The sequence below is a fragment of the Felis catus genome, chromosome A3 (genome assembly GCF_018350175.1).
Source record: "Felis catus isolate Fca126 chromosome A3, F.catus_Fca126_mat1.0, whole genome shotgun sequence".
Classification (NCBI taxonomy): domain Eukaryota; kingdom Metazoa; phylum Chordata; class Mammalia; order Carnivora; family Felidae; genus Felis; species Felis catus.
This window is the reverse complement of record NC_058370.1, coordinates 9971932-10115488: the sequence shown is the minus strand read 5'-3', so window position 1 is coordinate 10115488 and position 143557 is coordinate 9971932. Positions and strand designations below refer to the sequence as shown.

At 47.2% G+C, this 143557-nt stretch overlaps 1 protein-coding gene and 3 long non-coding RNA genes across 11 annotated transcripts in view; 2 read left to right on the top strand and 2 right to left on the bottom strand.

Moving 5' to 3' along the window:
- Positions 1-24354: 24354 nt before the first annotated feature.
- On the bottom strand, positions 24355-116577 carry ZFP64 (ZFP64 zinc finger protein). Of its 6 annotated transcripts, XM_019826349.3 has the most exons (9): positions 115998-116570; positions 112257-112496; positions 97862-98023; positions 96729-96791; positions 93068-93319; positions 38427-38573; positions 37925-37987; positions 28947-29198; positions 24355-26227 (listed from the first exon to the last, which is right to left on the bottom strand). In XM_019826349.3, exons 1-9 carry the CDS (start codon positions 116041-116043, stop codon positions 25518-25520), a joined length of 1935 nt encoding a protein of 644 aa, XP_019681908.2. In that variant the 5' UTR covers positions 116044-116570; the 3' UTR covers positions 24355-25517. The 6 variants fall into 6 exon arrangements, with proteins under 6 accessions (XP_019681908.2, XP_019681911.2, XP_006929718.2 ...); XM_019826352.3 differs by lacking the exon at positions 93068-93319 and having other exon boundaries at positions 115998-116577; XM_011280752.4 differs by lacking the exons at positions 24355-26227; positions 28947-29198; positions 37925-37987; positions 38427-38573 and adding an exon at positions 85733-87162 and having other exon boundaries at positions 112257-112490; positions 115998-116567.
- Positions 116578-118388: 1811 nt separating this feature from the next.
- Positions 118389-125450, top strand: LOC123384269. Its single transcript, XR_006595079.1, has 3 exons — positions 118389-118594; positions 123681-123838; positions 125393-125450. It is a non-coding gene; the product is annotated as an uncharacterized LOC123384269 (long non-coding RNA).
- An 11441-nt stretch (positions 125451-136891) lies between these two features.
- LOC109497923 overlaps positions 136892-143557 on the bottom strand; it is a 16522-nt gene continuing 9856 nt past the window's right edge. For both annotated transcript variants that reach the window (XR_002740925.2, XR_006595076.1), the window contains one exon: positions 136892-137408. This is a non-coding gene — a long non-coding RNA (uncharacterized LOC109497923). The remainder of the gene's footprint in view (positions 137409-143557) is intronic.
- Positions 139537-143557, top strand: part of LOC109497927 — a 13172-nt gene continuing 9151 nt past the window's right edge. For both annotated transcript variants that reach the window (XR_006595078.1, XR_006595077.1), the window contains exons 1-4: positions 139537-139708; positions 141354-141531; positions 141899-141976; positions 143165-143475. This is a non-coding gene — a long non-coding RNA (uncharacterized LOC109497927). The remainder of the gene's footprint in view (positions 139709-141353; positions 141532-141898; positions 141977-143164; positions 143476-143557) is intronic.

Here is a 143557-nt window from a genome sequence, read left to right as displayed (position 1 = left end):
AATCTAAGCATGTTCATCAAGCCCAATATATAAGCAAATTTAAGAGTAAAATGAATTACTTAACGTTACCGAACGTTCCTCAGCTGCCACGTGGAACTGGCACCAGTCCCGTGCGTGCTCTGGGGAAGCGCGTCACCGTGAACTTGGATGACGAGAGGGAAGGGAATGCTCTGGTGCTGCTGGGTACATACCTGCACATGTATGTACCTGACGGGTTTATGCGACAGCGGGAGCTTCCAGTTAGTTCCATCCCTTTGCTCTTCCCTCAACGCTTCTGCTGCTCGAGTGCTCCCGGCACCGCAGGGCAGGGTCTGTCTTATGTCAGGCACCGGATTCAGAAGCAAGTGCCTTGTGTTTTGCAGACATGGGACCAGAGATGGGAAGTGCTTCTTCCCTGAGATCTGAACAGCGTCAGCCACGACCGCGGATGTGTGGTGCCCCGGACAGCACGGTGTCACTGTGTGTGTGTGTGTGTGTGTGTGTGTGTGTGCGCGCGCGCGCGGGGGGGGGGGGGGGGACAGATTTGCCATGGTGTTTAGTAAATATTTCATGTATTTTACAGTCAGAGCCACAGCAGTGAGGGATCCAGAGCCTCTCTCGCTCAAGTCTCATGGGAGGCTGAAGGCTGGATTCAACAAACAAACAACTCAAGTGGGAGGACACAGGCTGCTGATATTTGGTGGTGGAATCTAAGAGACAGCAGGAAGTGGGCTGTGGTCATCTGGGAAGTTCGAGCCCCTGCTGGAAAGAACCGCCAAGATTCTGCCCTCACCAGGTACTGATCTGTAGGAAAGCAGACCTGAGGTTGCTGGACTGTCCCATTTCTCAGGATGCCAAATTTGGGGTTAATGTGGAAGAACTGATATTGTTAAATAATCCAAATTAAAAAACTAAAAAACGGGGTGTCTAGGTGGCTCAGTCGGTAAAACGCCCAACTCTTGATTTTGGCTCAGGTCATGATCTCACGGTTTGTGGGTTCCAGCCCCACACTGGGCTTTGCACTGAGAGCACAGAGCCTGCTTGGGATTCTCTCCCCACCCCGCCCCGTTCCCTCCCCTACTCGCAGCTGTGCTTTCTCCTCTCTCTCTCTCTCTCTCTCCAAATAAAAACCAAAGAACTAAAAAGCCTGTTTCTGGGGAGATCGCATCTTTAAGCTAGATTTGTTCCCAAGGTCACCGTGATCAGCCTTCTCGTCCACTGCACTTTGCTATGGTTTGTGCTGGTTTTCAAAGCGTTTATGATCATTAATTCCTCGTTTTGGATAGAGTCAAGAGAGTGGAGGAAGAGGTCCAGGATGAGGTTAGGAAAGGAAGTGAAGGTTACACTTACACCAAGGGTGACATAGGGTCACGTGTATTCTGTCACTTAGACTCGGCCGTACAGGGATGCAGCACTATTCTGAGTACAGAAGCCTCCCAAACTGAAAGAGTTCGTCTGTTTTTGGCCCTGCCACGAGGTTCAGAGAACTTTTTAAAGAGCACGTCGTTGTACTTTCAACTTATTTTCGGTAGTAGCAGAGTGGGGACAAATGTGAGCCTGGAGAGCGGAAGAATGAGGTCAGAGATCTGAGAAGAGTGTTTCCAGGAGGCGTGAACATTCAGGACACGGGGTTACCTCCTGCGGTTCTGGAAGGGCCAACAGAAGACATCCGGCGTGGGAGATGGGCCGGGAGAGGTAGCAAATCATGTTTCGGGCATTTGAGAGCACAAGTGAGACTCTGGCCACTGAGATTAAGGGGTCAGACTGTCCCAAGTTCAAAACCTGCTTTTAGTCCTTACAAGCTGGAAAAGCCGCTTTTCATTGTTCGTAAGAGACGGACCATGATGACCTACCTCAGAGGGCTGCTCTGGGCCATCGAGGAGTGCATCAAAGTCAAGGTCTAACGCGCATTCCTCGACAGGTACTCCATATATGCTGACTCAAGCGATGAGAATGTGGAAGTCAGCTACAAAAAGGTGGATGCTTGAAAGGGGCGGGGGCATAGGTATTCAGGGGAGTGGTGGGAGGAAGCGGAGCCCACAGAGGGGTCAGAGAAGGAACAGTCAGGAGAAAGGCCCAAACCCCTGGGAGAGGGGAGATGTTTCAAGTGCAGATTCCCAAAGAGATGCCTCGGTAGTTCTGCGCTGGGACCCGGGGCTCTATGGGGATCCCAGCTGCAGACAGACAGGCAACGAGCCGTATCTGGAAAGACGCCGTGTGAAGACCGAGCACGCAGCCAGGGAGAGGAGCAGAGGGGTCACCATCGTTTCAAGGCAATTAGTCAGGGCATACGTGGGTCGCACCCTCCACCACCCACGTAGTGAACAAAGCAGTCTCCAAGGCAAACGGGCTCAATGGCGAGTCAAGGAAGGGACCGTGGCTGGTGGTGTTTATTTCTCCTGCATATGTATAGTGGCCAAGGAGACTTGAACATCTGTGGCCCTGGGTTGTCATGGGTGAGTTAAATTGGTTGATTTGCATGCATTAAGCCAGCCTTGCATTCTTGGAATGATCCAGCACGGTCATAATGGATAGTGGGAAAGAGACGCATGGATCAGACCTCAGTCTCAGGTCCCAGGCTTCCTTGCCTCTCTCCAGACTTCAGGCACACGTGACCTTCTAGCCAAACCCCCCAACAGCTCCCTGAGACTTGGAAGTAAATACCACGGATTCTGTCACTTAGTGACCTTCAACCTGTTTTTCTCTTACACCACCTAAAGTAACTTTTAAGAAGTACGTACTCCGGTAAATGTCGTAAAGTTGATATCTAAAATGTTTTCATAGATTTAAATAGCTTAAAAGGATTCTGGGGCACAGTAATTACTACATCGTGTATTTAAATATAAAGTAGCCTGAATACCACGTATCCTGGTCCATCCATTTAAATAACATACGCATGAGCTGTTGCGATTTGACATCATTACCGAAGGAGTTTTTCTCCTAAAACTTGTATTTTAATTCCACCTCCCTACAGGCTTTTATAGTCATGTAGTAATTATTCTTTGGCATAGAAGTCTTGTATTGATCACCCTGTCAAGCTTCTTAGCAAGAAAATTTACATGGAAATTTTAAAACCCTTTTTAACTTCCTTTGATCAGATCTGAGTTCCGAGTACAAGGGTTATTTTAACGTAATTGATGAAATGATTATTTTTATGTAATTGATGAAAACAAGGTGACGGCATTACAAAATCAGAACGACAGAAGGTTGCTGATTGTTGAAGCTGGGTCCTGGGTACAGAGAGGGGCATTATGATCCTCACTCCTCTGTATATGTTTGAAATTTTTCATAAGAAAATGTTAAAAACACGTGGGAGAAGTACGCCATACGTTCTTAAATTTTACCGGCAATGACATTTTAACAAGGTGGATATAACTTGAATGGTCTCTTTAGTGCCAAATAACAACTGCTATTACCAGGTTCTTGTGTATCTTTCCAGTGATAGTGGATGGACACATGAATAAATACTCATATATACTCTTTTGATAGGTAAATGGTAGCACAGTGTAGGCAATTCTGTATCCTTTTTGCTTACGTACCTTCCCATGTGACCATGCCATATCATCACATACCGTATACACACACGTACATACTTGGTGTATATATACATATATATAAATACACAAAAAATATGTGTAAATGTATTTGTAATGTTTACATATATTTTATGTTTATTATTATCATTAATTATTAACATTGTTTTATCATATATATTTTATAATGTTTATTCATGTTTTGAGAGAGAGACAGAGCACAAGTGGGGGGGGACAGAGAGAGAGGGAGACACAGACTCAGAAGCAGGCTCTAGGCTCTGAGCCAATACAGAGCCCGACATGGGGCTCGAACCCATGGACCGCGAGATCATGACCTGAGATGAAGTCAGACACTTAACCGACTGAGCCCCCCCCCAGGCACCCCCGCTATATATTTTTAAATGTCTTCAGAGACTTCCACGGCAAGGATGAACCCTAAGTTATTGAGCCAGACTCCCTACGTGAGGGCATTTAACTGGTTTCCAATTGTTGGCCTTTCACAATCAGTGCTGTGATGAACGACCTCCATAAACTATGGTTCATCTCTTAGTTTACATTAGAAAAAGGAACACAAGTTTTTAAGACCTGTTTTCATAGAAAAAGACCTCCTTCGATAGCCTGCAAAGCACCTTTCATAGACTTAAAAACGGATCAAGAACGATTCTCTTGGCTTTCCGGCCAGATCGTTGGCCCCTTCCTGCTTTTCTCATTCGAGTGAGCTGACCTCACTGACCTAATACAAATCTCTCTTCTCATTACTTAGTTGCCAATTATATAAGTACAGCCAATTGTTCCTTGTTCTGAAATGACAGAGAATGGGAAGACAGCATTTAACGAGAATTCATGATGTGCAGGTACCATGCCAGGAAACATGTTACATAAGATACATCATGGAGCCCTCACAACAACCCCACGGTGTGGACGCTATTTAAAAATAAGAAAACTGTGGGGCACCTGGGTGGCTCAGTGGGTTGAGCGTCTGACCTCGGCTCAGGTCACGATCTCTCTGGCGGTGAGTTCGAGCCCCACGTCGGGCTCTGTGCTGACAGCTCAGAGCCTGGAGTCTGCTTCTGATTCTGTGTCTCCCTCTCGCTCTCTGCCCCTCCCCCGCCCCTCAACTGCTCCCACTCTGGCTCTTTCTCAAAAATAAACATCAAAAGAAAATGAAAAGAAAAAAAAAGAAAACTAAGGGGCGCCTGGGTGGCTCAGTCAGTTAAGCATCCGACGCTTGATTTCAGCTCAGGTCATGATCTCACGGTTGGTGGGACTGGGCCGCACGTCGGGCTCTGTGCTGACAGTGTGGAGCCTCCTTGGGATTCTCTCTCTCTCTCTCTCTCTCTCTCTCTCTCTCTCCCTCTCTCCCTCCCTCCCTCCCTCCCTGTCCCTCCCACACTGTCATGAGCTCTCTCTCAAAATAATTAAAAAAAACAAAAACAAAAAACTAATGCTCTGAGAGGTTAAGTCACTTGCCCAAGGTCACACAGCTGGTAAGTGGGGGGGTGTGTGGGGGAAGAGATTTGTCCCAGGTCTGTCTGATTTTGGGAATTCTTCTACTGTGTCTGGAGTCCCACAGTATATACCCATGCCATCCGGGCCAACACTCTTACACACTTTTTTCAAGTGCAGCTGGCAAACAATGTTATCAGTGATCCCACGTTTATACCCACCATGAAGTGACCCCCACGATAAATGCAGCTGCCATGTGTTGCCACACAAAGTTATTACAATATTGTTCACTATATTCCCCAGGCCGTACATTGTATCCCTGTGTCTTAAGACCTGAAGATTACACGGGTTAATTGTCTTACACTCTTAAAACTACCTTTAGATTTATGGAAACTTGTAACGATAGTACAGAGAGTTGTGCGTATGGCTCACGTCGCTTCTCCTAATGAACAAACCCCAAGCTTAACATTGCTACGCTATTTTTTAATTGTTTAAAATGTTTTATTTATTTTTGAGACACAGAGAGACAGAGAATGCGCAGGGGAGGGGCAGAGAGAGAGGGCGACACAGAATCGGAAGCGGGCTCCAGGCTCCGAGCCGTCAGCACAGAGCCCGACGCGGGGCTCGAACTCGTCAACTGCGAGATCATGACCTGAGCCGAAGTCGGACGCTTAACCGACTGAGCCACCCAGGCGCCCCAACATTGCTACACTATTAACTAGACTACACATTTCCTTTGTATTTCACTAGTGTTCCCCCTAATATGCCCTTTTCTGTTGGGATCTAGGATACCACGTTGCCTGTAGGATTTTCTATTATTTTTACTTCTTTCCTGTATGTCTCCACTCCCCCACTGCTCCTTGAGAACAGAAATATTACTTAACATTTAAGTCCATCCCAGGACCCTAGGGACAGGGCTGGACTCACAACATGGAGTCAATCATGAAGTGACATGATTTATCGGGTCTGGACTGATTTATTAAGGTTCTGCCTGTAGAGGAACCTTACAGGGCTCCGGAATATCAGGTGTGCTAATGAACGTCCCGTAAAGCCGGGGGAGCACATCAGCACTTTGTCACCTTGTCTGCCAGGCGCTGGCGGAAGTGGGAGATTTGTTCCTAACACCCGGTCATTTCCTCCCTTCCCTTCCCGGCCCCCCGGCCCTTTCAGCAAGAGCCCTGCAGACGCTGTGGCCAAGTCACTTAGTGACATCTTAAGGTGAGGCAAAGAACTGACAGGGTGTGCTGGTCCTAAACGCAGACGGGACCCTCCAAGTCCAGAGATCCCCTCCTTGGATGGCTTGCCACGTGGCAATATGGGGCGGGGTCTAGACGTTACATGGATATTAGAAAATACTTAATAGACAAAAACGTCTGCGATGCAATCTTACCTGAGCCCCACGATTATCTAGTACTTTCTGTCCATATAAGGTTTTCTAAACGTGTGGGGTTCATTCATTTATTCATTCAACAATTGTCTACTGAATGCCCACTGTGTTCCAGGTACCATTTTAGGGGTTAGGTATAAGCAAGAAATGATAGTCCTAACCCCTTCCCTAAAAGCGCTTATATGGATGTAGGAAGCAGGTCAGTCATTGGTCGACAGTAAAGAGGCAAGTGAAATATTAGCCAATTGTGGTTAAGTGCTAAATGCATTTAGTAAGTATTTGAGCACCTCCGTGTGATAGGTAGGTACTGTTCTAAATCTTGCAGATACGACAAGGAACCAAACAGCCCTTTAGCTTTGAAAAGGCAGATTCTAATAAAAGGGAGGGGATTAAAAATAAAGGGGTCAGGGAGGCCTCTCCAAGAGAGCACCCTTTCATCTGGGATCTGATAGAAAGAGCTAGGCTTGGGGGAGGGGAAGGAAGAGCATTCCAAGCAAATGGGGCAGCATGTACAAAGGTCCTGAGGTAGAAAAGAGGCTGGCAGACTTGAAGAACAGAAGGGAACATAGTGGAGTGTGTAATGATCAAGGGGAGGAGAAGGCAGCCATGGTGTGAGTGAAGTTTAGCTCGCAGGCAATGGGAAGCCACTGGGCTAAATTGTTGCCCTTTGGACATTTCCCAGAATCCTCTTCCCCGTGGGTTCCAGGTTCGAGACTGCCAGTGGGAGGCACTTGTAAGCAAGCCGGCCCACAGAGGAAGAGGTTAGCTGGGGGCAGGTGCAGGCATGGGCTTGAGGCAAGGGTGGGGTGGAGAGGTTGAGGCAGCTTCCGGGAGAACTTCATATTAACTGTGGTGCTACCTACAGAGGGCTAAGAGTTCATAGTGCCTTCGGGCAAGGTGTTGAAATTACACCTGCTAAAGCAGGCCAAATCCAGCTCATCGCACATCTTGTCAAGTTTTTCTGGAACACAGCCACGCTTTTAGTTGTACAGTGTTTATGCCTGCTTTGCGGCTACGACAGCAGGATTGAACGGTCTGCAAAATTGAAAATCTTTACTTTCTGGTCCTTTACGAAAAAAGCGTGCCAACCTCGCACCAAGATGTGGCAGGCCGGTGTTGTTGGTGGCTGGTCTTGAGGAAGGCTGGCCACGCTCGAATGTGCAGTGTTCTGTTATCTCAACCCAACCTTGACACCCATCAAAGGTTTTATGCAAGGGAGTGATACGGTCCAAATAGTGTTCCAAGATTATTCCTGTTACCACCTGGAAGGTGGGTGGCAGGAAGGCAAGACCGGAAAGAGGGGACCCAGAGAGGCGCAGGATATAGTCTGGAGATACCCAGTAGCAAGAGGCACACTTTGTGCCCAGACTGATTTCAAATACTATTCAAATAAAAGAAACCCGGGCTCCTTTCAGAAACGGCCAATTCCAGGGCTGGGGCAGGAAATATGCCAGACGAGCCTGACACATCTTTTGGTGTCAGGAAGCAAGGAAGTGCTTTAAAAATGATGAGGGCAGGGGCGCCTGGGTGGCTCAGTCGGTTGAGCGGCTGACTCTGGACTTCGGCTCAGGTCATGATCTCACGGTTTGTGAGTTCGAACCCTGCGCTGGGCTCTGTGCTGACAGCGTGGAACCCGCTTTGGATTCTCCGTCTCCCTCGCTCTCTGCCCCTCTCCCACTCGCTCGCTATCACTCTCTCAAAATAAATAAATTAAAAAAAATGATGAGGGTGTGACGAAAAGACGCGGGAGCCAACACGAAGATGATCTCAATGGCCAAACATAAACCACTTTGAGCAACCAAATAAGTAATGAAAATAATAAATGGTTCAAGTCAATACTTGAATAAATAAATGGGGGGCGGGGAGGGAAAGGGCACTGCTTCCTTACAGAAATTCCAGTAAATAAATGAGAAAGCAATGCTAGAGTTTGAAAAAATCATCATTTGGCAAACACCACGGGAGTAATTGTTGCAGCCACGGAGCACTGATGGGCGTTAAAGTGTGGGGCAGGGGGCAGAAAATGTAGAGAAACAGGACATTTGCATGGCCTCAAAGAATCTCCCCATAAGGTATGTATTTAAGATTTTTGAAAAATGTGTTTTTTTGAGAGAGAGAGAGCACGTGCATGTAGGTGCATGAGTGCAAGTTGGGCAGGGGGAGAGAGAGGTGGGGACAGAGGATCCCACGCAGGCTCTATGGGGACAGCAGTGAGCCCGATGTGGGGCTCAAAACGCATGGGTCGCGAGATCGCGACCTGAGCCAAAACCGGAAGCTTAACCCACTGGGCCACCCAGGTGCTCCCCGCCCCCCCCAAGGTACAAAGGGGAAAAGGAAACTTCAAAGTGGAGGAAGCCTATGGACACCGCCTTGAGGCCGCAATGCAGCAAGCTCGTCGATTATGGGGACTGGACCCTCGTATCTCATATTTTAGCCCTTGTCAACACGAGGTTATCACCAACTGGGAAACGTCTGCCGGTCTCAACGTTTGGAAATGGGCTCCCCTGTCCACTTTCCTGCGTCAGGCTCGGTCCAGCCTCCCACATACCATACTGGCCAGGTGTCTGTTCCTGTCCACAGCCTTTGCCACATTTCCCCTATTGGGTTGTCTTTTTCTTACCGAAAGAGTTCTTTGTGGATTCTGGATTTGTCATTTGTCTAATACGGGAGGCAAATATTTCACCCAGCATCCTGCTGGTCTTTAACTTCGCTGTGCGCCTTTTTAAAATCGGTATTTCAGGGGGCGCCTGGGTGGCTCAGTCGGTTAAGCGGCCGACTTCGGCTCAGGTCACGATCTCGCGGTCCATGAGTTCGAGCCCCGCGTCGGGCTCTGGGCTGATGGCTCAGAGCCCAGAGCCTGCTTCAGATTCTGTGTCTCCCTCTCTCTCTGCCCCTCCCCCGTTCATGCTCTGTCTCTCTCTGTCTCAAAAAAAAAAAATAAAAAGGTTAAAAAAAAATTAAAAAAAATCGGTATTTCAGATCTGGAGCTATTCAAAATCTTTCTTTGATGGCTTTTGTGTCTTTTGAACATAAATATATTCTTCCGTACATTCTTCCACAACCAGCAATTTTTTTGGCTTTGCTATTTAATCAGTGGGGACCTAGTTTTGTAAATGCAGAATCTAACTTTACTTCCCTCCCCGCCCCAGTAATTTTCCCAACCACATTTATTGAATTGTCCCTCATCTTTTTTTTAATTATATGTAAGATTTAAATCTTCTACAAATTACTTTTTTTTTTTGAGAGCAAGTGTGTGCAAGTAGGGGAGAGGGGCAGAGGGAGAGAAAGAATTTTTTTTTTTTAAATTTTTTTAACGTTTATTTATTTTTGATACAGAGAGAGAGAGGCAGAGCATGAACGGGGAGGGGCAGAGAGAGAGGGAGACACAGAATCGGAAGCAGGCTCCAGGCTCTGAGCCATCAGCCCAGAGCCCGACGCGGGGCTCGAACTCACGGTCCGCGACATCGTGACCTGAGCTGAAGTCGGACGCTTAACCGACTGAGCCACCCAGGCGCCCAAGGAGAAAGAGAGAATCTTAAGCAGGCTCTGAGCTCAGCGTGGATCCCAAGATCCTGGGATCATGACCTGAGCCGAAATCAAGAGTCAGGTGCTCAACTGAGCCACCCAGGCGCCCCTATATATTACTTCTTATAATGATAAAATACAATTACTTCAAAGGAAAGGAATAAAATCATATATTGAGATCTCTCTCTCGTATCTCTGTCATGCGCAATGCCAGGCACATAGTAGGTGTTCGCTGAGTATTGCTGAACTGAGGGCATCGACTTTTGTGTTCTCCTTAACAGTGTTATAAGTGATGCAATCTTTGTGTTTAACTACGGCACCCTTATGGGGGTGAGATCATACTCTTGAAGGTTTTGTTCTGTATTTTTTTTTTTGAGGGTTTTGTTCTCTTAGCGCTAGTTTTTCAGGGAGCTTATACAGGATCCCATTCTATGGATACAAAACCAGTAATGGCGGGTGCCAGGAGTCTCTATTTTAAAAATGACATCAACAGGGGCGTCTGAGTGGCTCAGTCGGTTAAGCATCCGACTTCCGCTAAGTTCATGATCTCACAGTTCGTGATCTCATTACTTAGTTGCCAATTATATAAGTACAGCCAATTGTTCCTTGTTCTGAAATGACAGAGAATGGGAAGACAGCGTTTAACGAGAATTCATGATGTGCGGGTACCATGCCAGGAAACATGTTACATAAGATACATCATGGAGCCCTCACAACAACCCCACCGTGTGGACGCTATTTAAAAATAAGAAAACTGTGGGGCGCCTGGGTGGCTCAGTGGGTTGAGCGTCTGACCTCGGCTCAGGTCATGATCTCGCTTGCGGTCTGTGAGTTCGAGCCCCACGTCTGGCTCTGTGCTGACAGCTCAGAGCCTGGAGCCTGCTTCGGATTCCGTGTCTCCTTCTCTCTCTGCCCCTCCCCAATCGTACTGTCTCTGTCTCTCGCTCTCTCAAAAATAAATTAAAAAAAATTCAAAATAAAAATAAAAATATCGGGTGGGAGGGAGGAGAGGGTGGGTGATGGGTATTGAGGAGGGCACCTTTTGGGATGAGCACTGGGTGTTGTATGGAAACCAATTTGTCAATAAATTTCATATATAAAAAAAATAAAATAAAAATAAAAATATCAACAAACCATATATCATCTTTATGCTGTCTTACGTTTTCATTGATGGATTATCCCTGTCACACATTTTTCAGTTATTCTTTTTTTTTTTTTCCCCAGCTATTCTCAAACTAAGCTACTGTGCAAGTCTTGAGTCTTATCCCAAATGATCAAACGCAGTTACAGAAATGACAGCATGAGTAGCCCCTGATACTAGATCAGGATTTCTTTCTTTCTTTTTTTTTTTTTTTTTTAAATATGTCAACTTTGAGCGCTCGCTGGGAACAGAGTCTCCCCCGCTCCCCCCACCGAGGTTTCCATCCATTTTCTGACATAAGGAGCTTAATTAGCTGCTGCACACTTCCGAGTTTTAGGCTGCCCTCAGAGTTAACTGAAATCCGGCAAAGCTGTACATTTGTTTTATTGCGGCCCCCACCCCCATACCCTTTCCTCGACCCGTGCTTTGTTCAGCTCTCAAGATTACATTTAAACACAGGAGTAGAAACAGACTTTGAGGCTATTAGCCATGAAAGATAATCAATGGAAAACGGGTCCGCGCCGGACAATTTTCAAGCCAAGTCATTACCAAAAAACTAACTGTGCCGGCAACTTTGCTCATCATCAACATCACTGTCCGATTAGAAGTTACGGTCCTCCGACTGATACACAAGCAGTATTTCATATCGATTAAGGAAATCGACACGCAGGGGATAAGTTCCCAACGTGGGGGCAAAAAGTCCCGATTCTTAATAGTTTCCCTTTCTGCTGGTTACTGCAATCATCATGTGCTAAATGAAGGGGTGAAATTGCAAATGATTTTTTGTCTATACAGTGTTTTTTTTTTGTTTTTAAGATTTTTAAGGTAATTGTCACACTCAGCGTGGGGCTTGAACTCATGACCCTGAGATCAAGGGTTGCATGCTCTACTGAATGAGCCAGCCAGGTGCCTCTATACAGTGCTTATTGTGCCCTTGGATTAAGGGATTGGTAAATTTTCTATTTGTGTGTTGGTACTGTCAGGATATTCATCATTTTTCCCATTTATTTACTGTACTATATGTCACTTAAACTGTGTAAAAATATGACCATGTATGGAGTTTTAAAAATCTGCTAACGCCATTAAAAGTTACTAATGCCATAAGGATAACTGGCTTAAACTAAATTAGTATGGTGCTTAGCAAAATAACACCTGATTTTGGAGCAGGGGAAAGTACACTTGGCCTCTCAGTACCGTCGAGTGTAAGACCGGAGCAATCTTTGCGGAAAGCAATTTGGCAACATCTGGCCAGAGTCTTAAAATGCTAATAACCTTTGACACGGTAATTCGACTTCTGGGAATCTGAAGAAAATAATCCTATCTTGAAACGAGCTTCATGCGTTAAGATGATAAATACGGCATTATTTTTGATCATAAAAAAATGAGAAGAAACCCGAATGTTCACTGAGGGAACGACGGAAAGTAACGTCTAAGTAGTACACACGAGACCATGGGGGAATGTCTTGCTACAGTTTAAAGAAGGGAAGATAAAAATGTCAAACTGTGCACGCGGTAACGCATTAGGCAATGATGTAAACACACACCAAGCGGGGGGGGCGGCGCCTGGGTGGCGCAGTCGGTTAGGCGTCCGACTTCAGCCAGGTCACGATCTCGCGGTCCGTGAGTTCGAGCCCCGCGTCCGGCTCTGGGCTGATGGCTCAGAGCCTGGAGCCTGTTTCCGATTCTGTGTCTCCCTCTCTCTCTGCCCCTCCCCCGTTCATGCTCTGTCTCTCTCTGTCCCAAAAATAAATAAATGTTGAAAAAAAAATTAAAAAAAAATAAAATAAAACACACACCAAGCGGACCAAGCTCTACGAAAATAGAGCAACTGTTGCCTGTGAATTGAGGCCGAGATTAGAGGTAATTTTACTTTTATTGTTTTGTATTTTCCAAATTTCCTACAAGCATGGATCTAACTTGTATAATAAAAATGATCGTAGTGCAGTAGTTTAAAAATTAACATCAACATTTTATTCTGGTGTGAAATATTTCTTCTGAAATATCAGTAACACATCATGTCATCTCCTAGTACAATATTACCTCTTCTTAAAAGATGTGGTAAAGGGGCGCCTGGGTGGCGCAGTCGGTTAAGCGTCCGACTTCAGCCAGGTCATGATCTCGCAGTCCGTGAGTTCGAGCCCCATGTCAGGCTCTGGGCTGATGGCTCAGAGCCTGGAGCCTGTTTCCGATTCTGTGTCTCCCTCTCTCTGCCCCTCCCCTGTTCATGCTCTGTCTCTCTCTGTCCCAAAAATAAATAAACATTGAAAAAAAAATTAAAAAAAAAAAAAAAGGATGTGGTAAAATTCTTGAGAAATACCGTATCAGAGGGAAGCACAAGAGCGGGAGGTGAATCATCGACAGAATTGGTGTTGGGTGCCTGGGCGGCTCAGTCAGTTGAGTGTCTGACTATATACAGATTTTGGCTCAGGTCATGATCTCACATTTTCCTAAATTCGAGCCCTGTGTTGGGCTCTTTGCTGCCAGTGCAGATCCTGTTTGAGATTCTCCCTCTCTCTCTCTCTCTCTGCCCCTACCTTGCTTGTCTGCACACTCTCTCAAAATAAAAACTTAAAAAAAAAAAATCAGTGAAAAGATCCACTGTATGACTGAAAATTTTTTTTTTTTTCCAGACGGAAACAGGGCCAGCTGCTGAAATGACTACTGTGCTAATGGAGTAAATTCCTATTTTATCCTGAAATTAGCATCTCAGAAACTAACCAAGAAAGGTGATCAATTCTTCCAGGCTCACGTTTGGAAAGAGGAGACTCTGTGCAATTTGCAAACTGCGTCACAAAGAACTTTTTCAGTTGTCCAAGGTTTCTCCAGACGCTGGCAGAAAGCGAAGTTAAAAATGTCCAAAGGTGGATGGCGAGGGGTGGGGAGACAGGTGCAGGGAGGGAGCAAAGCAAAATATGAGAAGGAAGACGTTCATAGGGCTTTTAAATTCTAAAGCATTTTACATGTTTAAATTAACGTATCGTATGTATTCAGAATGTGGACATCAAAGGGAATAAATGAGAATGGGGGGATAAACTTAAAAGCTCTTTTCATTATTTATGTAGGACTTGCTTGTTGTAAAGAGCCTAACAGAAGGCTAGTAAAGTCATAAAAGTTCCCCTCTCCTCACACCTGCTTCACTTACCAGAGACAGCCACCACTAAGGTAATTTTGTATCCTTCGAGACGAGAGCCACACACATAACCTCTTTTGTGAACACCACTGGGGACAGGTGTTCTGTAACTTACTTTTTGCTCACCTTCAACCATTATCCACATCAACCACACCTTTGAAAGAGGAAAAAGGCCACTAAGGTTTCTGCGGTCATCCACTTAAGGAAATTTTGGCTGCATCCTGCTAAATGGTCCCACGGACAACGCTGCCCTGAACATCTTGACATGTATTCACTTGCATACTCCATTAAACTCATTCCATGGGGAAATCCCTACAGGGAGAATCGTTGGGTCAAGGAGAGTCGCATTTTATATTTTGGTAAATACAGCTGAATTCCTCTTCCAGGGAGTCTCCCCCTCACGGAGCACAAGAATCTCTTGCCCCCATCTTTGGCTGAGGAACTGAATTTTCTTCATAATAAAACAGATGATTTGTTCCTTTTTTTTTTGTCCATGTCGTTGCCAGACACAGGCATTTTGTACTTGACCAAAGACGAAAAAAGGCAAAATGTGTGGTCTGTTCCAATTCAAGTATGAGCACTGGAGATTCCTATTAACAAACTAAATCCAATGCAAACAGTATAGAATTAATTCCAAAGTCACACGTAACTGATTTGATCAAGGAAACTCTTGCACGTCCTGGTAGGCATGGGTAAAGGAGAACTGTCTGCAGTTATTAACTACTCATTTACAAACATAAATTATAATTAGGTAGCTTCAGCTCTATTACATACGTTAATTTATTTAACCTTTGTGACAATTCTGTGAGGAGACACTACGATTATCTTCATTTCATAAAGAAATAAGGCACGGAGGTCTCAAGTGATAGGACCAAGGTCATGAAGCTGATTCAACAACAGCCAGAGTTCAAACCAGGCATCCTGACTGTAGCCTTTGGGTTCGTAACCACCACGCTGTATCCGAAGTTCACGTTCAAGACCTAAGGATGCGCGGCGCCTGGGGGCTCAGCCGGCTGGGTGTCCGACTTGGGCTCAAGTCATGATCTCATGGTTTGCGGGTTCGAGCCCCGCGTCGGGCTCTGTGGTGACAGCTCAGAGCCTGGACCCTGCTTCGGATTCTGTGTCTCCTCTCTCTGCCCCTCCCCCACGCGGACTCTGTTTCTTTCAAAAATGAATGTAAAACAAAAGCAAAAACAGAGTTCCTAAAAAAAAATATCGATAGTTCTCGAGGACAGAACACTGTCGATACCAGAAAGTGGCTCATCTTTCCAAATGCCTCATCCATGCTCCCTACCAAGGGCCACTCGACATCAGGCGGGTTTCACGTCCTCCCGGACACCAGAGGCAAAGTTTCAAGATTCCTGATCATAGCGTGTCACGTCGGTGCTTCCCGCACTTTGCATGCAAATCTGGAAGGTACCATACACCCATAGAATTTAGTACCGACGTGAGCACCCTGGTGTCTATATGCCCAGTGGAGGCTATGACGTGTCCACAATGACAACAGCCACGATCCCTGCGAGCAGAATTTGACGAGAGCGACGTCTGCTTTGGGAAGGAAAAGGGAAGACAGAGTCCTTCTGGTCGGGCAGAGTTAGGAGGTAGCGTCTGAAACAGGCTTCTCGGGATGGAAAGAGTTCCGATAGAGAATATAAAAGCCCTGCCAAGTTCTTCTGGTACATTCCTCTGACGTTTTCATTCATCGGCTAAGCAGCACACAAGAGAACCTAAAATCCACTGGACCCATGACCACTGGGGACATGGCAGAAAGACCTGGAACAGCTCAGGGGTTAATACGGGGGAAGAAGCTCGGTATTGGGGTGTCTGGGTACGAATGGTGACTCCATCACTCACGACATACCCTAGGCGTTCTCGGCCAGTTCCAAAGCCTCAGCTGATTCATATGTAAAATGGGGATAAAAAGGCTCCCCCCCCACTCCCCCCTTACAGTTCTTGTGATGGTCACATGACTTAAGCGGGGGGGGGTGGGGGGGTGGGGGGGTGGGGTGGGGGAGGGTGGTGGTGGTGGTAAAGCACTTGGGAAAACACCTGACACACAGCAGTCACAAAACCAAGGCAAACTGGGGTGTGCCTTTTGGCTTGGTCAGTAGAGCAGGAGACTCTCGATCTCAGGGTTGTGAGTTCAAGCCCCACACTGGCTTCCCCCACAAGGGGGGAAGAATAAATGAACCCAAACCAACCAAACCAAAGGCAAGCTGTTGCCAGCACACTGCACATCAAGTGTTGTGGGTTAGGGCAGGGTGGGCACATCTCCTGTGGAAGGACCACGGTCCTGGATATTTTAGGCTTTGCAGGACACAGGGTCTCTGCCTCTCCTCCGCCAGCGCGGGACAAAGGCAGCCACAGACAAAGGGAGTGAAGGGGTGTGGCTGTGTTCTGGTGCAGTGTTATTTATGCACATTTGAATTTCATGTACGTTTTTTAAAGAATTCTTCAGAGAGAGAACGTGAGTGGGGAGGGCAGAGAGAGAGGGAGGCTCCCACACAGGTGCCACATTGCCAGCACAGTGGCCATTGTGGGGCTCGAACTCACAAACTACGAGATCATGACCTAAGCTGAAACCCAGACTCAAGATGCTTAACCAACTGAGTCACCCAGGAGCCTGAATTTCATGTAGTTGCCATAGATCATAAAATGTTTTTTTCTTTCAACCATTTAAAAATATGAAAACCGTTCTTAGCTCAAGGGTTGTACAAAAATGGGGGGGGGGTCATCCTTGGGGGGAAAGAAGGTGAACCGTACAAGAGCTTACCCTGTATTACTTCTCACGATCGCATGTGAATCTGGAATGATCTCGCCCACCTGCACACTGAGATGCTAATAACACTATCTGCAAAAACAGGCGGCTGGCCAGATGTAGCCCATGGATTGTAGAATGCTGATCCCTAGATTAGTCAACTGGTTCCTATTCTTCTCTAATAGGATGAGGCACCCACATCCTTGGCTGTTGCCCTCTGCAGTCCTCCCAGAGCACAGGACACGTATTTCGTCACCCCTCATGCTGGGCTTGCACGAGCAGAGACTTTCACCGGTGTTGTGAGTTTTGCTTTGCCTCGTGTGCTCCTGGGATCGGCCATGAGGAGATCGTGACGGTCACTGACCCCAGGAGAAGATGGAGGTTCACGGAATAGACCGGAACCCAACCCCAAACCTGGAGTCCAGCTCATTTAACATACAACTGAGCTGCCGAGTCCACAAGTGAGAAAAGTAAATGTCTGCCGAAAGCCCCCATGTTTTGGTGGGCAGGTGGTTTGTTACGCAACATCGTCTCCAAAATAGCTGACTGCTACACCATCTAGGGTGTTGCTTTCCAGTTTGAGTGGCCCTGGTCAGGATGTAGGTTTCGTTCACTCCACTGTAGTCTTTTTCCAGATAAAGCACTGCCGAATTCTAGTTTAGTCTGACTACACAAACGTGGGCTTATTTTAATGGTCGACCGTGCCCACTAGATACAAAAAACGCAAGAAAGGTCAGGGAGGTGTCCCGTCATCCTACGCCTCTTCAAGAACAATTTTTGAAATCCGAATCCTCCTCTAGAGCTGGTCTTCAGGCCATGTGTCTTTATTGGAACGGCTGCTGGTCACGCACCAGGTCACACGCGTCTCTGAGGGGACTGCAGGGGCTACGCAGTTAGCGTCGTAACACATGTCCGTCACGGATGAGGCCCCCGGGGAAGATAAAGGAAGCAGAAAAGGAAGAGGGGATGGAGAGAAGTCATTCGCAAGGTGGGAGGCAAGAATCACCCCCGCTCAGCACGTGAGGCTAGACGGAGGACCTCCGCGCCCTGCCAAGGCACTTCCTGTGCAGACAACGGGCGGAATCACAAGACGTCCGGAGACCACTCCCTGCTGGTGACTGATGACCGTTCTCCCGGAAGTCCGTTAGAGCCCCTGAAAAGAGTGGGGCCAGCATCACCCGTGTTGCAAAGTTGCCGTGCGGAGCAGAGGTGGTGGAGAGCAGCACGCGCCTGAAGTGCTCACGACTGTAAACCTTGGGCAGCGAACCCAACACCAAACCAGCGACGATGACAAATTTGAAATCGAAACTTGTGCGAAAACAAAGATCTTAGCTGCCTCTTGAAAGGGACAAAGAGGGACCAAGATGGGAGGGAGACTGCTCACGGCACATCCTGATACTGGGTTTTTTTTTTTTTTTTTTTTTTTGAGTTTATTCACTTATTTTGAGAGCGCACGAGAATACGAGTGGGGGAGGGACAGAGAGGGAAGGAGAGAATCCCAAGCAGGCTCTGCACGGGCAATGCAGAGCCCAATGTGGGGCTCGAACCCACAGAACCGTGAGATCACGACCTGAGCTGACATTAAGAGTCAGAGACGCCCAACTGACTGAGCCACCCAGGTGCCCTGATACTGTTCTCTAAACTGTATGTATTACACTTTTGAAATATAAACAATAGTCATAAATGACTGACGATGTGTTGAGCTAATCAAGTGAACATTTGACAGACTCACTTCCTATCATTTAGACGTTTGAGAAACACGAACGATTATAGGGACCACTACACGGCAAAGGCTTTTATATTTGAACTGTTAATATAAAAGCAATATTTGGGAACAGCACACATCAAAAGAATATTCAAATGTTCTGATCACATCAAAAACAATCTAAGAAAGGAGAGCGGTTTAAAAAATATATCTTCATGGGGCGCCTGGATGGCTCAGTAGGTTAAGCGTCCGACTTCGGCTCAGGTCGTGATCTCACAGTTTGTGAGTTCGAGCCCTGAGTGAGGCTCTGTGCTGACAGCTTGGAGCCTGAGCTTCGGTTGCCGCGTCTCCTTCTCTCTCCGCCCCTCCCCTGCTCACGCTGTCTTTCAAAAATAAATATTGAAAATTTTTTTCAATGTTTGTTTATTTTTGAGACAGAGAGAGACAGAGCATGAACGGAGGAGGTCAGAGAGAGAGGGAGACACAGAATCCGAAGCAGGATCCAGGCTCTGAGCTGTCAGCCCAGAGCCCGACACGGGGCTCAAACTCACGGACCGTGAGATCATGACCTGAGCCGAAGTCGGACGCTCAACCGACTGAGCCACCCAGGCACCCCTAAACAAACTTTTAAAAAAATTAAAAAAAAAAGTTCATAAGCTGTTCTGACCGGCAGGGGTTAGAAACTACAGCTTAGGGGCCAAAGCCAGCCAACTACCTGTTATTAAAATAAACAAACTTCCTATGAGAATTGTAGGTCCAAAGAACCAGAGATCCTGTGTAAACTTTGCCCAGGCTTTTCCATGGTAAGCCATCAACTGTTTTTGTATAATCCACAAACAAAGAGGGGTTCTTAAGAGTTTTAATTGCTTAAACAAAAAATCAAAGTATTTTGTGACGTGAGAAATTACAGGAAAGTCCTTTCACTGCCCATGAAGATTAACTGGAACACAGCTATACATTCCCTTACGTACGGTCTACGGCTGCCTCTATGCTGCAAGGTCAGAGTTCAGTTGTTGCAACAGAGACCGAAGGGCCTACAGAGCCGAAGATATTTACTACCTGCTTTACAAAAAAGTGTGCTGACCCCTGGGCTAGAGACCAGGCTAGGGCCAGGGAAGAAAGGAGTATCTGGAATAAAGATTTTTCTTTCAAAGGGGAAACCTTTCCAAAGGACATTTGTACCTCGGATTCCCTCAGATATGGAGAGCGGAAAGGTCTTTTGGTAACCGGGGATGTACGAACCACCCGGGAGGCAGATGGACCTAGTTTTTCTCAAAATCCAGAGAGGTGTGGAGCGCCTGGGTGGCGCAGTCGGTTAAGCGTCCGACTTCAGCCGGGTCACGATCTCGCGGTCCATGAGTTCCAGCCCCGCGTCGGGCTCTGAGCTAATGGGTCAGAGCCTGGAGCCTGTTTCCGATTCTGTGTCTCCCTCTCTCTCTGCCCTTCCCCCGTTCATGCTCTGTCTCTCTCTGTCCCAAAAATAAATAAACGTTGAAAAAAAAAATCCAGAGAGGTGTTTTTTTTTTTAATTTTTTATTTATTTTTATTTTTATTTTTGGGACAGAGAGAGAGCATGAACAGGGGAGGGGCAGAGAGAGAGGGAGACAGAATCGGAAACAGGCTCCAGGCTCTGAGCCATCAGCCCAGAGCCCGACGCGGGGCTCGAACCCACGGACCGCGAGATCTTGAGATCGTGACCTGGCTGAAGTTGGACGCTTAACCGACTGCGCCACCCAGGCACCCCTTTAAAGAACTATACGCAGGGAATCAATTTCTCTCCCTCCTGAAGGGATCACTTATCAAAACTCAAAGAAATGGAGGTAGGTTGTTTCACAGCCATAAGTAACCACCAATACACCTGAAACCCCATTCCCCTCCCAGGATGCTTAAAACAAGTGCTCGGGACACCAGGCTGAATACTAGAATTAACCGTTCCGTATTCACAGGTTACCCTCCCAGCCTTGGGCAAAAAGCCCATCTTTGGTATTAGGCTGAAGCCAGTCTTTTGCAGCCTTCCAAGAAACAGATGATAAAATGTGAGTGCGAGCAGTGTCTTGAGAACGTCAGAACGGTCGGACAAACGTACAAGGTATTTTCTAGGGGCCAAAGTCCCTTAGACTGACACGTGAGCACTGAGTCATCTTAAAGAACAGCCTATCAGAAAAAGACGGTACAAGGAGCCCATTTGGTGAAGCCTCCTAACGCAAGGTGTTTTGAGCAGGGGTACAGGGGGGCCCAGTTTTCAAATGCTGGTGCTACCAGGTCAAGTTATGACAGACGTGCAAGTTCACCATGGACACCAGATCCCAGAAACTGCATCAGCACTAGTGGCCTTCACATAGGATCAAGGGACCACGGATGGAATCCAGGAGGTCCGGGATTCGGACAGGAAAGAGGAGCTTCCTGCACTAGGCTCCAACCGAGCCCGTCAATTCTGGATATAGGTACCAAGTCAAAGGAAATCAGGCATTTTAACATCATGGCTCTAGTGATCTTGAAACACCATCACTACTGCAAAGGGAGAGCACTTACTAGATCTGCTGCCAGAGCTTATTTAATGCAGTAATCGAAGCCTACATCATCCAAAAGGGGCGCCTGGGTGGCTCCATCGGTTAAGCGTCCGACTTCAGCCCAGGTCATGATCCCACGGTTCAAGAGTTCGAGCCCTGCATCGGGTTCTGTGCTCACAGCTCAGAGCCTAGAGCCTGCTTTGGATTCTGGGTCTCCCTCCCCCTTTCCCCCTCCCACTCCAGCTCTCTCTCAAAAATAAACATTAAAAAAAAATTAAGAATTTCAACACGGCAAGAACAGTCGAGCATTGGCCCCTCTGTGAAAGCATACGTGGCAGGTCCTCGAATTGGAGCAGCTGTCCCACTGCACCTTAGAATCACCTGCAGAACTCCCAGAGATACCAATCCCCCTGCCCCAAAATAGATTCCGAAAACCTAAAGGCTTCCCAGGTGACTGTAGCCACGGTGGAGACCCACTGGACTAGGGTGACGGAAAACCTTGGATTAAGGCCAATAAACCCTGATAAGATGGAGAACACGGAGGTTTGTGTGGAGAACACGGAGGGTTCAGGATCCAGACCAGGGGTTTCCTAGAAAAGTCACCTGCAACTTCTAGGAGGCCTCATGACTGCATTACTAGTCAGAGAACACTCACGATCTGGGGTCTCTTTCCAGGTTTTAACTTGGCACAGGCTCTTCCAGAGCCACCACCTCCCGGCACCCTTCACTACCGTGTGACCAGCTACGTAACTGGAGGAGGCGAGCAGAAGTTTACCTATAACTTCTCGGTAGTGTTAAGGGGAAGGGGGATGGGCCTTTTCCACCTGGTGGGAGCTTAAGGGCCGCCATCTTGGACTACATGTTGAAGATCCAGCCTGGGTGAGAAGACAGAAGCCACGATCCCCAGTGTCAGAAGCTACAGCGCCAGTTCTTGGTCATTCCCCATTCTGCCTCCCCCCTGAACAAGAAAAGGACAAACAGGTAAGTCAACCTCGGTCTTGTTCTAAGCCGGCTGATTTTTATCATTACGCCAAACGCCTGAAGCGGCACATGCAGAGGAGCAAACCGAGAATCTGAGTCTCTGGCTGGAGGTCAGCCACATGGTACCGCCAGAGGCTGGCCTTCCTCGCATCCTTCCTCCTCAACCCCATTCGCTTACATCAAAAGGTTTCCTGGGGATGGTGGTCATCACCCCAGCTCAGGTCAACTTATTAGCTTAACAAGATTTTTCTCCGAGACCCAGCCTCGCACTCTTGCTAAAAACTTGGATTCTGGAACTACCCTGCCGGCGGCTGAAACCCAAGTCTGTTCCAGGAAGTTCCTTCACCTTTGGGTTTCGGTTTTTGCATTTGGACAAGAGGCAGGAACCAGGGTGAGGTGGGTGAGGCGGTCCCCTCAGGTGCCAATGCAAAGCGGTACCAACCATCTCACTGATCAAGGTCAGTATTTTAACGTAATTTTAAAGATAGGATCCAAGTCTGCTCCCGATGGCTTGCCCTAAGTCCCAGGCCAACTTCTAATGCCACTTCACAAAAACAAAGTGGCTGACCTCAGCGCCGTAGCTCGCCGATCAAAATATTTGTCGGTTATGTAGCTTTCGGGGCTCTGGGCAAGTGCCTCCCACTCCCTGACTCCAGTCCCAGCTCTGGATGGCACTGGGAGAGATCAGTGAATGCAGGTAAAGTTTTAGCACAAGGTCTGACCACGGCAAGAGGAATGGAGGTCCATCCTTTTAAGAAAGGAGCTAAACACAGGGACAGAAAAATCCGTGGTCTATAGGGTTTAGAAGGCAGCAAGACACCATAAGCAGACAAGAACATGAGGTCATCATCTTGATTTCTGGACTCTTCCCTGGAGATTTTATAGCCCATCTGAAGAAGAACCAGGGGGATCCAGTTTTCCCCAGTGCCTGCCACCTTGAACTCATCTGTTGAGTGAAATAGCCCCTTCCTCGAAGGGATCCCAGGACATTTAGCCACCTCAGTAGCTCTTCTCCACGTTTTCAACCCATAATCACTTACCCCGTTGCTTGCACTCAGTAGTCCCGCCCAGGGGTCAGCAAACTCCGGCCCTCCAAATCATGGCCCTTTTTGTAAATAAAGTTTTATCGGCACATGGCCACGCCCATTTGCTCACCTCTCGCCTCTGGCTCCCGCAGTGACAATGGCAGCGTGGAGGTGTTGTGCTACAACAGCATAAGGGAACACAGTGCGATAGTTTCATCAGAGACAAAGGCCGGCAGAGCCCCAAATATTTACTATCCGGCACTTGACTGAGAAAGCTCACCAACTCCTAGTCCAGGTGAAGTCAAACTGCCAACACGCTCAATTTCCCCCTTCAGACCAACAGGGACTTTGCAGACCGAGGCACAGAAACTTGGCTTTACTGGTCTGCACCATCACGGAGGTTTCCCGTAGTTTTGGCATTGACTGTCCGCTTGAAGTCTCATCCTGGAAGGGATAGCCAGTTTACTCTCCCACCTCCTGAATTATCAAGTTTCTTTTTTAAAGTTTTAAGTAATCTCTACACCCCCCACAGGGCTCAAACCCCCGACCCTTGAGACTAAGAGTCACATGCTCTTCCAACTGGGCCAGCCAGGCGCCCCTACGTTATGAAGTTTTATTGGAACACAGACAAGTTCATTCTTTTTCTTAGAGTCTATGGCTGCTTTTGTGCTAAAACCAGAGTTTCGTCACGAGGGAGACCTGATGGCCCCACGATGCCTCCGATATTTACCGTCTGGTCCGGAAGTCTTTGCTGGCCTCTGCCCTATAGGGAATCCAAATTGCTGGATGATACCCAGGGTGGATCTTGGACCTCTGAAAGTCCATACAAAATGGGGGGAAAAATAGGCCTTCTCAAGAAGGCTGTTCCTGTTTATCTGAAGAGCTGTGATACCAAAAGTTCGAGGAACGTTTATGATTTCGATCTATGGGTTCCCACTTGAAAAGTCAACAGCCCCCTGCTACTAGAACAGAAACACAGATAAGACTTGTGACAAACAGCAGAAACGTGACAACAGCATCAGTACAATGCACTGGCATTTGGTAACCAAACACTCCCTTGAACAGTGGAAAACCACAGACGCAAAGCAAGGATTAATTCTATCACGCGTTTCCATCATTTTCATCTTTTCTTCTGGCAACAAAGAGGTTCGACAGGGTTTTCTCATTCACCCGATGCCACACCTCAATCAGATACGTTCAAACAACAGAACGCATAACAAAGTAAGCTACATACCTCTTGCTATTTCATAAGTAAACCATTTATTCCCCTGTAAACAATCTATAAAAATTTTCACGTCCTTTTTTTCCTAGTTTACCAAAAACAATGGATCGACTTAATTGGTTTTAAAAGCACAGACGTCTAACTTGATGAGGGCACAAAGACCGGATGTGAGGAAAGGTGTCAAAGGACAAAACAGCTTTGGATCAATTACATATCCACTGGCCTTCCAGAGCCCTCCGAAGTTTCGGCCAAGCAAAATGTCCATCTACAAGAGGGTGGGGTTTCCACTTGTTGGCGCAGCAAATACCAAGTGCTTACTGGGAGGAGACTCGAAGCTCCGGCCATCTCATGCATCACGTGTCCCAGAACCAAGCTGGGGCCCCACTGGGCCCCTAGTCTTTTCTTCACGAAGCACGGAAGCGGAGTTTCGCAATGCGTATGGCAGGCGCAGGGAGTGCTAGCTTGACCTTTGGTGCCACCTACAGATCCAACTGCGTTTCACTTCCCTGAAGCAGAGACCTGGAGAAAGCCCGTGTGCATTCAGAATGCGTTACCCAACGGGCTGGGGCTGGGGCACCCCATGCCATAACCACTCTACTGCAAGGGCGTAAAGACAAAAATGGACCGTCCCTCTTACGTCATCCCACAGAGGAGTCTGCCTGTTTATTAGAAGACAACGCTAAAAGGGACCACACGAGCGCATAAGGCGAACACTCGTCACCGCCACCCAGGTTAAGAAACAGAACTTTTCCAGCCGCCCCAGGCCCCCCCACATACCCCGCTGTCCTCTTAACCTTCCCCACTGTTTGCATCAGTTTGGTTTTCCAGGTCGTCTAAGTAGTTTAATAATCCCATCACAGATGGATTCGTTTTAGGATCAGAAACCAGCACGAAACCATCCCTACTGGATAGAGCCGTGCGTGATGAACCCCCCACCTCGGGACGCCTGGGTCCGCCTGCTTAGACGACGCTCGGAGGTTAGACGGCAACGTGGAGGGCAGTCTCCACACTGGTGCTTTGGCATTGGTTCTCATGCCAGCGACTGTGGCCACTGCCTCGAGGGCCTGGAAAGTTGGGGCAGCTGTCCCTGGAGCTGGCAGCTCAAGTCTGGCTTGACGGCCTCAACTCGGAGGGCATTTGCCTGGAATCCAGACAGCTGACCACCCTCTTTGGCTGAACTAGAGGCACTGGCTGGGCTCCAGGGGCGTCTCAAGCTGCCCCGTGGAGACCAGGGGGCCGAGCTGCCCCGAGGCACTGCTTTCGGGCGGGAAGGTGACCAGGTCCGAGTTCTTGTTTTCACTCTGGTCGTTGTGTTGCTTCTTATGGCATCTCAGAGAGTCATCCCTGACGAAGGAGGCACCGCAGGTCTCACAGCGGAAGGCCCTCTGGGTCACTATCTTGGCCACGTGCTGGGAGCTGCTCCCTCGGGGCCCCTCCTTGCCCTGCGGGGCCCGGTTCTCCGTTTTGGTCTCGTCCCTGTGCACCTTGTCAATGTGCTTGGCCAGGCTGCTGGGCCGCTTCGTGTCAAAGCTGCAGAAGTCACACTTGAACGGGCGGTCTTTGCAATGCACCCTGCTGTGCACGCGCAGGGCGGCCGCGCTGGAGCACGAGTAGCTGCACTCGGGACACTTTTCGGGGTGGTCGGCCTGGTGCAGCCGGCTGTGCTCCAGGAGGTCGGCCCGGTCCCGGCCCTGGAAGGAGCAGTGCAGGCACTTGAACGTGTGCTTGATGCGGATGTGCGACTTGAGGTTGGCTTTCATGGTGCAGCGGACGTCACAGAACTCGCACTTGAAAGGCTTCTCCCCCGAGTGCACGATCATGTGCCTTTTCAAGTCCGAGCTGATTTTGAACTTGGCGCTACAGAGCCAGCACTGGAAGGGGGTGTCCCCTAACAACGGAAGGTGTGTTTCCATTAGAGCGGGCAGGCGAAAGAGCTCCCCCCAAACATACGTCAGAATACCTGTAGCCGCAGAGACAGTTGGGTCTTTGAACTCTACCTACCAGTGACTCCCTGACAGCACCACTTACCGCGTCCGTGACCTTCTCTTTTCCTCACGACAATCTTAGGAGTAGGTACCATAACCCCCATTTCATAGATGGGGTAACGGAGGCTTAGGGAGGTCAAACAGCAGGGATTTAAACTCAGGCACCATGATATCCAAGTTTGTGCTCTTCATGAGGTCACTCTGCTTTCGAATCTCTCACGCCTCAAAGTTGGACGTGGAAGGGGTACAATTTAGGTTACAGTTGTTCCAAATCCAACTAGGACCTAATCGCTTACTCTAGCGTTTGAGCTGTAGTATATCAGTCGATAGGAAACTTTAGTAATATAAGCCAAAGTTTACGATTAGACTGAATTTTACTTATAAAATTAATGAGGGAATATGTTGCCCAGCAACAAGCCCTGAAAATCCATAGCCTCCTTCTGTACTCCAGAGGCACTGCTAAGGGTTTTTAGTGCTTTGGGAGGTTCCTACTTTAATCATCATCAGCTGAACCTAAGCAAAGATGAGGATCTCACTTATCCTACACACCCATCCTTCCCCCTACCCTCCATTATTGGGTAGGTGTTTTACTCTTCTGGTGTTACCTCCTACATTGGGTAATAACTTCCCGACTTCTAGTCTATCAGCTTGAGAGGTTTCTTGAGGAGTCCTTCCTCTTCATCACCACACTATGTCTTCCTACTCGTCAGAATAGCTTTATTTTCACATTTAAGTTCCAGAACATTCGCATTCTGACCAGTGAATTCCCAGGCTTTAACTAGTTGTTTTCAGTGTTAGAATCAAATTACAATTTGTGACTGGGTATAGGTCATATTCACCAGAGGCAAATACTGGACCAGAATTCCGTCCACCTCCTTAGAGGGTTACTGTCACACCTGGGCCATGGGATAGTATCAAGGTCAAACTGATTCGCTTTTCTTTCATGCTTATTTTGGTTCACAGTTTAGCTTAATTCTTGACCGGACTACGCACTGAGGAAAAAAAGAACCTTGCCATACTCTCAGAGTCATCCAGTCTTTTAATTACGTAACAGTTTATGGGAAATTCCTTGTGGGTTTTTAACTTCTGATTTATTGAATTTTCTCTTAAACCTTCTACAGAGGAATTATCTGCAGATTTCTTTACTGCAAACTTAACTATATCCAAATATACATCAAGTATCTCATGCCAAATTAGGTCTTCTCCCTGGAGGACAGCCTATCTTCCAGTAACTTCCGCCAGCAGGCTGGCTGGAAGTCTTGACTTCTTGCAGATTGTGCCTACTTCCTACTTGCATACTTCAGGAAGTTTAGCTGGGTATAGAATTCTTCCTTCAAAATCATTTCCCAGCTTTGAGGACACTATTCCACTATCCCCTTAGAAGCCAACACCACTGAGAAGTTTTCCTAGGTTTGACACTCCCCATCCACCCCCTCTGTGCTTGGAATCTTGTGAACCCTGTCCATTCTCACAGCTCTCTAGAATTGGGAAATTCTTTCTCATTTGATTTTCTCACTTCTGTTTTCTTTTTTTCCTAGGCCTAGTTAGTGACTCCGAACTTCCAGCTTCTTATTCTCAGTTATACAAATCAGATTTTTTTCATCTAATCTCTGGGAAATTTCTTTACCTTTGTAGACAGCAGCTCTCGTTTTAATTCATACTTTGTTCTCACTGCCTTCTCATAGAACTCGTCTTGGATGCAACATTTCTGCTAGTGGGAAGATACCAATTAGGATGGAAACGATTACCCAGGTACTTGGTTAACTCCAGGATTGGTTCGCTTTGGTGCATTTTAGATCACTTGTTTCCACAACTGACATTTAGATTTAGGAAGAGTAGATGGATTTAGGATTAGACATAGGTGTCATGGGTTTTATCTGCCACTGGGCAGTTGGGGCCATATTGCCAAATCGGCTTTAGCTTCTCCTCTGAGCTATGTGGCCTTGGCAGGTCTACATGCCAGTTTCAAGTTCAGAGCTCTCAGGGCAGTAAGACATTGGCTGGAAGGATGGGCTCCCAACTCTATGTCTGCCTCCCATTTGTCTGCTGGAATTTACTTATTTACTTAGTTCCAGATGTCAGCATTTTCAGCCTGCTCACCATCTTCTACGAATTCACTGAAAAGTCTAATTTTCTCAGCCTCTTGAGCTTCCCAACCCCCATTTTTCCTGAGCCACCATGAGCTGGCTGGTTCTATTGTTATTCAAAAGGGGTCTCACCAGGGGAAGAGCGAGCTCGTGGCAAAGTCTGATTTCCAGAAATTAGAAACTTGGGATTCGCAGTTCCCGTCAACTAATTTTGTCACATTTCTGAATTAAGGCATGGAATCGATTTCTGTACAATGACGGAAATGCCTACTTTATACATCGGACTCTGGAGACACAGCCTTTGCTTAACTGCTGTCTTGGGTCCTCCTCCCCAGCTGTGGTCTACGAAGTTAGAGAACCCAGCTGTCCGACTTCCATGTGTTACTGGAAGTTGTCTTCTTGGTGAAAAACCACCGAAAATTCCAATTCTTTTGCTTGGACCATCAAATCACCTCAGATGCTTGTGTTTTGAGGAGATGAAGGTTAAGAGGCTAAGTAACAAGTAAGGCACAGGTTTCCAAGGCCAGGGACCTACCTGTGTGGGACCGCAGGTGCACGGTGAGCTGGCTGGAGTTGCGGCTGGCGTAGGGGCAGAGCTGGCATTTGTACGGCCGCTCGTCCGAGTGTATCCGCAGGTGCTTCTTGAGGCTGCTGCTGTCCACGGCGGCGTAGTCACACAGGTGACACTTGTGGGGCTTCACGCTGGTGTGGCAACGCATGTGCATGGTCAGGTTGTCCTTCCGGCTGAAGCACTTGTCACAGAACTCACACTTGTGTGGTTTGTCTCCTTCAAACACATAAGGAAGATTCAAGGGGTTAAGGGTTTCTCTATGAAGAGGGTGGCAAAGAGATCTGACCAAGATGGGAGCCGGGGCATAGGGGTCTGCCTCTTTCTTCGGTCCAAATGCCCAGATAGGAAGATACCATAGTTCAGCGCACTGGGACACGAGAAGGTGGGCTCTTCGTTGACGGCTCACAAATTTTAAGGAATCCGAAGAAACAGATGAGCTAAAATCAGACTGAAGGAGAACATCATAGGGCAAACCCGGTTTGGGAAAAAGCAAGGGATTATTAGAAGTATTCAAGTGCAGGTGTAGGGATCTTAGGACAGCTTTCTGGCTCAGCAGCTGACGAACCACACAGAATGATCGGGATGACTCCCTCCCTTACTTCTACTAAACCACAGCAGCAACGGTGTCTACCCCCAGGCTATTAGAAAGTGAGGGTGCTGACAACCACAGCAACAGTGCAAAGGCCTCAAGGAGCCAGAGAGATTCTGGAGAACAGGACCCTATTGCCAGAACATTTCCTCCGAGGAGTGCTCGAGCCCTCCCCTACAACCACTCCAGACTGATCATATGCAGGTTAAAAAAAAAAAAAAAAAAAATCTACCCAACAAACACATGCTTAGGGGGAAAGCCAGAACCACAAAAGACATGTCCAAGAACCTGAGGTTCTAAAAGCAAACCATTTTCATTTTCCTAACACTTCCTATTCTCCCAGGACTCTCAAGACTCCAAGTTGTCTAGCAGAAAGGTGGTCTCAAGAGGACTTAGATGATGGAGCCAAAGAATCTCCCAGAAGGCTGCCCAAGAGGACAACGGGGAAGGTACAAGACATGAAAGCCAGTTCTAGACGGTCTAGGACAGAGAAAACAGTTACTTCTCTACACGAAAGACAGCCACGGGTCTTCAGACGGCTTATGTAGAGGCATGAGGAGATCTTCCAGCTTTTAGAAAGAAATGCTCAGATCAGCTTATTCCTCCAACAACCCTGGATGGCAGCAAGACGAGAGCAGTGTCTGCAAAAGTTCTACAGAAATTATTTAAATGGAGTCCTATACTTGAACTAGCATGGAGTGGGAAGAGAAAATAAAGCCAGTTGATGACTCAGGGCATCACGCTTGAACTGTGTACATCAGGAAAAAAAAAAAAAAAGGAAGATGTGGGATATAATAAAATGCAAACTACTGCTTCCAAACCACAAGAGAACCATAAAAGAGAGGCAAAAGAACACAAGTAAAAGTCAAACTACGTATAAGTAAAGATAAATGGGTTAAGTTTCCCTGTTAAAAGTTTTAACGCGTTTAAGGGGTCAGTTTAATGCTCTTAAGGTAAATAAAAATGACAAGTAGAAACCTATTCTAGGAGACACATATTCTAGGACAGAAAAACATTGTAGGAAAAGTGGTAGAAGAGTATCAACTGTTAGACAAAACAGAAATCATGGCGAAAGCCACGGAGAAATTCATACTGAAAAGATAAAACCAAGCGGATGGGACTCAAACTTCTGAAATGAATATGGTTTCACAAACGGTTTTCCAAAAGTCAGAGCATATATTTTTTACTTTAAAGTTTATTTGAGAGGCAGTTTGAGTGGGGGAAGGGCAGAGAGAGAGGGCAAGAGAGAATCCCAAGCAGGCTCCGAGCTGCCAGCACAGAGCCCAATGCGGGGCCCAAACCCACGCCACCGTGAGATCATGACCTGAGCCGAAATCGAGAGCCAGACGCTCAGCTGGGTTGCCCAGGGGCCCCAAGAGCATATTTTAAAACTCTTTTTGTTCAAGAATCAAAATCAGATTACAAGCTCCCTAGAGATGAACAGGGCGAGCTCCATGGATCAAAACCTAGAGCCTATCCCTGTTTTCAGAGGAATGTTTGTAGACTTGAGTTCATGGTTAACAAAAGGCTAAAGGTGAACCGTAGGCAATTTAATAAACTAGAAGAAATTAGGATACGCAGCAGCTAATCCGTACACACATGTCACGGTTAAGAAGGGAGATCTGCTCAAGGAGAAGATATCAATACCATAGGGTCTTCAATCTCAATATCGCCTTTTTGGTCAATTAGTTCTTTCCTGCAGGCTCTCCTGTGCACTGTGGGATGTTCAGCAGCATCCCTGACCACCTCCCACTAGATACCAGGAGCACCTCCACTCCCAGTGTTAAGAGTCAAAAAGGTCTTCTGATTATTGACCAGTGTCCCCAGGGTGGGGGTGGGAGACAAGACTACCTACCCGATTGACAACAATTCCACCAGACTCTGGAAAAGAGGAAGGGGGCAGGACGTCGAGCCCATCGTGACTTACGTAGAACTTTACCCCAATCAAATTAAGATTTAATAACAAGGATAATGGTTTAGGAACAGGTCAAATTACAACGTCTGAACCAGGAGAAAACAGATCAACGACCATTAAAATCGCTAGGTCAGAGATGTACCCCCAAGTGAACGATTCACTGCTCCAGTATTCATGCGCCCCCGCCCAGGAGAATTTTGCCTCCCTGGCCCCGGGACTGACCATAGGCTTAGGTATGGGTCTTGTGCCGCCCAAAGAAATAGAATTCAAGCTGAGGCGTTGCTGTCAGGCAAATCCTTTTTTCAAGTTTTAAGTAATCTCTACACCCAATGAGAGGCTTGAACTCACGGCCCCGAGATCGAGAGTCACCAGCTCTTTGGAGCCAGCCAGGCACCCCCAGGCAAAGGCTTTTTAACAGCCAGGGTGTGGTTGGTCACATTTCTCTTGCCCGGGATGACCAGTAACATTCCAGATCAGGGGTTCTTAATTCAGGGCTTGCGGGCAAGGTTTAGGGGGCCCAAGACCTTATACGGGAAGCAATTTTTATTTCTACTACCTCTAACTGGAAGTTAGCATTCCTACCCACTGTGCAGTCAACACGCTATACTAATAATATAGTCATACTAATAATTGACCTGAGACCCCGGTCAATAGACAGGAACCATGTTCATACCTGCGGGTCTCTTGAAGCCTCATTTATGCTCGTCACTACTTCCCAATTAAGACAGGATCTAGTAGCTGACCCGACATTAAACAGGGTTTCTTCTGGGTTCCTGCACATACTAATGCGGGGGTGAGGAAGGCTGCATCACTAGGCGGTTTTGTCCGGCTTGGAGATATAACGAACAGGACCTTAAGGCATCCAACGTGATGACTTAATACAAGAATACATCGAGAAAGGATCACCACTAGAAGTTTAGTTAGCACCTCCTTGACCTCAGAGAATTATTCTCTTGTGGTGAGAACACTTAAGATCTACGCTCAGCAACTTTCAAGAACGTAACGTTAACTGAACAGTCCCCACACCGTACATCAGATCCCCAGAACGCGTACGTTTCGGAACTGGAGGTTTGCACCCTTTGACCACCATCTCCTAGTTCTCGCATCGAACTTAAAGAGTAAAAATGTAGTTTGCATCACGTCTGGGTTAGCCCCAAGATTCGGCCTTTTTAACAAGATCCCAGGTGATGCTTTCACTTCTGGTCTTTACTATAGTTTGGAATAGAAAGGGTTAGTCTAGTAGAAGACCACACTGGACACCCGGGTAGCTCAGTTGGTTAAGCTTCCGACTTAGGCTCAGGTCATGATCTCACAGTTCGAGCCCTGCATCGGGCTCTCTGCTGACAGCTCAGAGCCTGGAGCCTGCTTCGGATTCTGTGTCTCCCCCTGAACACTGACCAGTTGTACTAAAATATAGCTTAACGTCATTTTATCGCACTGAAAAACATTCTGGCAAGGGTCCACGGCAGGAAAGAAAAAAAAAAAAAAGGTCAAGACCGACTTTATCTGGCAGGTTCCGGACAGAGGCTGGTGCATCGGCCGGGTCCTGGACAGAAGACGACAAGGCGAGAAGCAATGATGGACTCTGGGGGACACGGGAAGGGGTCGAGCAGTCTTAGTTGCCACTGAGAGGACATTGTCCTCATAGCCTAATTGACACCCCCCCCCTCCATCTGCTGCAAGTCCCAAGCAGAGAGCATTGCTGGCATGTTCTACCAAGGCTCCCAGGAAAAGTGTGCACATGTTCAGTTAACGGTCTACTGGCAGAGGGAAAAGAGAAAAATGCCTCCACTCCTTTCATGAGTGATTAACCTGCTGCCGCCACCAAGTGAGGAAGTAAAACCTCAGAATAGAAACCTTAAGCCCAACTCCTGTTACGACGTGCTGCAGGACAGGGCCATCTTCACTTCGATTAAATATTTTCACCCAGGAGAGGGTCGTGTACGTGACTTAGCTGGCCAAGCGTCCGATTCTGGACTCTGGATTTCGGCCACAATCTCGCAGTTCGAGGGTCTGAGCCCCACATCGGGCTCTGTGCTGACAGCACAGAGCCCACTTGGGATTTTCTCTCCCCCCTCCTCCCCTTGCACGCTCTAATAAAATATTCAACACTTTTTCATCCTGGATAAACTGGCATTTGGGCTATATAGACAAAACAGGACTTTTTAATGTTTATTTTTGAGAGAGAGAGAGAGGACGGATGAGTGGGGAGGGGCAGACAGAGGATCCAAAGCAGGCTCTTTGCGGACAGTGAAGAGCCTGGTGTGGGGCTCAAACCCATGAACTTCGAGATCATGACCCCAGCCAAAGTCCTAATCTCAACGGACTGAGCCACCCCGGAGCCTCGAGAAGACGTAGCTCTAGGATAAAGGTAATAAGATCCATGATCAAGGTCTGGTTTTCCAAGAAGTCTCCAATGTGATCACAGCCAGCTTGCTAATTTACTCTTCCCAAATAGAAGTCCGCAGCAAGCCCACATTCTGGGTACACAGGCCCCCCGTTCGGAGCCACTCCTGTGCCTGCGGCACCCCCACCCTCCTGCCTTTGCCTCTCCAACTCCACCCTCTACGGTTCTCAAAGTGCAGTCCGTGGGGGCCCGGGGGTCCCGGAGTCTCTTCTGGTAGAGCCCGTAGTATGGAAATACCTTTGACTAAGGGGGGACTTTGTTTTCATTGTTGACCTTTACACCTGCCCCAGGAGTCGCTGAGCAGAACTGCAGGTGCCCGAGTACCGATCACCAGCTCTGCCAGCGGTACGGATGCCCTTCACCCCATGCCGTCCCAGGGAGCACAGAGCTCCTTTCACTTAGGAGTAGCTGTTCCCAGCAGCAAATTGCTCTGATTAAGCCACTCCCCCTGAAGTTTTTTTTTTTTGTTTTTTTAACACCTTGTAGCGAAATACGAAGTATGCAGAAGGCACTCCGCCGTGAACCCGAATACCCCGGTTGTCTGCAGAACAAGCACTGTCACGTGGCTGGGACGCAAGCTAGGCGTCCACACCACTTGGACTTCAAAGAGCAGACCAACTACGGGTTTTTTTTCCTGCCCCAGGTCTGGCATCTGGCAAATCTTCAGAAGGAACTAAGTGAAGCTGTCACTGCAAGGAAAATTACCAACAGGGCGAGGGTCACATCCCAGCTCTGAGCGCAAAGTTGAGACGTCAGAATGGAGTCCCTCCCCTGAGGGCACAGCTTCCTGGTTCTTAGACTTTTTTTTTTTTTTTTCCCAAGGAGGCCGAGAATATGAAGGGATTTTTTTCCCTACAGGATTATGAAACGGGTCAATATTTGGAAGAATCACGTGAGTGGGTCAACCGGTATTTTTTTAAATTTTTTCAACGTTTTTTTATTTATTTTTGGGACAGAGACAGAGCACGAACGGGGGAGGGGCAGAGAGAGAGGGAGACACAGCATCGGAAACAGGCTCCAGGCTCCGAGCCATCAGCCCAGAGCCCGACGCGGGGCTCGAACTCATGGACCGCGAGATCGTGACCTGGCTGAAGTCGGACGCTTAACCGACTGCACCACCCAGGCGCCCCTCAACCGGTATTTTCAAGAGACTAATGCAGGACATCTAAAAATTCAAGCAGGGGTTAAGAGCCAAAGTAATTACAACAATGGATTTTAGTTTAACGGGGTGAAAAGGTTGTGGATATGGCTACAGATTCTACACAGCAACTAATCCTTAAGAAACCACCCTTTGTTGGGTTGGGTAGAATAAAGAACGTTATCTGAAATGGCGATCAATATTCCCATCTCAACCACATGGGAGAGGCCAGATTTTCTTCCGACACCTCAAAACACACGGTGATGGACTGACTACAGGCGTGAGAATCCAGCTGACTTCAACAAGGAGATTTGCAAAGGTACAGATAATGCCCCTGGTCACATTTTTGGGGGAGTTAGTTTTCATTCAAGTTCTGAGAGACGTTCTTAAGATTTTAGGTAATCCTTCCACCCAATGCGGGGCTTGAACTTACAGCCCCAAGATCAAGAGTGGCATGCCCTGAGTCAGGCACCCCGGCTGTTACTTTTAGGCAGATATTTTAAGGTTTTCTTTTTTTTAAAGTTTCTCTCCAAGAGCGTGTGCATGCACGTGCATGAGCAGGGGAGGGGCAGAGAGAGGGAGAGAATCCGAAGCAGGCTCCGCACCATTGGCACAGAGCTTGACGTGGGGGCTCAGATCCACGAACTAGGAGATCATGACCTGAGCCAAAGAGTTGGAGGCTTATCTGACTGAGCCTGCCAGGTGCCTGTGGTTTTAATTTCTAATGCAGTAATTGTAGATAAAACACAAACTTGGGGTGGAGGGGGGTGGGGGGAAGTCTTCGATTTTTAGATGTAAAAGTAGCTCTAAACAGTGCTTTGAGAACCACTGTTCTATCCATTTGGCAAAGGTCCAGCTGAAGCCTTAAATGATCACCTGCACACGTCACCGCCCCTGCCTCTCAGATCTGTCGGGGATGCCATCTGGCCCATGTATCAGTTCCGGGTTTTTTGTAAACAACCTTTTATAAGCTGGCCAAAGACTTTGTCAGCCTCCATTTCCACAGCTAAAAGTAGCCACGTGATGAAGTTTTGGCCCATCAGACATGAACCCAGGTGACATGTAGCTTCCAGGATGTACCTCGAAGGGGCAGGAAGCCTCCTCAGCCCATGCCTAGGTGAGCTACATCCTCGGGGTGTCAAAGGCACAACAGAAGAGCCCGACTCCCCGGAACCATGGGGGTTGTCCACCATACCTAATTTGGATGGTCACAGGATAGAAATACCTTGGTTTTAAAGCCACCATTAGCTGGCTCTCACTATTCCATGAATCATGAGGGATACTACCTTTGGGGTCATGCCCCGAGGGAGAGATGCTGTGAACACCCAGACCCCTCTCCTATTTTGCCACTGGTGAAGAGATTCAGACAACTAGAACATCTGCATTGGACACAAATAGCCTAATCATCCAATAGGGAAGCCATCTGTCCACTCCCCCTTCTGGATAGATCACAGACTCTGAACCCCAAGGACAGGGCCTTGCCTACTTCCTGTATCCCCAACATGCTCTGTATTTTTCCAATAGATTATTAGTCTAGCCTCTGGTAGCTTTCTCGGTCCACCCTGGCACTGTTCCATGTTCTTGTTGCCCTCGTGTTTGCAGCACACTCCTTTCCCCCTTTCATGACCTACCCTTCCCTGGTGAGAAGGACCCTTCATTCTCTTGTTTGCACGGCACAATGCCCACTTTTGGCAGAGATGACTCATGGCCCAGAAAGCAGCCTGCCTATTGCAGCTCCCAAGTTCAGCTGGGCAGGAGGCTGTCCTTCTGGAAAGGACTTCCCAGCCCTCCTTGATGCTGGATGTGGCCATGACCAAGTTCTGCTTCCCTCCCAGGAGTCATCAGGGATTCTGCTCGGGGGTGGGGCAGGACATGGCCTGAGGGAGCGATGCTTTAAGCCCCTCCCCTACTTCTGCTTCCCAGTGGTTAACCGAGTTGGGAGTGGGAGAGCAGTTGCCTTGGAAATGAAGCTCTATATTAAGGATGACAGGGCTATTCTACCAGCTGGGGGGTATTCCCTTCTTAAGTCATACTCGAGAGAAAGTGGATTATGTTTAAGCCACTTCAGTTTCTGTAAGAGCCAAAAGACCAGTAATTTTTTTTAATTTATTTTTATTCTTAGTCCTTTCTACACCTAATTTGGGGTTGAACTCACAACCCCAAGATCAAGAGTCACATGCTCTTCCAACTGAGCCAGCCAGGCGCCCCACAGACCAATATCTTAACTCCCACGGACTAGGACCCGAGACGAAGCATGGGCAAAGTTTTTGTAAAGAGCCGGATAGTAAGTATCTTAGACATCTGTGCACCACAGTCTTTCTAGTGACTACTCAATGCCACTGTGGGGCCAAAGCAGCCACAGACAACAAGTGAGCTGCACAGGTTAGATCTGGCCCACAGGGTACAGACCCCAATTGTAGATCATGGAAACTCCTCTGCTCCAGCCCATTTTCTGTGTATTCTCAGCAGCTGGGTGCTCTCAAGAAGGAACCTTTAAGAAGCAACCTCATTATGCTCATCTGACATTTACTAGGGCCCACAGGGCCTCCGCGGAGCCTTCCCTCCACTCATTTTGTGCCTTCAAAGCCCCCGCCCCTGCTGCTCCCTCTGCTGGAATGTTCCTGGTCTTGTCTGGTTACGGAGCCATCGTTCATACTTTAAGAATCTTCAGAAAAGCCCTTCGTGAACAGCCTTGATCCAATCTCCTGGAACAGGTTACCCGGCACATTTCCCCTAGCTTCTGACCTTTGAGGTCACAGCCCACCCCACCAGACCACTTCACGAGGCATCGACTCTTCCTGGCCTGCTTACCACGTTCTACGCCAACACTTAAATTCATATCCTTTTTTTTTTTTTTTTTAAACATTCAAGCTTTGAACAAACAAACGGATACCTGTGTGGATTCTCAGGTGGCGGTCCAGATCTTTCATGCCATGAACAGTTTTGAAGTGGCAACCTAGGAGGGGGAAAAAAAAAAACAGCTTTTCTTAAAAAAGAAGCTAGGCAGGTCTGGGTGGCTCAGTCAGTTGAGCATCGGACTTCGGCTCAGGTCATGATCTCAGTCTGTGGGTTCGAGCCTAGAGCCTGTTTCAGATTCTCTACACCTCCCCCGCTCGTGCTCTGTCTCTCAGAAATAAACATTCAAAAGTTTTTGACAAAAAAAAAGTTCACTAAAATAAATAAAGCTCCAAAAGGAAGCTACCAGAAATCTGAAGTTCTGGGAAGTCCCACTGAGCTCAGATGCCATACAGGATACTTAGAACACACAGAACGGTCCTGTGTGCCAGGACCATGTGGGAACACAGCACAGGGGCTCAGCGGGTAAAGTGAGGCAGAGCTTGTCCGCCAGCACCCGGTACAGAGAAGGGGCTCCACGCGGCACGTTTGGGGTTCACCTGGATAGCAACAGTTGAAGGTCCTTTCTCCAAGCATCACGGTTTGGTCCTTCGACTCTGGGGCAAGGGCCATGGCAGGGATTTTCTGAGCATCACCACCATCCACGGCGGGACAAGTTGGTTTGGGATCATTATCTAATTCTGAAGCTGAAATGGAGACAAAAAAAGAAAAAAAAAAGCGCGTTACTTTCTCAAATGGAACCACCATGGTGCGTCTTAGGCTAGAACAGCCTTGGGGGGAACAAAAAAAGACAACACATTAAAAACAAAGCCAAGTACGCTCTGGCCTTACAGAAGTCCTTTCTTGAACTACCAACTTCCAGGAAACACAGGGGACAAGGGAAATGGTAACATGACACGCAACTGGCAAGATCCAGGAGGCAAAACTTGCAACAGTGCTTCTCAAATGACCTAGGGAAAACTTAGTTTGCAGACGTTTTCTGATCCATCACACGTGGACATTTTTTAGAAGTTGTAACACAAATTACAAGTGAAATAGGACCAAAAAGGCCAAATGTTATTTGAGAGGAAAGCTGGGTGCCCTGAAAACATCACGCTATTTTTAAAAGCTTTCTCAATTTCTGAATTTGCTTGGTCTCCATCCAGTAGGTCACAGACCACACTTCCAGCACCACGGAACTCCTACACAAAGACCATGGTTTCAACACCTCGCTTAAAGATGGGGGGCGGGGAGGAACCAGAGTCAAAGGCTTGAGATGATTTCTGCGATCAGGAGTTTCTCTGAATCCTGATTTGTACACACTTGAACAGCCAGTCAAGACCACGAGAAACATCGACACTCAAAGCTCGATAAGAAAAAAAAAAAAAAAAAAATCCCTTCAGATTGCGAAGATGAAATCAGTTTTGAGAGCATTCTCATCCTTTAGGGACAGATACTTACACGGCCTAGGTATCAGATTCATTTTCAAAGTAATCCAGGGCAGGGGAATAGTGGGACAGAGGAAACCAGACTGGCCACGCTGTCGTCTTTGAAGCCCAGCACCAGGTACGTCAAGTTCACGGTATCCTTTTGCCAGGATGGCAGGATCATGCAAAACGGACATTTTTTTAAAAAAATTTTTTTCTTCGTTTTTCTTTATTTTGGGGACAGAGAGAGACCGAGCATGAACGGGGGAGGGGCAGAGAGAGAGGGAGACACAGAATCGGAAACAGGCTCTAGGCTCTGGCTGTCAGCACAGAGCCCGACGCGGGGCTCGAACTCCCGGACCGTGAGATCGTGACCCGGCTGAAGTCGGACCCTTAACCGACTGCGCCACCCAGGCGCCCCAAAACGGACATTTTTGTGGGCCAAAATGGTCCCACGCTTTCATGTGGTTTGAGCTAATGGGGAGGTTTAAGAATTTGTCACAAGGACCAAGTATTCCTAAAAGGTAAAGTGATTTCTCTCCAAATAGATTTAAACCCAAGGGAAAACAAAAGCGGTCAAGGTCTGCGGTCTTAAAGTATATATGCCTTGACTCCTGTAGGAATTAGAGGCCAAGAACTGGGACTCTTTTTGCTCCTGGCATACAAGGAGGATTCCATTCTCCGGGAGAGATTTGTCAAGGCGAACCTCTTACCAGGAGAGGCCGTTGAGCACACTGTGAAGGACATCAACTCCAGTACAGGGCTTGCTCAGCAACTTGCTAACTGAAACTTAACCTTTCTGAGCCTCAGTTTACCCTTGAAGAAGGGATCATTGACCTGTCGGAGTTGTAGGGTTAAGAAATGCACAATGTAAGTTCTCAGTATGTGACCCAGCTGGTGCCATGTAAACACTATTCAGGAATAAAGGCCTGCAGAGGTCACATCTGACTAGTGTGGTGCTCAGAGCCCCTGAACAGGATGTGAACAAGTGACCTAATCCTGTGGCTCTCGACGGAGGGTCATTTTGCCCCCAGCGGACATCTGGCAATGCTTGGGGACATTTGACTGTCAGATGTGCACACAGATAGGGGATAGTGGCATCTAGGGAGTACAGGCCAGGGATGTTGAAACCATCCTACGATGTACAGGAGAGCCCCCACACCTGTATCAGGATCACCTGCATTGTGGGTTTTATTTATTTTTAAAACATTTTGAAAGAGCATGAGCCAGGGTTGGGGCAGAGAGATGGGGTGGGGGCTGGGGGGGATCCCAAGCAGGCTCCGTGCTGTCAGCACAGACCCTGATGCAGGGGTCAATTCCACAAACTAGGAGATCATAACCTGAGCCTAGATCAAGGATCGGTTGCTTAATGGACTGAGTCACTCAGTCGCCCCAGGAGTTGAAGGTTCTAATGTTTTTATTTATTTTTGAAGCAGACAAAGAGAGCATGAGCAGGGAGGAGTAGAGAGAGAGGGAGCCACAGAATTCAAAGCAGGCTCCAGGCTCTAAGCTGTCAGCACAGTGGCCGATGTGGGGCTCGGACTCATGAACCAGGTGATCATGACCTGAGCCAAAGCTGGACGCTTAACCGACTGAGCCACCCAGGTGCCCCAAGGAGTTGTAGGTTTTAAATGTACCTTCCCAGTGCTCATCGCAGATAACTAGGGGTTGGGGTTAAGGGCAGATCCCAGGAAACAAACAAACAAACAAAAATTAAGTTTGAGAGAGGAAGAGAGAAAGATCAAGTGAGGGCGGCGGAGGGGCAGGGAGCGAGAACCCCAAGTAGGCTCCACGCTATCAGCACAGAGCCTGACACCAGGCACAGTCTCCCAAGACAAAGCGTGAGATCAGGACTAGAGCCGAAATCAAGAGCTGGATAATCCACCAACCGCCACCCTGGCATCCCGGAACCCATACTTTTAAAACAGGCCCCAGTGATTACGGCATATACTCTAAGCCCTTTTGCTACCTGAAGGGTGGTCCCAGAGCTTCTAGTTATCAGCGTAACTTGGAAGCTTGTTAGAGAAGCAGAACCTCAGGTCCCAGACCAACAGAATCAATCTGCCCCTTAACAAGATCCCCAGGTGATTCCTGTGCACATTAAAATAGGAGTCCAATGCCAAGGCAACGCTTCTTAAGTGCTCCAGGATTACCTGGAGGGCTTATTAAGGCACAGGTTTGGGCTTCATCTTTAGAGTTCCTGATTCAGTGGATCTGGAGTAGAGCTGGTGATTTTTCATTATCTAACAAGTTCCCAGCTGATGCTGATCTGCCAACCACAGTTTAAATGTTTATTTTTTTTAATGTTTATTTTTGAGACAGAGAGAGACAGCAAGAATGGGGGAGGGTCAGAGAGAAAGGGAGACACAGAATCTGAAGCAGGCTCTAGGCTCTGAGCTGTCAGCACAGAGCCCGACGCGGGGCTCGAACTCACGGACTGTGAGATCATGACCTGAGCCGAAGTTGGACGCTTAACCGACTGAGCCACCCAGGTGACCCTAAATGTTTACTTTTGAGAAAGGACACACACGCCCATGCATGGGAGGGGCAGAGAGACAGACCTAATCAGAAGGCGGCTCCACACTGTCAGCACAGAGCCAGGGCTCTGTAGAGCTGGGACTCACAAACGGAGATCATGGCCTGAGCTTAGGTCAAGAGTTGGATGCTTAACAGGCTGAGCCACCCAGGCACCCCTGGCAACCACACTTTTGCAAGCTCTGAGGGGCTGGCTCAGAGGAGATGCTGAAGCCCAGGGGGCTAGAAGTCTTTCTTCCAACTGATCAGAACCCACACCTGCCGGATCTGAAACCCATCACTATGTGCCCTGGAAGCAAACCCCAAACCTTGCACTCTAGCAATGCATATTAAAGACAATAGTCAAATTCTGGAGGGTTTTTAATCCCACAGATACCAAGGAAGATTGAAAAAGTGAAATCTACATGAGAGATCGTAAGGCGCCGTGGTTTCGGGAACTGACCGCGAAGCCAGCTGCGAAGTTTCAAATTTCGGTTCTATCATTTATTAGCCTTGTGGCCCCTGAGAAGTTGCTCCGCTTCCCTATTCCTCAATTTCCGTATCTAAAATGGGGATCACAGCTCTGATTTCGTAGGTTTAGGTGAAGGTTAAGTCTTAGTATATATAAAAGGACCTGTTACAGAAGTCATTAAATCATCATTATGGTTTTTTTTTAATTTTTTTTTTCAATGTTTATTTATTTTTTGGGACAGAGAGAGAGCATGAATGGGGGAGGGGCAGAGAGAGAGGGAGACACAGAATCGGAAACAGGCTCCAGGCTCTGAGCCATCAGCCCAGAGCCCGACACGGGGCTCAAACTCACGGACTGTGAGATCGTGACCTGGCTGAAGTCGGACGCTTAACCGACTGCGCCACCCAGGCACCCCGTCATCATTATGGTTTTTATTGACGTGTATGCACGTGAGCCACGATTCTCCACGGGAGGGAGACACATCGTGCCACGAAGGTGTGGAAACAGGCTGAAGAGACTGAGGGGTGAAAGTGGTAACAAAAAAAATGGTAGAAAGGGGCATCCAGGTAAAATGTGGAGTGGCATGGAAGGGCCCCCCAAAGGGACTTCTCTTTTAAACATCCACGAAGCCATTGAAAGCTCGAAGCCCACATTCTCCTGAGCACCGTGCAGCTGGGACAGAGTCCCTTCTCATCTCAAAGTGGGGGTGAGCCACGTTTGACAGGACCCCGTTCAGCACAGTGGGCCCTTTAGCCCTAGGAAAAACTGCCTTTCCTTTTAGAAGGTTACTCTCGGGGCTTTTTTCTTTTTTTTTTTTTTAAACTGGTCACCACTGAAGTCTACCAGGTGACCTGCTGTATTTTTGTTCTCCCAAAGCCTATCTGAGTTGCAAACCCATTTGCCAGTTAACCTTAAAGCAAAGTAAGACCTCCACAAACCTCAAAAAGGAGGTGGGCCTTTTGTTCAGCTCGACAGACCTAAGATGCAGGCGAAAAACCGCATCAGTCGGAAGGTTTTTTGTCTCTGCAGCGGTAGCTAGTGTTTAGTTCTGATTATGCCCTGCTCCCACAGGGGCACCCCAAATACTGCACGGTACGGACCACCACAAGCCTTCTAAACAGAGGGGGTCTCTACACTATACTCGAGAAAAGAGGCCCATGGCACTGACCAACAGCCAGGGGTCACTCCGGTTATCCTCTTTGATAATGGCTTCCCCCAAAAGTTTCAACACCCCCCAATTCTTCTTTTAGAAGATCAGCAGGGGGCCTGCTCCCCCCCACTAGTGGCAACCTGGGTCCATCACAGTCCTTGGGCACAAAGGTAGTTAGGGAGTTTTAGGTTAATGGGAATACCATCCAGCCAAACTTCAGTTTTAGATACTATCATTTGAGGAATAGTTTCCTTAAGTTTCTCCCCTCCTCCACCTCCTTGGATGCGTGGTTCTCAAAGCCCACACCAGAACGATCTGCACTGCTGGACGTCTGACCCGAGGTCCCTTGCTCCCTTCCTGGGCCGAGAAAATGGAGAGAGAGGGAGAGAAGAAAGTTCATTTGGGACTAAGGAGAGATTCTCAACGAACTGCGGGAGAAGGGCAGGGAGAGGCGATCGAGTGAGAATTTACATTACCTTAATCCGAGGCCGAGATGATCAGAACGGAAGCGCCTTAGAAATGCAGATTCCCCAGCCCCGCCTCACCCCAGAGATTCCAATGGGGGCGGTGCCCAAGGGTGGACGCAGGAATTTAGCGAGTTAGCAAAGCTCTCCACAAACCGAGGCTCCACGGACCATAACGCCCTGAGGGCTTAGGGTAGTCGGGGGGCCTCGTAGCTTCGCTCCGAGCCCCTCCAGCCACTCTGCAGCTGGCTCGGCCCGCTAAGTCCTACCGTGGCGCTGCTCTGCTCAACACACCCCTCCCTCCAGAGCCTCGCTTAGAGTAAAAGGTGAAGTCCTTACTGGACCCGCCCCCCTCCCCCACCCCAGGCTGCCACCTCGATGACTCCCCCCGCGGCCCCCACTGGCCGTTCCTCCTACCTGGTTCCTCTTCCCCCAGCCACCTCCAAGCCTCTCCCCCACACCCTTTGACGATGCCCACCTCGGGGAGGCCCTCCCCGGACCGTGTGAAATACCTCCTCCCCCGCTTCAGGTTTGCAGCCGGCTCTCACCCCTAACGCACCTTACGCCTCACCGCTCTATCTCCAGTCCCATCTTTCCCGACCCCACTCGGCCCTAAACTCGAGCAAGAGCGGGAGTTTTGCTTGTTCGTTGCTGTGTCCCGTCCCCCGCCCCGGGCCCTAGCGCCGGGGTGCCGCGGAAACTCAGTCGTCTTTCGGAAATCCCCCTGGGCTCGGGACGCCGCACTCAGAAGGCTCACCTTCCAGGCACCCCGCCCCGGGCCAGCGCCAAGGAAGCAGGTCCAGGACCCGGGCGCCGGCGCACCCCGAAGACGGCCTCGGACAGGGTCTCGGGGCGCCCACCCAGCGCCTTGGAGAGAAGATTCGCGATTCGCTAGCGCTCGGGGGGCGCGGCGTAGTTCGCCCCGGGAGGGAGAATTCACAAGGAGGTGTAATTTACAAAGGCGCGCGGCGGGGGCGCCGAGGGCTGAGCCGCCGCGCTCGACTCGGGGGCCTCAGCCGCCCTTCCCCGCCCGAGGCCTCGCACCCACGCGGGTCCCGGGACCGTCCGAACAACCGCCCGCAACCCCCGGGCGGGGCGCCCGCAGCGCTACTCACCCGACAGCCCCACCCCATCGGGGGCAGCGTCGGCGACCCCCGGGCGCGCGGGCTGCGGCTCCTCGGAGTTCAGGTGCTGGGGCTTGGCCTGTTTGCGCCGCGACATGGCGAGCCGATCGCGGCCCCCGGCGCCGCGCACGCCAGTGGCCCGCCTCTCCCCCGACCGCTTCCCGGAGTTCGGAAATTTCCCCCCAACCCCGCGACCGGAGCGCGCATGTCCCGGCAATTTTGCGCCTCGGCCGAGCAGGGCGATTTATCAAGAACCCTGACGGCTGATTGGCCCGGCGCCAAGGCCTCGGGGGGGTCCCGGGGAAGCGCGGGCCGCGCCGCTGCAGCCCACACCACCCGAGAGCTCGTTAGAAATGCAGACTCTCGGGCTCCACCCCAGACCCGCCGAATCAGAATCTGCATTTTAACAAGCTCCCCAGGTGATTCGCATGCACATTAAAGTTGCAGAGACCGTGTCTGCATTTTAACGAGATCCCCAGGTGATTCGCTTGCCCATTAAAATTTCAGAAGCACAGCTCTCCTCCAACTTTCCTGCGCGCACGAATCACTGGGGATCTCGTTAAAATGCAGATTCTGACTCAGTGGGTCTGGGGTGGGGCCTGAGCTTCGGTATTTCTAACGAGCTCCCAGGTGGTACCACTGCCGCTGCGGCTGCACAGGCCGTGCTCTTAGATTCTGACTTAATTGGTCTGGGCTGAAGCCTGGGCATTAGTGTACATATATATATTTTTTTCTTAAGCTCCCCAGGTTATTCTGACGTGCAGCCAAGGCTGAGAAGCACGACCTCCAGCATATTCGCGTTTGAAATTTAAATGAGGCCAGAGAGTCTCCAACGGCAGATGAACCACTTTATGGAGGAGCTCATTAAAAATGCAGATTTCGGAAAGTTTTGGCTTCAGGCGGCGGAGCCCGGTAATCTGTATTTCTATACGGCGCCCCCAAACCCCGACCCCCGTCCGGTGACTCTGGCGCCCCAGGTCTACGACCACACGCGAGAAGCCTCGGGGCCAGCAGGGGAGTGGGCCTGCCTAGCAGGTGACCGAGGCGTGGTCTGGGGAGGGGAGGTGTTGAGCTAATTGGCGTTCAAGCTCAGACTGGCTGGGACCTTGATGAGACCCGAGGGGGACCCGTCCTTGCATCAGGTTAACACGGGGAGCAGGAGAGCCACCTACACCGCTCAGGTGTTTACTTTCTACAAACTGGGGAGTTGCTCAAGGCGGGGCTGTACCCTAAGCTTGCCCAAACCTGCGAATCACGAGAGGGCCCTCGTTAGAAAGGACCCGGGCTCTGCTCTGAATCCGTGGGGACGGGGGCCTAAGAATCTGCGTTTCTAACAGCAAGGAGGGTGAAAGTTTACTCTGTGGCTAGGGCGGGCCCCGTGGGGTTCGGCAGCCGCCTGTAACTCGTCTCCTTGGGGTTACCGTTGGCAAATCGTGGGGTAGGGCCTGCGGGATGAGCATTTTTACTTTTCTCAAAAACTGAGCTGTTCTCCAACTTCCCGCTGATTTTCAAGTTCTGAATTGACTTTAGGGATGGTTGTGTAATGCCAGCTGAGGTCACTCAAGGTTAAATTACTATTTATGACTTAAAAAAAAAAGTAATCCCTACCCCCAACGTGGGGCTTGAACTCAACCCCCAGAGATCAAGACTTGCTGCTCTACGGACTGAGCCAGCCAGGTGCCCCGGGATTAAGTTATAGAGCCAATTTTTTTTAACCTTTAAACTTTTCTTTCTTTAATGTTTACGTTTATTTTTGAGACAGAGAGAGACAGCATGAGCAGGGCAGAGAGAGAGACACACACACAGAATCCGAAGCAGGCTCCAGCCTCCGAGCTGCCAGCACAGAGCCTGAGGCGGGGGCTTGAACCCACAAACTGCGAGATCATGACCTGAGTCCCAGTCGGATGCCCAACCGACTGAGCCACCCTGGTGCCCCGACCTTTAAACTTTTCTTTGGGATGTGGGTGTAGTTACACATACACATAAAGCCATTTGAAAACCTATCATGTGCTTACTTTTATTGTGTCTGGTGGACTGTCTCAAGAGGATACTGGAAAAACTGGGGACAGTGGTGTTGCCTCTGGAGAACTGCCCCCAGCCAGAAGGGGGAGATCGCCGGTACCCCGTTTATACTGCCTGCGGTGTGTATGTGTTTGTATTTGATATTTACATGGCATTTCATCAGCTCAGGTGCCCAGGATTGGATTAATCCTTGGTACGTGACACCTGGTCATTACTGCTCATTGCTGGCTTGAATGGTGGCTTGTTTGGTCCCTGGCTTATTAGGATATAAGAGATACTAGGGAGCCCAAAGCTGGGAGCATCGGTGTTAGGTAGAGTCTCTCCTATGGCCCCCTCCTCCAATTTCACGGCTGTCAACCTAAACCCCATACACTTCATTCCTTTGCTTTTTCTTTTCAGTAAGTTCTTTTGCACGTGCGTGTAATCTTAAAAGACACAATTTTAATTAAAAAAATTTTTTTAACGTTTATTTATTATTGAGAGACAGACACAGAGTGTAGGCAGGGGAGGGGTAGAGAGAGGGGGAGTCACGGAATCTGAAGCAGGCTCCAGGCTCGGAGCTGTCAGCACAGAGCCCGACACGGGGCTCGAACCCACAAACTGTGAGATCATGACCTGAGCCGAAGTCGGTCGCTCAACCGACTGAGCCACCCAGGCGCCCCACAATTTTAGTTTTTTTCAAGAACTAAAAAAGCGTATGTAATTTTCTAGGAATCCCCCATATTATATTGCTAAAAGCATCCACATTGCTGTGAAAATAGCACAGTTTATTCATCTGCCCTCCTGGTGGTGGGCACTTGGGTTGTTTCCCAGTCTTTCTGAAGCATGTGGGTATCATCTGTGACCCTTCTAAAAAAGTGTCAGTTTGGGGCACCTGGGTGGCTCAGTCGGTTAAGCGTCCGACTTCGGCTCAGGTCATGATCTCACAGTTTGTGAGTTCGAGCCCCGCGTCGGGCTGTGTGCTGACAGCTCAGAGCCTGGAGCCTGCTTCAGATTGTGTCTCCCTCTCTCTCTCTGCCCCTTCCCTGCTCATGCTCTGTCTCAAAAATAAATAAACATTAAAAAAAAGTGTCAGAGTTTAAGTGAATGTACACATTTTCGGATTGCAGGTGACCCTTTAAGAGATTATGCTAAAGTCCTGGCACCAGATTACATTTTTGCCAGCAAAGGGAGAGAGAGATACTGCGGAGCCACATCCTTTCCTATAGTCGGTATTATCAGACATGTGAATATACAAGGATATTTCACTGTGGTCTTGATTTGCATTTTCCCTGCATGCATTGTTTCCAACACAAAAAAAAACAAAGGCAAAATTATTGTTTTTCACAAAAGTAATGACAGCAACTGATAAAATTTGTTTCATTTTTTTGAAGGCACCGTTTTATGATTTTTTAAACACATCTATTCAAAGTTACTGTGTAAATTAAGTTTATTACCATGTATGGTTTTAATGGCTTGACTTGAAGGGTCTAAATGAAAAATTGAAAGAAAAATGGAGGCACGCCTGGCTGGCTTAGTTCGTAGACCACTCAAATCTTGATCTCCGGGGGGTGAGTTCAAGCCCCACGCTGGGTATAGAGCCTACTAAAAACAAAACAAAACAAAACAAAAAAACCCAAAACAAAAAAAACACACAAAAAACCCCCCAAAACTGAGGTGCCTGGGTGGCTCAGTCAGTTAAGCGTCTTGGCTCAGGTCATGATCTCACGGTTTGTGGGTTCGAGCCTGGTGTTGGGCTTTGTGCTGACAGCTCAGAGCCTGGAGCCTGCTTCAGATTCTGTGTCTCTCTCCCTCTCTGCCCCTCCCTGGCTAGCGCTCTGTCTCTGTCTCTCTGACTCTATCAAAAATAAATAAACATTAAAAAAAAAATTGAGGGGTTCCTGGGTGGCTCAGTTGGTTAAGCGCGTTCACTCAGGTCATGAGACTTTGGCTCAGGTTATGATGACACGGTTTCTGGGTTCGAGCTCCGCATCAGACTCTTTGCTGACAGTTCAGAGCCTGGAGCCTGCTTGGGATGCTATGTCTCCTTCTCTCTCTGCCCTTCCTCCACTCACACTGTCCTCTGCTCTCTCTCTCTCAAAAATAAATAAATGTAAAAAAACAAAACAAAACAAAAAATATAACTCCTAGATTAGAGATCTACGTAAAAGCAGGGTATCACTCAATGGCTATGATAAATCACACTTCTCCTCCAATTCCATTCACCAGTCGTACAAATTGACTATTTTCTTGACATCCAGCTCATAAATTTTCATCTTCCCTGATAATCAAACCCGAGGCTTTTGCAAATTAAACTAAAGAGGGCACATCACTGCGTCTTTAACAGATGGATTTCAAACCACTGTGCTTGGACAATGTTTAAACAGATTAGAAAATTCTATCGCTAAGTTTAAACACGCAGAATGAGGTTTTTTGCCGGGCGACACCTTTTCATTGTCCTTCGGCAACAAAGTCACAGAACAAAGAAACTACGGTCGAACACGCGTTTCAAAATACTTCCTCCACAGGGTGTTTCCCTTCCAGAGAAAGTCAAATTTTCAACCCTTGCCACTTTTTAAAGGGAAAATGGAACATATCTGTAATTTTGATCACTTAAGGCTTTTGCCAAGAGCTAAACGGTGCCCTCTGAGTTCTACAAAAGATTCTCCTTACCCCTCCACATCTCTTTACGGAGCATCATAAAGATTGAGAGGCAGTAAAATGTAATAACACATGGACTAGAGCCAGCTTGAGTTGAAATCCTGGCTCTGTTACCGTGTGACCTTGGGAAAGCTGTTCTGTGCTCCCGTTTTCTCATCGGTCAAACGGCAATGCTCATATGACTAGGGCAGTCGTGAGGACGAATGGGTTTCCGTATGCAAAGTACAGAGAACAACGTCTGGTGCCAAGGGGGTAAGAGTTAACAATCACTATAAGGGAGTACGAGTATTAGTTTACCAGTACTAGTTATCACGTATAATAAGAGCTCACACTCACCCAGCGTTGGTGGTTCCAATTAACGAGGCGCAGACGCTGTTTTCCATGGAAATAAATGGGAAGCAAACGAGACCGTGTTGACTTTACGGAACCCTCAGGAGCTGCAGACTTTCCCTGCTTTCATAACACCTTCAGTATAGGTATATTAAACGAGGAATTCAACGCTACTCATTGAATTTGGCGCAAGTAATTGCTTTCTGTTTTAAGAGAAAAAGTCATTGCTCACCTCAGTGCTGTCCTGTCCCTTACCTTTTCTCCACTATGGATACAGGAATGAAAGAACGGGTAAATGTTTTCCAGGTACAAATGGTTCCCAAACAGGAAGTAAAGGCAGACAGGAGCAAGTCTGACTTCTTCATCTGCCAAGAATTTATTTGTTCAACTGATCATTTTTTGACTTCTCGCTGTTGTGTGGCTCCGTTCCAGGTGTTGGGTACAGAGCCACACGCAAGACAACCAAGATCCCGCGGGGCAGCTAGAGGATGAATGAATGAATGAGGACAAAAGGTCGCTTCGGATAACAATGGGGACCACAATCAAGATGACATGGGGTGGTGTGACCCAGAGTGGGTGATGCAGGGGAGGGTAGCTGAGTCTGGCTAGAAGAGACCTACGAGCTAACACCTGATCTAATAGGCAGCCATGGGAAGAAGCAGAGAGAGAGCATTTCTGGGAGAAGAATCCATAGCAAAGGCTCTAAGAAAATCAGCTTTGGTATGTTTGAAGCAATGTAAGAAGGATCTGTGGCTAGCTGGTCGCCAGAAAGAAAAATATATGGCTTGTAAGAAGTTGGAAAACCAAAGTCCCAGCTCACTTAGGAGCAAAGAAATGCAAGTTGAAATAAATCGAAATACTGTTTTATATCCTCTCTTAACAGAAAAGATGAAACCCACACACGTTATTAGCAAAGGTGAGCGTGTGCTTTTTCTCCCCCACGCTGCACTTCTCAGACTTACTGTTCAGGAGAATCACCCGGGGACCTTGTTAAATGCAGATTCTGACTCCAGCGTGTCTCAAAATGTAACATGAATACAGATCACCTGGGGACCTTGTTAAGGAGTGGATTGTGATTTCTCAGACCTTAATGTGCAGAAGAATGACCTGGTGATCTTGTTAAAAGCAGATTCTGGGCAACAAACCTCTAAGAGTTATACAGCCTCACTGCCTCGCTAATTATAAGGGAATGAATATTAAATAACCATCAATTCCACACACAGCCCCCCGCCCCCCTCCGCATCAGATCAGTGAAAATTAAGAATGCTGGTAACATCTACCCTTAGCAAGAGTGCGGGGAATTTGGTCTTCTAACGCGTTGGTGGTGGGAGCGTGAATGTTCATAGGTGCTGCAGAGGGCAATTTAGCAGTACTTTAAAAAAAAAAATTTTTTTTTAAACGTTTATTTATTTTTGAGACAGAGAGAGACAGAGCATGAACGGGGGAGGGGCAGAGAGAGAGGGAGACAGAATCCGAAGCGGGCTCCGAGCCATCAGCCCAGAGCCCGACGCGGGGCCCGAACTCACGGACCGCGAGATCATGACCTGAGCCGAAGTTGGACGCTTAACCGACTGAGCCACCCAGGCGCCCCTACAGTACTTTTTTAAACGTGCCCTGCCAGTGATCTGTCAATTCTGCTTCCATCTGTTCTCCAGAGAAACGTCTGCACATGGGTGCAAGGGAGCAAGGATGTTTGTGGCAACACTAATATCGTAGCACAACAAAACAAAACAACCCCCCCAAAACCAAAAACCCACAGACCATTGAGAAACAACCTAATAATGCCCAGCAACAGGGGACTGGTTAGGTTAAACTAAGGTTTAACCATACTACGGAATACCAGGCAACAAATGGAAGTAATCATCTCCCCCTCTCTCTGCCCCTCCCCTGCTGTCTCTCTCTCTCTTTAAAAAAAAAAAAAAAAAAAAAAATTAATGTTTATTTTTCAGAGAGAGAGAGAGAGAGAGAGAGAGAGAGAGAGAGAGAGACAGAACATGAGCGGGGGAGGGGCAGGGAGAGAAGGAGACATAGGATCCAAAGCAGGCTCCAGACTCCCAGCTGTCAGCATAGAGTCCAACGTGGGGCTTGAACTCACAGACCACGAGATCGTGAATTGAGCTGAAGTTGGATGCCCAACCGACTGAGCCACCCAGGTGTCTCTCTCTCTCTCTCTCTCTCTCTTAAAATAAATAAATAAACTTAAAAAAAATAGGGACTGCATTCCCATCCTGCTTGATAGTTAAAAAGTAATAATTAAAATACTTAACTAACTGATGTTTCTTTTTTCTTTTTTTTTAAATTTCTTTTAACATTTATTTTTGAGAGACAGAACGAGACTCAGCAGAAGTGGGGTAGGGGCAGAGAGGCGGGGGAGGGGGCGGAGACACAGAATCCGAAGCAGGTTCCAGGCTCTGAGCTGTCAGCACAGAGCCGGACGCGGGGCTCAAACTCACGGACCGTGAGATCATGACCTGAGCCGAAGTCGGGCGCTTAATCGACTGAGCCACCCAGGCGCCCCTGATGTTTCTTTTTTTAAAAAAATGTTTATTTATTTTGAGAGAGAGAGAGAGTGAGAGCACGAATTAGTGAGGGGCAGAGAGAGAGGGACAGTGAGGATCCCAAGCAGGCTCTGTGCTGTCAGCACAGAGACTGATACAGGACTTGATCTTGTGAGATCATGACCTGAGCTGAAATCAAGAGCTTAACCAGCCGCTTAACCAACTGAGCCACCCAGACGCCCCAAGCGATGGTTGTCATACAATGCGATACATTTTATATGACCATAATAGACAATAACGTATTTCTCTGTGTGCCGATACAGAATATTCTCAAGATATGTTAGGTGAAATATTCAAAGGACAGAAAAGTAGATAAGTTATGCTATTGTGTGTATGTATGTATGTATATATGTAAAAACATACATATATAACAGCATCTCTCTATTAAATTTCACACACACACACACACACACACACACACACACACACACGAATGCAGAGACCAGGGAACTGGGAACATGCATCATCCATGGGGACAGGACATCAGTTGTCTGAATGACATCTTGATATATACTTTTTGGCAATCTCGTAAGTTACAACATTTTAAATCATAAAATTTGGCACACCTACAAGAGTGCATAAGATGCAAATGTGCAGCTTATGGAATGAAACAAACATCCTTGTAACCACTGACAACTTAAGGTCTTAGTACCAAAGACAGTGCTTTTAAAAATTTTTTTTTAATGTTTACTTATTTATTTTTGAGAGAGAGAGAGAGAGTGAGCAAGCAGGGGAAGGACAGAGAGAGAGAGAGACAGAATCCCAAGCAGGCTCTGTACCGTCAGCACAGAACCTGATGCGGGGCTTGAACCCACGAACCTGAGATCATGACCTGAGCTGAAACCAGGAGTCGGAGCTTAACTGACTGAGCCGCCCGGGCGCCCCTCAAAGAAATGCTTCACATGCTCCTGCCTGTTAGCGTCTCCTGCCTTCTGCCACCTTCTTTCACTAGTTCTAATTTTGGGTAATTATGATTTAAAAATAGTTTTGTCACTGTACATCAACCATACTTCGATGAAAAACAACAAGTTTTGTCCCCTAAATAATGATGCTTAGTTTTGCCGCCTTTTGAGCTGCGTGAGTAATATTCCTTCAAGTGCTTCTTGAAGTGTGTGAGATGCGCCGTGGTGAGGCAGGCAGCTGGAGTCCACACTTGAATATACCACATTTTACACCTTCGCCGCCAATGGGCGGTTTCCAATTTGGTAATTATGAGCAATGTAGCTATCGACACTCTTGCACAGATCTCCTGATTCTTGGGTGTAAATTGCTCTACGCCCGGAATCTGCATTTAACAAGATCCCCAGGCGATTCTTCTGTACCTTATGGTTTGAGGAGCACTGAGGTCAGAATCTGCTTCTTAACAAGGTCTCCCGGTGATCTGTATCCGTGTTAAAGTTAGGGACGCACCGGAATCAGAATCTGCATTTTATTTTTATTTATTAAAAAAAAAAATTTAACGTTTATTTATTATTGAGAGACAGAGAGACACAGAGTGTGAGCAGGGGAGGGGCAGAGAGAGAGGGAGACACAGAATGTAAAGCAGGCTCCGGGCTCCGAGCCGTCAGCACAGAGCCTGACACGGGGCTCGAACTCACGAACTGTGAAATCATGACCTGAACCGAAGTTGGTCGCCTAACCGACTGAGCCACCCAGGCGCCCCTCAGAATCCGCATTTTAACAACGTCCCCGGTATGGCTGAGACGTGCAGCGGTGCGGGGCGGGGGGGGGGGAGCTGGATCACAGCATATGCTCACCTACAACTTTCCTAGGAGGTGCCGAACTGTTTTCCAGTGTGACTGTGTCAATTTACATTCCCGGCAGCATATGTAACTTTTAAGATGAAGATGATTGGGGGGACAAAAGGGAACTAGTTAAAAAAGTCACCAGGGCACAGTCTTATTCGAAAATGTTCATAACGGGGCGCCTGGGGGGCTCTGTCGGTGAAGCGTCCGACTCTTGATATCGGCGCAGGTCATGATCTCGTGGTTCGTGAGATTGACCCCATGTTGGACTCTGCACTGACAACGTGAAGCCTGCTTGGGATCCTCTCTGCCCCTCCCACGCTTGGTCTCTCTGTCTCTGAAAATAACCATTTAAAAAAGTGTTCAGAACCAGTACTCGCATCCTCACATCTCTCCTTTCTGCTCCCACACCCCAGCGCCTCCCCTTCATGGATTAGAATCTGTAATGAAATGACGTACTGGAGGAGGAGGCCGTGTAGGTGCCACAGTGTATCAGGGCCTTTATTTATAGAGAACACGGCCTCCAGGTCACCTGCTGATTCCTACAGGTTTGGTGGTTCCTGAACTATAAAGGAATGTTGTCTAAGAGTAAGACTTCTAAGCTTCTAGGGGCGCCTGGGCGGCTCCGTCGGTTGAGCGTCCGACTTCGGCTCGGGTCATGATCTCGCGGTCCGTGAGTTCGAGCCCCGCGTCGGGCTCTGTGCTGACAGCTCGGAGCCCGGAGCCTGCTTCGGATTCCGTGTCTTCCTCTCTCTGCCCCTTCCCCGTTCATGCTCTGTCTCTCTCTGTCTCTCAAAAATGAATAAACATTTAAAAAAAAAAAATTAAAAAGAAAAGACTTCTAAGCTTCTAGATCTCGGGCAGGGTGTGGCAACATGGGTTGTCGGTTGTCTTAGCCAGTCCTGAGAAAAGTGAGTTTCCGATCCCTTTGCAGCAACATCGAAATCACCCAGACCGACTGTCACCTGCAGATTCTTTTTGTGTTTCCATGTCTTAGGCCACAGTCTCCCTGACTCTGACGTTGTCCATTAGGGCTTGCCCCAGAGCCATTCACTTGTTGGCCAAACATTTATGGGGTTCTCTCCGGTTTTGAGGCACTGTGCTAACCTCTAGGAAGGCACCAGCAGGCCTTTGAGAAAGTCACAGATTAACGACGATGGAAAATAAGGAAACAGGCAGTTACAAGACAGTGTGATAAAGGTTCACACAGTGGTCAGGGAGTGCTTCCTGCCACAGGCCGATTCGTAACAGGGTGAGTCGGTCTTGGGCAGGTACAGAAGTCAGGTGAAGAGGGTCACAGGCACAGGGACAGCCCGTGCAAAGACCAGGAGGTAAGAGATAGCCGTTTTGAGAAGCCTCAGTCTGGCCGGAGGTGGGCGGGACACTGGCGATAAGGCAAAGGAGGCCGGTGGGAGGTCGACTCCATGGCCTTGTATGGCAGACAGGATACATTCAACCGTTTCCTGCTCCCTCTTTCCCTTCTCTTCCTGTTCCGCTTCGGACACACCCAGAGGCCAATTCCAGGCTTGGTTTGACAAGGTGAAGTTACTTCACCTCTCCTCGCCCGAGAAGCAGCCATGCCGACAGTGGTAATGACTCTGACCACGAAGACCGTGAACGCTCACTGATGCTAAGGCCTAGTCTCACCAGCGCTTCGCAGATGTGTGCTTTGTACAAGCCTCTTAACCTCTCGAGCCTCAGTCTCATCTGTAAAATGGGGATAATAATTCAACCTACCTCAAAGGGGTTTCCTGAGTATTCAAAGGGAATGTATGGAAAGGGATCGACAAGCAGTACGTCATGAAGAATATTACTCGTCATTGTTATCGGCAGTCACCCGCCTACTCCCCTTACACGATACTAACTTTGAAAACTATTGCACAAGATAACCTCACACCTGTCAGAACGGCTAGCGGTAACAACACAGGAGACACCAGATATTGGCGAGGGTGCGGAGAAAGGGGAACCCTCTTGTACCGCTGGTGGGAAAGCAAACTGGTGCGGCCGCTCTGGAAAACTGTATGGAGCTTCCTCAGAAAGTTACAAATAGATCTGCCCTATGACCCAGCAATTGCACTGCTAGGTAGCAATTTAGCGAAAAGATACAAAAATACAGATCCGAAGGGCAACGTGCACTCCGATGTTTACAGCAGCATTACCAACGTAGCCAAACTATGGAGAGAGCCCAAAAATCCATCGACTGACAAATGGATAAAGAAGATGTGGTATATATACATATGCAATGGAATATTACTCAGCCATCAAAAAGGATGGAATCTTGCTGTTTGCAACGATGTGGATGGAGCTAGTGGGTATTATGCTAAGTGAAATAAGTCAGCCAGAGAAAGACAAATACAATGTGATCTCGCTCATATGTGAAACTGAAGAAACAAAACAGATGAACACATGGGAAGGGAAGACAAAGAAGGGGGAAGCAAACCATAAGAGACTCTTAACTATAGAAGACGACCTGAGGGTTGATGCAGGGAAGGGGGGTGAGGATAGGCTAGACGGGTGATGGGTACTAAGGAGGGCACTTGCGGGGCTGAGAACTGGGTGTTGTATGTACGTGATTCTACTTCTACTAAATTCTACTCCTAAAACCAATATTGTACTATATATTAACTAGCTAGAATTTAAAAATTTGAAAAAGAAAAAAAACTATTATAAAATATAATAACAATTATTATACATGCTGATTTTACTTAATACCTACATTGTGCTGGGAGTGCTGGGGATGCGTTGGTGAAAAAGGCCGAAGGGGCTGTGTCTGGAACACTCAGTGTTCAGCTGTACTATAATGCAGGCCGGGATGTGATCCTGTGTTCAGTTAGGCTAGTGCTTTGAGCTTTTTTGTTTTTTTTTTTTAACAGAGACCAAATGAAAGTGACGAATGAAAATAGAAGGTTCCCTTCTGGCGGATGATGCTGCAGGAGATCAGCCGGGGACCCGTGTCCTAGCGTATTGCTGTACGAGCCCCTGGAGTGTTTCTCTCAAGGTGAAGATCCACACCTGTGATCCAGTCCATGGGAAGGAGCAAAAAGGGAGAGGAAGGCAAGCAGCTATCTTTTACAGAGTAACCCGGAGAGTGTGTCACTTCCTGGTTGTCTCCCATTGGCCAGCATTTAGTCACATGGTCACAGGTAGCTGCAAGGGAGTCTGGGAATGTGGATTTTTTTTTTAATTTTTTAAATGTTTGTTTATTTATTTATTTTTAAATGTTTTGAATATTTTATTTTATTTTTGAGACACAGAGAGGCAGAGCATGGATGGGGGAAGGTCAGAGAGAGAGGGAGACACAGAATCCTGAAGCCAGCTCCAGGCTCCAAGCTGTCAGCACAGAGCCCGACGCGGGGCTCGAACTCACCGACCGTGAGGTCATGACCTGAGCCGAAGTCGGAAGCTCAACCGACCGAGCCACCCAGACGCCCCAATGTTTATTTATTTTTGAGAGACAGAGCACGAGGAGGAAAGGGAGTCACACAGTCCGAAGCGGGCCCCAGCTCCGAGCCGTCAGCGCAGAGCCCGAGGCGGGGCTCGAACTCACAAACTGAGAGACCGTGACCTGAGCCAAAGTCAGTGGCCCAACCGACGGAGCCAGCCGGGCGCCCCAGGGAATGTGGATTCTAATAGGGTGGATGTGTGCCCAACTAAAACTTGGGGAAGATTTCTGGGAATTCATCCTACTGACACAGAGGCACACGCACAAAATGGCGCCTCTATGAGATCCTTCACTGCAGCGCTCTCTGAAATCACAAAAGCCAGGAAACAACCCAAGGGTTTGTCCACAGGTGAGATGCCGAATGAACTGTGATAAAGCCCCACACGATGCGATGCTCTGCAGCTGCTAAAAAAAGAATAAAAAAGAACGAGGAATCCCTGTTTTACTAATATGGTAAGATTTTCTGAATATATTAAATGAAAAAAGCAAGGGACAGAACTGTCCCTTTTTTGGTTTTGCGAAAGGGAAGGAGGTAATGGAAGAATATTTTCGTATTTGCTTATGGTCGCATACAGAAACCCTGGAAGGCTATAGAGTGTAGCAATTGCTGTTGGTGCCCCACCCACGGGCCCTCAACCTTGTCCCCTCAGTGCATGATGGACTGACTTCCACCTGCCGGGACTGCGTTTGTTTCAAAAAAAAATTAAAAAAAAATTTTTTTTAATGTGTATTTATTTTTGAGACAGAGACAGAGTAAGAGCAGGGAGGGACAGACAGAGAGGGAGACACAGAATCCGAAGCAGGCTCCAGGCTCCGAGCTGTCAGCACAGAGCCCGACACAGGGCTCGAACCCATGAACCATGAGATCATGACCTGAGCCGAAGTCGGACGCTTAACCGACTGAGCCCCCCAGGTGTCCCTGCACCTGCATTTCTTTTTCTGGGGTTTTCTCTGTTTGCGAGCATTCACTTTGCCCCCCAGTGCAGCAACCTGAAAGGCTTGGGCAGTCGATCTCTTCCTACTACCTCAGGAGCGGCTCTCAATCAGCAAATGCGGGGAGTTGGTGGATGAATACCTCAGCCACCTTGCCCCACAAATGGATAACTCTGGATGCATCGGTTCCTTCCTGCCTCCCAGGGGTTCCAGCAGGAGTAAGTGCCAGATGCCCACAGCAGCAGCTCCGCCGATCACACACTCTGTATCAGCTCTTTCCCTCCTCTGTCTCACTCCTGCACCCACCTGACTCTGGGTGTTTCCTGGGATCACCTCCCAAATAAGCTCCTTGCTCTCTTAATCCTTGTCTCAGGGTCTGAAGGAGAAGGAGGAGGAAGAAGAGGAAGGGAAGAAAGAGAAGAAAGAGAAAAGGAAAGAGAGAGAGAAAGGAAGAGAGAGAAAGAAAGAAAAGAAAGAAAGAAAAAGGAAGGAAGAAAGAAAGAAAGAGAGAGAGAGAGAGAAAGAAAGAAAAGCAGTTACCCATAAGGAGCAGGAAGGGAACACAGGATGAGAAAGAGACATCTCAACGTATTACCATCTTATGTTGTTTTGTTTTGCTATTAGGACACTGTGAATGTATGAATTATTCACGACAGACCTCACAAAAACATTAGTGACTCTAGTCTTACAAAGAACACATTGAGGCGCCTGGGTGGCTCAGTCGGTTAAGCGTCCGACTTCGGCTCAGGTCACGATCTCGCGGTCCGTGAGTTCGAGCCCCGCGTCGGGTTCTGTGCTGACAGTTCGGAGCCTGGAGCCTGCTTCGGATTCTGTGTCTCCCTCTCTCTCTGCCCCTCCCCTGCTCTCTCTCTCTCAAATATAAATAAACATAAAAAAAAAAAAGGACACATCGGCTGATGGGGGAAAATGAACAGTTTTTGCCAGAGTACCCTATTCATGCTATGTTCATTTCTGTTCGATGCCAAACCACTTGCCATCTTGCAAAGGTGTAAGTCCTCCCAACTCCTCTCCCTCTTGTGTTAGGGGCATGAGTCCTAGGGTACATATGGAAGGGGAAGTTGCACGAGGGGAAGGCATGGCGAATCGTGCCATCGCCTGTCCGGCAGTGTGCAGCGCGGAATGGCGGTGAACCCATGAGTTTTGGGTCTCCGTTCCATCACCTAAGAAGTGGGCACAATAAATACCCACACTATTTCCCTCTCAACGTTGTAAGGGAAATGCTGGATCTAAAAAAGTTCACCCTCAAGAGGTCTGCGTGCCTGACACGCTTGTGGACTGCTAAATCAATCCATCGACCGATCACTCAATACGGCCAATGTATTTAACTTGAGGTGCTGGGCTTACAAAGAGTCTAAGAACGACTTTTCACCAGAGACACTCACTGAGGAACAATGTAGCCCGAACAACACTCAACAGATATAAACTTTTGTATCAGAGATGGCCACATCATAGCTCTATGGCTTGGAACAAATGGCTTAATATTTCCGGGCCTTGGTTTTCTCATTTGTAAAAAGAGCATTATTGCATTGTCTCCTGTTTAGGGCTGCCATAAGGGTTGATGAAATACTAGTTGTAAGACGCTTAGGGCATTACTTAGCACAGAGGGAGCAGTCAATGAACAATGCCTGAGACATCCAAGGCTTCCTTCGACTCAGTTTCTGTAATGGAGGGTCTATTAGTCAGGATTGTATGCTTGCAAGTAACTAAACACCCTTTCCTTTTTTCTTCCCCCTTAAGAAAGAAAAGAATTTGTGCCAAAGAACTGAAGGCTGAGACTACCTTTGTATTCCAGCTCTGGCGTGACCCAGGGGCTCAAACATCACGCCATCTTGGTTTCTCTGCTCCTCTCAGCAAAGCTTTGCTGTGTGTTGGGTTTAGTCCCAGGTGGTTCTCTCATGGGGTAGGCAGCTTCTGATGTGGCCCCTAAAGAGCCTGGCTTCCAGAAATGCTTGCTCTTGGCTAATCCCCTCCCCGTGGCCGGACCTAGAGACGCACCTCTAATAAGCTGAATTGGCAAAAGTGATGAAATGTCACTTACAGAGACTGTCTTCCTTCTCGCTCACCCTGTCTTGTTCTCTCTTGCTGGCTTGCTCTGATGGAAGCCAGCTGCTATGTTTTGAGCTGCCTTATAGAGAGGTTCATGAGGCAAGATGTTGATGATAGCGTCGGGCCAACAGCCAGTGAGGCAACCAGGTCTTCAACCCAACGGCCCATGAATCACTGAATCCTGTCAACAACCATGTGAACGAGCTTGGAAACAGATCTGTCCCCCTCATCTGAGCCTTCGGAGGAGACCCCAGCCCCGGCCAACAACTTGATTACAGCTTTGTGAGGAACCTTGAGACAGAAGTCCCAGTTAAGCTATGCTTGGACTCCTCACCCACAGAAACCCTGAGGTAGTAAATATTCTTTGTGTTAAGCCACTAAGTTTTGGGGTAATTCGTTATATAGCAATAGATTAATAATATATCTCTACTGGAAGATTTGGGGCAGGGCCAGCCTTATATCCTCCGAGCTCCAAGGAAAAGAAAGGTAGAGAAAGTGCCCTTTTCCTGATCATTCAAACAGAAGTCCCAGGATTTAGCCCCGGTTAGGCTTGATTGGCTTGCCTTGGGTCATCTGCCCATCCTTTAGACCAGGAAATGGCAACCTATGGTCTGTGGGTCACATCTGGCCACTGCCTGTTTCTGTAAATGGGTTTTTTGGGAACACTGCCTCATTCATAGATGTTTATTGTCTATGGCTGCTTTTGTGCTGAAACCACAGAGTTGAGTAGCTGCGACAGGGATGAGATGACCCCCTGCATCTCAAGTATTGACTTTTGGGGCATCTGGGTGGCTCAGTCGACGGGTTAAGCGTCCGAATCTTGATTCTGGTTCACATCATGATCTCACGGTTCGTGAGTTCAAGCCCCACATTGGGCTCTGCGCTGACAGTGTGGAGCCTACCTGGGATTCTCTCTCTCTCTCCCTCTCTCTCTCTGCCTTCCCCCTCCCACTCTGTCTCTCAAAATAAATAAATAAACTTAAAAAAAACTAAAAAAAGAATTTACTATCAATTATTTCTGTTGAAATCAGCAACCATTTCTGTTGCTTTAGCAAGAATTTGCTGGTGCGCCTGGGTGGCTCAGTCGGTTGAGCATTCGACTTCAGCTCAGGTCATGACCTCACGGTCGGTGAGTTCGAGCCCCGCGTGGGGCTCTGTGCTGACAGCTCAGAGCCTGGAGCCTGCTTCGGATCCTGGGTCTCCCTCTCTCTCTGCTCCTTCCCCACTCATGCTCTCTCTCTGCCTCAAAAAAAAAAAAAAAAAAAAAAAAAAAGAAAGAGAAATAAGTTGCCGACCCTTCCTTTAGACCAGTAACTTTGACCAAGATCACGGGGTACTCTGATTGGCCAAGCATGTGACACACCCCTTCCCCTCATGCAGGGCGTGTGTCATCCCCACTTGGAGTATATGGACTGAAGGTGGGGGCGGGGCAGATCCCTAAGGAACATCTAGGAAATGCTAAGGGGAAGAGGTAGTTAGCAGAGGGAGCAGAGGCTTAAGGCCTCTGCAGTGAACGTTTACGGTTTTGTATAACCATGCTACCCTATTTCCTCCGGGGAGGTGGTTCTTGTCGGACTGGCAGAGTTAGGGGAGGTCACGGAGAGGATGTGACCACCGGTTGACCCATGAGCCGGACCCCAGCCATCGGAGGCTTCTTCCTCCCTCCTCTCTACTTGAAATAGGGGTTCTGTTTGCCTTCCCCACTCCCACAAGCCGCCCCAAGGACGCAGCCTTGAGATAGTGATGTGGTGCTTAGACCGTCTGGATGGGATGGTACACGACTGAACCCAGTGAAGGCTTCCATGTAGACTTTTGAGATTTGGCAGGAGGGTGTAGAGATCTCTTTGTCTTGCAGCCGCCCAAGACAAGTGTCGTGTGTACGTTCCCTTGCATATGAAAGCTACCACCCTCTAGTATGGAGTGGCTTGACTCTTCAGTCTCTCTTTACCCTGTGGTACAGAGCTGGTTTCAGATTATACCCAGGAAGCTCCCAAGAAGGTTTTGCACAGACAGCTAGTTATGGAAAAGCCACAGATGGCCAGTGGGCAGGATGGGCTCGTCCTAGCTCACTGTATCCTCCAGACCACAGAGCGGCTCTAGGATTGGGCGTGTGCCTCAGCGGAGGGCCATTCCTGGGCTATTTATATACCAAAGCAGAGAGAGAGAAGGACTGCCCTCTGGGTTTGCTGAATTGGGATGATGTTAAAGCTGGGGCTGCTGTGACCATATCCTTCTGCCAAGTACCAAAAACAAACAAACAAACAAACAAAAAAACCCCCAAAAAACCAAAAAAAACACTCATCTGCCGGAGGAAAGCATAAAGCCAAGCCAAGGTCAGCTGTATGGGCGTGATCATGAAAAAAGATGCCCCCAAAACCACCTCCCTGGTGTAGGTCCTAAGTTCCCTGGGGCTTAGCCCTGTGTTTCTTTCTTAGATTCTGGAAACTACCCACTGTCTGTCCAAAGTGTTCTTACTTCTGCTAGTTTTAGTATGTTTCCTGTTACATGTAACCAAAAGAATGTTGAAAATATCTGATCAAACTGGAGACAAAGACCGGACAGGGGCTTCTGAAGTCCGGAGAGAGCAAAAACCCAAGGTGGAAGCCACGGGGTATGTGAAAGAGACAGAATAGAGGTGAGGTGCAGCACTGAAAACAGAAATCCAAACAAACAGATCAATGGGGAATATCTGAGTCTCATCTATGGCAGAGAAAATACCCAAGAATTCCCAGAGCTAATAAGCTGTACCTACAGCCTCTGATCTCCTGAAGTCCAGCGGCCAAGCTTTCACTGTTTTGTATCACACAGACCTTCTCACATTTTTGTTACCACCTGGGTCTTACCAGCTTGTAAACGCTGGATTAAAAGTCCCTTTGGGGCTCCTGGGTGGCTCAGTCAGTTAAGTGTCTGACTTGGGCTCAGGTCATGATCTTGTGGTTCGTGGGTTTGAGCCCTGCATCAGGCTTCATGCTGGTGGTGCAGAGTCTGCTTGGGATTCTCTGTCTTTCTCTCTCTCTCTCTGCCCTTTCCCCACTTGTGCACTTTCTCTCTCTCTCTCTCTCTCTCTCTCTCTCTCAAAATAGATAAATAAACTTAAAGGAAAAAGGAGGGCCTTTAAGAATGAACCAGTTTACAGGTGCCTGGCTGGCTTGATTGGGACTCTTGATCTCAGGGTTGTGGGTTCCAGCCCCACGTTGGGGTTAGAGATCACTTAAAAATAAAATCTGAAAACAGAATGAACTAGTTTCACATGAGCTGATACGGAATGATTTCTGAATCTTCAGGCCCAGATGGTGGTGTGAAATGATTCCACCCTGTCAGGGTGCCTGCTGGCTAGAAAAAGTGCCTGGCACCTAGTAGGTGCTGAATAAACTTTACAGAATAAATCCTGAAAGATAGATTGTTAAATGGAAGAAAAAGAACAAAAAGAGAAGACCCGCTACAGGACAGTATGTCGAGTAAGGGCCCACTGAAAAGAAGCAAGAAGAAAAAGAAACAAAAACTACACATACAAGCATGTGTTAGCGCATGGTTGCTTTGGGGGAAGAGAGGCGAGAATCCGGTGCGGTAAGGAGAATAATTTTTCACGAGATACCACATTGAAATGTTTGAATTTTTCCAGTCTGTGCATGTATTACCTTTTCAATGAATAATGTGCTGTAATGGAAAGATACTCCATAGAGCAAATACAGGGGCGCCTGGGTGGCTCAGTCGGTTGAGCGTCCAACTGGCGCAGGTCACGATCTTGTTATTTGTGGGTTCGAGCCCCATGTCTGGCTCCGCGCTGACAGCTCAGAGCCTGGAGCCTGCTTCAGATTCTGCGTCTCCCTCTCTCCCTGCTCCTTCCCCACTCGCGCTCTGTCTCTGTCTCTCTGTCTCAAAAATAAATAAACGTTAAAAAGCAAATATAGTAACATGGTGATAGAATCTTCATGCAAAGCCTATGGGTATTCACCAGAAAATTCTTTCAGTTTGCTGTACGTTTGAAACTTTTTACAAACAAAAATTGGGGGACAGAATTACTTTAAGAAGTTCCCCTTCTGTGATGAAATCAAAGGCCGGCCGTGAAGCTGGTACCATCCAGCTCTCGGAAGGGAGGCGAGATCCCACGACAGTGGTGGGGGGCAGCCTTCTGCCTCAAGGTGCCAAGGTTCACACCTGAGCTGGCTCTGTGCCGGCAACAGAAACCGTTGGCCAGTTGAACCAGAGCAGGGACTTACTGGCAGCTAAGGGCCTCGATGGGCGTGGAGAGCCTGGCCGGGGTGATGAGCAGAGGGGGAGGCGGGCCAGACAGGTGCCACCATGACATGTCCCGTGGGGACCATCTGCTTTGGGTAACGCGGGGAGACTTCTCTGCTACTGACGCCGAAACCCCGAAGCTGGACCCCACGCGGCCCCCATCCCGCCATCGCACCCAGTTTACACGTCCGCTGAAACGCTGCCACTGTGAGTGAATTCCGATCCCTCCCGTCTGGGGCAGGAGCATCCGGCGGGCCAAGCCCAGGTCATGTGCTCGTCCTCCAGCTCCAAGGAAGGGGTGGGAGTGGCCGATGTGCACCGGCTGGTGCCGTGGCAGGTAGGGCACTGCCCTCCACCCAGGTGAGCGCGGGGACCGCACAGGGCGGAGGTGGCTTGCGAGCAGCCCTGACAATGACGGGTGCGAGGTCTGGGTGGCTTCACCAAGGACGCATGTGCGCTGAGCGAGCGGCTCATTAGTGCTGCTCTTGTATTCGGCTACATCAATTGACCGCCTACTGTGTGCGAGCTACTCCACATGCATTAGTTTATTTAACCCTACTTTACGAGGCTCTAAGGTAGGTGCTGTTATTATTCCCGCCATACAGGAAAAGACACTGAGGTTCGGAGAGGTTAGGTCGCTTGCTGGGTCAAATATTTGGGAAGATGCCAAACCGGGATTTGGGCCCAATTCTTTCGGACTCCAGGGCCCCTGTTCTTTTATTTTTTTAGTTTCTAATTTTTAAGTTCTCATTGAGCCTTCGACATACCCATCTTTTATTTTTTTGATGTTTATCATTTATTTTTGAGAGAGAGAGAGACAGAGTGCGAGTGAGGGGCAGAAAGAGAGGGAAGACACAGAATCGGAAGCAGGCTCCAAGCCCTGAGCTGTCAGCACAGAGCCCAACGCGGGGCTCGAACTCACGGACCGTGAGATCGTGACCTGAGCCGAAGTCAGATGCTTAACTGACTGAGCCACCCAGGAGGCCCAACATACCCATCTTTTAAACTGTTTGTCTTTCTGAAGACCCTGGTAAGTGAGAGGTAGCTCGAAACGAACAGAATCCTCTGTGGGAAGGTGTGAAGTCTCATAAAAGTGAGGCATCTCCAGCACTACGTTCCTTCTGTGCGTCTGCTCCTGGGGGGTGCCGGGTCTCAGAGCCAACCGGCAAAATGCTGCCTTGAACAAAAGATGCCCTATGGAGGCCAACAGGTCCTATGTAGATTGGGAGGGGAGTCCTATGGGCAGGTGTCCTTGCCCACGAAAGGAAAATGAAATTAAAATTAAAAAAAAAAAAAAACAAAAGGAAAGAAAAGGAGGCAAAACAAGATGGGAGGAGAGACCTGATATATTTATATCCAAATGGTACTTTTTCATCACCCTTGTGTTGAAAGTGATTTTATTTTATTTTTTAAAAAACATTCTTGAGAGAGAGAGAGAGAGAGAGAGAGAGAGAGCGAGCAAGTGTGAGCAGGGAGGGGAAGACAGAGGGAGACAGAGGATCCCAAGCAGGCTCCATGCGGACAGCACAGAGCCTGATGTGGGGCTCGAACTCATGAACCACGAGATCATGACTTCAGCTGAAGTCTGACGCTTAACCTACTGAGCCACCCAGGTGCCCCAAAAGTTATTTTAGTCAAAGGCGAAAGAGTTATTTGATCTGAAGAGAAACCATAGTATGAAAGCTATTTTAAAGTAGGATTGTAGGGAAAACATGATTTCACTAGTTCAAATAAATACTGAATACTGGATATGGCAATTCGGTATTCGATCATACATTGACGTTTTCACTCATCGTCTCCTGTATTAGTCAGTCTTTGCTGGTGTAACAAACAAAAATCTCAGTGGCTTTCCACAACAAATATTTATGTTTTTTTTTTTCTAGGTCTGTGAGTTCATTGCGGCTCTGCTGGCTTTGGCTCTAGGCTGAGGGTTGGGTTGAGGTCAGTTCCATTTGTCTGCCCGTTTCTGCTTGGGCCATCAGCCACACAGGGCACGTTCTTCTCAGGACAGGTCACTTGAGAATAAGAGGGTAAGCCGAATGGTACAGGCACGTTAATGAATGGGAGATTTTTCCCATCAGGTCCACTAGTGCTCCATTAGCCACAGGAAATCACATGGTTTTGCCCCAGGTCAGTGGGGGTGGGGAAGCACATTTCACCCACCATGATGCCGATGGGGAGGGTGGATGCATAGAATTCGGTCCCAGGGAGGGAGTGTCGAGTTGGAACAATAACCTGATCTACCGCAGCTGTTAACATTGAAGACTGGAATACAATCACACAGTGAAGCATAAACAGATTGGTAAAGGCTGACAGAGACATTTATACTCCTAATCAATTCATGTCTAAAGCATCAGGTCAGAGACCCCACCTTTGATCAGCTTTGGGGCATGGGACTCGTTCTTTTCTTCGGAAAACTGACCCGTGGGAGGCGACACTCTCATATCTGCCTCGTGTTGCACTGCTGCATCGTACTGCTAGGGCTAAGCTCTAGTCATTAGCTGACAGCTTCTGGCCGTGGCCTTCCGTCAGTCACAACGGCACGTTGGAAGCTGATTCACATCTGCTCTCCCAACATCATTCTCAACGGTGCCCCTTCACTCCCACAGGTGTCCCAGTTTGGACGGTGAACTGTACGATCGTCTTTTATTTATGGTATACGTGTGGCATTGTTTTCTCCTGCGATAAACAACCTCCCCAGGCGCCAAATGCACCACGAAGAACACCAATCTGTGTTCTTCCTTTTTCCCCTTTTCCCTTCTGGAAAAACGCTCCAATCGCAAGGGACCCCTCTCCCTCCAGACCTTCGTATGTTCCCGCCCCGCCTTAGAATGCTCACTGCCCATTTCCTAGTTCCTGCTTTTCACCTGTGGCTATTACTGGGCATTTTGACCTTCTGTAGGCAGCCTCCCCTGGGCGGTCCAAACCTGGGTCACCTGGCTTCCTGGTCATGCTTTCGCGTCCCCCGCGAGAGCACTTATGTGCTGTCTGCCTTATGAGACCGTGAGCTCCCAGAGGGCGAGGGTCCTGCCTGCCCCGCAGCACCAACAGCATATTTGCAGAGTGAATACAATTGCTATTCTTGCTTTAATTTTTATCATGATATATGTCAGGCACGCACAAGGCATAGAGAAAAATTCTCGCAGCATCCTCGTTGTCTACTGCTGTTGTTCGTTTTCTCCCCTTTCCAGCCACATTTACACCGAAAAGCACTCTCGTGTTTCGCTTAGGGTTTTCCACTGGCTTTTCCCTCTGGAATTCTCCTCCCCTTGGTAACCGCAAGGCTTCCTCCCTCATTCCAGTCTCTGTTCTGATCTTAACTTCTCAGGGAGGACTTCCCCGACCACCCTATTTAAGACATCAACCCCTTGGGGCGCCTGGGTGGCGCAGTCGGTTAAGCGTCCGACTTCAGCCAGGTCACGATCTCGCGGTCCGTGAGTTCGAGCCCCGCGTCGGGCTCTGGGCTGATGGCTCGGAGCCTGGAGCCTGTTTCCGATTCTGTGTCTCCCTCTCTCTCTGCCCCTCCCCCGTTCATGCTCTGTCTCTCTCTGTCCCAAAAATAAATAAACGTTGAAAAAAAAAATTAAAAAAAAAAAAAACCATCAACCCCTCTTCCCCTACCGAACTCCCCTCCCCCCCCCCCCAGCACTCATCACCTCCTGACACTGTTATAACACACTTACGTATTCTGTTTGCTGTGTATTGTCTGTTTCCCCGCCCTGGAAGGTGGACTCCATGAAGGCAAAGATCACTCTCTCCTCATTGATAACCCTCAAGTTTCCAGAACTGCACCTGGTGCACGGTAGGTGGCCAAAAAACACTTATTGTATGAATGAATGAATGAATGAATGAATGAGTTCCATGAACATTTACTGAGCGCTTTTTCCGGGGGTGCAGAGTGGTCAGGATCAGCCCTGACCCCGATCAGCCCTCCAGACCCACAGTTTTGGTAGAGGAAACAATGGTGCCCTGGACAATAAACAGCTTCAAGGCAGGGGCTCAGTCATTCAACCCGGTGTCTTCGTCCCCCTGACCTGTCCCTCGTTCTGTACACACAGCCGGAACGATTCTACCAATGAACTGCCAGTATCATAAGAGTGGATGGGATCCAGAACATTCGCTCTATAGTCTCCCTTGTTCTAAGAACTAAATAACATCTAGTTCCACCTTCAGAATCCCGTGCAGTAACTCTCAGGGCAAGGATAATACTGGAAAAATGTAGTCCAAGGTAAATGACCATCACCATTGCTCAAAACCACACCAGCATTAAAAAAGTAACTTCCTAATTCTTCTCAAATGTCATAGTTAATTTTCGAAAAAAAAAAAAAAGAAAAGAGATTGATGTCAGGAAGAATAGTCAAAAGTACCACTGAACTTGTAATTTTTCCGTCCAAAAAAATCTTGACTGTCCTAAGAAACCGTGTTTTAAAAATACGAATAAATGTATCTTTGTTAAAAAAAAAAAGTAAATACGATATGAGTATGGAGGGATGTATTTCCTGGGGGCTCAGGGATGCCAATGTTGTTGCCGGAAGAAACCTCAGAGCTTTCTTCTGGTCCATTCTTGATTTCGGGGGAGTTGGTGGTAGGAGGCGGCAGTTAAATGCTCAGTAAGTACCTGGCTTGCAGTAAGTGCTCAATGGACGTTAGCTTAGTAGGAGAACGGAGCACCTCCTTGGCCCACCACCTCCACCTGTCCTACTCACCTGAGCGAGAAATGTCCCATCCCCCTGCCATGCCCTCCCATTTTCATGTTGGCCCCTGGGCTCGAATCTACTGCTCTGTCTTTGTGTTCAAGCGAAGGCGGGCGGATGTGCCCTGCTGTTTACTGGATTTCCGACACGGGATTCTGGCTCCAGAAGATCTGAATCACTGTGTGATTCAAATCAAATCAAATCAACTAGCCGTGGGACCCGGGGTCAGATGCTTACCCTTTCTATCTCTCAATCTCATCAGCTCTAAGATGGGGAGGGTAATAACAGCTCCTTAAGGGGCTGCTGGGGACGTTCACTGAATGAGTGTGACTGACTCAGAGTAGTTGCTCAATACGCAGCGGGTATCATGATCAAAGTTCACAAACAATTCTAAAAATCTGAATATATGAATATCTTACAAACAAGGGCTAATAGGAAAGCAACCTAAATTTCCACCAACTGGTGAACAGATAAACAAAACGTGGCCTGTCCAGACAGTGGAATACTATTCAGCACTGATACATCCTACAACACGAACGTTGACAACGTTACGTTGAATAAGAGCCACCAGTCGCAAAAGATCCCCTATGGTATGATTCCAGTGATGTGAAATGCTCAGAAAAGGCAAAAACGTAGAGCCAGAAAGCAGATTTGTGGTTGCCAGAGGCTGGGAAGACGGAGGAACGGAGAGTGATTCCTAAGGAGCCGGGGTTTCTTCTTGGGGTATCGAAAATGTTCCACAATTACATACTGGTAATGGTTGCACAATGTTAGTGAATATACTAAAAATTGTTAAATTATACAGTTTCAAGGGTGGGGGCACCTGGGTGGCTCGGTCGATTAAGCATCTGACTTTAGCTCAGGTCATGATCTCACGGTTTGTGAGTTCAAGCGTGTCGGGCTCTGCTTCGGATTCTGTGTCTCCCTCTCTCTCTGCTCCTCCCTGGCTCACGCTCTTCCTCCCTCTCAAAAATAAATGAACGTTAAACAAAATTTAAAATTATACAGTGTCAAGGGTGAACTGTCTGGTATATGAATACTGTCTTAAAAAAATTTTTTTTTTGACATTTATTTATTTTTGAGACAGAGAGAGACAGAGCATGAATGGGGGAGGGGCAGAGAGAGAAGGAGACACAGAATTGGAAGCAGGCTCCAGGCTCTGAGCCATCAGCCCAGAGCCTGACGCGGGGCTCGAACTCACAGACCGCGAGATCGTGACCTGGCTGAAGTCGGACGCTTAACCGACTGCGCCACCCAGGCGCCCCATGAATACTGTCTTAATAACGCTTTTGTAAAAAAAAATAAAATAAACTAGGGCAAAACAAATACAAGTGAGTATCTTTCTGCCCAACCTATGTCTTCTCCCTGTAGAACGAACCTTCTCTTGCATTTCTCATGTTAGTTATAATCTCCCAGCCCCAGGGCTGACTTTTCCATTAAGCTCAGTGGGCATGATGCTCAGAGTCCATGAAAGTGCTTTAGAAATCAAAAGAAAATATATTTAATATGATCCAGCCTGGCTCATCCATTTTTATACCCACACAGTTGTAAAATATAATTTTAAATGTGTGTGTGTGTGTGGGAAGGGGGCTTATGTAGGGGAAAAGTACCCACAACCCAGGACAATAGCAATGTGACCTTGCTGGTTCTTAATAAATCAATATTAGACTGTTACCTTTCTGGGAGCCTGTGTTCTCTGTTTTGGGGACTTTTGGGGGGACCCTGATTTGCTCTCATAACAAGATGAAGTCAGAGGCACCAAGTGAAATTAGAAAGCTAAACCAAACAGAGTGAAAAAGGTAATCTTGGCTCTGAGCGTTAGCCACTAGCCGGGTACTCAGGGCTGGGGAAGGAAGTGATGATGTATGAAGTGGGCTGGGCTCAGGGGCCATCAGGCCAGTCACCAGCAGAGGGACCTTGGGCGAGTCACGTGACCTCTGTCTCACTCTGTTTTCCCATCTTACTGGAAGCACAGAAATAAGTAGTGAGAGACCATTTCAAAGAGTGAAGGGTTGGGGCGCCTGGGTGGCTCAGTCGGTTAAACGTCTGACTTCAGCCAGGTCATGATCTCACGGTTCGTGAGTTCGAGCCCCGCGTCGGGCTCCGTGCTGACAGCTCAGAGCCTGGAGCTTGCTTCCGATGCTGGGTCTCCCTCTCTCTCTGCCCCTCCCCCACTCTCTCTCTCTCTCTCTCTCTCTCTCTCTCTCTCTCTCTCAAAAAATGAATAAACATTAACAAAGATTAGAAAAAAAAAGTGAAGGGTTGGTTTAAACGAGAGTTCACCCTTTGCAACCTGTGTTGTTGAACCTGTCGTTCGTGGGCTAAGAGCGGGGAGTCCCGTGGTGGGAAAGCCCTACGGGGTTGAATCTGGTTCCTCAGACCACCTCGGATAATTTCTTTTCTTTTTTTAATGTGTTCTTTATTTACTTTGAGAGAGAGACTTAGAGGATACGCAGGGGAGGGGCAGAGAGAAAGGGAGAGACAGAGAGAGAGAGACACAGAGAGAGAGAGAGAGAGAGAATCCCAAACAGGCTCCATGCTGTCAGTGCAGAGCCTGACGTGGGGCTCGAACTCACGAACTGTGACATCGTGACCTGAGCCGAGACCAAGAGTCCGACGCTTAGCCAACGGAGCCACCCAGGCGTCCCGACCTCAGATAATTTCTGACCTCCAGAAAGGACAGCAGCACAGCACTGAAGGAACCAGGAGGGGTGGAGGAGAAAACCACTGGTGTTTTCAGTCTCTACTGAAATCATTCCCAAAGATCCAAATCTGGCTAATGGATTGAAGAGAAATTTCAGTTGCAAGCATTTCGTTTTTACTTCTCCAAGGAGAATTCTTCCGAAGCCCAAACAGGAAAGGATGAGTTACTGAAAAGAAAAAGCATTCAGGAGCTAGGATGCACACAGTCACCGTGTTCCAGGACACAGCCCTTGGGTTCCTGATCTCCTCGAGAGAACTCGTGTCACAGTACAGGTGTGCATTCACCAGCTCTGCTCGGCCGGGCGGAATAAGTGCAAATACGACACGGAGGCATTTGGGTGTGCCCAGGTTCACCGCAAAGAGGCGAACTCTGAGTTCCCCGAATCATACTGTAAACTAAGGCGCAACAAAATTAGATCCGTCATTCACATCTGGGGGTGGGCTCGGCGGGCACGCCAGGAAAGCCTGCCCAGTCTCACTTAGTATCCCACGAAGGTCCCTCTGCCCATGGATTCCTGCAAACAAGCCCTGATTTAGCAAGTGGGCTGAAGGTCCTGACCAGCAAAAACACACTGATTAGAACGAGGGCAGGTCACTTGAGTGTTGGCTCTAGGTTGAAACTTCTTAGGGCTAACGGCTGTGTGACCTGGGGAAGGTCTCTTACCTTCTCTGAATCTCTGGTTCTATACCTTGATGTTTCACAACTGCCTGGATCAGAAATATCCCCAGAGGGGCTAGATTTTCTTTTTTTAATGTTTATTTACTCATTTTAAGAGAGAGAAATAGTGCAAGCACAAGCAGGGGAGGGGGAGAGAGAGAAGGAAAGAGAGAATCCCCAGGAGGCTCCGCACTGTCAGCGCAGAGCCTGATGTGGGGCTCGAACCCACAAACCACGAGCTAGATCATGACCTGAGCCGAAATCAAGAGCCAGACACTTAACCGACTGAGCCACCCAGGCGCCTCCCAGAGGTGCTAGATTTAAAATACAGATTATCAGGACCTGTCCAGAGGCACCGTATTGGAGTTTCTGGAGCTGGGCTGTGTCCGTGGGCACTTAAAGCACATTTTTCAGCTGATTCTTACGCCAGGCCAGTTGAGAAACACATCCTTCTCAGCACAATGTGAGGGATAACACTACTGCCCTCATGGGTGGAGGGGAGCATTACATGAGATTATTGCGTACAGCATTCAGCCTGGTGGTGGCACATCGTGGGTCAAGAAATCTCAGCTTTTACCACTGAAAATCATGACTGCCATTTATTTAATAAATATTTATCATGCACCTACTATGCGCAGGGTCCAGATCAAGGGTTGGCAACCTATGGCCCAGCACTTGTTTTTTGCGGGACCTGTAAGCTAAGCATGGTTTTCACAGTTTTTTTTTGAATGGCTGAAAAAAAAATACAAAAGGAAAAGAGTATTTCCTGACATGTGAAAATTTTATGAGATTCAGGTTTCGATGCCCATAAGTAAAGTTTTCCTGGAACACAGCCACACCTACTCCTTTGCGTACTGTCTATGGCTCCCAGGATATGTGGCGGAGTTGAATAGTCGTAACAAAGACCGTGTGGTCCACAGAGCTGAAAATATTCACTATCTGGCTCCTTACACGGAAAGTTAGAGCTGAACCACCGCTCTAGGGACGGAGACTTCAGGTAAGGTTCTTGTGTTTCAGGAGTAAACAAAGGTCTTTCAAGAGGTTTATGGGATTGATGAAGGAAATCAATTCTCAGATCCTTGATTTCTGTGTGTACTTTTTCCTAACCTTGATCATTTGAGAACTCATCATGAATCATCTGTACTGAATCAACGCACAGGGCTGTAAAATTTCTGGGATGCCAGAAAAAAAAAAAAAGGACAAAATGTGGGCACTTACGGTGTCAGTGTTGAGAGGGTAAGTGCTCCATGCCTGGGAGAGAAATCCCAGGTGGTTTTCACCTCTTTGCTTTTACCCAGATGGACCCAGTTAGGATCAATCATTATGTGATTTTCTAGCATGTAATTCAGAAGGCATTAAAATAATTGAGAAGCATCACTATAACAATACAATTTCTGTTTCCATATCCTTATGTGAAAGACACTTCTCAGGGTTTACACCCATTAAAAAGAGAATAACTGAAAATTACATGTATCTTATTCCAGCAGTTGGTAAAAAAATTTTTTTGTTTTTGAGAAAGGTAACATTCATCAAGGATATATACGCTGATTTAAAAAGTAGGCCTATCTGGGGAGTCTGGGTGGCTCAGTCGGTTAAGTGTCCGACCTTGGCTCAGGTCATGATCTCACAGTTTGTGAGTTCAAGTGTGTCAGGCTCTGTGCTGACAGCTCGGAGCCTGGAGCCTGCTTTGGATTCTGGGTCTCCCTCTCTCTCTGCCCCTCCCCCACTCATGCTCTGTCTTTCTCAAAAATAAATAAAACATTAAAAAAAATTTTAAAAAAAAGTAGGCCCATCTAGCTCATCAAGATATATATTACCAGTAAGATTTTGCTTATCTTTAATAATTACTTATCAAAATGTATAATATATTTATGTAGTTTACCACATCCCAATAGAAAAAAAATTTTTTTAAGGTTTATTTATTTAAGTAATCTCCACACCCAATGTGGGACTTGAACTCATGACCCCGAGATCAAGAGTCACATGCTCCTCTGACTGAGCCGGCCAGGCGCCCCCCCACCCCCCCAAATTATTTCTAGTGATGACCTGATGTAGAAAAAAAATGTTTAAAGCTTGGAGCTCTAGCCAAATGGGTGCGGCCACCATGGCAAACACTGTGGAGTTTCCTTAAGAAAACTGAAAGTTGAGCTACCATGTGGGTATTTGTCCGAAGAAAATGAAAAAAACACTAGCTTGAAAAGATATCTGCATCCCCACGTTTATCGCAGTGTTCCTTAGAGCAGCCAAGTCATGGAAGCTGCCTAAGTGTCCATCAATAGATGAATGGATAAATTCATATGTGAATATTACTCAGCCATAAAAAAACGAATGCTTGCCCTTTGCGGCAACATGGATGGGTCTAGAGGGTCGTCTGCTAAGGGAGATGAGGTCAGAGAGAGAAAGACAAATACCATATGATCTCACTTACATATGAAATCTGAAAAACAAAGCAAATGAACAAACAAAACAGACTCATAAACACAGAGAAGAAACTGATGGTTGCTGGATGGCAGGTGGGTGGGGAGATGGGCAAATTAGGTGAAATGGATTAAGAGGCACATCCTTCCGGTTAGAAAATAAATAAGACAGGGGGATGTAACGTACAGCATAGGCAATACAGTCAGTAATACTGTAAAAACTTTGTATAGTGGGGGCGCCTGGGTGGCTCAGTCGGTTGAATGTCCGACTTCGGCTCAGGTCATGATCTTGCGGTTTGTGAGTTCAAGCCCCACGTCAGGCTCTGTGCTGACAGCTCAGAGCCTGGAGCCTGCTTCGGATTCTGTGTCTCGCTCTCTCTCTGCCCCTCCCCTGCTCACGCTCTGTCTCTCCCTGTCTCAAAAATAAATAAAACATTAAAAAAAAAAAAAACACCTTTGTATAGTGATGGATGGTAACTTACGTTGGGGTTCATTTTGTAATATGTATGTATATTACATATGTAACGTATATGTATGTATGTGTAATATACATGTAACAAATCATACTTGAAACTACTATAATATTCTGTGTCAATTATACTTCAGTTAGAAAAAAAAAAAGCTAGGAGCTGCATGGTCATAGGGAATAAAAAAATGCAAATTTCAAATGAGATAACCCTACTTTTGTTGCTGAGAAGTAGGAGGGCACATGCAACAAAAAATTTTTCTAGGGGGCGCCTGGGTGGCGCAGTCGGTTAAGCGTCCGACTTCAGCCAGGTCACGATCTCGCGGTCCGTGAGTTCGAGCCCCGCGTCGGGCTCTGGGCTGATGGCTCAGAGCCTGGAGCCTGTTGCCGATTCTGTGTCTCCCTCTCTCTCTGCCCCTCCCCCGTTTATGCTCTGTCTCTCTCTGTCCCAAAAATAAATAAACGTTGAAAAAAAAAATTAAAAAAAAAAATTTGTTTCTAGATCGTAACATTTGCCATGTCCAAGCCCTTCGGGTCCCCCTATTCTGGAAGCTTCAGAGACTGGTTCTGTCACTCTGATTGGGCGAGGGGAGTGAGGTGAGTTTCCACGTTTTTCCCTAGCGACACTGACATTTTGTCTCAGCGTGGCTGGTCCCTGGATCTAGGGCATCTGCGAATTGGATGAGATCAGTATCAAACCTTTCATTTCCACTAGAACAGACTTTAAAGATCACTGGAGAGAAAAGAATCCTATGTCCAAAGCTATCTTTCATCTGCCAGGACCAGGGGAATGCCCACTGAGGTGCCCGTTCTGAAAAACATACTCAAGAAAGCACTCTTAACGGAATAAGGATCAGAGTAAAGATGTGAAAGAGGGGGAGAGGAAGAGTAATACAGGAAATGATGGCAAACAGTGACCATTGTCATCTTTGGCCAAATGTAAGTGGGTGATAATAATGCGGGAATTGAGACAAACCACAGGACAAATCTTAACAAAAGCTTGGAAATAAACTCATGAACTGTCTCGGCAAAACTCAGGATTTGGGGAGGGGGTTTTTGGAAGACGAGGTCCAAAGGTCCCCTGTCATGGGGGAGGAGGTTTTTTGGGGGAGGTTGGGGCATGGTTAATATTTATATTTGAGACAGCAATAGAGAAATGTAAATTTATGTATTTTTTAAGTTAAATATTTATTTATTTAATGGGGTGGGGGCAGAGAGAGAGAGGCAGAGAGAGGGAGAGAGAGAATCCCAGGCAGGCTCCATGCTGTCAGCACAGAGCCATTCATGGGGCTCAATCCCATGAACCACAAGATCATGACCTGAGCCGAAATTAAGAGTCAGACGCTTAACCGACTGAGCCCCCCAGGTGCCCGGAGAAATGTTAGTTTAAAAATGATCCGTAAAGCTTGGAAAGTACCTGTTAGCAGAACAGAGACGTTTGCAAGAACTTTCTTTGTGTGTGTGTGTGTGTGTGTGTGTGTATCTCACACTTTTTTTAAAATTTTATTTATTTAAAGACCTTTCAAGAGAAAAGAGAAAAGCTAAAAAGGAAAAGGGAGAAAAATCACAAAGTTTAATAAACAAAGTATTCGATAAGACAGTAGTGAATGTATGAATGATAATTCTCCTACCAAAGAAAAAAGGAAGCTGATAAAAGAAAGATATTAAATAACAGAGGAGGCAAAGTAAGCCAGGCACAGGTAAATAAATATGAAATAGGACTTGGAATATTATTATGATATTATAATATAATATATAATCTTATAATTTAAGGTCAAAAGCTACTGAATGGAAAGAACTGGTATAGAAAAGGAAAAAAGGTAAAATTGACAAAGAACATATAACAACCATAAACTCGTACTCTGCAAACGACATAGGGCAGCGGGGCACCTGGGGGCTCAGTTGGTTGAATGACCGACTTTGGCTCAGGTCATGATCTCACGGCTCGTGGGTTCGAGCCCCGCGTCGGGCTCTGTGCTGACAGCTCAGAGCCTGGAGCTTGCTTTGGATGCTGTATCTCCCTCTGTCTCTCCCCTTCCCCTGCTCACACACACTCTCTCTCTCAAAAATAAAGATTTAAAAAAATAAATAAAATTACTTCTTTCAAAATCTATCAAATAGACAAAAACTGAGAGAGGATTAGAGGAACTGAATAGCTCAGTCACCATGCTTACTTCATAGATAACCCGCCAGTCCAAGCAAAACCTGGGCCCGTGCATGGCCTTAAAGAAAACTAATAAATTACAAAAAGCACGTATTTCACAGATCACACGCTCATTCTGAACATCAGAAGCTATAATCCAAAACACAGTTTCACAAATTGTAAATACTCGAAAAAGAAGAAACGAATCTCTGTATAAACCCTTGGATTCTGTTCCGACAACCCACCAAACTAAGCAACCCACCCTAAAATTGAAATGACAAAGCATCTAGAAATTTAGGAAAGAAGGATACCTCATATAAGAATCTATAGGGGGACGCCCGGGTGGTTCAGTCGGTTGAAGCGTCTGACTCTTGGTTTTGGCTCTGGTCACGATTGCATGGTTTGTGAGTCTGAGCCCCGCATCAGGCTCTGTGCTGACAGCTTGGAGCCTGCTTGGGATTCTCCCACCTTCTCTGCCCCTCCCCCACTCGTACTCTGTCTCTCTCAAAAATAAGTAAATAAACTAAAAAAAAAAAATCTACAGGGATATGGACATAACGGACATTTCGGGAAGACCCCGAAATAGGCAAAAATGATTGCTGGGTATCCTGTCTGTTCCCAGCTCTGGGTTATCGAATTCTCAACAGGTTAGTGCCTTTTGTTGGTTTTGAGATATTTGGCAACTTTGTGAGTCACAGGAACGTATAATAACGCAAATACCTCATCCACGGGAATGCAAAGGCACTTTGTCAGGTGGAATGCAGTGGCTTTTGCCCGCGAGACACTGAGCAGTGGTGCCCGTGTCTGTGAATTCACTGTAGCATTTCTGATCAGGTATGTGAGTGTATGTGCACTGAATTCTCCTTCGCACCTGCTGTAACCTGTGGCAACCAATGCCCTCGTTAATATTTTCGTTACGTTTCACTCGTGAATATTTTATGTTTGTGTCACGTCACGTGTGACTGTCATTTGTGACAGTCCTGATGTAAACCCTTTAAATGATTATCTTTTTTTTTTTTAATTTTTTTTTCAACGTTTATTTATTTTTTTTGGGACAGAGAGAGACAGAGCATGAACGGGGGAGGGGCAGAGAGAGAGGGAGACACAGAATCGGAAACAGGCTCCAGGCTCTGAGCCATCAGCCCAGAGCCTGACGCGGGGCTCGAACTCACGGACCGCGAGATCGTGACCTGGCTGAAGTCGGACGCTCAACCGACTGCGCCACCCAGGCGCCCCTAAATGATTATCTTTTTAACAGAGGCGAAGTCACCGTGGAAAATACATAGCTTTCGATGCTTTCATTATGAAAGGCTGAGAAGAAGTGAACGCGCAGGAAATTAGAGGAACAAACGAAACGGAAAGAAAAGTAGGACAATGAATGAGTAAAGAGAAAAGAGAAAATAATAAAATGGAGGAGGGTAAGGCAAGTAAATAAAAGCAAAAGCTTTTACTCTAATATTTTAACTTTTACTTTAATACAAGTGGACAACAGACAATCCCTTTGGCAAACTGAGGAGCAGACTGAAAATACAAAAAAAAAAAAAACAAAAAAAACAAAAAAAAAAACCAAAACAAAAACAGAAACACCCCCTAGAAACCAGTAGCAATAAGAAAGCTGGTGGGGTGCCTGGGAGGCTCAGTTGGTTAAGCATCCAACTTTGGCTCAGGTCATGATCTCGCGGGTCCTGGGTTCAAACCCCGCATTGGGCTCTGTGCTGATAGCTCAGAGCCTGGAGCCTGCTTCGGATTCTGCGTCTCCCTCTCTCTCTGCCCCTCTCTCTGCCCCTACCCCACTTGCTCTCTCTCTCTCTCTCTCTCAAAAATAAATAAACATTAAAAAAAATTAAAAAAAAAAAAAAGAAAGCCGATAGATCTCCCCCAAATGCCGAAGATTTAAAAATAATTTTAAGAGGATGTTGAACAGAATTATAGAGCTGGCGACTTGAAAGCTAGAGCAAAGTCAATGATTTTTCTTTTGCAAAATATAAATGACCAAAATCGAGCCACAAGGGCTATAAAACCCGCACAGACTGGTAACTGTAGAAAAAGTTGGGAAGTTTTGTTAAGGACGTGCAACGAAAAAGGGCTTGCAGCCCGCACAGTAAACAGATCATTCCCGAGATGGCAAAATTATTGCTAAGTCCCTGAAAAAGAAGAGTGCCAATTTATCTTCAGAGTAGCATCACCCACCAGGAACAAGCAAAAATGAGCCCAAAAAAGAAACCCAGAGATCAATGGCGCTTATGGTTAGAGTTCTAGAACTTCCAAGTGAAACGGAGTAAATGCAACCGAGCAGTGTGTTACAAGACTCAGCCAATGTGACCGAGATGGCTCATTCCGGGAACGCAAGGTGATTCAGGACCAGGCTATACGAATTCACTACATCCGCGTACTTACGTGCAAACCCCAAAAAGCTAGGTCAAGACACTCCAAAGATATTTGACAAAATTCAGCAAACTACCCTGATAAAAACTCTAAGTGAAAAGTGCAGAACAAAGTGACCGACCAAAGTGCTAGAAAAACTACCGCTCAAAAGAACAGCGTATATTATATTAAACGGGGAAATTCTGAAGCCATTCACATTCCAATTGGAGACACAAAAAGATGCCAGCTGTATCACCTTTTCTTGGAGGCTCAGGCTAATTGCAGCTGGACAAGAAAACAAAGTAGCAGAAATATTACAAGATGAAAGAATCTAGAAATGAGATGACTGTGTTATGACCATCGTAAATTATATATATGGGAGACCAAGAGTTTCTAATACTGATTGTCAATTAATATGATTTTTTAAAAGATTTTATTTTTACTTATTATTATTTTTTAATGTTTACTTTTGAGAGAGAGAGAGCATGAGCGGGAAAGGGGCAGAGAGAGAGAGAGAGAGAGAGAGAGAGAGAGAGAGAGGATCCGAAGCGGGCCCTGTGCTGACAGCAGAGAGCCCGATGTGGGGCTCGAATTCACAAATCGTGAGATCATGACCTGAGCCTAAGTCGACGCTTAACTGGCTGAGCCACCATATGATTTTATTGAATAACGGTTACCACAGGATTTGAATAAAGGTTTTTGGGTGTAAGAGTTAACATGTTTTAAAAAGTCATTCTGTTTATAGGTGCAATATCACATTGACACATTTCTTTTTTTTTTTTTTTTTAATGTTTATTTATTTTTGAGAAGAGAGAGACAGAGCATGAGCGGGGGAGGAGAGAGAAAGAGGGAGACACAGAATCCGAAACAGGCTCCAGGCTCTGAGCTGTCAGCACAGAGCCCGACACGGGGCTCGAACTCACGGACCGTGAGATCATGACCTGAGCTGAAGTCAGACGCCTAACCGACTGAGCCACCCGGGCGCCCCAACACATTTCTAATAAAAATTCTCAAAAGGTTTCTTTCCTGGGGAGGGGAGCTGAGAAGTACTGTATAGTACAAACAAACAACAGCTCATTTGGAAGAAAGAATATCTAAGAATCGCTAAGAAAATCTTGGAACAGAATAGCTGAGGGAGGCTTTGTGATTCTAAAAGACAGTAAGGCTTATCTTAGAGCTAATATAATAAAGTCTGTGCTGCCGGCAAACCAGAAAAGACATTAAAGATCAGTGAGACAAATCAGAGTTTCCAGAAGCAGACCCAAGTGTATTCGAGAACTTGGTCTACAGGTGAAATCAGGATTTCCGTTCCGAGGAAAAGAATATTTTATTTAACAAATGGTCCTGCACGTGTGAGCCACCAAATTCCCATGTCCTATGGGCATAGCTAGGAATTTTTGCTGCAGTAACTTGCTAACTAAAAACACACCACAAAAGTATTAAAGGAAAAAAAACCCTTTCTTCATCTCAGGGGAAGAGAGGACCTGCCCTAGATAAAACAGGGGCCACAAGTGAAGCAACAGAAGATTCCGACTATAGAAAAAGATAGTGGTTTTTTGTATGGTGATCGCATTGCAAGAACAGTCCCCAGACAGAGGACAGGAGGGAAGAAAACTCAGCAATATGTGACAGACATGGGGTTCGTGTCTCCAGCGCCCAACAATCCAAGGAGGAAAGTGAGGGAGGATGCGTTTAAGGTTCACAGACAAGAGAAATGCAAATCACCAACAAGTCTATATAGAGACGCCACAGAAAGGCAGATGAAAACACCAGCTGGCGAAATGCACACAGACCAGATGGCTCACTTCCCTCGCCAGCTTGACAAAACTTGGAGAGATTGCTAACACCCAGGATTGGTGATGGTGGGGGTGCACACCACGCGTGAGACTACCGTGTCGAAAAAGTAATCTCAAACTATGCCAGTACCAGCCACGGCCACTCGCTGGAACTCCCAAAGCACAACTGAACGTGAGCGATCAGGTAGGACGTTCACCGCTGCCGTTTGTAACGGCAAACGAAAACGGAGCAACCTGCGCGCCCACGAGTAGGGAGATGGTCGAATAACGTGTGGTATGTTCATCCTACTACCTTTTGCTTAAGCAGAAAGTTAGAGATAGCTGTATTCACCTGCAGTACTGTTAATACACAGCATCGTAAGAGCAACTTACAGAGAAATATACATAGTGTGATACAATTACGAGAAAAATAGGAAAAAAAACTTTTCTACGTTATTTTTTGAGCCTATGTATGTTAGTATGAACGCAGAGAAAACTTAACATTACTAACCTTGGGTAGGATGAGAATAGGAAGGGGGCTGGAGATGATTGGCTTGGTTTTTGTACCATTCTATAGATAGTTTGTTGCAAGGAACACATTTTGCTGTTGTGGTTTGTTACAAAAAAAAATCCAAATATGCACGTGTGTGTGTGTGTGTGTGTGTGTGTGTGTGTGTGTGTGTGTGTGTACACAGGCATGTATATGTGTATACAGAGGGCAGCAGCCAGGCAAGGTGCAAAGATTTAAAAAGAAATAGAACATATAAACAGAAAACAGCATGTTCAATTCAAACCCAACTCTATAACTGGAGTGTAAGGCATACCATACATAAACATAGAAACAAAGGAAGTCCATCAAAAAAGAAAATCCATCAAAATGGTCACAATTTTTATGTCTGGGTGGTAAGAATACTAGTAACTTTAATTTTTTTAAAAAATGTTATTTTGGGAGAGAGAGAGGGAGAGAGAGAGCACACAAGTGAACGAGCAGGGGAGGGGCAGAGAGGGCGAGAGAGAGAATCCCAAGCATGCGGGGCTTGATCTCATGAACTGGGAGACCATGACCTAAGCCCAAATCAAGAGTCGGACATTTAACCGACTGAGCCACCCAGATGCCCCTAGCAACTTTAATTTTTAAAAATAATATGTGTTTCACATCTTTTCTACCTTGAATGTACACTGCATTTCTAATCAGGGGGAAAAAAACTCTTTAAAAGTTGAAAAAGAAAAGGGGGCATTCTGGGAAAAAAAAGAAAGAGATAGAAAACAAGTTCGTGGTACTAGAAGTTTCCTGGATAAAACTGAATAGCTACATAGTTATTTATTTTTTTTAAGTTTACTTATTTTGAGAGAGAGAGAGAAAAAGGATGAATGGGGGAGGGGCAGAAAGAGAGGCTCCCAAGCAGGCTCCCTACTGTCAGTGCAGAGCCTGATGCGGGGCTCGATCCCACGAACCGTGAGATCATGACCTGAGCTGAAGTTAGATGCTCAACCAACTGAGCCACCCAGGTGCCCCTAGCTAAATAGTAGGCTAAAGAGCTGTAAGCAAGAATTCTAAAGCAGTGAAATTATTAAAATATTAACATAGTATGCTGGAAACTTTTTCAATTTCTTACCAAATCATGGTTAGTGGCTCACTATATCCATTGCTAATAGGAAAATAAATTGTGGCAACCCCACCATCCCAGAACCTTCAGAATTATGTTCAAATATTAAGGATCAAAGAAAGCTCAAACTCCATAGCTATTTCCTAAGGGAAGCTGACTTTCCTATTTCCAACAGGCAAACCCTGAAGGTTTCTGCATCACCATTGTGTGTATTTCCTAAGTTTGTTATTGGCAGAGAAAAAGGGGGGGAGGGTAATATCTTTATGCAAAAGTGAGCTGACCTGCATGAGAACTTTGTGCACCAGGAAAGTCAAAGTGGTGAGGACTCTGGAAAAAATGTGTTTTGGGGGCACCTGGGTGGCTCAGTTGGTTGAGTATCCGACTCTTGATTTTGGCTCAGGCCATGGTTTCATGGTTCATGGGTCTGAGCCCCACACAGGACTCCACACTGGGAGTGCAGAGCCTGCTGGGGATTCTCTGTCTCCCTCTCTCTCTGCCTCTCCCCTGCTCTCTCTCTCTCTCTCTCTCTCTCTCTCTCTCAAAATAAATAAATAAACATTACCAAAAAAAAAAAAGTTAGGGCACCTGGGTGGCTCAGTTGGTTAAGCATCCAATTTGGGCTTGGGTCATCATCTCAGTTCGTGAGTTCGAGCCCCATGTGGAGCTAGTTGCTGTAGTCACAGCCTGCTTCGGATCTTCTGTCCCCCTCTCTCTGCCCCTTCCCTGCTTGTACTCTCTTTCTCAAAGACAAAGAAGTCTTCAAATAATAAATAAATAAATCTTAAATAAAGTTAAAAAATGTGTTTTTCCTAACATTGTAAATGTGTTTCTCTCACAAGAGAACCCTCCTCTCCTCCCCAATCCTTGCTGACACTCTGTGAGAGCATGTTTCATTCGTTCAGTATATACTAAGAGCCCAACATGAGCTGAAGATCATGCTAGAGGCTGGAAATGAGAGGTAACCACCCTGAAGTTCATGTCTTTGGGTGGAAGCCTGAGTGATTCTAGCTTGCTCTCTGGTGCCACCTACTGATCAAACAGCATTTCAATCCAAAACAATAACCTTTAAATTTCCCTTCCCATCGTAGAGCCTAAGTACTCTTTCTAAGTGCGCTTTCGAAAAACCCTAAGTACTTTCCCAGTCCCACTCATCTGGTCCCTGGGACTGCCCGTATGTTGATATTTAAAAGAATCGCATCCAAGAAAACTATCCCAAACGTAAGTAGGAACTCACATCACATTTGCATCTAAACAGAAACGTCAGGTTCATCAATCTCAGGTTTCGAAATGCTATACAGTTGGGTCGCTTTGGACACCATGCATACTTAAGTTGACTGGTATGTTTGTATAATATTTATCAGGGGTGTAAAAACCTTTGCTTCTTCAAATTCTCTTTAGCCATAGAATAATTCACACCCATCATGCCCCAGTCATACTGTGGCTCTAAAGAATCATTAACATTCAGTATATTTTACTCACATATCAATTTATTAGGAAACCATTCCTTTTTTTTCTGATTAGCACTAAACATTTTTTTTTTTTTTTGGTGGAGGGCGGGGGGGGGGGTCCAGTATCCATGTAACATCATGTAGAAAATGGTCCTCACGCCAATAGATTGGTATCCATGTACTAAAACACTAATAGCCCGAACTCGAAGGAGAATTTCAGAACCGTAACTTAAGAGAGGTCGGGAAGTCCCATCTCGTACACAAATTTAATGAGATTGGAAAAAACCCTTCTCAGAACTGGGAAATCCAGCTGGACAAAACAAATGTACTCACGACTCACTGCATTTAATTCCAACCCCTAACTGGAATCATCTTGGGAACATTTAAGAATCCTACGACAGCTAAATAACACGGCGATTCAGAGGTGACCTCAAAGTTATTATTACAGCATTAAAAAATTATAGTTAAGCAGTATAAAATTACAATTTATTACGAGGGGAGGGGTTTCACAACAATCCTTAAAAACATTAAGAGCAAACCTCTCACAGAATTCTATTTACGACTTCCTGCTTTGTCAGTCCTCTTCTCCCCTTTCTTTTGGTTTTTCAGTTCTAATCTGGTATGGAATCCGCCGGACAGAGCAAGGCTGGGTGGGCTCCCCCCTGAATGATGGAGTAAGTCTGCTTGGGTAATTCTTGCTGGGAAGAGGAGGAGAATATAGGCGGGGCCGTGGTGGCCACGGCGATGTTCTGACCTCCGTCGCTTACCACGGTCACTTCGGTTGTCCCCTCCTGAATCAAAGCGTTAAGGCCTTCAAAGTCCGTGCATGTAATCCCCGAACTGGTGATGAAAGTCTGGTTGCCGGAGCCTTCCTGGGGGCTGCCTGGGGTCGCGGGGATGAGAGTCTGGTGCAGAGTGGCCCCGTCGGCCTGGTCGTGAGCGGTGAGCAGCACGGCCGGCTGGGTCATGGCGCCCGCCTCGCTCGGACACCCAGAGGGCTGGGAGGGGGCGATCAGATTGACCTGGCGCAAAATCTGCAGCCGGCTGTTCCCCGGGAGCTCCTCCGGGTTCTGCGCCACCAAGGCGGGGGGCACGATGTTCACCGCGGCGGCCGCGGCCTGGATGATGGTGTTGGCCTGCGGCACTTGATGACCAACGATGATTTTGACTCGCCCCTCGCTGAACGGGGGCACTTGGCTGGGCTGCAGGGGCACCTGCAGGTGGCCCACGGTGAGGGGCGCGGCCGGCTGCTTGCTGGGGTCTATCTGGAACTGCAGGACGGTCACATCCGAGCTCTTGTTCTCGTGGTACTCACTGTGCTGCCTCTTGTGGCTGCGGAGCGAGTCCTCGCGCATGAACGAGGCTTCGCACATATCGCAGTGGAAAGTCTTCTTGGCGTCCAGCTTGGCCACCTGCCGGCTGCTCTGCCGGCCCGAGTCCTTCCTCTCCAAGGCCTCGGTCTTGACCACGTCCGCGTGGAACTTCTTCACGTGCTTGCTCAGGTTGCTGGGCTGCTTGCTGTCGAAGCTGCAGTATTGACACTTGAAGGGCCGGTCGGTGCAGTGGATGCGCTCGTGGACGCGCAGCGCCGCCTTGCTGGGGCACGAGTAGCTGCACTCCGAGCACTTCTCGGGATGCTCCGACTGGTGCACCCGGCTGTGCTTGCGGAGGGTGGCCTTGCTGTCACCCAGGAAGTCGCAATGCGGACACTTGAAGTTATTCCCGCTGTGCTTGATGCGGATGTGCGACTTGAGGTTGCCCTTCATGGTGCAGCGGACGTTGCAGAACTCGCACTTGAAAGGCTTCTCCCCCGAGTGCACGCGCATGTGCCTTTTCAAGTCCGAGCTGATTTTGAACTTGGCGCTACAGAGCCAGCACTGGAAGGGGGCGTCCCCTGTCAACACAAGGTGAGTTTCGATAAGAACAGGCAGGCAACAACCACAGCGGATCCCCCCGAAGCACACACCAGAAAATCGCTTATACCAAGGCGGGCGGGTGGAGACCTTCTAACCGCAGCTGCTAGTTTCTGACGCTGGGAGAAAAAAAAAAGTGGGGGGGGGGGAGGGGGACGGGGGCTTCTTTTCTTTCCCCAAACCTGAACCACCAGGACCGTGACAAACCCCACGGGAAAAACGGGAGATTGAAAAGAGCTATTCAACTGTCCCGAATAAGAGAGTATTTGTGAATATAACTTCTGTTCTTTAAAGCAATCAAGCTAGCGTTCATTTTGCTCAGGTGCCCACTCTGCTAGTTAATGGTTCTCAGTTGCGGAAACTTTGCGCAATCCGTGGACTTCGATTGAGTTACGTGGCGTCACGGGTTCGAGGCCACATTTTGGAATCAGCTCCACACTCACTCATCAGAATAGTCTTTTACAAAGTGATCGAAACGCCCAGCTTACCCTTCATGCAGAGTTTTATTAACAAAGACGTGTTTATCGCGCAAAATTTATTTATCCCACATTGCCAGCTGTGTTCTTTGCTTGTGAAGTTACGGAATCCAACTGCTCGATTTTTGTTTTGTTTTGTTTTGAGTTCATGTTCGCGGAAAGATGAGCAGGGGAAAGTGAAATTGCAAACATCTGAGGGCACGTGATATTCCAAATGTATTTCCTCAATGAATGGCACGTCCAAATCATCTAAGGCACTGATAACTCACGCGAATGGGTGACCCCTGCCCATTTTATGGGTTAAGCAAGCAAAGTAGCAGCTAACATTCTTCCGTTGCTTCCAGGATGGCAGGCCCTCTGCTGAGCACTCCACAAGAATGGTCTCGTTTGATGCTCCCAACATTCCCGTGAGGTGGGGACTATCACCACTATCATTCCTAACACTACCGTACGGATGAGGCCTAGGCAGACTACGTAACTCGTTCATAGCAGGGCCCAGTAGTATGTAGCAGGGCCTGGATTCGAACCCAGGCTGCCTCCAAGGCTGGTATTCTTAGATGCCGGGCAATGGTCTGTGCATAGGACTGATGTGCGCTTTCTCAGGCCATAAACTCAGAGAAGGAATCGTGTTCCGGCTTTTTGGTATAAGGCCTAAAACGTCACCATAAGCGGCTTATTCATAAATACAAATGAGTGAAGATGGCCGGGGGCAAATTTAACAAGCTTCTATAAAACCGAGAGGCTCGAGCCTCAACGATGCTTTGTAGGACTGCACGCCCCCAAGATCGTGCACGCTAAACTCTAGAACCAGGGGTGGTAAGCTACAGCCCGTGGGCCAAAGCCAGCCCACGGCCTGTTTTTATAAATAAAGTTTTATTGGAATCTAGCCACGCACATTTGTGCGTGTGTTGCTTCTGGCTGCTTTATGCTCCAAAGGCAGAGCTGAGCGATTGCGACAGCAATTGTGCTGATACAGTTTCAGCAACTGTACGGCCTGAAAAGCCTAAAACACGTCCTGTTTGGCCTCTTACGGAAAGCTTGCTGACTCCTGCCTCGGCATTTTATGCTGAACCTCTCTGATGCTATCAACTCTTCTCTGGCAGGTGAGTGAAACCCCCGGACCCTTTCTTAGGACACTGCTTAAATACACAAAGTAAACTAAAATAAAAATCAACAGGAATCCCAAAGAAACCAAGTATTTTGAAATAGTTACTTAAGAAATGAAAAGGAAGGGGCGCCTGGGTGGCGCAGTCGGTTGAGCGTCCGACTTCAGCCAGGTCACGATCTCGCGGTCCGTGAGTTCGAGCCCCGCGTCCGGCTCTGGGCTGATGGCTCGGAGCCTGGAGCCTGTTTCCGATTCTGTGTCTTCCCCTCTCTCTGCCCCTCCCCCGTTCATGCTCTGTCTCTCTCTGTCCCAAAAATAAATAAACGTTAAAAAAAAAAAAAGAAATGAAAAGGAAAAATTCACGCTATGGCAATGTCGTGTGCTTTATTAAAATCTTTTTTTTTAAAGTGATCTCTACACCCAACATGGGGCTCGAACTCATGACCCCAAGATCGAGGGTCGCACGTTCCACCGACTGAGTCAGCCGGGTGCCCCTGTGCCTGTGCTTTATTAATGCATTAAGTAAGATGTAGCGGCGGGTCTAGAACTATAATAATTTCTAAACAGAGAAGAGTGGAAGTGATATTTCGATCTATCTACAACAAGCGTCCTGAAAAGATCTGTGATCTCTCCTGGCGACAAGTCACAGGCACTATTCTCACACCAGTTGCCTTTTTCGTAATTGAAGGACACGGCAAATTTCAGTACAGTTAGTGACAGGGAAGGTGGACTTTTTTCCCCCCATCCAAGTTCACGGACCACCGAAATTCTACTCATGCATCACCGAGTGGAGGCATCTGTGGACCCAGAGTAAGACTCTCTACTTCAGAAAAGTCTCCTAGGTTTTCCAGTCGTACCCCTGCTGACAGTCTTTTTGCTTTTTGCTTTTTTTTTTTTTAAAGCCATCAGCGCGGGGTGAAATCCAGAAACACCAGATAACCAAATCTCACAGCTGAGTTGCAGAGTTTAACAGCATTTGTTGATACGAAGGCAAAGGTCCTAAATCCCTTTGTCATCTTTCTTCCTTTTTTTTCTTTAACCACAGATTTCTTAACTGAGGCATCCTGGTTAGTAGTAGATGCACGGGGCCATACGCTCTCCAAAGCTAATGACGACATTTATGTCTGCCCACTATGGGACCCTCGCGGTGTCTAGGACCTAGCAGGGACTTCATGAATGTTGCTGAATGAATGAGCAACTGATCTTAGCCGACAGATCTTTTCTCAAGTTTACGTTGCTGCTCAAACCACTGATGATGGAGTCAATCTAAGCGATGACGGGGTAAAAACCAAATCCTATTAATCTTACAGTCTGTAAAATCTCGTAAGTGCCGCAGATTTATAAAAGGGAAATGAACCTTCTAGGGAGACCCTGCGTACACGGCACACGTTTAAATTCTTGGAGACTTCACCTTTTCTACACCAACTTGAAGATGCTACTATCAACGGTAAGTTTATCTTTCTAAGTGAAAATGATTCTGAACCCTTTCACATATGAATCCTTCGGCTCTTCTCACTTAGGCTGGGGGGAATTCTGAAGAAACCCACTGACCACCAGTTGTGCCGATGTCTTAAGCTGCTGTAACAGGTTACAAAAACGGTCCCAAATCTTGCCACCTCTCCTCCCTCCCTGTAGCTGCGACCTTTGCCACGTGTGGAATCACGCATGGTCTCTCGACAGGGGGCAGGACGACCTGCCGCGACCCTCGACACCACGTCATTAGATTTTGGCTGAGGGTAGGTTAACTGGGCTTGATACGCGTAATGGCTCGAAATGCGCTTGTGCGTTGGGATTTGCTCGCTTGTACCTCCGTCAGCCGTCGCCGTGGGAAGATCAAGGCTGGCTCAGCCCTGGTCCCAGGAGGAGGAGGATGACAGAAATGTGGAGCAGTGCTGGATTCCGGCAACCAAGGCCAGTGGACGGACAGCCCGCAGCGAGCAGATTCTCAGACACGTTAAGTGAATCCAGCCAAGATCAGGGTTGCTGAGGTGACACCCAGCTGATCCCCAGCACGTGAACAGAAACGGCGTGTTGTCACATCTGCTGAGGTTTTGTTAATGCCGCATTACTGTGACGACAGATAGCTGAGACGGATATTGGTTATCTAGAAACAAAATGCTGCCGTAACAGAAAACTAAAATCTGTAGCATTGGCCTTGGGACTGGGTAGCAAGCAGAGACCGGAGACATGGCAGTTGGACACTGTTTAATGGCAAACATTTGGTAAAACTGTCACCTGTAGCCACTCAGAAGACAGAGAATGTACCTACTGAACTGTGGACTCGAGCAAAGAGATCAATTCTGGGCAGAACAGTGAGAGCGTCTTACAAGCTGCATAGGATAAAGTCCGATAAGGAAGAGACAAACTCAAAAAAGAACTGGCCGTTTCCTAAATGGAACTCAGAGAGAATACAGAAAACCAAAGATGGGCTGGGTTAGAGAAGATTTCTCATCTCCAGTCAGTAAAAGGTTCTCAGAGTAAGACAGAAACTCGGGGACTGAAGATCAGATCCAGGAAAGTGATCTCAGGGGGGAGACCGGATGACAAACGAGGGGTGTCGATGTAAAGTAAGGCTCTTCGTTAAGACCTCCGAAAGAACGAAGTTGGCCTAAGTAGGTTCTCCCGCTGGCCGCGATTCCTGGGAATCTCCAGGGATTCAACAGCAGAAGGTTTTAAGCCAAAAGTGCCTAGAATTGGGTTCGGACAAAGGAGAGCCTCCGAGAGAATTGTGGGTGGGGCGTTTGGCACAAAGATACACAGGAAACACACAAAGTCTTGCTGATGGCTCTACTAGGCAACTTGTCACCACCCTAGAGTCAAAGAGCCGAACCTTTGGGTGGGCAGGAAGCAGGCTGAGAAAGTTCCTCAAAGGAACATTTTCCACCGCTTTTCAGAAGTGGCTCAGGCAGGTGATAGGAAGGATGCTGTGGTGGGGAGGGTCGGGAACCGGGGAGCTGAGCCAAGGAAGGCCTAACCAGGAAACATCCCCTGGCCCCAGACTGAGGGGACCCGGGGACATGTGCCCAGAGGGATCTTGGAAATCTGTGGAGCAGGCACCGCCAAGGGCTTCCCATTCTTCCCCTTTTGAACAGCAGGATTACTGGAATTATTCTGGGTCTGTGTCACCACTGCACATTGGGGACGTAGGAACACACGGCTTGTCTTTTCATTTCCAAGGTCTCTAGGTTAAGAGAAGCCATATCCAAACCTGGTGGAGATCACAGTATCCCGGCCTTTAATCTTGATCCTGTGACTGGGTGTGATTTATGTGGGTCTTGGGAAGGTATGACTCCATCTTCACGTCAGAGATGTGAGTGATGGCGAGCCGGACTACAGTTGTTTGCAAAAATGGCCCCGATTCTTTACCCTCCCTCCTATCTCTGGCCTCTGCCGTGTAACCTGGCGGTGACCTCCCACCGTGGGTGAGCCCAGTCCCATCTGTGACACCAGGCCCAACCATATTGCCTGCTTCAGCCAGTGGGGTGAAGGCAGAGGCTTGACTGGGGCCTCCCCACTGGGGGGTGCAGGCTTGTACCCTGCCACGGCCATGAGAAGGACAAACCTGGGGTAGCCCACTGGCCCCAGAAAGAGGATGAGAGGCATGTGGAGCAGAGCCAGACTGCCGCAGCTAAGGTAAGTGTACAGCCAGCTAACCCACAGGCAGCAGATCCCCAGCCAAGGTCAGTGGACAGATACCCAGCCTTTCCCCACACATGCGACTGAGCCCTGCCGAGATCAACACAGCGTCCAGCCCACCGGCTAGACCTGAAGTACGTAAGCAATGAACGCTTATAATAATACGCCACTGAGGTTTTGCAGCGGTTGTTACACAGCATCATTGTATCGATAGCTGACTGATACACTCGCCCAAAGGAAAACGCACACGCTTGGTTAAGTTACCTACTCTGCTGGGTTCTTCCAAGAACCCGTGCCCATGCTGAGCGAATCCGAGCATACTTCAAAAAGGATGGAGGTAATACGGAAGCTATGCAGAAACGGATGAAAAGTGCATTGTTTATATTTGTATCTCTATTTCATTTAGCTCACCTCCTCAACCAAATACCTTAGAAGTGAAGAAGGTAGAAAGCCACATAAAGATAGACACAAGGTTATAAACTCTATGTTCTTCCCCGCTGGACCGAGCAGAGGCGTTTCTGGGTGGATGAAAAGCAAACCCACGAACGGTGCCATGACCACACGTCCCCGGGTCGCTTACTGCGTTTGTGACTCGAGGCTCTGGGGTGCTTCTGACTCAGGTAACAGGCAGTTACGAGTGCAGCGTGAGAGGCAGCGTGAGGGACCTACCTGTGTGGGACCGCAGGTGCACGGTGAGCTGGCTGGAGTTGCGGCTGGCGTAGGGGCAGATCTGGCATTTGAAGGGCCGCTCGTCCGAGTGTATCCGTAGGTGCTTGTTGAGGCTGCTGCTGTCGGCTGCAGCGTAGTCGCACGTCTTACACTTGTAGGGCTTCACGCCCGTGTGGCAACGCATGTGGGTCTTCAGCTTATCCTTCCGGCTAAAGCACTTGCCGCAGACTTCACACTTGTGGGGCTTGTCTCCTTCAGACACACGCACGCACGCACACACACACACACACACACACAGATGGCATCAGAAAACGATACTGAAAAGGAAACAGGCTTATTTCCCACTGCCTTACGAGAAGAGGAATACGCCGTCACCGAAGAACATTCGGGAAAGCCCCAGAGCTACGCGGAACACGTGCAAAAGAGCCGCCCAACACGTCAGGAGAGGGGGAGTTCCTTCGCGTTTGCCTACTGGCATTTTCTAATTTCTCCTACATCGAAAAGAGTTCCTTGTTGGTTAAGCACAGAGGGCGACTCAAGTTGCTAAAGTACAGCTCAGTAAAACAAGACGCTGTTCTCGCGGGGGTCTCGCTCCATTCCGTCCTGTTCCCTTTTCTTCACGGACACGCCCTAGCACGCGGAGGCTCACGTTTTGGGGGCGCTCCCAGCCAAGCAGCTCAAGGCTGCATTTCTCAGCCTCGCCCGCAGCGAGGTGTGATTTGGCAGCAGAGTCCCCCCCTGCTGATATCGCAGAGGAGGTAAAGGCGTCCCTTTTGTAAAAGGACACTCCTTGCCTTTTACTTTTTGCTTTCCCCCCTTCCTGCCGGCCGTTTCCAAGACTGGGGGGGGGGGGGTGAACCGGCAGGTGCGGGCAGCAGGTGTGTGGATGATGTCATGGGACACGCCGCACCATAACGGTGTAGAAGGAAGCGAGGTCCTCGGATGATCTCGTAGGACAGAGCCGCCTGCCTGCCCTAGACCACCTGCCTTACCTCCGGACAGTCATGTGAGAGACCCACAAACCCCCACCGCGTACGAGCCGCTGTTTGGGTTTCTTTGCGACAGCAGCTTAACTTGTCCTCACTAAGCACAGGCCAACTCACCACCCATGAACAGCTGCTAACTTTTCGATGGAGGTCTCTGCAACTATTTACGTGCGTCTGTGTGCGTATCAGGCACAAAAAACTTCTCGGCTGACGTCAACTCAAATACTGTTTCCGAGGCACCGGGCCTCTCAGTGACTTTTCTCAATCCCGTCAGCACCCGGGATTAGAACCCACGACGGTCTTGCTTTCTGAGCCCAATGCAATAGTGCCTCCCCACTGACTACTTCCTGGCACTTGAAATAATTTCGAACGTCTCGTCACATCAGTAAATGGCCACAACACAATTTTGAAAGCTGGCGTAGTTCACTGTATGGATGGAGCGTAGATTATTGAACCAATTCCCTACCTGGCCACTGAAACCAGTGAGGTAGTTGTATGGACAGATGACCACTATTGAATGGTGTTTTCCACTGCAGTTTGCAGTGATGGTTTGGACGATATCAACTTCATAAAGGATGGGAAAAGTAGATTTGGTGTCTTTTTAGCCGCAGTCCAGGGACACCAACATTTAAGAATAAGACACAGGAGACCATTAAGACTGGTGACTTTGGGTCTATATGGCATAAGGAAGTGGGTGGTGAAGTCAGGATCTCCCCCTTTTACTTTATGTATTAAATATGACTTTTGGCCAAATTCTAAGTAGCCAACTGTTAAAATCAATCATCGGCCAAAGCCGATCACTCTTGTCTTACAGCAAACATCTGGGGTCTAAGAATACATCTAAAAGGGTATGAAAGAGGGGTACCTGGGTGGCTCAGTCGGGTAAGCCTCTGACTTCGGCTCAGGTCATGATCTCGCGGTTTGTGGGTTCGAGCCCCACGTTTGGGCTCTGTGCTAACAGCTCACAGCCGGGAGCCTGCTTCGGATTCTGGGTCTCCCTCTCTCTCTGCCCCTCCCCTACTCGCACCCTGTCTCTCTCTCTCTCTCTCTCTCTCTCTCTCTCTCTCTCTCTCTCTCTCTCAAAAATAAACATTAAAACACATTTTTTTAAAAAGGATATGAAAGATTATAATTTTATGATTGCAAGTGCTAGCCATCAAATTTAAAAGTCCATGAACAGTAATTTCTCATGGTTGTCAGCTGCTGATTAGCTCCTGTGGTCGCCACCCTCCCTATGTGCCGCACTGAGCAGGTGCCGGAAGCTGGGGAAGAAGGATGGCTTCCGGCCAGAGAACAGCCTGCTGTCGCTGCTCCTGGCCACGCCCTCCTCTCGGAAAGTACCTGAGGTGAGGACGCCTTCTCGTCAACTCTCCGACTTGAAGATGCGATTGGACATGTTGCAGTCACCTAGAAACTATCCTACAAACCTAGGCTTAGCTAACCGCGTGCCTCAGGTTTTCCCTACGGACCTGCAGAAGACTCAAGGTCATTGCTTCACTTAAGTATTTATAGTGCTTCCTCAATCATCATTAATGATGACAGCACTTCACTCTGGCGATGATGAATATGCTTGACTGATGACGTTCACATCAAACCCACACGGAGAGATCCACTGTTTGTTACCTCGAGAAGGCTTACCCATACTTGAGACTTAATAGCTTAACATTCCACTAATTGGAATAAATCCAAATGAGGTTGGGGAGAATATCACGATGACCCCACTGCAACAAGGCAATCGTTGGCCGTGGCCAACAAATTTCAGAAATAATTGCTGGATATTTCATCTTCCAAAGGCTGACGCTAAATGGCAGACTTGGGGCAATTAGTGACGCCCCAGCTACATTTCAGCGTATCTCTGTCTTACACACATTGACACTTTCTGTGTTCATACTGTATCATTTGAATTACGAGTATCTGATACTTTGTTAAAAATAGTCTAAATGCAGTTCCTTCTCCATCCAGAAAATCTGGGAGACATAAAAATGTATATTAAAGAAAATTAAAATCACCAGAAATAATCACGTTTTTCTTTCTCCATGCATCACTCTTTTCCTCTCCTTTTGCTTTGTTTTTAAAGTAATCTCTGCACCAATGTGGGGCTCGAACCCATGACCTCAAGATCAAGAGTCACAAGTCACATCCTCCACCGACTGAGCCAGCTAGGTGCCCCATCAATCTTTCTTTCCCTCTTTTTTTAAAAAAAAGTATTTACGAATTAAATTTCACCTTCAAAATGGCAAAAATAGCACACGTACACCCTGTGTCCAGTGATATGACGTAAACATAAAAATATTTACTATCCTTCCCTCTCTATCAATCGTTACGCGCACACACGCACGCACGCACACACGTACGCACATTTATAGGATCATCTCAAAATGAGAAGAATATGTACATTTTAATTAATTCTGGCTGATTAATCATCAAAAATGCAGTTCACGTTTCCACTAGCTAAGCTTGCTCATATCTGTTCCAGCACTGGATTTTATTGCTTCAAACATTTTCTGCCAAAACCATGTGCGGAAATAGCATCTTATTTTTATTCAATTTGTATTTGTATTCCTGTGACGACCAGTGAGGTTCTGTGTCCTATCACATGTCTGACTCATCCGGATCCCCGGCTCCTGGCACACGATACATGTCCCGGGCGTACGAGCCGAAGAAATGTTACTTACCAGTGTGAATTTTTAAATGACGTTCCATGTCCTTCATGCCGTAGGCGGTCTTGAACTGGCAACCTTATAAAGGCAAGAAAAGATTAATTACAAAGGGGAACATAGTAACTTAAGGGTGGAGAAGGCTGGCAGAAACTTCCTTAAGCAGGTGATGAAAGTTAACCCCACAGTACACAGGACGAACAGGTATCACGTGCCTCCTGATACGACGCACCGAGAAGGACACGTATCACTTCTGTGCTTCCTGTCCGAACCGCAGAGCTCCAATCTGATTGCGAAGAAATACCAGGCAAACCCACACGGAGGAGCATTTTACAAAATAACTGTACTTGGCAAAATATCAAGGCCACGGAAGACGAAACTTTAGGATTAAAGGAAACTAAAGACGGATGAAGACGCAAATCGATGGGGGATCATGAACTGGATTCTAAACCAGGGGAAAATGTTTTTCTTCTCCTAATTTCTCACGTTACTGAGAAACTGGTAAGATCTTAATAAGGTCAGTAGTTTGATAATAGTGTGTATGAATGTTAATTTCCTGATTTTGATGATTGTACCGTGGTTATATAAAAGAATTTCCTTGGTTCTAGGAAACATAAATTGTGGTATTTAGGGGTAAAGGGACATCATGTCTGTAACTTAGTCTCAAATGGTTTTGGGGGAAAATATTTATATACAGAAAGAATGACAGAGCAAAGACAATATGTTAACATTTGGGAAATCCAGATGAAGGGCATACGTACATTTTTTTGTACTATTTGTGCAACTTTTCTGTAAGTCTGAAATTATTCCCAAATACAAAGTTTCGCTTTGTTTTATTTTTAAAGGAAACAACAACCTTTCTGGATGTCTCTGTAAGCTACAGCACAGGGAGAAAAACTCACAGTCCCCTGGATACTCACGAGTTTCATTTCAAAGCCCATGGCTGTAAAGGTTTAGAGTCCACATGCACAGTAACCAGGGACAGCGAGAGAGAGGTCATATGTGATGATGTAAATACTATGGGGCTCTGAGTTTTAAGCCCAGCGCTTTGGAGCACGTCTATGTCCACTTGTCAGGGATTCACCACCGAGGGCCCTGGAATCGGTGAATGTCACATCCTTTACACAAGCGGGACCCAAGGCTGCCTTTACCTGGATAGCAGCAGTTAAGCCTTTTCTGAGCAGGTGGGGCCGTGGGCTTTTTGGCACGTGACTTGGCAGGGAGAGAGATGACAGTGGCTGTCTGGTTTTCGTTGCTTTCCGTGGGCAGATAAGTTTGATAGCCATGTTCAAACACAAATTCTGGAGCTGAAACTAAAAGATAGGACGGTTGTTAGCTCTCATCATATGAATACCCGACAGCTCTTCCCTTTGCCTACCCTCCTCCACAGAGAATGAACAGGTTAAATTGCTTTCCCGGTTTCCTTTGCTGTTTAGGACTGATCCTGTGACCCTTTTCTAGCCAGTGAGACACTAGAGAACATCTGTTGAGGGGCTTCTGGAAGAGATTTTCTTCCTGATTTAAAAATAAAAAAGAGGCAGTCGAGGAAAGCTCATTCTTACTGGCCTGGTTGTCCCATTTTCTGTCTTGGGATGTGCTGGAGTAAGGATGTGATGCCTGGATCTGTGGCAGCCATTCTATGACCATGAGGAAAGAGCAAGGAAATCTGATGCTGAGCCAGAACTCTGAGACTATCCAAATCTAGACTTATTAAATAAACAAGAAATGTGCCTATCATTTATACCAGGCAAGCTTTCTATTATCTCTGGCCAAATGCACTTGGTACCTTTATAAGTTTCATCACAAAATCCTAACAAGCAATTAGAGAGGAACTGATCAAAGGGATTCTGGCCCAAACTACAAATACTCTCTAAAAACACAAGTATTCCAAAAACAAACAGACAGACAGACAAAAAAAAAAAAAAAAAAAACAAAAAAACAAAACAAAAAAAAAAACAAACAAAAAAACCCAAACAAACCAAAAAACAAAAATCAAAAACTCCTTGTATTCTTACTGAAGTTTTCAGGGGAAAAAAAGAAACCAAACATCTTTATCATCTTGATCTTGGTTTTTATTATTATAAAGAATAAAACAGGCAGTCTCAAATTTCTTTTCCTGCTTATAAAAACTTTTGTGACTACTTCATTAACTACAGTTATGGTTTTGGGTTTGGAAATATTTTCTTCCTTTATGACACATAATTTGTTACATGGAGACTTGGTTTCACAGGAAGAGTCAATACGACCAGTGGCAGGTCTGTTTGTTGGGTGTATTTTTCAGGCTGAGAGGTCCTAACGATGGCGAAACTGTGAACTTGTTGAATGAATTAATTTTGATTTCTTTGCACATGTTGAGGAAACCCAGGCTTATCTCCACCTCTTAAGGACCTTTGGCAATGACAGCATGAACCCCAAGAACGCCTGGGTTCCAGCAGCACTTGCTATGCAAATAAATGGTTTCACGGTTTCAATTGCAATATGCAGGGGGGAGTTGAGTGGCTTTTTAAAAATTTTTTCTATTTATTTTTGAGAGACAGAGAGAGACAGAGCATGAGCGGAAGAGGGGCAGAGAGAGAGACAGACACACACACACACACACAGAATCCCAAGCAGGCTCCAGGCTCCGAGCTGTCAGCACAGAGCCCGACGCGGGGCTCGAACCCACGAACCGCGAGATCGTGACCTGAGCCGAAGTCAGACGCTCCACCGACGGAGCCACCCAGGCGCCCTGGAAGTTGAGTGGCTTTTGTTTAAAGTTGGCCAAAAGATTCTGACAAACCGATATCCTGTCTGCTCGCCGAGTCCCTTGGATGCAGGTACCAACCACACTTGCCTCTTGTTGCAACGTTTCATTTACGCTGTGGGATTTTGCTTCCAGCGCTCTGCTCAGTTCTCAAAGCGTGGTCCTCAGCCGGCAGCCCTGGACCCACGGCGGAGCTTGCTACCAAGGCCGATCCTCGGGTCCCGCCCCAGCCCACGGACTCAGAAACCCAGCAACCTGTGTTCTAACAAGCCCCCCAGGTCGTTCTGATACGTGGTCAAGTTTGAGAACACTCTCCACGCGCCTCAGTAACAACGCAGCTTTGTCTAACTGAGGGAGTTCATCTCTCTTGGTTGTTGCTTTGCAAGAACGATTTGCGTCATTAGTATCAAATTGACCCCCTGCTACTCTTTGCGGGTAGTTCTGTGTACACCGTTACTTTTCATCTTCAACCCGGTTCATCATGCGACATCTTGGAAGATGTTTAAGCAATGGAGCTCGGTATACGTAGTCCCCCCAAATGCACACCCTTCTGCTGAGTGATAACAAGGTGTTCAATAGTGCTCAAGTTTGTTTGCAGGCTCGCAAAGACATTTGGGGTTTAAAAAAAATTTTTTTTTAAATATTTATCTTGAGAGAGAGCGTGAGTGGGGGGAGGGGTAGAGAGAGAGAGAGAGAGAGAGAGAGAGAGAGGGAGATACAGAACCCGAAGCAGGCTCCAGGCTCCTAACTGTCAGCACAGAGCTGGACGCGGGGCTCGCACTCACGAACTGTGAGATCACGACCTGAGCTGAAGTCAGACGCTTAACCAACTGAGCCACCCGGGAGCCTCTTGGTTGCCTTTTTAAAAAAACATGTTTATTTATTTATTTTGAGGGGGGGCAAGGGGCAGCAAGAGAAGGAGAGAGAAAATCCCAAGCAGGCTCTGTGTGGTCGGTGCAGAACCCGATGTGGGGATCGATCTCATGAATTACGCGTGAGATCGTGACCCGAGCCGAAATCAAGAGTCAGTTGCTTAACTGACTGAGCTACCCAGGCACCTCAAGGTTGTCTTTTCAGCCTTGTTTCCTCTGATGCACAGAAGTTTGATGGATTTCCATGTGTCTATTTCTGCCTTTAGGCAAAATAGACAAGTTGCCGGTGCTTTTGGTGTCCCGGGGGAGGGTGGGTCTAATGACACATAATGAGTGAGTCATCCCAAAGTAGCCGGGTCCAAGACCAGAAAGGGTTTGCTCAAGAGCTTGGGCTCTTAAGTCTTATCTCCTTGAGCCTCAGTTTCCTCACCTGGAGAATGGGTACAATTTCTATTCCTACCTCCTAGAGCTATTGTGAAGAGTAGAAATCAGGCATGGAAAACTGCTACCGCTGTTGTCATTTTTCATGGACTTATTCAGCAAATATTAAAAAAAATTCTTTTAATGTTTATTAATTTTTGAGAGACAGAGACAGCATGAGCAGGGGAGGAACAGAGAGAGAGGGAGACCCAGAATCCGAAGCAGGCTCCAGGCTCCGAGCTGTGAGCCCAGAGCCCGACGTGGGGCTCGAACTCAACAGCCGCGAGATCGTGACCTGAGCTGAAGTCTGACGCTTAACCGACTGAGCCACCCAGGCGCCCCAGAGCAAATATTTTTTTAAATGTTTGTTTATTTTGAGAGAGAGTGAGAGTTGTTTAACTGACTGAGCCACCGAGGCGCCCCTCGTTTATTAAGCACCTACTGCGGGCCAGACACCGTTCTAGGCAGTAGAAACACATCAGTGAGCCAAAGGGACAAAAGTCCCTGCCTTCGTGCCTGGGTGGCTCAGTCAGCTGAGCGTCCGACCCTTGATTTTGGCCTAGGTCCTCACCTCCCAGTTCGTGAGATCAAGCCGCGTGTCGGGCTCTGCGCGGATAGCATAGAGCCTGCTTGGGATTTTCTCTCTCCTTCTTTCTCCGCCCCTCCCCCCACTCAGAAAAAAATCCCTGCCTTCATGGAGCCCACACTCTAGTTGGTGCAGGCAGTAACTTACCCACACGCCATATAGCGAATACAGATATATAGCTAAATGCTATGGAGGAAAATACGCAGAGAAGGGGTCCAGGGAGTGCTGGGGGGCCGTGCAGTTTCAAGTAGGGGGATCTGTGAGGGCTTCGGGGAGAAGGTGACATTTCAGAACACGGAAGCACGTAGCTGTTCACAGTGCCTGTTGCAGGTGCCTGGAATTCAACACGCGAGAAAGGAGCACTGGGGTCTCTGGTTACCAATCTTGCTGGAGCCTCGGGCTGGCTTTAGAAAGGCCCCCCCCTGTCCCCCCCCCCGTCCCCGCCGCCCCCTCTGGCTTCTTTCTAGGAGGCCCTGGGAATAGCAGGGCCTACAGATACCCAGGGAAAGGCTTCAAGTGGCCTTGGTCACTGGGGGGCGGCCTCAGGCCCCTTTAGGTGTCTGTGTGTGATGTGACACCCGAGTAGCCATTCATTCCCAGGCGTTAAGGGGGTGTGAGCAGTCCCACTGACCCGAGGCCAACTTTTCCAATGCAGTTCAGGGCCTCACAGCCTCCTCCTCTGGCTTGGCTATGAAAGTCAAGTCCCACGTTCAGTGAGATCTGCCCCCTGCCCCCACACCCTCCGGCAGCTCACAGCCTCACACACCTGCTTTGGGCTTTCGGTCTTGTTTCTTGTCCCTGGGGGAGTTCCCTGGCTTTCTGGGTGTCCAGGTGTGCACCCGAGAGCCTGTCTGTTGTAGTTAAGTTCCGGTTTGTGGCCAGAGCACCGTGGGTGTTGGGTTACTCAGTTATGAGGCTGCTTAAAATATAAGACTGTTAGATGAATGTTACAGAAGCCAAATCTCTCAGAGGTCACGCCCCTCAGTGTCTTAACCCGCTGGGCTCACGTGGACCAGTGGGAGCTCCTTTTCTGCAAAATGGCCCTTTGGATATCTGACGGCATTATTCACATCCTCCAGCCCTTTTGGCTTCTCCCGTCTCTCCTTCAATTTTTAAAGACTCCCCTTTTTATCTCTTTTATTTTTATTAAAAACATTTTTTTAATGCTTATTTATTTTTGAGAGACAGAACGTAAGCAGGGGAGGCGCAGAGAGAGAGGGAGACCCAGAATCCGAAGCAGCCTCCAGGCTCTGAGCTGTCAGCCCAGAGCCTGATGCGGGGCTCGAACTCACGAACCGCGAGATCATGACTCGAGCGGAAGTCAGACGCTTAGCCGACTGAGCCACCCAGGAGCCCCTGTATTTTTTTAAATTAATTAATTACTTTTGAGAGAGAGAGAGAGACAGAGGAAGAGAGAGAGACTGCAAGTGGGGAAGGGAAAGAGAGAGAGGGAGAGAGAAAATCTCAAGCAGGCTCTGCACTATCAGCACAGAGCCCGACGCGGGGCTCGAACTCACAAACTGTGAGATCAGGACCTGAGCCGAAGTCAGACGCTTAAGCCACTGAGCCACCCAGGCACCCCTGTTTTTTTTTTTTTTCTTTTTGAATAAAAGTAAACATTAACTGTAGAATATCTAGGGAGTACAGAAACAGCATAGAGAGGAAAATAAAAACTGCCCAAGGCCGTCAACATGGCAATATACGTGCTCATTACATTCTGTATTTTTTTCTCTAAAGCACTAATCTCTACTGTGATCAAATAATTACTTGGGAAATTATCTAATCGTGGTCCTCCCCTCCCTCTGGCTGGATGAGACACCCGAGGTCACGCCTGTCCTCTCCATCTCTGTCTCCCAGCAACTAACAGAACTTGGCAAAGGGCAGGGGCTCAAAAAATATTTGTGAATTAATGATCTACCTAATGGCTAACACATTCTTTGTATGTAGATTTCAAAAGTGTAAAACTGGGAACATGGCTTGAATCATTTACAGTCCCCTTTTGTTAAAAAAAGTCACCATTTGAAGCTGTTGGCCAGGCTATCATTCACCTAAGTCACAATTTCAAATGGCTACATCCTATTCCTTCATTTGGGTTGAGCTATATCATCCATTCCTCTGTTTTTAACACTGAGTTGGCTTCTGGGTATTTATTTGTATAAATAACACCTACCCCAAATTAAAAAAAATTTTTTTTTCATGTTTATTTACTTTTGAGAGAGAGAGAGCATGAGCAGGGGAGGGGCAGAGAGAGAGGGAGACACAGAATCCGAAGCAGGTTCCAGGCTCTGAGCTGTCAGCACAGAGCCCCACGCGGGGCTCGAACTCACTAACGGTGGTATCACCGCCTAAACCAAAGTCAGTTGCCCAACTGACTACGCCACCCAGGCACCCCCACCCCAGATTTTTAACTGACCTCTGGATACTTTGGATGCATTCCTCTAAGTTGCAAGATTGGTCACAATGGTATGGTCACCGTGTTCCTTGGTGATACATGATTATAAGATCCTTTCTGCAAATCTAAATCAATTTACATTCTCCCCTTTACTCTTGCTAGCACATCAGCTATTTGACAGAACAAAATGAGATCATTTTAGTTAACCCACATTTTTTTTCAAACAACTGGTGAGGATGAATTCCTTTTGACTTTTTTTTTTTTTTATCCATCCCTGTACCTTCTGTAGTGAACTCCCTGTTCATGCTATTTTTTCTTTTGTGTTTTTTTTTTTTCTATTGAATTTCACTTTTTTCTTATTGACTTGTACATGAGCTTTACAGATTAAGGATATTGTTACATTGTCATATATTCAAATCGATTGTACTTTTCTGTTTCTTCCAATGTTGTCCACGCGTACGATTGACATTTAGGGTTCTGGAACCAAATGCAAACTCAAAATTCATCTCCTAAGAAAAAAGCCCACTCGTGCCCCTCCAAAGGGTTTTCACGCAAGTCCGACGTGAGGTCCCAGCCTGACACCGCCCCCTCTCCTCTGCCGCAGCTGATTGGTCCAGCAGCAGATACCTGACAGGAGCTGAGCCAATCAGACCCGCTCGCCCGGAAGGTAGGAATTGGGACTAAGATCCCGCAGTTTGGTGTGAACTTTCCTTTTGTGGGGGGAAAAAAGGCATAAAACCTGGGGGCAGTCATGCAGATAGCTTCTTGGGATCTTGGGATCTATCTGGGGATAGACAGAGCCACGGAGATGTTACCGCCAGGGGAAGGGGATCTGGATATTTCCACGTTTCACCGAAGTTTCAGGGGCTTCTGAGGCACAGACACGTTTGAGAAACACTGTCATGAGGGTGTTCTAAGGGGTGGTGCGTAAGTGGCCAAGGGCACGGACACTCTAGCCAGGTGGCTTGGATTTGCTACTTTCTGGCTCAGTCAACTTGGACAGCTATTTAACCCCTTTGTGCCTTAGCTGGTTACTGGTAACATGGGGATTAATCATTCTTCGCATCTAATTTATGGCTCACATGCAGTGCTTAGAAAAGACATGGTGAATAAGCACTCACATAAGAATCGCCTCTATTATTGTCGGATTCTTCCAGAAAATCATTATATAGTTTATCTTACTAAATCGCTCACCTGCTCAACAACCTTCAATGGCTCCCCGGTTCCTTCGGAATAAAGGCCAGAGCTGAAGCATGGTTCCTAGCACATACACTCTTTGTCACTCCAGCCACTGTTACCAGATACTGCCTGGAGCTTCTCCACATCTAAAGCACCATTAGGAAATGCCCCCTTCCCACCATCTTCCTCCCAAAGGCCAGTGAGTCTTTCAAGGACTATTATACATTTGATCTCATTCCCCGCCCCCCCCCCCCCCCCCCCCCCGGCTTTCCCCACTGGGATCAATCTACTCCATTAACTCTTTGCACAAGGCCAGACTTGTCACCGACGGCTGGTTTTGTATGTCTGGCAACTAAATTCTCCTCCCCCGTGGGCTTGGAATTCTCCAGGGGCAGGCATCTCCATTATCTCGGCTCCCGCGTCTGTCGCGCAACAGTCTCACGGGACTGCCCTCCCTGGACCCTCAGGTGACCCTCAAGTCACATGCTACACGCACATTAATCTAATCCTACAGCTGCCCTTTCCCGTGTCCCTTCCAGAACTGTTTTATTGAGGGTCTCCGGTGTGCCAGGTCTGGGGCTGAGGGGGCAGGAAAGCAAGACAATTAGGTCCCTGCGGGCAGGGAGATCTACAATCCAGTAAACAAGAAATTAAACCACCGATTGGGGGCCCACGGGCCAAACTGAGCCTTCGGATTCTCTTTCAAGGCTTCCAAAACCAGCTAGGTGGGCTGGACCTTCCCTCTGTCACTGTCCTCTGGCCAGAGACATTGCGGCAGGAAAGCGTCATTCCACGAGAGCCACGGGGCATCTCAGTAACCGGTGGCTACAAAGGACTTCTTACTGGTTTGGGGCTCACGTCAAGCGAGGTTTGGGGAGGCCTGAGGAAGCCGGCCTGCAAGCCGTCAGAAAGTGGGGAGAAGCCTACGATGTGGTGTCTTAGTTAAGACTGAGGAGGAGAAAAGCCTCACCTGTAATAGGCAGACAAGCCGCTGTCACCCCGATGCGTGGGGGAGGGGATGTCGGGTATCTGGCGTCTCAGGAAGGGGGAGCGGTCTGGTTGTGGTCCTGTCGCCCCAGGGTCCCAGAGCGGCCCAGCTCATGCTGGCCTTCTGGGAACTGTTTCCCAGGAGAACAGAGGACAGGGGACCAGCCCAGCCTGCCTGGTAGAGCCAGCCCACCTCCTAGACATACCAAGACGAAGCTGGTGCCCGTTCCTGGCTTTCCTTTCCCAGCTGGTGGTCCCCAGGCCCTCCCACTCCCCATCGTGGCATATCTGCTCCTGCATTCACCGTCCCCGCCTGCCTTCTGACAGCATCTGAATCCACTTCTCCAGCTAACTAAAGACTGCTTATCCCCAAATTGCTAGTGAATCACAAGCGAGATAAATAAGTGCCGGGTGGGGAAGCGGTAAAACATGTAACCCCGGGGGCGTGGGGAGTGAGAAATCACGGAGAGCTTCTAGGTGGAGGTGACCTTTAGCGTGGGACCCAAAGGGTAGGAATTAACTAGAAGGGGAGAGAAAGAAAGATCCTTCTGGGTCAAGAGATCGATTCAACTACTCTTGGCTGGGGGCTTGTCATGGGCCGGGCCCTGCAGCCGCATTTTCTCTGCTGTTTCATTGCGTTTTCACAGCCCTCGGATGTGGTTAAGTACGAGCGGCTAACACTGACAGCTCTAAGCATCTTTCATGGGGGAGGCCTGGCTAGAACCCTCTGAGGTGAGTACCGGCATGTTATATAGCTGGGGAAACAGACACTGAGATCCTGTTACCTGCCCAAGGTTACCTGACCGCAGGTGGGGGTGGCTGGGCATCGAACTCAAGGCAATCGGACCCAGACTCTTTAACCATCAAACCCCGTGGCCTTTCTATCTATTCTTATCCCCACTTCGAAAACAAGACACCAGGAGCTCCTATAATTTGCCATGGTCACGGCCGGGACTCCAACTCAGGGGCCTAACTCCTAAGCCCCGTGATTTTTAGAATCTTAGAAAACGTATGTGGGCTGCTCACTATTTTTTTCACCAGCGTCAATATCTACTGTTACTGCACCTGTAGAAAAGTTCTTTGGCCAAACGCCAGACAAAAGGCAGCTTTCAAAGCAGGCAGAGAATCAAGTTTACTTTACATCCACCTACTACTATGATTCTCTTTTAGATTCAACTATATTATTGGACAGAGAAGGGACAGAGATGAGCGATCCGGAAAGGTTTGGCTTTAGTCAACGACTGGGAGGCACAAACAAGTTTGGACAGTGTCTGCGTGAGAATATCTGGAGAAATCTGCCTGTCGGGGGTCAGACCGTGGCCTCGAGCAGCGAGGGACTCTCCAACTTGGCTGAGACGTGGAATCCCTTAGGAGCTTGTTAAAAATACAGATGCCTGAGCCTCGGCCCCAGAGACTCGGCTTCAGGAGGTGGGGCCCGGGCATCGGTATCTTTAACAAGCTCCCCAGAGATTCTGGTCCAGGGGCGGGTCTCGGAACTGCCACTAAATGGAACAGGGAAGCCCAAGCTTTCGGGGAGTCAGGCCCAGAAGACCAAATGAAACAGTGTGAAAGCAGGGGGGAGAAGGCGGGCTTTCGGTTGTTCTGCGGCACAGAAGCAGGAATGATGAGTCAGGCAGAGACGGAACAGACTGCAGGTCTCACGTCCATTCGCCACCTGTTCATAAAGGCGGTGGTTTACTGAGCCCAATTACTCCGTCCCAGACCCTTTATGTGGATTATCAGAGTCCTCCAATAACACAATGATTACTAGGTATTACGCACCTAATTCTATTACCTAACAGCATTAGGTGCCACTGTAACCTCTTTTTGCACACGAGGAATACTAAGCAGCGAGCAGAGAGCAGCTTGCCCGCGGTCTAGGGCTGGTGGGTGGCAGGCAGGGGTGCAAGCCTGGCAGTCTGTCTCTGGAGCTCGGAGCTCCCTGCAGCACCGTGAGCTGGGCACACAGGGGTCTCCAGGCCCAGCCTGAACGTACGGGGCGGCCGGCACAACCCAGGCATGGCCAGCGTGAGGGATGGCAGGGTAGTAGAAAGGCCAAGGAAGGGTAAGCGTCCTTGAGCAAAGACACAGGATGCAAGAAGGAGGTCTGTGGGTGCGGGATCAGCCTCACGACGGACGGGAGACTGGGGCAGCTGGTCATTCCCTGAGCAAAGGCTGGTGCTGGGGATCCGGTGGTGGTGGACGGGAAGGGTGCTGCCCTTGACCTCACGGTGCCCATGGCTCAGTGATGGGACAGACCTGAGGTTTGTTCCCCAGATATTCATTTAATTACAGGGACCTGGCCTGGCTCGGGGGAACAGCGTGTGTGTGTGATGTTCGAGACGGGATCTCCGAGGAGATGCCTTTAAGCTCTGCTCTGGCGTCTGCGTAAGAAGGAGTCCCCCGCAGAGGGAACAACACGGTACGAAGCCGCCAAGGCAAGGAAACGGGGTTCACTGGAAGACAGAGGACTTCGGCTGGGCTGCCGCCAGAGTGAAGGGGGTGTCCTGAGATGAAACCAGATCCTCTGTGTGGACGGTCATGCCAGGTAAAGGCAGGAAAAGTATTTCAGGCCCAGGGAACAGCCCGAGGAAAGGCTCAGAACCCAGAAAGGGGCAATGGCCACAAGTAAAGCCTCCTGAACCCGAGGCATTGTTCTACAGGCTTCGTACCCAGTGTGTGGGGTGATGGGAGTTTGCGAGGACAGTGAACAGCGACAGGGCCGCTGGGGTAAAGGCCAAAATGTGTAAGTCCTGGGACTGTCCTGAACTTGTGGTGGCCGCTGGCCGTGTCTCCTCCCCACTTACAGCTTCCCTTGGACCAGCAGTAAAATCAGAAGGTTGCCCCCTTACGGCTTGTGAGTGATCAGATCGTTATATTTCAGTGTTTTAAAAAACTCGGCAGAGGGGCACCTGGGTGGCTCAGTCGGTTAAGCATTGGCCTTCGGCTCAGGTCATGGTCTCGCAGGTGACAAGTTCAAGCCCTGCATCCGGGTCTCTGCTGTCCGCGTAGAGCCCACTTCAGATCCTCTGTTGCCCTCTCTCTCTCCCCCTCCCCCACTCGTGCTCACTCTCTCTCACGCAAAAACAAACTTTGGGAAAAAAAAAAACTCAGCAGAAACATTCTTCTGGATGCGTCAAGAAGACAACCACAAAACTTTGCTTATTGACAAAAAAATGGAAACACCAACACAGGACAGAATCGGCAAGGTGCAGGCTGGTGGCCCGCCCCCCCCCCCCCAGATGTTCTCTTCACTCCTCAGCCAGGTTAACCACCTGCTGAACAGTGTCGGAGAAAGGCTAGAAGAAGCCTGCAGACTCCGTCAAGCTTACAGATGTATTTTGTTTGGCCAACGAAGTTTGAAAATGTGGGACATTTTATATTTTTCAGCCTCTCTGAAAAACCCAAATATCTAAGTGACCGGATCCAAAGGGCAGCCGTATCTTTGGATGAGTCGCGCACACTTTTTCTCTATGCTTGTTCTCTACCACAGTCCCCCCCACCCCCAGCAGTGCCCGTCACCTGACGCACAGCTTCTATCATTAACATTACCTACCTCATTCCTCTTCTAGAAGCCTGCCTTGAATACTATGCATGTATGCATTTGTATGTGTATTTTTTTTTTTTACACTTACCCTGGGAATCTATGTCCGTACAAAGATCTAGCTCCCCTAGATCAATGAAGTCATACTTCATTGTCCAGTTGTCCAAATCTCTGATGTCTACTCATCTCATCATCTCTTGATGTATACATGTATATATACAAAGGTTCCACTTTCTTTCTTTTAATGTTTATTTCTTTATTTAGAGAGACATGGGAAGGGCAGGGAGAGAGAGGATCCCAAGCAGGCTGCATGGTCGGTGTAGAGCCCGACTCGGGGCTTGAACTCACGAACCTCGAGATCGTGACCTGGGCCGAAATCCACAGTCGGACGTTCAACCGACTGCACCACCCAGGCACCCCTAAAGGTTCCACTTTCTCGACGGTATATACCGTAAATGAATAAAATTTTACAGGATACGTAGGTTTATAAAATTTTACGGGATAAATACCGCGAAGTGGACTTACTGGGTAAATGTGTTAATGTACATTTTAAAATTTGAAAGATTTTAAGCTTAAAAGATATCACAAAATTGCCCAGGTTATATGAATTTACATCCCCAGAAAACGAAAGCCGTTTCCTGTCCGAAGTCTTTTCACTTACATTTCTTTAATGACTAAGGTGACAGAGCATCCTTTCATGTTTGGTGGCCCTTCGTATATCATCTGTTGCCCTTTGCTGACTTTTCCATTTGGTTCTTTTTCTCTACTTTTACCGATTTTAGGAGTTCTGTCTACGGCCATACCACCCTGAACGCGCCCGATCTCGTCTGATTTTAGGAGTTCTTTGTATATGAAGGACATTAGGCCTTGGCCATCTATGCTGCAGTTTCCCCCCCCACCCCGCCCCCAACTGTGGGTCTTTAATTTTATACATTGTTTTTACTTTGGAAAAATTGTAACTTTATTTGTAGCCACATACACGATTCTTTTCCTTTTGCTAGAGGATTTAAGTGTATTTATTTTGAGAGAGAGAGGCAGAGAGAGAATCCCAAGCAGGCTACACACTATGAGCACAGAGCCCAAAACGGGGCTCGAACTCTTGGAGTCATGAGATCATGACCTGAGCCGAAACCAAGAATTGGACACTTAACCGAATAAGCCACTCAGGCACCCCTATGTATATATACGTATATATATATATATATATATATACACATACACATATATACGTATATATGTGTATATATATATATACGTACATATATATGTATATGTTTTGTTTATATATGTGTGTGTGTGTATATATATATGTATATGTTTTGTTTATATATGTGTGTGTGTGTATATATATATATATATATATATATATATATATAGTATTTTTCAAGTCTTTATTTTTAAGAATTTCTATACCCAACGTGGGGCTCAAATTCACAGCCCCGAGATCAAGAGTTGCATGATATACCAACTGAGCCAGCCAGGTGCCTCACAGATTTGAATTTAAAAACCTGAATGCTTTTAGGTAAGGAATACATTCTTTTTTTTTTTTTTTTTTTCCAACGTTTTATTTTTTTATTTTTGGGACAGAGAGAGACAGAGCATGAACGGGGGAGGGGCAGAGAGAGAGGGAGACACAGAATCGGAAACAGGCTCCAGGCTCTGAGCCATCAGCCCAGAGCCTGACGCGGGGCTCGAACTCACGGACCGCGAGATCGTGACCTGGCTGAAGTCGGACGCTTAACCGACTGCGCCACCCAGGCGCCCCAAAGGAATACATTCTTTATTTCCCCCACAGGATTCAGCAGTGTTTGTACTATGTCCTCATAAATGGGTGACTTCATGTTTTTAAAGTTGTCTGTCTAGTCCCTTGAGACAGATTATAGAGGTGTAAGTATAGATGTATGTTTGTGCACAAGTGTTTTTACGTGAGTGTGTATGTGTGTGTATATATTTACTCTAGAACTTTTATGGTCTCGTTGTGAAATGAAACCATTTCAATTTTGGACCCATCTGCAATTTTTTCGAAGTAGGCTTCAAGCCCAGCGTGGAGCCCAGTGCGGGGCTTGAACTCACGACCCCGAGATCAAGACCTGAGCTGTGACCAAGAGTCGGTTGCTTAACTGACTGAGCCCCCGGGGGGGCCCTGCAATTTGTTTTTGGTGGAGTAAATGAACACAACCAAGAACTAGGACGAACTTTTCTATCTTTCTGGCAGGCAGCACAGGGGAGGGTGGACGTCAATGCCGCTGGCAGACTCAAAACAAACCTACGTTTGTCCCTTTAGAAAAATGAAGCAAATTCTGGGATGATACACATAGTCCCACCACCCAAAACAACTGCCTTTTCCCCATGCAACGTATTTCCTGCAAGTATTTTTGTTTCCTTAGTATGTACAGGTTTTCGTTTCAGAAATCTGTTTTTTGCCTGTTTCAGCATGTGACAGCATCTCTAACTGCTAACACTTGACGTTTTCACCCAGCAGTTCCCAAACCTGGCTGGGCAGCTGGCTTCCCATTGGAGCTTGTTTAAAAAGAGTGAATCCGTGGGGTGCCCGGGTGGCTCGGTCGGTTAAGCGTCCAACTGTGGCTCGGGTCATGAGTTCGAGCCCCGCGGCGGGTTCTGTGTCTCCCCGTCTCTCTGCTCCTCTCATGCTCTCCCTCTCTCAAAATTAAAAATAAATAAACATTCAAAAAAAAAAAAGAAAAAGAAAAAGAATCCACAACCCCACGGGGTGGACCCCGGGAATCCACGTTTTCAAGGAGTTCCGCGGAGGTGCCTGGGACATAAGCAGGACGCCTCTCCCGCCCCCCTTCCCGGCCGTACCTGTGATCGTCTGGGTCTCGGAGGTGATGGTCCTGGTGGTGGCCTGAGTCTGGGCGGCAGGCACGGTTTCTTCGGACACAAACTGGACCGTGCTGGGGGCGGCCCCGGACGAGCCGGTCAGTGGGCAGCCGCTCTGCTTATGAGCCACAAAGGCATCCAGGTTGTTAAACTGCTGCTTGCAGATGCCGCAGATGTGGATGTCCGGAGTAAGTTCCACCAGCACCGTTGTGCCACCTGGAACTCCATGGGACAAAGGGAAAGTCACAGATTAATTAAGCGGTCAACTCCAAACAGCTTCAAATCGCAACACCGACCAGATCGCGGCAGCGAGGGCCAGTTGTTGGCGCCATGTCCGTTCTGCTCCCTTCTTTTGTCCCAGCCAGCAGCGGCGTTCCCGGACCCAACTTCCGGCTCCTGGCACCGTTGCCCGTGGGGACACCGGTGGCATTTTACGCAAGAAAGTTCTTTGGTGTGCAGGGCGACTTGCACTCTGAAGGACCAGGAGCTAGTCCTATCCCAACAAAAGGTAGTTGTACTTCCCAGTCATTAGGAAAACCAACCCCTCCGCTTGGACAATCCTCCCCCCCCCCATCCAGGAGAACTACTAGTCTAAATAATCTTGGTCCCTTACATACTTGGGAACTTCTGGGAAAATCTGGCTTTCGTGATAAAAAGGGATTAGACATGGTTGGCACTGGTCCCCTGCTCTTCTGGCCTTGCATGCGGATGTGATGCCAGGAGCTTCTGCAGCCATGTTGTTACTATAAGGAAAATGTTAAAATCCCTACAGATGCTCATCCTTACTTCATTGATCCCCTGAATCAACCAATCCCTGACTTTTCATTAGGCTGGGATAGTTCAGTTTGTTACCTGTAGCCAAAATTCACTCCTAACTGATAGGAGTTTCTCAACAGTCCATAATGATACCAAAAGTTAACCATAATGATACCAAAAGTTAACAACGTGTTAACATTTGCAAAGCACTTCCCACAGTATCTGGCACTGTATAAGAAAGTGCTATGTAAATGTTTCCTAAATAAATACAATCAGGTACCTGGCTGGCTCAGACAGTTAAGCGTCAGACTTCGGCTCAGGTCATGATCTCACAGGTTCGTGGGTTCAAGCCCTGTGTCTGACTCTGTGCTGATGGGGTGAAGCCTGCTTAGGATTCTCTCTCCACCCCTCCCCTGCTTGTGTGAGCACACACGCATGCACACTCTCTCTCTCTCTCTCTCTCTCGGAATAAATAAAACTGAAAAACATATAAAAAAGATACACAATCAATGAAAGAGTCTCTAATAGGACTACCTTTACTTTTATTTTTAAAATTTTCTTTGCCTCATCATAAGGAAACTCACGTTAATAACAGAAAATTGGGAACAGAAGCAGCAGAAGGAAAATCACTCACAATCTTTCCACCTCTGGGTACCACGAACATTACAAAACATTTTCTTCCATTCATTAACGCTTAAAAATTAAGATCATTATGTACTGTAAAATTGGTCTTTTCCCCACATAATATCACATAAGCGTTATGGCTAGATCCCTAAAGTTTTTATAAATCTTATTATTTAATAGCACACAATCATATGTTATCCATGCATCATAACCTCAGTACTTACAAGGTCTTTATATTATTTCTAATTTTCCTCAAGTCTAAATCCTATGAAAACTACCTTTGTGCATATGTGGTTGGTATATATGCATCATAACTTTCTGAAAATTTATAAATATTTCCATTATGTTCCATTTTCCCCCAAGGTGAGCAAAGGCAAGTAACCTCTGTGTGGAAACACAATTTGGTTGACTTGCTAAAGACACAGGCTCTGGGCTGTGCTGTCACTTTTTAAATTTTATTTTACTTTTTTTAGGTTTATTTATTTATTTTGAAAGAGAGAGAAAGAGAGCGCATAAACGGCAGAGGGGAAGAGAGAGAGGGAGACAGAGAATCCCAAGCAGGCTCCACGCTGTCAGTGCAGAGCCCGATGTGGGGCTCGAACTCACAAATCGTGAGATCAAGACCTGAGCTGAAGTCAAGATCTGGACACCCAACCGACTGAGCCACCCAGGCACCCCTGTGTTGCCACGTTGTATAAGCCGTCTTGCAGAGTGCCGTGTGCACTCAAGTACATCAAAGTCGATGGATGGAAGAAACGAAGCCTTTTCTATTCCTCTGGAACACTGCCTCCCTGTCGCTGAGGTGCCCATGAGACTAACAGGGAAACGAGGAACCAGGAACTGAAGTGATTTGCATCCATGAGGATTCCTTAATGATCGAACAAGACTGATACCCAGTATGGAAGGGTCTTAATAACAATGGCTCCAGGATGTGGCCAAGTGTACAGGTCATGACCGAGACTTGCCTTAGAATCCAGACACTACGATTTACAGTGACTCGGGCTTCGTCTCTCTCGTCTGTAAAATGGGAAGTTTCTGTTGCGGAGGAAGGTGCCAAGGATTAACCGAGATCGTGCTTGTAAAAGGCCAGCACAGGGTCTCCATCCCCCGGCAGGAGTCTGGTGGTGCACTAAGTTACCCCATTTGAATGTGAGGGTATCCCCCTCTGAAAACTTGGGACTGATAAAATATACCTAACCTCCTGCCTTTGTAGTGAGAATTAACAGACCAGATAAAAAACACTGGGCACGGGCACAAGCTTTTAACAGCAACGAGAAAGAACCCCTTTATCTTCACTCCGTACTCCAAATCTGTCTCAGTATCAGAAAAATCTGGGTGTGTGTGTGTGGGGGGGGGGTGTTAAACATGGACACATCTGAGCCCCACTTTGGAGATACTGAGTCATAATGGAGGTGGGCGCAGAAGGGGCTGGTGTTTAGAGAAATCTCGGCTTTTCACAAGTTATGCAAGGAATACCCAGCCAAGTTTGGGAGGCAATGTCTTCAAAGCAGCCAAGAGAAGCGCTTACTATGCGCCCGGTATCTGCAACCCCCTGTGCCAGAGGTGGGTTCTCTAGGCTGTGTGCGTCCGAAGCGTTCAGGGTAAGGCCAAGGATCCCCTCCCCCACGTCCCCCATCTCATGGGTGGGGCCCAGGGAGCTTTTTTTTCTTTTCTCTTTTCTTTTAAATAAGCGCTCGCGCTCCCAGGTGGCTGGTTTGCGCTCAGGCTCCGGACCCCACTTTGGGAAACAATGCAGCGGGAGAAATGAGGTACGCGGATCAGGCTGCTGTCCTCGTCAGGCAAATTCAAATGAATCCCAAACTCAAAGAAAGCGACCACCGCCCCATTCCCCATTCAGATCTCCACCTTTCGTGCGTAAAAGGCTTTGCAGTGCCGCGGCCAGCCCAGCCCGCCAGACCTCATGCAACCCTCGGATCCCCAGACTTCAATGATTTTTGAGCCGCCAAGGCAGAAGTTTTCCCATCAGCGTAATCGCAGTTACCCCCCAAGCCCCCCAAACTCCGCCCGGAGGGGGGCGGGGAATACCCCGAGGGGGTGGCGATTGTCTGAACGGCGTGCCCTCCCCCACCGTTCCTTTGCAAGGGGTCTCGCCAGGCTGGAGAGCGCCCCCCGCCTTCCACTGGCTTGGGTGCCCCCATCCCAAGCCCACTCCGGCGCCCCCTGCCCGGCGCGCCCGCCGCGGTGCCCGAGACGCCGGCTCCGGGCCGTCACCCCGATTTCGGGGCCCCGGGCCTGCTCGCTGCGTCGCAGACGTGCTTGGGCCCGGGCCCCGGAGCGCGCACTGGGCCCCGGAGCGCGCACTGCGCCCGGAAAAGCACTTACTTTGCACCGAGTCCGGGAAGCTCTCGCCCTCGCTGGTCGCGTTCATGGCCGCAGACTGGGAGGTCCCCGGCCGGCCGGGGTGCCAGGGTGGGGGGCGCTGATCTACATGGTGCAAGCACTTTTCCTTTTATTTTTCCACACCCCCCAGCCTTCCTTCTCCCAACTCCGCCAGGCGGGGAGGACGGATGTAAAGCAAGCTCCACTTCCGCTGCCTAGAGGGCGCTGGCCGGGCCCGGCCGCCCCAGCCTGGCTTTGCATCAGCGGCTCCCGGGGGAAGCTGCGGGCCAATCCCGATGCCCGGGCCGCGCGGCCTGGGAGCGCGGAATCCCCCGGGATCTGGACCGCGCACCAGCGTCCCGGCGGGTTGGGCGACCGCGGGCGGCGAAGGATGCGCCCCCACCCCCGGCCGCCGCCGCCGCCCGGCCCGAACCCCTGCGGTCTCGGCCGAGGAAGTCTGGCCTCCCCGGCTCGGTCGCTTTTGCACCTGCCGCCCTGGGCGTCGCTCCCGGATCACGGGGGCGCTCTGCAGAGGGGACCGCGTCAAGCTGCGGTTGGGGGGTGGGTGCGCGGGGCGCGGCGGGCTGGGGAGAAACCCCAGCTGAGCGTCAGCGCCCGGCAAATCAGCGAAGCGCTGGGCGGGTCCCCTGCCCAGCTAGTGAAATACCGAGGACCGTGATCACGTGGATCATAAGAGTAACAACTGGGCTCGAACGCCCACCCCGCGGGTTCTGCACCCTTTATCGCGCCCTGTCACCTGGCGGGCCCCTCCTAGAACGCCGGCTGCGGGGTCCACCCCAGAGTTTCTGATTCAGTGAAGTCTGGTGGGAGGTGCGAGAACAAGCATTTCCGAGTTTCCAAGTGAAGTCCCAGTCGTTGGGGGACGCAGCCCTCCCTGATCTGTACCCGCTCGGTGGACCTCGTCTCCTACTTCCCTCGGGCTTCAGCGGCAAACCGCTCACCAGCCTCAAGTCTCCTGTGCTAGCGTTCTCTCCTTACCCACCTGCCCTCTCTTCGGGTCTTGATTCAAATTCACGTTCTTGGGGAGGCCAGTCGTGGCTAACCCATTCTATTTAAAAATGTTTTAATGTTTATTTACTTTTTGAAAGAGAGAGAGCGTGTGTGGATGGGGGAGGGGCAGAGGGAGAGGGAGACACAGAATCGGAAGCAGGCTCCAGGCTCTGAGCCATCAGCACAGAGCCCGATGCAGGGCTCGAACCCACGACCTGTGAGATCATGACCTGAGCTGAAGTCGGACGCTCAATCCACTGAGCCACCCAGGCACCCCACTGGCTAGCCCATTCTAATATCGAAGCTTCCTCTTCCCTCACCCGACTGCTCCCTGTCTCTCTCTGGCCTGCCTTTTCTTTCTTCCCAGAACTTATTACAGTTAGCGTTATGTATCTGTAGTGTATCTATCCATCCACGGATCCGTGGATCTAGGAGATAGATAATTTACTTGTGTATTACCTGTTCCCCCTTACACATTCAGAAGCTCCCAAGAAAGTGGGATTAAAAAAAACATCTCTGTGCTTCACTGATATATTTATCCCCAGCAACTTGGCCTAGTGCCTGGCACATAGTAGCTTCTCAGTAAATATGGCTGTATAACTAATGGAACTCCCCCTGCTGCCTCCTTTAAGGATTTGTTCATTCCTCCAATTATTTCTGTGTAAGTGTTGCAATGTGCCAGGCACTGTGCTAACCCCTGGAGGTACGAGGGTGATCCAAATGATTTGGTACCTCTCTAATAGAACTTGGCGAGTGGCTAGTGATTTAGCCAACACTAAATACAGTCCTATCAGCAGTGCGATTGCTTAACAGCGATAAAGTCTCAGGAGACGTAAAACAAGGCTGTGATAATGGCTGCAGGAATGGTCAAGGAAGGCCTCTCTGAGTAGCTAATAATCAAACTGAGAGCAGGGAAGGTCTGTAGGTGGTAGGTGGTGGAGGGGAGCAAGAGCCCTGAGGCAGGAATGAGCTGGATGTGAATTGGCCAAGCCCCGCCCCCTGCACGCCTCACCACTCTCCTCTTGCTTTGCTCAGACCAGTGCCATCTGCCATCTTGCTGTTGCCCCAGGGCCTCTGCATCTGTACCACCCTCTGTCTGGAATCTTTTCCCAGGACTGAATGCTTTCTGTCATCCAGGGCCAAAAGGAATGTCCCCTTCCTAGGGCGATTTTTCCTGTCTCCTATCTAAAGCATCTGCCCCTCTCGGCACTCCACCTTCACTATACCTATCCCCAGCTAACAGGATCTAGAAAGGCCCTCCCGCTTAGGGCAATGTTTATTTTCGAATGCTTGATTAATGTGCGCCCAGGTGCACACCTCAATCAGCCCCACCCGGATCCAGATGCAGACCATTTCCAGCCTCGCCACGCTTCCCGGTCAATGATGCCCCAGCTCCCCGAGCCCAGAGAGGTAAGCGTCCCTCTGCGTCTGTTGCCACCGATTCCTTTTGTTGGGACCAGAATTCTTCATATTTGCCTGCAGAGAAGAAACGCCTGGAGAGACCAAATTCTCAAGTCCCAGTCTGGACCTACTGCAGCTTTTCCTAGGGCAAGACCTGGTCATTTGCACGTATTTCACAAGCGCCGCAGGTAATTCTTAACTGAGATAAAAGCCTGGGCTTTACCAACTGGTGGTGAAGTCTGTAGGATCTGGAGGCAGACCGCCTGTTCCACGGCCACGTAAATCCGGGAGCTGCTTCGCGGTGACTAGTTGGGTGACATTGGGCAACTGCTCTGTGTCTCAGTTTTCTGTAAGTGGAGATAATAGGAGTAGCTACTTCATTAAGTTGTTTTTCAGAGGAAGCCGGTCCATACGTATAACGGGCTTACAACAGCGCATGGGTCGTATAACTGGGCAACACATCCCAGCTCTCTTTACTTTTTTTTTCTTTTTAATTTTGAAATGCTTATTTATTTTTTGAGAGAGAGAGCGTGAGCGGGGGGGGGGGGGGGGAGAGGCAGAGAAAGAGAGGGAGTCACAGAATCCGAAGCAGGCTCCAGGTTCCGAGCTGTCAGCACAGAGTCCGACGCGGGGCTCGAACTCACGGACCGTGAGATCATGACCTGAGCCGAAGTCGGTCGCTTAACTGAGCCACCCAGGCGCCCCTATCTATTTTTCATTTTTACTTGGTTATTATCTATCTCCCCACTGGCTATAAGCTCCAAGAGGGCATAGACCTGACTTATTTTATTAACCTTGTATTCTCAGAGCCTAGGACAGGGCCTGGTTCACAGGTGGCCTCAATACATTTTTTGGTTGTTGAATGAACTTGTGTATGTTTCCATCAGCTCAAATTTAACCATTTGCTACTATGCCCAGCCATATTTACTCTTGTACATGTAGATCACTGCAGTGGTGTTTGTTCTGGTCTTAAAATTCCCTCTTTTCTTGTTTTTTCTTTTTTTCTTTTTTCTTTCCATGCCTGTTTTTCTTATTGTAGGAGTATTACAGGGTCAGTGTTAGAAATTTGGGGAAAAAAAAACAGAAAAACATAAGGAAGAAAATAAAACACATTTATAATATAGTACCCAGAAATAGCATTTCTTTAAAAGTGAGCTCTACCTTCACTGTGGGGCTTGAACTCACAACCCTAAGATCAAGAATCACATGCTCTACTGACTGAGCCACACAGGCACCCCCAAGAAATAATATCTGATTGATAAATATACCTAAAGTCTTTTTTTCTTTGTGTCTATATACATCTGTGTATATGTATATATGCATAAACACACAAGTTGTATTCATATATTTTTTTTATTTTATTATTTAAAAAAAAAATTTTTTTTTCAACGTTTATTTATTTTTGGGACAGAGAGAGACAGAGCATGAACGGGGGAGGGGCAGAGAGAGAGGGAGACACAGAATCGGAAACAGGCTCCAGGCTCTGAGCCATCAGCCCAGAGCCTGACGCGGGGCTCGAACTCACGGACCGCGAGATCGTGACCTGGCTGAAGTCGGACGCTTAACTGACTGCGCCACCCAGGCGCCCCATCATATATTTTATAAAAATGTGATTTTAACTTACGTGGCATTTTAAGCTCCCTTTTTGGGGTATGTATTATGATCATTATTTTTAAAAGTTATACGAATAATATATGGCTACCGGAGATCCCACCATCCAGAGATAACCAGTATTCACTTATGTACTATTTATCTTTTTAGATTTTTCCATAGAAATACAATAGAATGAATCAAATGAACTGCTGATGTTTGTCTAATTTTAACTCAAAAATGTTAATTTCATACGGTTCAAATCAATACGAGTCACCATATTAATATTAGACTTCTGGTAGGGAATGCTGTTTATGTATAATGGTTGTCTCAAATTCGTGGTTGCAGAATGTTTGATTTGCAGCTGAGTGCATGGCCTCCTGGGAAAAGACTTTTTCCAGCCTCCTTTTTTGCCAGACATGGATCCATGACTGCATTCTCACAATGTAAATGAAATGTTGTGATGGAACGTCCCAGAAATCTCCTAAATATAACAGTGGACGTAGCCATTTGCCCCTTCTTCTTTTTCACTCCCTCCCATCCTTGCTTGGAAAGAAGATGTGATGGCTGGAGCTTTAGCTGCCATTTTGGACTATGAGAAGGAAGTTATACTCTAGGTATGGCTGGTTAGGTCCCTAACTTCTTTGTGGAGCTGTCAGCTGGACTGCCGACTTCTGGGCTTCGTTTACAGGAGAAATGCACTTTTATTTTGTTTCAGCCACTGTTACTTGTGTGTGTGTGTGTGTGTGTTTGTGTGTGTTTCTTTCACATGCAGTGGAATCAAATCCTCATCAAACTCAATACTTTGCGGACTGTTTCATAACTGGCTTTGATGTAGAAGGGTTTTCCTAGTTTGGTTGGTGCATTAGAATCACCTGGGAAGTTGCAAAATATGCAGATTCCCCCCACTCCATTTGTGGAGACCCTGGTACAGGCGGACTGGCAGGAAGCTTGGGCGTCTTTACGCTCGACGAGCTCCTTGGGTGATGGTGATGCTCTTGGTGTGTGCAAGCTTGTGCTTCTCACTGTTAGCTTTAATGGTTGCATGATATTTTATTATAGGATTGCATCATAATTTATTTGATGTGCTATTGGATGTTGTTAATTACTTTTTAAATGTCATAAGTCATACGCTCAGTGGCTTTTTTATTGGCCCAGGCGAACCCATTGCCTCTCTCTGCCAGCCGTCCTGAACAGAGCGGCCATGAGAACTTGTTTCAACACCATTTGGAAGGGTTTTTCCTCCCCTTTTCTTTTCAGATCATTTTCTCAATATGGTTTCCTTCCAGATGAATTTCTGGGTTAAGGATTACATTTCTTAGGGGCACCTGGGTGGCTCAGTCAGCTAAGCATCCGACTTTGGCTCAGGTCATGATCTCGCGGTCTGTGAGTTCAAGCCCCGCATCAGGCTCTGTGCTGACAGCTCAGAGCCTGGAGCCTGCCTCGGATTCTGTGTCTCCCTCTCTCCCTGCCCTTTCCCCACTTGCACTCTGTCTCTCTCTCTTTCTCTCTCTCTCTCAAAAATAAATAAACTTAAAAAAAAAAAAAGAATTACATTTCTTAAAAAGGCTTGGCCTGACTAGAATGCTCACGGTCTCTTCTGTTCTTACAGTTTTGACTACTTCTCACTTAATAGAATACAACCAAACAATGGCAAACTTCCTATAGGTTTTAGATTTAATCCTGCTACAGGTTGGAAATCTAGACTCTAGAATAAATTTAAATCTGTTGTCAATCCCGGGGCGCCTGGGTGGCGCTTAACTTACTCTGTTAAGTTAAGTAAGTTAACTTAACTTCCTCCGTTAAGTATCTGACTCTTGGTTTCAGCTCAGGTCATGATCTCACAGTTCATGGGATCGAGTCCCATGTCAGGCTCTTCACTGACAGTTTGGAGCCTGCTTGCGATTTTCTCTCTCCCTCTCTCTCTGCCCCTCCCCTGCTCACGCTCTGTCTCAAAACAAATAAATGAACTTTAAATCTATTGCCAATCCTTAAAAGATGACAAATTTCTCAGAAAAATAGGGATTTATAGCATTCTTTTTTTTTTTTTTTTTTTTTTTTTTTGAAAAAATGGAGAGATCTGGCAAATCTGGGCCTGGATTATCATACGTGTATAGCAGCACTTGCCTGGGTCTGAGAAGCCTCCCCTTCATATAAAGCCCGGCCTCTCCAATTTACCCCAGTCTCCACTCCTCCCTATTACTTCTTGATATCAAGATTGAGTTTTAGTCCCCTAGATCATTGCCCTTGTGCTGCATGTATTTGAATTTACCCAACATTTCCAATATGTTTCTGATAGGAAGAGGGATTTGTCCTTTCCTATGGTTTAAATATTTCTTTTGACTAAAAATCTCTGCCAGGGAGTTACCTACATTACCTGTGTTTGTCATTTAACCCTCAGAACAACAGAGGGGTAGACATTATTGTCATGATTTTATTGATGTAGAAACTGAGTCTCATAAAGGGTAAATAGATTTCCTCCAGTCAGAAGGCCAATAGAGGATGATTTTAGGTTAGAATCTTTGAGGGCAGGTAACATAAACTGCAGAAGAACCGAGATTTGCACAGTGTTTCAAAATCGATCTATAAGAATTATTTTCTTACTTAATTTCTGGAAGGAGATTTTCAGATACTTTCTTAACTTATTAAGAGAATATACATTTTTAAATCCTGGTAATGTTAATCATAACCAGAATAACAAGGTCATAATCACTGGATTAATTGTCATAAGTTTTATGAGCAAAGATAACCTTCTCTTAGCAAGATAGTTCATTGTTTCAAGTAACCGATTTTTCTCTCCCATTGTAAACATTTTTCTTCTTTTTTTAATGTTTATTTATTTTTGAGAGAGAGAGAGAGAGAGAGAGCGCGAGAGAGAGAGCATGAGCAAGGGAGGGAGGGCAGAGAGAGAGAGAGACATACACACAGAACCTGAAACAGGCCCCAGGGTCTGAGCTGTCAGCACGGAGCCCGACGTGGGGCTCGAACTCACAAACCGTGAGATCATGACCAAAGCCGAAGTTGGACGTTTACCTGACTGAGCCACCCAGGCGCCCCTCCCGTTGTAAACATTTTAACAAAAACAGTTTGCTATAGCGATCGTGCACAATCCACTAAAATGTAAGTTCTCAGGACAGCAACTTTTGTTGATTTTCTTCCTTACTTCATCATCTATAATAGGGCCTGGTACGTAAAAAGTGACGGACGGATAGATAGTATCCAAGTTCCTTTGGAAGATCACTATTAGAGCAAACCTTTGGCCATCAGAAGAAAGCATTTTTCCCTGTTTAGTGAAACATACAGACAAAAGTGTGATACGATGACTGAGTCTAGAAGAATTTCCATTGAAAAATTTTCCAGTGAAAATTGAAACATTTCAATTTCCATTGAAACTGTATGGTAACTGGTATTCAAATATTTTTTAAACCTCCCTTATTTTTCCAGACAAAGGCTAACAAGAATGGCCAACCCAGGGCTTTGTACTTTCAAAAGCACTTGTATGAACCACGTCTCCGCCCAGAGTTTGTCACAATTGCGCCGAAAATCATGGCGCGAGGCATCGGCTATAGATTTAATCAAAGGAGGGGGGCCCCGCCCTGGGTCTGTTGTCCTCTGATCCGTTGTCTGCTTCCCCTGCTCAGCTCTCCCTGTCAGGGCAGCTGACCCCCCCTTTGTATTTTCCAGGCTTTTAGGACTTCTGGCTTCCCACTGGGTTTGGTTAATGGACAGAAGGGAGAAGCCAGAGGATTCCTTCCCGAACCTCTCTACCTTGGGGGCTGTGGCTGCGTCCGCTCTGTGGCCCCAGATCCCAGACAGGCCACTGTGGTCTCATCTTCTGCCAGGTGACACTACTCCCTTGTCTCTGAAAACACCCCTTCTCCCTTTGTCCCCAGCCGCATCCCTGGGGAGGAGGGGTAGTGGCTTCCAGTCATTATTAATCTCTTGGTTGCCTAACTGCCCCCGTTTGGCTTTTCGGCTCCGTTATCCTGAGTGTATCAAATTCCCTGCTTTGAATTTACACCGAAATCCTCAGAGTTTGCTTCTCTGTTTCTGGTTGGGCCCTGACTGGAGTAGCTGTAATAAGGCTTGTAGGGCTTACAACTTTGTTGCTTTTCTGGATCCTATGACGGATTCCTAACTGGAGAGCGCCTCCCACTCTCCACGAGAGCGTGCTGGGAACTCACAGGCTCAGGCACCACCCAAAGGTGCTGGAACGGAATCTCAGGGCGTACGGTCCAGGCACGCAATGTGGAGTCACAACTTGGGTGACTCTAACCAGCACCCCCTGACCGCATCACTGAAAGCCCATCTGAAATCTTTGAAGGGGCCCAGGGCAAAACGTATTCCAAAATTGATTCACTAGCGATATTCAGCCACAGCCCTTACGTAAACATAAAAGTCCACGAAGAAAAAGAGGACAGTTAAACGAAGCGCTAAAACCCTCTGTGATGGGGTCCGCTCAAGACTCAACCCGTTGTGCATTAAGTGGTGATTACACAACCAATTATTTTGAGGAGAGTTGGCTTTGAGTCTTGCCTGGCCCCTCACCAAGGTGGCACACCTGTGTTTTAATAGTTATATTGACTTAGATAATTTCAGAGGAGCAAGCATACACAGGCCTTGCTTTTTCTTCCCCCCACTCCTTTATATAGTTAATGCATCAACATGAAAATACTCCAACAGCATAAAAGAGTATACAGGGAGAAGTGGGTTGCCTTCAACCTCCCTCAGGCCCCCAAGTTTCCTTTCTTAGGAAGCAGCTGCTATGATCAGTTTCTTGGGCGTTCTTCAGAAGTTTCCTACGTATGTACAAAAAAGTTTATGTATTCTCATCCATTTCTGTTTTCCAAATGACACCATGATGCAAACAACATTCTATATCCCCTTTTTTGCATGCCAATGTATCTTGGGAAACACTGGTTCATAGGGCTCCAGATCTGCCTCATCGCTTTAGGAAGAGTTCACTTGTCCATTGTACACGTACGTATGGTAAAGTGTATTCAAATCATTTCTGTTAATGGACATTTAGTTTGTTGTCAGTTTCTTTGTTACTGCAAACAAAGCTGCAACAAATATCTGTGTCTGTTTTTATATCGGTACAGGAGAGAGTATATCTGTAGAATACTTTCCTAGACTAGAACGGCTGGGTCCCACGCCATTTAAAATTTTGATGCGATTCCGATGGGGTTGTGCCACGTACAGCTCCTACCAGTAACTTGTCAGAGCACCAGTTTCCTACCTGCTCACACGATATTATCACATTTCTGATCTTTGTCAATCTGATGGGTAAAAAAAATGCTAAGTTGTAGATTTCATTTGCATGTCTTTAATTATGATACAGGCCTGAATTTAAGCAAAATGAAAGCAATTTTTTTTAATGTTTATTTATTTTTAAGAGAGAGAGACAGAGCGTGAGTGGGGGAGGAGCAGAGGGAGCGGAGACCCAGAATCCAAAGCAGGCTCCAGGCTCCGCGGTCAGCACAGAGTCCGGCGCAGGGCTCGAACTCACAAACCAATGAGATCCTGGCCTGAGCGGAAGTCGGACGCTTAACCCACTGAGCCACCCGGGTGCCCCGAAGGCAAGTTCTTAACGCTGATCTCCAACAAAACCAAACCCTGTCGTTACATTGTGTGTAATTGTTGACTTATAAGAGGTTCAAATATAATGCATATATGACGGGAGAGATACTTTGTTCCAAAGTTTGAACTCCAAAGACGGAATCTGAAAGCGAACCTCCTGGGGGTCCTCAGTGTGTTAGAAGTTAGCATGTAACACATCTGGGTGTGCCGTTTTCAAATGGTGTTAATTATACATTAAACATGAAATTCAAATCAGGTATTTGCTGAGCTGTTGGAACACCCTTTGTGACACCAAGGTTTGAAAACTACTGACCTAGTTCTCATTTCGCAGAGAGGGAAACTGAGACCCTCCCATTCTTGTGGGAATCCAAAACTATTGGAAAAAAAAATTTTTTTTTAACCTTTTTGGGAGATGTTTTTATACCCTTTTGTCATGATATAGTTTGAGCCCCCAGAAGTTGTGAAACTTTCATAGCCTCGTGGCCTTCACCCAGCTCCTGCCAAAGATCGTTTCATAGTCTTGATATCTCTGTCAGCACAGAGCCCGACATGGGGCTTGAACTCACGAATAGCCATGAGATCATGACCTGAGCCAAGGTCGGAGGGTTAACCGACTGAGCCACCCGGGCGCCCCCATATGGTGACCCGTTTATCTGGCATTGTCTACAAGACAGTGACAGTGACGGGAAGTACATCAGTGCTTACCAGGGTTTAACAGGAGGGGGAGGGTTTGACTACATGGAGGTAACATGAGCCAATATTGTGGGGTGCTGGAAACATTCTGTGTCCTGGTTGGGGTGGTGGTCACCCAAATCTATACCTGTGTTAAAATTCACAGAACTATACACGGAAAGAAAAAAAAATCTCATTGTATTATAATATAAAAAACCCATTCTATATTAAAATTCTAGTTGATTCTTATTATTTGCTGTAGTTGTGTTCTATAGTTATCATAACCGTTGAATTACAGAGCTCCTAGGCGAAAAACAAGGTTGGGTCTCTTGAGGCTCTGCTTATGACATTTTCATCAATGCATAACCTTATGTGTGTTTCTGTTTAAAGACATTTTATTTAACATATATTGTCGATTCGTTAGCACTGAACTCCGCCAATAGCATTGTTACTTATGCCTGAACAAACCTTACCCAACACACCAATGTTCTCTGTAAGGATGTCACAGCCTTCCTGCCTGCAGAGCACTAGATGTCGCTTCGGCACTTTGCTTGGGGCCGTTTTATTATTGTTAATTTTATTAAGGAATGTCTGTGCCCAACGTGGGGCTCGAACCCATGACCCCAAGATCAAGTCACATGCTCTACCGACTGAGCCCGCCAGTTGCCCCTGCTTGGGGGCTGTTTTAAACAGTTTGAGGGGTGCTTGGGTGGGTCAGTGGGTTAAGCGTCTGACTTTTGATTTTGGCTGAGGTCATGGTCTCATGGTTCATGGGATTGAGACCCTCATGGGGCCCTGTGCTGGCAGCATGGAATCTGGCTGGGCTTCTCTCTCTCTCTCTCTCTCTCTCTCTGTTCCTCCCCTGCTCTCTCTCTCTCTCTCTCTCACACACACACACACACTCTCTCTTTCCCCTAAAATAAATAAACATTAAAAAAAATGAATAGTTTGAAATCACCAACAAAAGCCACACACAGTGTGTAAAACGTGGCACAGAACAGACCATTGAAGACCCTTGCTCAGAGAATGAGAGCAGAATTGAGGAGGCAGAACATCGCCTTGGTTTGCTTGACGTCAGCTGGGAAGGTGGTGTCCCATGACCCAAGTTTCTTGCCCCTCTGCGCATGTCCCTGAATGACCAGGAAAACGTATCGAGTATTGATTTCAGTGTGAAATTTGAGCCAGCAGGTAAATTACAAATACTGAACTTGGGAACAATGAGATCTACTGTAATCACCTCCGTGTCGCTGTGTTTCCCACGTCCCCGAGGACCTAAGTGTGATGCCATTCTGGTCGTTGTGCTGTTAGATGAAAACTTCTGCGTGTTCTCACTAGCTTTTAGCTGCTTTTCCTTGTTTCCTAGTAACCTAGAATTTGGTGACAATGTTCATCGGTGGGGTCGATGTCCGCCTGTGGCACGGGGTACCCAGAGGAGCCCTGTCATCTAACAACTAGTGTCCTCTGTCGTGGGCTCTGGGACATTGTATCGACTTTTTCTCTTCCCCTGTTTTCTCTGTTCTCTTGCTAGAACCCCCGGCACTTGGAAGCGGAACTCCTTCCTGCCTTGGTCCTGTCGTTACGTATCATTTCTCTCTAACTTCCGTGTCTTGGTCTTTTTGCTTTGCCTTCTGGGGTATTCCTCTACTGTATCTTCCGGGCTTCCTGTGTCATCTTCCACTCCTACTCTCATGTTTTTTAATTTCCCAGGACTCTATTTTTGTTATCTGGATTAAGAAAATGCCGCCTGATTCTTATTTTGTGGATGCAATACTTTCTCTTCTCTGAGGATGTTGATGTTTGGGGGAGGGGATTTTTTCCCCCCTCACCGAGTTGTGGTTTCCTCCGTGTGGCCTCACACTTCTCTGTTCAGCTGTTTTTGCCTTGGCCAAGGTCCCGTGCTCCTTGGCTACCCAACCTTACTGTAGAAAGAGGCACGAAAGCGCTGATTGGCAGTTCTGAGCGCAGGGGGGAGGCTTGGCTGCTTGTCAAGCCTGAGCATCGTTGTGTCATTGCCTTCACCTCCTCACACCCACAGGTTTCCTTTTTCTATGCTGGGCAGATTTCCCAGAGAATACGTGCCACCCAGCTGCTGGAGGATGGCCGCCATCTTGCCTGTGGTCTTGGGAGGTGGTGGTGGGGGGAAGGTCAAGGGACCTCAGCAATCAATCAGTTTGTAGCCCTTCTCTTGTCCTCTCTATTTTCAGTTTAGTCCCTGTGCCTAAAGCTCCGTGTCCAGAGACCTTACCTAACAAAAGGCACTTTGCAGATGTGATTCAATGAAGGGTCTTGAACTGGGGAGATTGCCCTGGGTTGTCTGGGTGAGCCCAGTGCAATGACAGTGACCTCACAAAGGGGAGGCAGGAGGGTCAGAGTCACAGAAGGTGTGGTAATGGACAGAGAGGTCAGAGAAGGACCTTCAAGCTGCTGGCTTTGAAGATGGAGGAAGAGGCCACAATCCAAGGAATGTGGATGGAACAGACGGGACACGGATTCTCTCCTAGAGCCTCCAGAAGGATCCAGCCCTGCCAACACCTTGGTTTGTGGACTTCTGACCTGCGGAACTGTAAGATAATGAGCCACTTCGTGTTTTAAGCCACACGGTTGGTGGCAACTTATCACAGCAGTGGTAGGAAACTACTACACCCCTATTGGCGCATTCATTTCAATTCTTCCTGATCTGGGCATAGGTCTGTTCTTTGGGTCCTCCTTTGAATGAGGTCCAACACCTCCCAAAGGGACCAGCCCAGTGAGACTGCGTTTGGACTTCTGGGCACCTGGACTATAAGATCCTCATGGCTGCAAGCCTCTAAGTTCATGGCAATTTGGCTGAGCAGCGGGAGGAAACTGACGTACTTCCTTCGGCTTTGGCACGCACAGGGCATTTTAGTACGTGTGCCTGGGATGAAAAGGTTGGCGTGGAGACATTCTCGAATAACTCACTAACTTAATAAATAACTCAAAAGGAAGCCCGCAGCCTGCAGGAAAAAAGTCAGCTTTTATTGTACCAGGATCACTTATACGGTTTTTGAAATGTATGCACGTCCCCGCGCTCCTAGTAATGTCACAGAAATTGAGCTAAAAGTGTGAGAGCCAGAGATCCTGTTGGGTCAGCACGAATGTCTGCCCCCAGGACTTGAAAGGTTCCCGAGACCTCCTGTGGTCGCAGGACATGAAGTCAGTGTTAACAAGGCCACGTCCAGGAGGTGTCCGAGGCAGAAGGAAGGTGCGCAGTGAGAGCCACTGCTTTTAATCTCCTTTCCCACATCGCGAAGGTGACTTCGCGGTTGAAACATCACAACTGACTTCCTCTTTGATTTTTACCAGAGATTTTGCCTTCCTCTTCATTTTTTTTTTTTTTGTTAGCAGTTATGTGACATATTTTTTTTCCAAAAGAACTTATTCAGCACTTCAAGGTGTCATGACTCTTTACTCCAGTGTCCTAGTATATTTGGCTCAAGTTAAAAAGAAAAAAAAAGGGGGGGGTTGACTTTGGTCCGTGCACTTGGCTGACCAGGCCTAGAATGAAAAAGAAAAAAAAAAAAAAAAAAGAACAGAATTGACAAAGAAAAGTCACTGAGTTCTCATAGCGGCTCATTTTTGGCCTAAGTTCCACATATTTGTTCCTTGTTTGTTTGGTTTTTTTTCTTAATGGCCTCCTACTTGGGAACTGCTTAAGAGACACATGAATAACCTAGTTTAGGCTCTGGATCCTGTCGTGGGTTGAACTGAATCCCCTTCTAAGATATGTTGAAGACTTTACCCCTGGTACTTGTGAATGTAACCTTATTTGGAAACAGGGTCTTTGCAGACGTACGTAAGGATGAGGTCAGACTGGAGGAGGGCGGGCCCTTAGTCCAACAGGATTGGTATCCTCATAAGAAGAGAAGAGACACAGACAGAGAGGCACACACACACAGGAGAATGCCGTGTGGGGACAGAGGCAGAGATCGAAGAGATACCGCTACCAGCCGAGGACGCCACGGATTGCGGGCAGCACCAGCAGCCAAGAAGTAGACACGGTCAGATTCTCCCCTCCAGTCTTCAGAGAGAACACGACCGTGCTGCCATCTTGGTTTTGGATTTCCAGGCTCCAGCCCCGTGAGAGAATTCATTTCTGTTGTTTTAAGCCACTCAGTTTGTGGCTTAATGTTATAGGAGCCACGGGAAATGAATACAGCTCATCAACCACAGCGCTCTTGACGTTTGGGGCCAGATAATTCCTTGTCACGGGGGCTGCCCTGTGGATCGTAGGATGTTTAGCAGGATCCCTGGCGTCCACCCACTGGATGCCAATGGGACCTGCCCACTTGCGACAGCCAAAAGTGTCTGCAGATATTGTCAAATGTCCCCTGGGGACCAAATCACCCCTGTGATTGTGGTTGAGAGCCACTGGTTTCTCATTTAGGAATCTTCTGTCCATTGCAATGATAGGGGTGGAGCCAGTAGCGCTGATTATAACGAACCCTGTTCATTCTTTTGACCGATAAACCACTTTCTAGTTGCCGACGACTCTGGGTGCAGTGTTTCTTTCCCACTCAGCATCCTCAAGTTCTGCGTTACCTCCTGGCGCGTTCCTCCCCTCTGGGTAATGGGGGGACTTGGATTCTCTGTGTTTCCCTCCTTGGGCCACACAGGAGGCCCATTAGGCAGCCATGCTTGAATGTTCAGAACCACACCTGCAGACCCCTCCTTGCACCGTCTCGGGGGCACAACTTGGTAAGAGTGCAGATTTCTGGGCAGAGAATGTTGACTCTGAATATACGAGGGTGGGACCCCAGACTGTGTATTTTCACCAGCCTCCCCAAGTGACTGCCATGGGAGACACACAAAGTGCGTGAACTGCTGGCTCAGGGAACAGAAAACACCATGAATTTTGTTGTGCTCCTTTCTGCCCTTCGTATACATTAGAGAGGACCTTCTGGGTCACACTTATGTTGTACAGTCCCTTCAGACTGTTTGTAGACATTTGTCCAAGATTTATTTAAATTTTTAAAGAATTTTAAGTTTACTTAATTATTTTGAGAGAGACACAGCACGAGCGGGGAAGGGGCAGAGAGAGAGAGGCAGGTTCCCTGCTGTCAGCACAGAGCCCAAAGCGGGGCTCGAACTCACGAACCGTGAGATCACAACCTGAGCCGAAATCAAGAGTCAGACGCTCAACCAACTGAGCCACCCAGGTGCCCCTGTCCAAGGTTTATTTAGAGGGAGGCTCAAGGCTGGGGGAGAGGAATGGTGAGGATTAGCAGTCAGTCCCTCTGAAATGATTCAAAGCCACTTGCTCCCTTGGATCCCACCGGCCGCAGGTAGCAGAGAACATAAGTGATGGTGGATGCCAACCTGAAGGTGGCTGTGGCTGATTCTGAAGAAGCCTGGACGCAGGTAGCCTGTCCAGGGACAGGTTGCTTCATGTGTCCCCCGGAGACTGGGCTTTCCCCAACCTTCTGCCCCAGCTAGCTCAGCACCTGGCTTTTGTCTGTAAGTTGGTCACCTGATTCTTTTCCAAACGGCCCTAGCTGCTCACGTCACTTGCTGGTAGGAGCGTGTCCGCAGACGAGAGGCAGAGAGGTGACTAGGGGGAAGGGGGGGGGGTGCGTGGCACCCGAGGACTTTGTTCCCTTCTTACAGTGATGCCGCTGCTGACGGGCACCCAGGCTCCCGCTCCTCCAGCCAATTCCCCTTACAGTGTTCCAGTGAAATAAGAGATAAAAACCATGTCAGTGAAAGGAAATAATTTTGAACTTCGTGGTAAAAAGATTTTCTGGGCAAGTCTAGATTTTATGCCAGTGAAGACTTGCCAACGTCTGTTTTCTGTCTTCCCGTAGGGCGTCGCATTGTGTCCCGAGCCCACAAGGGATGGAAAGAGAGGCCTGACTGAAACAAAGTAAAATCAAGCAAAACTCACCAACTAAATACAAGAGTACACGAAAAAGTGCCCCAGTAACTAAGGACATAAATATAAGACAATTAAATAGTTCTAAAGCTTAAAGGAAACTTAGGGATCCTTTTTCTAAAAAAAAAAATTCCTTCTGTTGATATTATCTTTACCGTAACTTTCTCTTTTTTTTAAGTTTATTTATTTATTTTGAGAGAGAGAGAACGAGTGGGAGAGGAGCAGAGAGAGGGAGACAGAAGATCCCAAGCAGGCTCCTTGATGTCAGCTCGGACCCCAACCCATGGGCTAGAGCTAGAGCCCATGATGTCATGGGCTCCAACCCATGAACCGTGAGATCACGACCTGAGCTCAGATCAAGAGCTGGACACTTAACTGACTGAGCCACCCAGGTGCCCCTAGGGCTCCTTTTAAAAAGAGATTTTTAGGGGCGCTTGGGTGGCTCAGTCAGTTAAGCGTCCGACTTTGGCTCAGGTCATGATCTCATGGTTCATGAGTTCGAGCCCCGTGATGGACTCTGTGCCGACAGCTCCGAGCCCGGAGCCTGCTTTGGATTCTGTGTCTCCCTGTCTCTCTGCCCCTCCCCCCACCTTTCTCTCTCTCTCTCTCTCTCTCTCTCTCTCTCTCTCTCTCTCAAAATAAATTAACTTAAAAAAAAAATAAAGGGGATTTTTAGGGGCACTGGGGTGGCTCAATCAGTTAAGTATCTGCCTCTTGATTTTGGCTCAGGTCATGATCTCATGGTCCCTGGATCGATCCCCACATCCAGCTCTGCATCAGACTCCGCAGTGAGCGTGGAGCTTGCTTAAGATTCTCTCTCTCTCTCTCTCTCTCTCTCTCTCTGCTCCTCTTTCCTGTTCATGTGCGCTTTCTCTCTGTCTCTCTAAATCAATCAATCAATCAATAGATAAATAATAAAAAAGGAATTTTTAACTGTGTATGTGTGGGGATGTGCACGCATTTTGGGAAATTTTGATTGTACAATTTATTTAACCCATTACAGTCAAAACGTATCATTTCGATATGTAGTCAATATTAAAAATTACTGATGAAATCTTTTATATTCAAATTTTTATCAATATTTGGAGACACAGATATATACTTCTGAAGACTGTTCACGATTTTCTTGCTGCCCAGAATATCTCCCCATTTTAATGGTATAAACATGCATTTTTCTTTTGGAGAAATTGGATCTCCTGTGTTGCAGGAAGTCTTGGTAGGATCATTAACGAAGATGCCCTTCCTTCCCAAGCCAAGGGACTGATCAGACATTCATCTCCTCCCTGTCCTGCTGGAGACCAAGGACGGGGCTCCTTCCTTCCAGGGACTGGACTCTCAGCCGTCAGTCAGGTTGTTTTTGTGACCTTGTCTATCAGTCAGGTGAGAGCCTCTTCCTGATTCAAAAATAGTTGCCTCTTGCTATATTTTCACAAGGCCGAGAGAGAGACAGAGAGAGAGAGAGAGAGAGAGAGAGAGAGAGAGAGAAATTCTCTTGTGTCTGTTTCTGTTAGGGCACTAATCCCATTCATGGGGGCTCCCCCATCATGACCTAATGACCTCCCAAAGGCCCCACCTTCAAATACTCTAATACTGGGAATTAAGGTTTCAGCATATAAGTTTGGGGATGGGGACACAAACAGTCCATAGCAGCTGTCTAGAACTGCTCTGTTTAAGACGGCAGCCACCAGCCACTTGTGGCCACTGAGCTCTTGAAATGTGGCTAGTCCAAACTGAAATATTCTGTCAGGGTGAAATACGCACCAGGTTTTGAAAAACGCGGTACAAAAAACCAAGAATATAAAAGATTTCATCAGTAATTTTTAATATTGACTACCTATCGAAATGATACGTTTTGACTGTAATGGGTTAAATAAATTGTATAATCAAAATTATTTCATGTGTTTGTTTTTACTTGTGTAAACACATAGCTACCGGAAAGTTTTAAATGACCCAGATGGATGGTATCGTATTTCCAGGGAGAGAACCAGTTTATACCCTTGCACCTGTCGGTTAAGGACAGTGGTTAAGGCATTTCTAGCTCTACCCGATCCCAGGCAAAACTGGTATCAGAAGCTTGAGGTGGACAAAGACCCCAAGTGCTTGGCTGTCAGGAGTGGGAACACACTGGGGTCTGTGTGCAGGTAAACAGACGAGGCATTCATGGGGGTACAGCGGTATGCTGACGTCGTCTGCTCTAATCCGTGTCCTACTTGTCCCATGAGTTAGTTATATTTTCATTTATACAAACTTTTTTTTTTTTTAAACAAGAGACCATCGGGGGCGCCTGGGTGGCTCAGTCGGTTAAGCGTTCGACTTCAGCTCAGGCATGATCTCACGGTTCGTGGGTTTGAGCCCCGCATCGGGCTCTGTGCTGATGGCTCAGAGCCTGGAGCCTGAGAAGGATTCTGTGTCTCCCTCTCTCTCTGCCCTATCCCTATTCGTGCTCTGTCTGTCTCTCTCTCAAAAAATGAATAAACATTAAAAAAAAAATAAAATAAAACGAGTTCATTGTAAGCAATAATATTGTGGCATCTCAGGCTTGCTACACTAATAATATTTCTTTATTTAATATATTATTTTTTTGAGAGAGAGAGGGTGCAAGTGAGTGAGGGGCAGAGGTGAGGGGGGGGAGAGAAGCGGGGCTCACCTGGGGCTCATGTTTTGCCCAAAGTGGGGCTTGAGCCCACCTGATGTGGGACTCAAATTCATGAACTGTGAGATCATGACCTGAGCCGAAGTCATGCTTAACGACTGAGCCACCCAGGCGCCCCATCTCTAAGACACATTAAAATAAACACAAAACTATTAAAACAGAATCATGTTTATCTCCTGTCCCACCTGTAGTGCACATTTTGGAACATTCTGGCAAAAGCCAATGTTTGTTAATCTTCAGCAGAGGAATTCATTTGAAAGAATAGTTCATCATTCTCTGATATGTGTAATTATGACTTTCCTTCTCTTTGATTTTATGAAGCCATTTGAATTCCTCCGATGTGTTCCTTTGACACTTAATGCAATGTTTATGCAACAATCATAAAAATTAATTGTCTTCCTTCTTGAAACTATTTAAAATCCTCATCCTTGGCTTGCCTTATTGACATGTGCACATTAAAGTATGACTATGTGACAATAATAATTTTACAACAATGAATAAATGTCAAATTAATTATGTTAAAATAGTAATTTGTCTGCCTCCTTTCAAACGTATATAATTATTAATTTGGGGGAAGTGTGCAGGAAATATTAAGTATATTGTTAGAGCTGAGGTTCAGTCTCTGAAATGGTGTTTATTTTTTCTTCTGAAATGAATTATTTGGGAGTTTCCTTTTTTGTCCAAATCTGTTCCTTGATGGCCAGTGAGTTTTAGGGAAATTCCACACTAGGTCTTACATTTCAAACCAGTGGCTAGGAGGTGTCAATGGCCATATGACCAGAACTTTCTGTTCATGGAAACTTTGTAGGTTTTCTTGATGGGGGGGGGGGGGGTTGAGAGAGGGGGCAGGTTTTTTCCCCTGATGATAAGGATTGTACCATCTTCCACTTTTGTTTGTTTACCAGAAGAGCTATGCGGCTAAAACTAGAAAGCACGTATGGTTCTTTTTATTTTTCAAATATTGTCTTCAATATACATCTTTAGAGAATCCTTCCCAATTAGGCTTAACACTTCTGGTAGTATCCTGTTTTCATCTCAGGTGGTATAAAGAGATGAACTGAATCTCTCTCTCTCTTTTTCCTGTTTCGTACTTATACTTAATTTAGAACTTTTACGCAAATAATTTTCCATGCCTGTATTTTCACAGTACTCTGTAAGCGGACTCTGTGAAAAGCCCTGTGGCGGTATGTGGGGTTTGTGGACAGAAATGGGGACCCTGGCGGGTTGAGGTTTAGCTCCCCAATGCCCCTACTGTAATATGGTCATATTGCAAAATTTCTTACTAGAAATTACAGGGCCCAACGTTCGGCATGATTTTCCCGAAGGCCTGGGAAACAGGAGACAATGAGAGCTGTTCACGGTGGGCGTGTGTTGGGCAAACCGCTCCTCTCTCTCCTAGGCTAGGACTTGCCTCTGAGCGGTGGCTCTTTCTCTTCCTTCTCCCTTCTTTTCTTCCACCCGCATTCCCCCTCTTAGAAGGCAGGCTTGGGACTCGGAGCCCAGCAAATGGAGGGGTGGGTCCTGTCCTTACTTAAATTTTTGCTATGGGTTCATCATGGAATTTTCACATCAACTTTGATTTTAAAAAGTATCGCATTAAATATTATTTATCTTGATTAGTGAGCTCTTTGATGCCACCTTAAATTTTCCACCTGCGGTGAATGCTTCCCTTGCCTCACCTTAAGCCCCTGCCCTGCCCTGCCCTGAGCTCTTTCCTGAGAAACTAAAGGACTTGCCCCAAAGTCTTGATGGTCCCTGATAATTACTAGATCTGAGTAATGAGTATATGGGGCATCATACCATCTACGAATGTTTGTATTTTTCCAATAAAAAAATACAACTTTACAAATACAGTACACATACATGTATCTTTATATATAATAGACAAAAGTTTGTTATATTGCTTGATATATATTATATGTAAATATAAGTATTAATAATAACATTTTTTCCTTACATTAAAATTCCACATTTACATTGTAAAAATTTGGAAAACAGTTGTCCAAGAACAATGAAAAAGATGAACGTTACTCTTAAATTCCACATTCAGAGGGTTACTGATAACATTTTTATGTATCTGTCTCATCTTTTGCTTGTGCGTGTGTGTGTGTGTGTGTGTGTGTGTGTGTGTGTGTGTGTGTGTCCGTCCATGAGACACACTAACCAGAGGCAGAGGAGGACATCAGTTGGAAAGGCCCATTAGCAGGGCGATTTATGACTTCAAAATTGGAGATCACTATTTTATAACATATGCAACTGACACCTTTCATTCTTGCTTTTACTGTATGATGTCATTAACCACTCATAAAAGGCTTACAAATAAGTGTTTGCGTCTAGTTCTGATCCCAAAAGGAATCCATGTTAATTTCAGAAAAAATCCTATGTTGGTATGTGAATGTGTGCTACCAAATCATCACTACACTAGACATGCTATGTTGCATTATATACTTGTACGTAACAAGAAATCACAAATACTTTTCCGTGTCAGTGATGTGCCATCATCTCTAACGGCTACCTGGCATTCCATCAGGTGAATACAGATTAGCGTGTCGGCTTGAGATCGCAGCCTGTGTCTTCTTGACTGCCTGGGTCCGTTCCCTGCTGTAGTTCTTACCAGCTGTGGATCGGGGGGACAAGTTATTGGAATGACTCGTGTCTCTGCCTCCTCACCCGTAAAGGTAGAAAGTTATAGTGCATACCTCGTGGGTTGTTAAGGAGAGTACGTGAACCAATGTCCATTAAGCCCTTGGAACAATGCCTAGCATACTGTAGGTAACCCACAAAGGTTTAAAAATCAATTGGTTATCTAATCCTCTCTGACGAGATGTTTATGTTGTATCCCACTCTGTTATTTTTATTTATTTATTTATTTATTTATTTATTTATTTATTTATTTATTTATTTATTTATAACAGTCCCAAGGTCACCTTATTAATCTTAGAAACACTATTTTCTTTTTTTTTTTTTTTTTTTTTTTTTTTTTTTTTATTTTTGGGACAGAGAGAGACAGAGCATGAATGGGGGAGGGGCAGAGAGAGAGGGAGACACAGAATCGGAAACAGGCTCCAGGCTCCGAGCCATCAGCCCAGAGCCTGACGCGGGGCTCGAACTCACGGACCGCGAGATCGTGACCTGGCTGAAGTCGGACGCTTAACCGACTGCGCCACCCAGGCGCCCCTAGAAACACTATTTTCAAAGACAAAACCTTCAATAAGCAATACATAAATATATTACTTGTATAATTTGAACTAAAAATATACAAAGCAGTTATGTGTTTTGCTTAGGGATGTACTCACATCCCTGGAACCCAGTCTTTTTTATTTTTATATATTTTTTATTTTAGAAAGAGAGAGAAAGTGTGAGTGGGGGAGAGGGGCAAAGGGAGGGAGAGAGAGAGAGACAGAGAGAGAGAGGGAGGAGAGGGAGAGAGAATCCTAAGCACACTTCATGGTTAGCGCGGAGCCTAACTTGGGGCTCAATCCCAGGACCCTGGGAACATGACCTGAGCCAGAATTGAGAGTCAGACGTTCAACTAACCGAGTCACCCAGACCCCCCCTCCCCTCCCTGTTTTTTAAAGTAGTGCTGTGAGCATCATCTTTTCCTTAGGTGAAATTCTTGGAAGTGGAAATACTGGACTGAAGAACACAGATGTTCGTAAAGCTCATGATATACAATACAGAAGTGCTCTCTAGAAAGGTTGTGCGAGCTTCTGTTCCTGCCATCCGCGGAAATATTTTCAGTACCCTTTTTGCCAAGTTAGATAGTAGTAGTATTGCCATTATTATCTTACATTTCTCTCACTAGATATTTGTCTTTTCCCTTTCCTAGTCCCTGGTACACACGCCTATTTTAGTATGATCCCCCTGAATCTCATGTAAATGACACTTTTTTCATTCGTTACTGAACGAGTGTTTAGATGAAGTGAGTACTGTTTAAAGTGGCAGTGTCTTTTGTTTAAGTAACTCAGGTAAGAGTGAATGTTTTTTCCCTCCTGTCCTGCTCACTGCAACAGCCACGAACACGTTGTTTGGTATTCTTCTGGACCCTTTAAATAATCACTTAAAAATGATACGATGGCTGATGTGTTCTTGTTGTAAAAATGCAAACAATATTCAGATGTATCTATGAGTTCTTATTTCTGGAGGACATCTTAGTGTTCTCATTAGTATTCTCTGAATGCAGAATGCTTTTTATGTTTACCACTAGGACATGGGTATGTCCACACGGGTATATGCTGATCTGTTCAATTTTTCAAAATGTCTGCAAAGCACTCTCTGTCCTGCTTATCTGACTCTAGTCAAAATTGATTAGCTATTCCCTATTGATGGACGATTGTCTCCAATTTGTTAATACTGTAATTTGGTATATTCCACACCTTTTTACCTATATTTTTGCTTATTTGTATGTGGATAAGTAGCTCAGTGTCCAGTTGTTGGGGTGATTTGTTTGAAAATACTAATGCAGTCAGTAAACAAAGCCAGATAAAGTTAAGATTTGAGACAATACAGTTGTAATCTCTCTTCTTCCCCCAGTGGTTGACTGAGGTATTCCAGCATAAATAATAAATGTGCTTAATTAAAAATGAAAATTAACCAAGCAAAAGAAGCCCGGCTTCAGTTTTAAATTCTTATTTACAAACATTAATTGTGTCTTGGTTTTTTTTTTTTTCCTGCCTTCACTGTGAACTTTAATTTTTAACTGTAACCCAAACCACCTTTAAAACAAATCATTTATTCCAAAGGTTTGCGATGTCATAATTGCCTGGTTATTTGGATGATGGATGTGTCATATCTGAAAACAAACTAGTTATCTTGCAAAATTTATTTCAACATGCATTATCCGAACCACCAAAGATGGGAACACTGCATGGATAAATATGATAAAAACCATGATGGATTTAGAAGCCTGGTGCTCAGGTTTGGTATTTCGTCATTTTTATTATATTGTTGGGTCAAAAATGTAGAAGGCCAGCAAAGGAACCGTTAATGTGCCTTTTGGAGTTGTTTTTTTTTTTTCCTTGACTGGGAAGCAGGTAATTCTAGCCTAGAAGTGCTCAAATGCTTTACAAGTAATAGGAACCAAGTGGGAAAAGCATGTTTTATATTTTCATGCTGACATCCTCATAGAAAAAAAAAATTAAAGATTCAGAACACTTGGCTGTGATTCAGTACCTAAACACTTCCTGGTGTTTTTCAGAATTCCCTAGAGACCCATAAATGCTTCTGTGCTAGAGGTACCATTGTTGCCTCACACTTGGGACAGTTTATCAAACTAACCAGCTCAAGAGTGATGCTATTTCGGGTTCAGCTCCACCAGGGAGGGACGGAGAGAAAACAAAACCGAAATTCAGACAGGAGCGTAATCCTAAGGGCCAACGTGACAAAAAATTTATTAACTCATACGCACCAAATCTTACCCAGAGTAATACTCTCGGTGGAGATTTGACTCTACAAATCTTATGCCCTTTCCTCAAGTCAAAGCCTTTATGGATGAAGCAGTGGTTTTTACCCTGGGTGATGTTTATGGGTCGCGACTTAAAAAAAAAAAAAAAAAAAAAAAAAAAAAGTACTGTGTGGCTTTCTCCAGGAACAGAATATTTGCAAATAGCTGGGGAAGAGGTAGAATGTGTTTTTCTCTTGTTAGGCACCTAATGCTTCGTTTCTAAATTAACAGAAGGGGGAGGAGGTTCTAAAATTCATTTAGAGAGACTTTTCCTTTCCTTTGGGATTTGGGTGACGGGTAAGACTGGGGGGAAATGGTGAGTTTCTGTGTCCACTTGTATCGGGACGTGAGCTACTCATGGGATGCCTGGGGGGTTCAGTCGGTTGAGCGTCTGACTTCAGCTCAGGTCATGATCTCACGGTTGGTGGGTTCAAGCCCCAGGTCGGGCTCTGTGCTGATGGTGTGGAAAGACTGGAGCCTGCTTTGGATTCTGTGTCTCCCTCTCGCTCTTCCCCTCCCTCGCTCACACTCTGTCTCTCTCTCTCTCAAAAAGAAACATTAAAAACATTTTTAAAAAGTTCAAAAAAGATCATGAGATAATACATAATGAGAAAAGAAAATGGAGCTTATATAAATGTGTATTTCTTTTTTTTAAATATTTTTATTATTTTTGAGACAGAGAGAGACAGGGCATGAGCAGGGGAGGGGTAGAGAGAGAGGGGCACACAGAATCCGAAGCAGGCTCCAACGTTTTTTATTTATTTTTGGGACAGAGACAGAGCTTGAACGGGGGAGGGGCAGAGAGAGAGGGAGACACAGAATCGGAAACAGGCTCCAGGCTCCGAGCCATCAGCCCAGAGCCTGATGCGGGGCTCGAACTCACCCACCGCGAGATCGTGACCTGGCTGAAGTCGGACGCTCAACCGACTGCGCCACCCAGGCGCCCCCCAAAGCAGGCTCCAGACTCGGAGCTGTCAGCACAGAGCCCGATGCGGGGCTCGAACTCACAAACCGTGAGATCATGACCTGGGCTGAAGTCGGACACTTAACCAACTGAGCCACCCAGGCGGCCCTATGAATGTGTATTTCTTAAAAGCTTTGTTACCTATGCTTTTCTAGGTGAAATCAGACACGTGTTGGACGCACTTGTATTGATGGTAACCTAGCAGGTGATCTGAACTGGTAAGGCCATCTTACCCGCTTGCCTCACGCAATGCTGAATCATTTTCAAATTCAACGGGTGTTGGAATGGACTCTTCACATATTATCAATCAAACCTGAAAACATTTTCTCACAGGTGACTTACTCCAGTTTGGTTTTACTATTCCCAACATAACCAAATTTGAATTTTTGAGTTGTAAAATGGTTACGTTAGCGTTACAAATTTGGGTTCTTTTTTCTTTGTTTTCGTTTTGTCTCTTCTCCCCGCCCTCTTCCTCCCCACCCCTGTCCTTTGTCCGCAACTTCACAGAAGCAAGAGGCCTTCTGTATTAATTATATTGTCTGCTTCTTTTTGAAACTTTTCTTTGGGGCACATTTTCCACATATAATTAGAATGAGGCATGAAGCGATTTTAATTAGTCCTATACTGTTTTCTTGTTTTACGGTACGAAGACCAAAGCAGCACAAACAAATGAAATCTGCTGATATTTCTTACCCTTTAGATCTGCGCCCAAGAGAAGACATTTTTCCTGGAATGGCATTAAAAAAGAATGAAAGAAAGAAAGAAAGTCAAGTATAATGTATGTAACTCTCATGTTCTTGGTTACATTTTTTTTTAAAACCTTAAGACATTATTATTTACATTGATGTTTGAAGTCTTTCCTCTTGAGGAACTACCTATTACTTTTTTCATAACGGCCTAGGCTTCAACAGTAATATTTTGTGAACGATGATGGCAAAATTTATGTTCTTGGAACCTCAGACTGCGATTTATTCTATTTTGAACCTGAACAGGAACGATTCTTTCCCAACGGAGTGGCCATGCCTCACATTTACCCTAGCCACACCATCAACGAATTTTGTCTTAAAAAACCATGGTTGCCTGATCATGTTTTTATCATCAGTAATTTCATCTGAGTCACGAAGCCCACGGATTTCCTCACGCTCCGCATACACTTATTTATTTACCTTTTTGCTTGATACTTTGGGGAAGAAGAATTTGGATTTAGGATAAACTTAAAGCCTAGGTGTGCAATGAAGTGTGTGTGTGTATATATATATATATACACACATACATATATGTATATATATACATATACATGTATATGTATATATGTATATATATACATATACATGTATATGTATATATGTATATATATACATATGTATATATGTATATATATATACATATATATGTATATATACACATATGTATATATATGGCGTATATATGTATATATATATATATGGCGTATATATATATATGGCATATATGTATATATGTATATATGCTATAATGCTGGAAACGCAGTGCGAAAAAGGCCTTCAGGGAAGCAAATGCTCACGTGAAATGTGTAGAGCAGGGCTTCTTGCTAAAAAGGGAGAAAAATGGGAACATTACCACTATTTTACATTCCCGTGACCTTTTATGTCACAGCCCACATTTGTCTCCCTTTTTCACCCCTCAGCTGTCCCCTTCCCCCTGCTCTCACTGTATCCCGTTTTTTCAAATGATCTTTCCTCCCTGAGCACGGTCAGAGTAGTCTCACTTCCCACTACGGAGGCCACGGAGGTCCCTTCCCGGAACTACTTATTCCCGCGCAGCCAACGCTGGGCACGTGACCTAAGGCCAGCCAATCAGACTCTCTCTCCCAGGACTTTGCACGGTGGGCGTGACTCAGAGACGGTCCAAGGACAGCGGTCCCTCGGAGGTTTGCTGCGTTAGGTCCTGCCCCGTTCCTGATTTTTGTTCACGTCTGATTTTGCAGCCTTCCTACAAATTCTGGAGGCTTCTGAATATCCTTCTGGTGAATTTCCTTTCTGCCTTTGCTAGCCAAACGAGAGTGGCCGAACACTTTCTGCTTTTGCCACCAGAGAACCGTAAGATGCTACGGCATGCGTCTCTCGTCGCCCAGGTTGGAGGGGTGAGCGGGGATCCCCATCCCCTTTTTAAGTATTGGGAACCGTGGGTTCAGAGAGGTTGAATGACTTCGTGGCCCAAATCTCACAGCGAATGAATGACAGAGCCGTGATCCGTTCTCACAGCTTTTACCTCTGCTTTGGAGGCGCATCTTCAAAGGTAATTTCGATTTCCTTTAGTGGCAAAAAGCTTCACTTCAGTAGCAAACGGCCTCGTGTTTGCATCTCGGCCAATGGCCTGA

What these genes read in the sequence shown, in the direction of transcription:
- ZFP64 (XM_011280751.4), bottom strand. Translation starts at nt 116,043, where the DNA reads ATGAACGCGACCAGCGAGGGCGAGAGCTTCCCGGACTCGGTGCAAA. An exon ending in CGAGACCCAGACGATCACAG is followed by an intron (nt 98,024 to 112,256) that starts GTACGGCCGGGA and finishes CCTATCTTTTAG; the next exon opens with TTTCAGCTCCAGAATTTGTG. An exon ending in GCACCTGCGGTCCCACACAG is followed by an intron (nt 87,163 to 93,067) that starts GTAGGTCCCTCA and finishes TTGTGTTGACAG; the next exon opens with GGGACGCCCCCTTCCAGTGC.